We start from the raw sequence: 143,219 nt of genomic DNA on the forward strand, positions 1-143,219 counted from the left end.
CCCTTCTCCCTCTCTCTCCCCTCCCCTCCCCTCCCGTGTACATGGCAACTCCCGACCCAGCCTCTGCTCCCGCCGCCCCCTCGCTCCGCGCCCCGCGCAGCCCGCGATGCCGCGGCGCGGCCCGCCGCCGCCAGCCCCCCGCCGCTTCTCCGCGTCGGCTCCGCGACCCTTCCGCGGGCTCTTGCCTGCCGCTCAGCAGCCGCCCTGGATGCGGGGTCGGTAACCTTGTAAAGTTTCGCTGCTGCTGCTGCCGTCGCCGCCGCCCCGTTCGCTGCCGGCGCTGGGAACCGCGTGTGCGCTGCGCGGGGGAAGGGGAACGCGCGTGTGTGTGTGCGTGGGGGGGTGTTGCGCGCTTTGCGCGGGGCTGCGCGTGCATTGCGCGGGGACGGCGTGTGGAGGGGGGTCGGGAGGTGGGGTGTGCGCGCGTGTGTGTGGTGTGTGTGTGTGTGTGCGCGCACGCGGGCGTGTGCGCTCGCTCCTGCTGCTGGGGGAGCCGGAGGGGCTGGGTTGGGAGGAGGAGGAGGAGAAGGAGGAGGAGGAGGGGGAGTCGGTGTGTGTGGTGCACGCCGCGCTCCCAGCACAAAAGCCCAGGGAAAGAAACTCTTGGAAAGCTCGGAGCAAACGCCGGGGCCGGGCAGGAGCAGGTCGAACCGTCCGGGGTTGTTCCTCTCCACTGGATACATTTTACAACTGCGAAGGAATTAAATCCGATTATTATTATTATTTTTATTTTTCTTTCTTTTTCTTTTTTTCCTCCCTCCAGGATTTTTTTCTTCTTTTTTCTTTTTAAGAGAGACAGAGAGGGCAGAGCCTCGCTTCTCCCCCCTTCTTTCGCTCTCTCGATATTTTTATTTTTATTTTTGTTTCCCTTGGGGATAGAGGGACACTCGAAGAGGAAAAAAAAAAAAACAAAAACAAAAAAAAGGAAAGGAATATGATCGCTTCGTGGCTGACTTTCGCCTTGCTTTGTGGAACTTTCTGTGCAGGTAAGTGCCTTTCGGCGTGTTTACCTCCCGCTCGGGCTTTACAGTCGCTTCTCCAAACGCAGAATTGAATGGGCCGTGCAGTTACTTGCGGCCACCCTCCAAAACAGAGCAGCCAGCGAGCCTGCAAACTGGGGAATAACCTCACCGGGGCCATAGGCTTCGGTTTATTTTCTTTTTTTTTTCCATCCCCAACCCCCCCCTTTTTTTTTTATCCCCTTCCCCCTTTTGCTTTTCACACCACCAACCCCCCCACCCCCTTCCCTCCGTTTTCTCCCGGCTCGCAGAACGAGCCTTCCCGTGCTGCTTTTTGTTCCCTTCAGGCAGCCTGTGGGAATAGATGGCAATGTAAACACGGCGCGATATCGAGGAAACTTTACAAAAATGGGCATTTACTTCTGGGGCGGGTGCTGCTGGAGCGGGTGTGTGTTTGGGGGTGTGTGTGGGGGGGGGGGGGAGCCGTGGAGGTTGCAGTGTGTGTGTGTGTTTGTGGGGAGGGGGAAGTTGGGATCAGCGGGAGGAGATCCGGAGGTCGCTCCGAAATGGTGCGGAGCCGCTCAGGTAGTGGCCATGTGTGAGCCCCGCTCCTGCCCGGCTGCGGTTGTGTAACCTGGGGGGGCTGTGAAGGGACACCCCCTCCTCCTCTTCCACCCTCACCCCGGGGTTATTTCCCCGTTCCCAGCCCCCCCGGGACGCCGCGGTCCCGTGGGGGGCTTGCCTGTTAGAGCGAAACGAGCCGTTTGGGGCTGGCTGGCGCTGCGGGGAGCTGGGAGAAAGTTGGGAAAAAAGGGGTGTGTGGGGTGAGGGGGGTATTGCCAGGGAGAGCATCCCTCGGGATGAGGCTTTTGTGACCGGGGGGAGGATGTTTATTTTGTATGTTCTCCATCCTATCTATTTAATGGAACCGGGCTAGCCCCAAACTTCAGCGCCAGCCTGCGGGGTGCGCGTTTTGCCGAGGGACGCGGGCTGGAAGTTCCCCGAAAGCCCGGGCACGGCCGGGGAGCGGCAGGGGGCACCGGGGCAGCGCTCCGCGGGGCGGGGGGTTGTGTGTGGGGTGTGTGTCCACAGGGTGCCCCATCCCACAGCCTTCGGGGCGCGGGAAAGGTCGGAGCCCCTGTCCCCCAGCACTGGTAAGCGGGCACGCTTGTAATCCCCACTTTTTTATTTTTATTTTTTTATTACTGTTTTTTTTTTCCCCCAGTTCCTTTATATTAGTGCAGCGTGTTCCCCAGGCGAACCCCCACGGGCAGTAATTTTTGCCCCCCACCCCCACCTTGTCTTGGTGACCACTGCCCCTCGACCCTCAGTTTCCCCCTCCGGCCCCAGGTGCTCAGCCAGCCGCCCCCCGCCCGGCACTGGGCAGTAACTAGTTACGTTACTTCCACTCCCTAGCCCGGTGGGGAGGGGGTTGGAGGGGGCGAGGGGAAGGGGGGGGGGGTGGGGGAGGTGTTGTTTGTGGCCGAGGGCTTCCCGGGGGCAGGGTGTGGGAGGCAGCGATGCTGCAGCCCTGCCCTTCCCCGCTCCGCGATGGGCAGCCGGGGAGTTCCCGTCGGCTTTGCCATCGCGGCTTCATTGTATTGCCGAGCGGGTGGGACTCTGTGTGTGTTGGGGGGGCGGGGGTTCCCTGCGGGTGTGCGTGTCCCCTCCTCTCCCGCCCCGGGGCAGGGGCTGCCCGGCGGGGCCGGGGCAGGGCGCGGGAGGTAGCGGGCGGTGGAGCCGGCCCCGGGGCGCTCCTGCAGCCGGGCTTCCTTTGTTCCGAGTGCCCATTAAATATGCACTGCCACCGCCTGCCTTGGGCATTACAAACAGTGGCACCGCTTCATTCTTCCTTTTTATTTTTCCCCCCTTAAGTCACACCGAAAGTGTGGGGAGGCGATGAAAAAGGGAGCGGGCAATAATAAATTAATTTGATGATGAGCAAAGCCAGCTGGGGGGGGGGTGGCGGTGGTGGGGAGGGAGGGTTGGGGCTTTTTTTTTTTTGCCGTTTTTCTTTTTTAATCTGGTGGCTGGGACACTTCTTGTACGCAGCTTTGTTTCCATGTGTTAGGAAGGGGGTTGTGCGGGCTTGTATTTACATAGCAGTGCTGAGGGAGAGCAGGTATTTGGGAAGGAGCAGGCAGTGTGTATGTGTGTGTATGTGTGTGTGCCATCAGTATTCCTGGTGCTCCGCGTTGCTATCATCACAACAGCTCTCTTGGCTGGAAAATTCTATTATGTGCATAAAGGAGATTTATGGTCAATGTATTTTCTTTCCATATATCTTGGAATCCTTTTATCTCGGGTGATTCAATAAAAGAGATGGCTTCCGTCTTGGGGTTTTGGGGTGGGTTTTTTTTGGTGTTTGTTTGTTTTTGTTTTGGCTATGGGCTTGGGGTTTTTGTTTGGTTTGGGGTTTGTTATTGTTTTGTTTGAAACTGATCCTATGGCTGTGTGCTTATAGCGGCAGGAATCTAACTTGGGGGGTGGGGGGGGGGGAAGCAATTGCTTTAAAAAAAAAAAAATTAACCCTGAAAGCTTCTTAAATGTATCATGTTATGAAAAAGATAATCTGATAGGGCATACCTATGCTGACTTTTTCTTCCCTCTGAAAATACAATAAAGAAACCCCAGGAAAATGAATAGGATTCTATTTATTTGCAAAGGTCCCCTTGAATCATTAAATCAGTGCATTAGCAATTCTGTAAACCCCTCCCTCTCTTTTAAAGCCTTTTCTGCCTTTCTTGCGATTATTTCGGAGTGTTTATCAGTATGATCTTCATTGTCCAGTTTTTCCAAAGGCTGTTCAGTCCAAAAAAAAATACCCACCTCAAATGAAAACAACCCCGAATACCCAAAGTTGCGATACGTTGTTGGGATTCATAGCGCCGGGCTTTGCTTGAAGTGTGTCTTTTGTGTGTATGTGCACGTTAGGACTGTGTGAAAGTGGTGGGCTTTTCGAAAATTGCTTGACCTCCATTGTTGATGCTTCTCATCGCTACCTTGGCTGGCTGTAACAAAGCGAGCCAGGGGCTGCTATTCTTTAAAGGAAAAAAAAATATGTATTCACAAAATAATTTTTTTTTTAAAAATCTGTTATGCTTAATTTTTGGAATACTGAGGATTCATTGAGGAAAACATTATGTTCATTTTTAGCCCTTTGTTTGCAAATTTTCTGCAGCCCAAATGTTCAGAAATCATGTTTTAATCCACGAGCTTCAGAAAATACAGAAGGTGTAAAAGGATTTGTCTTGCAGAACGCATTGCTAACACGTTTCCCCGAGCCATCGCATTACTTTTATTTTGGTGCAAGTTTAAGTAATGCCATGCAGCAATGAACTGTGCTGCAAATGGATCTGGTCTTCTATTTCACTGTCTTGTATTTATCCTCTTGTGCTTGAGAAAGGGAATAAAACTGGCTTCATTAGCCTGCTAATTAAACACAATGAAGTGCGTGGCCCAAGGTTAATGGCAACGGCCTCTAAAAACACCAAACTCTTGAACAGGTGTTTGGGATATATTTTTTTTTTAATCTGTCATCAAATCTAGATAATTATACCACTGAGATAACCATTGTCACAGTTCTGTGGAGAAGAAAATGCTATGTTAGAGATGCGAGTGCGCAGTGTATTATTTTTAGTGGCATTATTTATAAACACCTCTCCAGGTCCTGCACAGACTGTGGTTTAACTTCCCCCCCATTCTCCCCCCCCTCCAAATCCCCCCCACTCCATTGCAAAGCGGCTTCTGCACCTCCCCTTCGGTGTAGGTTTTATGTGGATTGGGCAGGGTTAAAAAATTCAGCATCCCTGGACCGGACTGAGAGGCTGAGCTGAGCCTGGGTAGTTGGAGAAGTATTTCCGTGCTGAAATTTCTGCCATTTCTTGTGTCTTTGAGCAGCCCGTCCAGGCTGTAACGCTCCTGCTCGCTTGATGAGATGGTAAGAAACAGCCAATTAAAGCAGAGGTCTCTTACTGCCCGTGTTTGAGCTGTCACCAGCCTCCTGTCCACTCTGGTCTCCGTCAGCTAAAACACGCTTGTCAGGATTTTTTGTGCTTTACGTGACGCAACAGTTGTAGACCTCCCCTGCTGCCACTGAATAGAGATGGTAGGGAAGAAAGGAACAGGCCAGCCTCACTTTCCCCCTCCTTTTTTTTTTTTTCTTTCTTTCTTTCTCTTTTTTTTTTTTTGGTTGTTTTTGTTCTCTCTCTCTCCCTCCCACCATCCTCCCCCCTTTCTCCTTCACGTGCTCCTTGCCTTCCAGGTCAACCTGAAGGGTTGTTCTGGTTTCGCCAGTCCTGGGAAAGCAGGACACCAGTTCAGATGGAAGAGGAGGAGAAGCTTTTGGAGCATTGGTGATAGGATCAACGTTAGGACCATCCTAGGAGTGTGCTGCTGTGATTTGTACTGTGCCTGCCTGCAGGGAGGGTTCCTCTGCAGGTGTAAAAGGAACCAAGAGATCTTTAATTTATTAAGGGCAAGAGGGGATAAATGGCAGAGGTGGCTTGAGGCTGGACACCTGGTGGAGGTGTACTTGCATGCTCTGTCCACGTGGTGCCTGTTCCTAGAAAGCCAGGGCACCTTGAACGTAAAATAAGTAGGCGTCAAAGTTACTCCACTTTTGGGCCCTGTAGTAGAAGGTGTTTTGACTGTCACATTTCAGGGCCTGGTTTTAGACACTTTTCTGAAATATCACAGTAATAGTAGTTGACCACATGGAGCTGCGCTCCAATAGTCAGCATTAAACAGTTTCAGTAGCACTGCGTTGTTCAAGCCCCGTAAAATCTTAACATCTTTCTACCAAACACGCCCTGGACAGTTATTTCTAGCTTAACATGATAGCTGTAGTCTAAAAGTTATGGAAGTGGCTTGGTAACCCCCCTGCTTCTGGCTGTGCATGGCCAAGGCAGTTTGTGGGATGTCTCTTCTCCAGGGAGTACCGTACCTAGGGCAGCTTGTCCTTATGGTGCTTCCCATCCCTCTCCTGGAAGTCTGCACATCCAGCCCTATCAGCCGGTGCTGAAGAGGCACTGCTATTATTTGGGAAGGATGGAAGCAAGGGAAAGAGCCTGGTTGAGTTCAGTGGTAGTCAGGACCCAATCAATGGGGTCTTACCCTAAGCTTGCGCCACCCAAGAACTACTTAGGTGCTGAAAAAGTCTTTGAGAAGGCAACTCTTGAGAAGTCAGGGTTGACCGGTACCTGCTTCAGAGTTGGCTTTCTCTTGATGTTGGACTGAAGGAGTGGTGTTGGAAAGGTGGCAGTGTTCTCCAGGTTCCTTGGGCAGTGATGTGGGCAGCGTGGTGCTGTGCCCTGGCACTACGGCTATACTCCTGCTCTGCTGCTCTCACTGTAACAAAACATTGTGGGAAGTTGGGAAATGGGAACCGCAGAGAGTAATCTCTGCTTTAAAGAGGTGTTGTCTTTCCCTTTTATCCCTCCTTGGCCTTTGATTTTAAAACTAGCAGGGGGGTGTGATTTTCTTGCCTGGCCAATAGCGCTGCCTGGATCTGAATTATGCAGTGTAGCACTTGGCATTCTGCACCCTGCTCCCACTTAAGCTCTTTTTCGCCTGTTCCTTCATGTGGAGATTTTCACATCAGTGAAATTGGATGTGTTTAAGAGAGGTGTTTGTGGCCGCAGCGTTCACCAGTGTAAGCTCTCCCCTCTCTCCAGCCTTTCCCCTCCATTAACCATTGAGGATCAACTAATGTCTGATCTCTTCATTATTACTTCATTCTGAAATAATCTTGCATCTCTTTAGTCATTTGTTCCTTTTTAAGGTATATTAAAAATATATACATCACTCTACCCCAATACCCTTAAATCTTCTTTGTAAGTTTTCTTGGAGCCACTGAAGTCAAAGGGGCAGAGAAGTAAATTAAAGATGAAACACTCCGCCTGTATTCTGCAGACCCAGCACATTTTATGCTTAGATTTGAATATAACCACTGGTCTTTTTCCACCAATTTTGTGTTCTTTTCTCTCTTGTCATCTCGCTCCTTTACTATGGTATAGCTTCAATTCAAACTAAAAGTTAAGAGCAGCAATTGTCGGTGTACGCTGTAAAATAATAATATGCTTCCCTCCAGCACACAAGTGCCTCTTATTTTGCCTGTATTTGAGTTTTGTTGCTCTGATTATGTTACTGCATGTGCCATCAGTCCATTGTGCTACTTAAGGAAAAAAAAAATGTGTTATTGATGTCTAGGAGCCCTGGAAAAAAATATGACCCTTTTTTTGTGAAGTGGTTGTGTGAAGAGAAGGTCCCTTCCCCAGAAATATTGAGCGGAGGGACCAAGCTAAGGGAAGTGTTGCTGTCTGCATGGGTTCCTTGCTGTGTCCTGAACGGCTTAGCTGAAGTCAGGCCAAATATTTTGTGACTATATTTTAAAAAAAAAAAAAGATCTGTGTGAAGAAGTGTTTCCATGTTGGGTAAAATCAGGCTTTAACCTGGTAGTGTGTTTACCTTAAGGTGTTTTTTGTCGTCTTTCGGTGACTTTGCTGGAGGTGGTTGGTGTGGTTTTACTCTTCCATAAGATGCTTCCCTTCTGGGTTGAGTTGGCTCAGCTCCTGCGTATGGATTGGTAAATTTAAATATAAAAGAAAGCAGGTGGAAGGAGCAAATTACCTGTTTCTCATGAATAATTCTGTGCGTTCCAGCTTGGTGTGCCATTTCATCGCAGGTTTGGTTTCGGACCTTAGGGGAGCTGTGCGGGCAGGAGGAGGTTGCTGGGAGGTGGGTGCAGGCAGGGCTGCCTCGTAGGCATTGAACAGGGGGTAGCCTGAATCCAAAACATTGGTTTTTTGGTTCACTGATGGCTTTGGGAAGCAAAGGAGTATTAAGGAAATGAAATGACCCTCTTAAAATGTTGGCTTAGGAGCTGTTAGTAGTGCCCCTCTCCTCCACTCTCATGAGACCCCACCTGGAGTACTGTGCCCAGTTCTGGATTCCCCAACATAAGGATATGGAACTGTTGAAATGGGTTCAGAGGAGACCATGAAGATGACTGGAGGGCTGGACCTCCTCTCCTATGAAGACAGGCAGAGAGATTTGGGCTTGTTCAGCCTGGACAAGACAAGGCTCAGAGGAGACCTTACAGTGGCCTTACAGTACTTGAAAGGGGCCTACAAAGGAAGCTGGGGAGGGACCTTTTAGAGGGACATGTAATGATAGGATGAGGGAGAATGGTTTAAATGGGAAGGGGTAGATTTAGATTGGATATTAGGAAGAAATTCTTCACTACAAGAGTGGTGAGGCCCTGGCACAGGTTGCCCAGGATGGTGGTGGCTGCCCCCTCCCTAGAGGTGTTCAAGGCCGGGTTGGATGGGGCCTTGAGTAGCCTGGTCTAGTGAGAGGTGTCCCTACCCATGGCAGGGGGTTGGAACTTTGTGATCTTTAAGGTCTCTACAATCCTGACCATTCTGTGATTAAAACTCATCCATGGATGTTTGCATCCTATTTCTATAGAGTGTGATTTATGGGATGTAGCAAAAGATATTCCCACCTCTTCTATGGTAGGAGTGACTTCTTTTTCATCTTGGGAGTCAGTGGGAGGGCAGGAGTGTTGCTCCCTATCCTCTTGGGTCTGTAGTTGATGCTCTCACCACACTGTTACTCTTTTTTTGTCCACCTGGAATTAAACTTTCTGGGAAAAATTGAATGTTACTTTTATGCAACTAGAGTTTTAGCCTCATGCTGAAAGACCCATATATGAGTTCCTTCTCTTTATTCTCTTAAAGTGCATTTACAAAAGAGATGCAGTGCTTTCTGGTCTGAGCTATGTTAATTTTTCCATCCAAGTAGATACTCGTGCAAATTAAGACAGGGATTTTGAAGTCGACTTTTCATGTCTGATACCTACCTTGTGTCATGATGGAGGAAGAAAAAGTGGCTCATGGGAGCAGAGCAAGTGTGTTGATCCTCCTCCACTAAAACTAGAATCCGAGTGTGTTGTCATTTGCTTCACAGAGAAAGAAACAAAGACTGAGATGACTGTCCTTGGCACGTTATGAATCCATCCAACATCCCAGACCTGTGCTGGACGATCCCCAAACCAAAGGTTGTCATTTTAAGAGGTCCACTGCCCTGTAGCATCTTAGGTGCTGTGACTACCTCTACGTTTTCTTATTTAAAGCTTTTCCCATTATAGAACTTATTTTCTAACTAGTAGCAGGAGTTTAAATTTCTGTGAGGTGCCTGCAGTGCTAATGTAATGCTTCTTCCTAATTTATTGCTCCAAGGTGTGAGATTATAAGCCTTTGAGTAGATAAGAGGGATAAAGTTAGCTCCATTTGTGCCTGATCTATCAAATGGTCAATCTAGGTGTCTAACCCTTCTCTTCTTCCAATGTTTCTATTTAAAATGCTACATGTAACTTGCAAAATTTGAAAATTTGGCTTTTAGGAATATTTTGCTTATACATAATTTACTTCTGTGGACAGTTTTGAGTTCCTGGGGGGTGAGGGAGGCAACCATGGATCTGAAGCGAAGAAATATTCAATCAAGATCTTTCTCCTTTTTCTGACCTTTTTAAAAGCATTTCATAAAATGAGGGTATTTTAGGTCTTTTAAGTGTTTTTCTTGCTCTTCTCATGTTTGCAGTCTCTGGCTCGCTTCTGCAGACTGCTGTGGTTTGACTGAGCTATCTACAGGCTTTGCTCTCCTGTCCATACATTTATTTTTTTTAAATATGGGAAAGGAGGATATTCAGGCTTTTCACAGTTGATGTCTGGGCCTTTCTTTACAGCAGCAAGCTGAGCTTAGCACTATTAAAGCTGTAAGGAGAACATGGTACCGCTCCTGGAGTGGCCCATGAGCTTTGTAGGTGTTCAAATGCAAGGAGACATCTGTTTTGTTGGAGACCTGTATGCTACCCCCTGGGTTTGCAGAAGTCCCTGTCCTCAGTGGAGGGGAAACCATGGTTGACTTGAGATGTGGTGGCTCAGCAGAGGTTTGTGGTTATCTTGGTGGTAGCCTTGTCCTGTCCGGTTCAATCTTGGGACAACTGAGACACAGCAGTGTGACCTGGGGGTGTGCAGCTCTTGTTTCTCTGAGTCTTTATTTTTCTTTCCCCAGTATGACAACAGAAACACAGCGGGCTTTTGTATTCCCTCTGTAGCTGCTGGGAGTAATTAATGGGTTAAGAATGCTAATTCCCTTATATATGTGCAGGCTGAGAAACTCAGTTGTCCTTGGGTTTTCGTGGGGGGAGTATCCAGTTACAGCCTGGCGGCTCTGGGGTGCATGAAGGTTTGAACTCAGGATGAATCCCTTGCTCTCAATGCACCCACAATATATCAGGCACTTTTATTTTTATAGGAAAGTCTCTGCTAAAGCACATTCCTGTGCCTGGGGCAAGGCATTTTTCCAACTACTTGTGTTTGTTGCACTGGATAATGCTCATCTGCTTGGCTCCTGCAAAGGTAGTTTGGGGTGATGGCAACAGGCATCGTTGATGACCTTCCCAAAGCAGTCCCCCCTGTGAAATTCCTGTTTAAGTAAGGTGCCTGGGATGCATGTGAATAAAGCTTAGCTGCAACCTGAAGGAGGAAAGGAGGAGGATGGTGCAGTTGGTGCTGTCTTACCGGGATGTTGGCTCAGGCGTGGTGTGTGCTGTTGTGAGCATCCAGCTCTGGTGATGGTACCAGAGCTGTAGCATCTCCAGCTGAAACACTGCGTGTGGACCCTCCAGTGGGGATGTTCTTAAGCAGTGTGCCCTGCCACAGAGCTTCCTCATCCGTGCTCCTATGGCTTCCTTTGAAGTAGTTCAAAGACACATTTAAACAAACAAACAAACAAAAAAACAAACTCAAGAAAACCTAATGGAAATAAACATGGTTGTCACTGTTGTTTTACAGCCCAGAAGTCCCTTCCTCAGGCTCCCAGAGCATCTTTTTAAAGTGAGAGTGTGAAGCAGGGGCTTGCAGAAAGGGTGCGCTTAGTTATAGCAAGAATTTACTGTGTCAATTTTACTCACTTTTTAGTGTCTTGGAAGCAACATGGTGGCACTTGATTCTTGATATCCAGGCTTCTTTGCACAGGCAACAAAGAAAAGCAAAGCCTGATGGAGCATTTCTGAGGAGCACGCTCGCTAGTGCTGGTTAGGTCTCCCCTGGGGGTGAAGCTTGGTGGCACACAGCCCACCCAGCCTGAGTTTTGAAGGTGCTGGATGCAAAAAAATAAAGGAAACAAGAAAAAAAAACCCAACACAACCATCACCCATTGAACGTACTGTCCCTGCCAGCGCATGTCCCCGCGGCTGTCGCCTGGCTGAAGCCCTGGCACTGTGCCTGTTAGCATCGGCAGGGAGTTTGGCCCAATGCATCCGTTCCTCGGGGGGGTATTTGGACATTTATATTGTACCTGAGATAACTGGGGAAGTCTTTCACAGATAATTTTTATGGCTATAGATAATTTTCCATAGATAGCTTCTGCTGTTGTCTAATGGGATGGAGTTAGTGCTGATAAAAGCAACCATGAGAAACCTGTTTTTAATTTTTTTTTATTTTATAGGAAATAGAATTTTCTTTCCCATGCAATTCTGTGTGGATTGGCTATTTATTATGTAAATAACAGCTAAAAGAAGCTCTTCCAAGGTAACTGTAAGCCTCAGAGGTAAATGAGATTGCTCCTGCCCTGTGCTAAGTGAGATGCAAGTGTATCTGGCTCTGTAACTGTGTCTGTAGGCTCCTTCTCAATGAACTGCTAATGAAAGAAGAAACCTGGAGTGAGGAACATGCGGTTCCTGCAGCCAGTGCCTGAGAATAGCCCAGTTGATGTCCCCTCGATGCTTTTTGTGCATGGAAATGATTACAAACTGGTTAACGTGTGGGGAGGAAAAAAGTCCCAACTTTGAAGTGTGGTACGGGAAGACAAAGTTGGCTAAAAATAGGTCTGGATATGAAAGTCAGGCGAAAACTTAGGGGGGGGTTGGAGGATGTGGAGCCGAGGGTCGTTTTACAGGCATTGTTGATAGAGTTTCAGGGTCCTGAGAAGGGAAGATGAATGTCTTTCTGTTATAGTAACAGCTGCTCTCTGTCCATCGGGATCTAGTGTTTGCCCATCCAACTCATAATAATTAAACAAAAGAGTTATTTCATAGCAGCCTTGGTGAGGGATTTATGTTGGAATTTTATCTTTCTCCGTTTCCACTTTTCTTTTGTCTGTTAAAGCAAAATGCAAAGTTAACCTCTCACCTGGACTAGTCTTGCCTCTTGTCAGATCCAGCTAATTACTGCTAGGAGGAAGTTAGCTGTTAGCCAGGCACATTCAGAGTTAGATTTAAACCCAAAAATCTCCGTGTTTCACTGATGCACTTGTCCTTAAAGAGATCTTCAGGGCTGTTGTGTCCTGGACTTCTGAGCATTTGGTGACTCTGGAGGGTTGCTCCCTTGTAACATGACATGTAGATTTCTTCTTTCCCCTTATTTTTTAGGGATTTCTCCCCCGCCTTGTTTTTGGCAGCTGATAGCTACTGTGAACAAACAAATGGCTTCACAGGAGTCCCAGATGCAAAGTGTAGCCATGGTTCAGAGTTAATTCTGCCAAACCCCCTGGTGTGGGTCTACCTTGGAGTAGTTGCAGAGGTCCAGAGCAAGGCAAAGCTTAGACACTCAGTACTTCCTCACATACTCAGCCACGACTTTGCATACAATTTGGTGTTACTGAACTCCTGGATAAAATAGCCCTCAGCTAAGTGGCTCAGCGTGGCATGGTGCCATGTGTTCTCATTCTCCCACCCGGGCAGGATGGACATGTTCAAGTCTTGTCCCTGTCCTGTCCATTCCCTGGGCGTGGGTTGGGAGAGGCACCATCCAGAGCCATGTCAACTCTTCCTCCTCTTTGCAAACCTCTCCTACCAGTTTTTTGCTGGGCTCTGTCCCCATAGAGGGTTTCCAGAAGGTTGCACCTAGAAATAGCTGTTTCCCAACTGTTCTTTTCATCAGGGTGGTAGAGCCTTGTGGGGTTTTTTTAATTTAAATACACTGAAGATGTCATTCCTTGAAGATCAGGGTTTGAATTTATCCAGCACTGAAGCACGAGAAGAAGCTACCTGAAGCCCAGGGCTCCCATCACGAGATCCATTGCCAGGTCTTGATGGGACACATGCCTCTGTAGCTGCCTTTTGAACCCTGTCTGCTAATTTAATACCATTTACCCATCCCCGAAGGAGAATAGGCCCAGTTGGATGGTAAAGGTTAAAACCTGAGCTGCGCTATGTTTATATTAATAATTTCCACTGGTGAAATATGGATCTGAGACTTTCCTCATTCATTTAAACCTCATAGTTAATAGGCAATAGTGGAAATGTACCATGTACATGATTATTGCAGTGACCTGATTTTGCATGCATTTCTGATCTAACATCTGTTTAAAAAAAAAAAGAAAAGAGAAAAAAGAAAGAATTATATATAAAATTGATTTTGGGAGCCCTGGGAAGGAGAAGGAAACCAGGTATTTCAACCCCCAAATTCCTTTGAGCTGTAGAAACATTGTCAAAGTAATTGTAGCCTTTTCATTATTTTTTTTCTGTGTAGATTTCTCTCTGTGTAGTCTAAGGAAAAGAAAAAAAAAACCCCTCTGCTCTGTTGATGGATGTCACTGGTTTTTTTAAACTTGTGACAAATATCTCCCAAGGTATTGTTTGAGTGATGTAAAATTGGTTCATGTGTAAAATTCTAGCTTTTCATGAATACTTTATCATGGATATGTGTATGCCAGCTTTGTCTGGATTAAGGTGTTATACCTTTAGTGGTTTGCTGCGGGATATCATCTTAATCATTTTTGCTGTAATTTAATCATCTTAATTAAAACTGCATTGAATTGTGGAAAGTAATTTGGGTCTGGAGAGCAGTGGGTTTTATTTCTCTTTTTTTGCCTTCTTTTTTTTTTGGTCCTGTTAGAAGATGGTAATGGTCTTGGCGAGATTCTGCTAAAAATTAGCACAGTGTACAAAAACTCATGTTGCCAAGTTAGTACAGTATTTCTCCAGCTAATTGTGGCCTTGAAGGGTATAATATAAAAGGTCATCTTTGTTAGTGAACTGCAGGCTTCTCCTGCGAGACAGAAATCCATGTCCTTATCAAGGATGAAATCTTGGCTCCTTGGTTACACAATTGAGCTTTGCTATAATTTGGACATCATTAGGCTCTTTATTAAAGCAGCGGAACACTCTAATCAATCTTGGTGCTTTGCTTTCTTAAATGTACTTCTGTATATGAATTTGTGTTTCGCTTCCCTTTCTTTTCCTCCTCTGCAAACCCTGTGAAGGGGAATGGTCTGAAGATGAGGTGGGATGAAAAGTTGCTGTTTTCCCCTTTTTGCAGCGTTCTTTGCCCAGAAGTTTCCCATTTGAGACAGTGGTTTTCGAAGTTGGGATGTTTGACTATCTTTTCTCATCTTCTGATGGGCAGAATCAGGAGGAGACTGTTCTGGAAAGAGCAGCCGCTCATATGGGTTGGTGGTAAACCCAAAACAACTCCATCAAACCCCCAAAGCCTTCCCAAAAAACCCCAAACCACAGAACTCAACGAAACAAAAATTTAATTTAAAAGTGATTGAAATCACTTTTCTCCTTCTCTAGATAAAAACAAATGGCTTTAATTTTGGGGGAGGTGACAGCCCTGACCTAAACCAGAACTTTTTCTGTGGCACATGGTCATAGAGGAGAATTGTGGAGGAAATTGAGGGTTTCCCACTTACTAATGATTCTATGAAATATAATCATACTGTAAATGGACAGTTAGGTGTGATTTTGCACAGATATGGAAGTTAGGCCTGTGTTTTGGCAGTGTCATTTGCAAGGTTTTGGAGACTGCAAATTATGGTGCTTTCCATCCCCTGTGTTTGGGTGTGTGATGTGCTGGAAGGGCCTGTGTCCTTGAAGCACTCCCCAGTGTTAGGAAGGCTCGCAGAGGCAGGAGCAGCAGTATTGGATTGTCGCTGTAAAGGACTGTCTTCTGCAATATCCCTGCCAGCTTCACTTTTGTACTTCTTGAAGATCATTGTCAGAGAGCACCACCCCGGTGGGATGTGGAAGAGTTGTTATGCATGGAGAAGGACTGGAGCAGAGAGACACGCTTTACAGGAGCAATACTCAGACCCTCAGTAGTGTTTGAGCAAGTTAAAGGCTGTGGTCCCTGATCTTCAAAGCTAGGGTGTGGTTTGTTTGACCCCTAAGTTTCCTCAATGTCCCCTTGCTGGGAGGTGAACACCTACATTTGTGGCCTGGTGTCAGAGTTAATTTTCTTCCTAGTATCTAGTGTGGGGCTGTGTTTTGGGTTTGTGTTGATAATACAGAGATGGTTTTGTTATATATATAGAGGTGTTTTCTGTTTCTGCTGAGCAGTGCTCACAGAGAGCCAAGGCCTTTTTTCTCTTTGCTCCACTAGTGAGGGGGTAGGGGTACAAAAGGAGTGAGGAGGGGATGCAGCTTGGATAGCTGACCCCAATGACCAGAGGGGCAGCCTGTAACATATGATGTCATGCGTAGTATATAAAGCTGAGGAAGGAAGTGATGTTCAGGGTGATGCCGTTTGTCTTCCCAAGTCACTGTTACGTGTGATGGAGCCCTGCTTTCCTGGGGATGGCTGAGCACCTGCCTGCCATGGGAAGTGGGGAATGAATTCCTCTGCTTGTGTGCATAGCTTTGGCTTTACCTGTGAAACTGCTTTTGTCTCAACCCATGAGGTTTTCTCAGTTTCACTCTCCCATCTCTCTTCCCCCATCCCGTCAGGGGAGGAGTGAGCCAACGGCTGTGTGGGGCCTAGCAGCCAGCTGGGGTAAAACCATGACAAGTTGTTATTATTTTAATAATGTACCATATAGGTGGCTTCACCTCAAGCACAGATGCTGTGACAAACGCCTAGTTTTGCAGCTGATTGGTGTATGTGCCGTGGCTCCACTCGGAGTAACATGTTACGCCTTTCAAAATAATTAAAAACTGGAAAAGAGATTGCGTTGTGCTGGCGGGTGAAGAAAGTGCTTCTGGCATCCAGCAACTTCTTTTCAGGAATCCTGCTTTTCCTTGAATCCGATTACTGGAAGCTCCTGACCTCACGCTGGTACCACCGTTAGCGGATCCTTGCTGCGCGGATGCGTGCCGAAGCGCTCAAATGGCATTCGAAATGGGTTGTGCGCCACCTCATTTACAACCCCCTGGTTGGTACTTCCCCAGTTTCTGCCTGACAGATACATGTGCTCTTCAGGAGCTCTCCCCAGGTTTTGCTGGTTTGTGCAAAAATTCGCTCTTTGAGCAATTAGGAGAACCCACCGTTTGTACTCGGAAGGGGTGAGCTTCCTTGGGCTGCGAGGTTTTAATGAAAGCTTTAGGTTATGAATGTGTCATCATCTCATTACTGTTCCTTACCGCTTGGTGTCCTGTTGGCCTGAGCCGATTTAACTGTCTCCAGCCTAAATTGAGTGCCGCTTTCAGTGTTTATAAACTCTACAACTGTTAAAACAAACCGAGCCTCTGGTTGCAGCGATGGCAGCGGGGTTGAAGACAAGGAGTTGTCTCCAAGGAATAGAGTCTATTATATGTTGGGTATAAATCAACCCCTGACTTGTGGGTGTTGGGAGGAAAATTTCCTTGGGGACTTGTAATCCAGAATCAGCCTCCTATAAATCTGCTTGGATCTTCTCCTGAAGCGTGTGGCGGTACTGGAGAGCTGATTATGGATGTAGACCGTGGACCTGGGAGCGTGAAATACTGCTGCTCCTTCCCTTCCATCACCACGCTGGACGGACAGGTCCGAGGAGCAGATTACTTTCAGTAGGTTAGAAGTGATGAGTTTATTGTCCTGTTCTTTCCCTCCCAGTAAAACCCACAGACTTGGGTTTATATATTGGGAATTGAAAGGAAACAACAACAAATATAACTGGGCTGGTTTTATTTGCTTCCTGGGCTTTCAGGTGCGAGAACACGCGTTGGCTGCATTTTTGAGCTTTTTCTATTTCTTTCCCTGTTCCTTGAGGGCTGGAAAATATTTTTCTTTAAATGGAAAGTGATGTTTTACATCTTCGAAATGTCTCTGAGAGATGAGCTTGTAGCAGATAAAAATCCAGCTCTTTACTGGGTAGTAGGAAATCCTGGGAAGGAAGAACAGGGCAGGAACTGATGCCACCATATCTGCCAGGACACACTAGCTCATGCCAGCTGGACATCATGGTGTGTGAAGTTTGTTATTTCATGCTTTCTTCGAAGTTGTGGTGGGGTTGTTGGGGTTTTTTTGTCATTTTGTGGTGCAACCCAGTTGCTAGCAACAGTCTTAGTGCTGCAGGTTAAGGGACCACTCAAAAGATGGGTTATATGAGCCGGTCCTTTGGAAGTTTCTGCAAAGAATATACTATGGTTGATGTCCTCTTCGTAGTCAATGACATTTTCCCCAGAAAGTTAAACTGTTGCTACAGCAGCATTAAAATGTAGTTCCCATTCTGTGCTTGGGAAGTGCCAGCAATTAGGGCGGCGTTATCCCCTTTGCTTACCTGGTGGATTGATTGGCCTCCGGGTCCAGGAGCTGTAGAATCAGGCACCTCCTGCAAGAGGTGGGACTTGACCATTCCTCACGTTGGTCACCTCTTCATCCCTGTGTCCATCCTGGCTTGTGCACTGTTCAGATGTGTCCACAGAAGGTTTCTCCTAATGGGAGATGTGGCCAGTAGCAAGTGATATGTGGATTTGGGTTGTGTGTTGGAGGGGCGGGGTTTAGCCGTTATCACTCCTCATGCAACTTGCCCATTTCTCTTCTTGGGGGTGCTTTTTGTTTTGTTTTTTTTTCTTTGAATATGCTCTCTCCACCTTTCTCACTCTTTAGAAGAGATTGTCTGTTCCAACTTTAGTAAATGTTTTCTCATTTGTCAGAATAAAACCCACCTGAGCCCAGTGAGTTTTTTGTTCATGTGTGTGTGCGAGGAACATGTCAAGGTGTCTTTATGGGTGCTGCTGCCGAGCTTCTCAGCAGCAGCTGGGCCAGGCTGGCCAGGCTCCTTTACAGGTTGCATATCTCTACAGATTTTTATCTCCAGTTTGCAGGTAAGGAGTACCCTGAAGTCAGTTCTTGACAGTTGAGTAGAGGAGAAGACTGGAACCACACCTCATGCAATGTCTTTGCCAATGGACCTGTTGTTGGGGGTGTGCACAGGGACCAGACCCTCTTAGAGCATCTCCATCATCTGAGAGAAGTGGTCCTAGAGTGATGGTCGTAGTGATCCTTCTGCTTTTACAGTAAACTCTGCTTTCCCTCTTCCTCTCCTTGTGCTGTCAGGAATGTGGTTGAGTCACCTTCCCTGGATGTGCCTTAAAAAAAGGGTAGATGAGGTACTTAGGGATATGGTTTAGCTTAGGATGGGATTGGTTGGACTTGATGATCTTCAAAGGTCTTTTCCAACCTTGTGATTCTGTGATTCATGGCTGCAGAGCTGCAACTGGATATGGAGATACCTGTCTGTCCTTTCACCACCCAGGCAAGGGTCCTCTCTGACTTGCTCCTTGGAAATCCAAGTGACGAATGATTTGCTGTTAGTCAGGAGGCCCTAAAACCCTGCCGGATAAAAGCATTTATTTGTCTTTCTCCCAAGTGGCTGTTTGGGGGTGGATGCTTGCAATTCTTTCTGCATATTTCTTCTGATGTTCAAAGGGCCCTGGGGAGGAGCCAAATCCAACCCTCTGGGCTGGAGCATCCCCAGCCCCCGGGTGAACTCCTGTTCCCGGCATGGTTGCACTTCTCCTGGTTTTTGCAAAGTCTGGGTAGTGCCTGTAGCGATTCGATGCATTTTGGACTATGATTTAAAGATGTTACAGGGTCCTCTCACTTGTCCGGGCATTGACACTCATCCCTCCTCCACTTCCCTTACGGTATCTGGGACACCCTTATCTGCAGCACTTCTGTTTGGGGAAGATGAATTAAATTGCAAGCAAGCAGCAGGTAACCGGGCTGAATTAGACTGGTAATTCCCTACTAAACCCCTTCTCCATCCCCTCACATCTTTGGAAATGCCTTTTATGTGAATTTTTAAATTAAATTATTGTTGCTGCTGTTGTTTCAAAGAAGCTCCAAGAATGAGTTAATAGGAGCTCCTGAGAAAGGTTTCCCAAGAAAGTCTCCTTGTTCAGGCACCATTTTTTCTTCTCTTCCCTAATTTTTCTGAAGCCACAATAGAAATAATCACTCTGTGTTTTCCATTTCAACTTTCATTATGCATTTACAAAGAAAAAAACCCACCCTGTAAACGTCTTAAGCATTATCTTTTCTTGCAGGCTTCATCATAAAAATATTTATTGGGACTTCACTGGCTTAAAGTGTCGTGGTCAGCATCAGGAAAGTAATGGTTTTGTTTGGTTGGTTGGATTTTTGTAATGGTACTGAATAAAACCCACAACAAAACACCTAAGAAAGCCCTCATGCCTATTTGCCCTGTTTTTGGAAACTTGAAGAGGAAAAGGAACAGTTCCTTTCCTCTGTCACAGCTGAGCTGGCAGCAGAATAGGAATGGTTAAAATAATGATGCAGCTTAGGTGTATACAAAGGCTTTTCTGAAAAAGATAAGGCAAGAAGGGTATTATTCCTTTTAAACTGTTTTTTGGAGGGGGGTTCTTTTTTTTGGGGAGGGGCACAGTGGTGAGGGGTTTATTTTGTTTGTGTATTGGCTTTGTTTAATTATCCTGGGTTTGGAACTGGAGGGAAGAGAAGGAATAGGAATATCCCCATCTTTAGCAGAGGAAGGAGCTGGGTAAGAGGAGGATGTGCCAGAAGAGAGATAGGGTGGCTCTTGGAGATGCCTTTCGCCACTTCCCTTACTTTATTTGTTTCTGCACTTCTGCCTCTGGATCTTGGTACCATGAGACTTCAGGCTTTTGATAGAAGCATTTCCTATGTGCCTCTTTGTCCCTTTGCTAAATCCCTTCTGTCACAAACACTCTGCCTGTTGTCTGTCGGGCTGGACAAGTGACACTTGGGTGTATGGTGGTGGCACATGTTGTGGTGCGAGCATACCTGGGGCTGGATGTGCAGGTTCCCCAGGATGTGAATTAGTGATTATAAAGTAATGGGGAGATGTTCCTGAGCATTCTCAGCACTGTTTCTTGCTCTGAATTTCTAGCGGAGACATTAATGTTTGTTGTTGGATGTGTAGTTGAAAACACAAAGCAGTGGGGAGGCACTTGTGGGTTCCAGAGCACTGCTTGGAAATCCCCGGTGTTGGGAAAGTACAGGGATAAAAATAGCTTGGAAGGTATTTAAGAGTTTCAGGCTGGTATCTTTCTATGATGTGTAGCTATCTAAATTTTTCCTACTTCCATCTTTTAGATGTGGGGTTCACTGCTGTCATGAGCTGTGCTGGCTGGAAGCTGGGGCTGACTGTAACTGAGGTCAGGTTTTGGTGCAAGAGATGGATTTTCTGGAAATGACAAATGAATTCCTCTTGCTTGTCAGTGAAAGTCCTGCCCCCTTAAGATAAAAACCACTTGGGGAGAGTTTCAGTAACAGAGACATGGCTCCAAAATCCAGCAGCGGTTTCTTGTTTCTTGCCTGCCAGAGTACGCTGCAACCTCTCCTCCTCGAGCCACTGTGGTGGCTGACACAAACCATATTTTTCAAGTAAGAAATCATCTTTTCCACAAAACACAAAGGTCGCCGTGTGTATGTGCAAACCTTCTGTCTGTGAGGGGAATAACGTAACCTCTGTCCTTTCGGGCTTCACCTCAGTTGATCCATACCACATGTCCTTCAAGGTAAGCTGGGTAAGTGGCTAGCAGTCAAGGCAGGGAAAGAGAAATCCTGTTTGAGGCTGACCTGATGCCATCTGACATTGTGCTGATTTGAAAAGAGGAGGTTTGGTATGGGGATGGCAGGGTGAGTTCTGAGTTGCGACATCCCCTTACGATGTGTTCATCTTAAGGGGGAATTAATGCCTGATAAAACAAGGGGGGTTTATTCTGGTGAAGACTTTTTCTTCCTTGGGCCACCTAAATCTGCTTGGATCCTTGGTGTGTGTTGAACCCTTGTGTACCTAGTTAAACATGTCCATTGATTCTGTAAAATTAAAGCCTCCTGAATGACCCCTCTATTTTGGTTGTATGGATGATGGGGTACACATTCCCTACCTGTAAATAGGGCAAATGTATTCTTTTCTTTCTTCAGCTCTCCTTCTTGGAGAAGCAGAAAGTTTGCAGAGTGCTCTGAAGAAGGGGGAGTTACCACTGCAGCCTGTCTGCTCTCGGGCAGATGTAATCCCCTCCCTTAGGAAGCATTCAGCTAGAGGTTATAGGAAATAAAGCATCTCTCTGTACTGTAATGGTTTAGTTTTAAATGGAGGTTAGGATTTATCAGCATGGGTAGGAAATTCCGACTTCGGTTCCGGTTGCATGTCTGGCCTTTGTGAAGCGGTGTTGGCTTTGAGGTGTTTTGATGCTTTCTGTTGACTTGATGCTGGGTTGAGGGTTCCCAGAGCTTGCCACCCAGCTGGCTGTGGCTGTGTAGTTTGCAGCGTGCCATCAGCACACAGCAGGTACGAGTGGTCCTGCCTTGTCATGGGAGCCCTTACGTGCCCTGTCCTTCCTCTAGTTACTGGGACTTGGGGCTGGTGGAATCAATGTAGGAGAAATTTTAAGGCAGTGGAATGCCTGTCCTTGGAAATAGAAGCTACTGGCAAGTTTGTGTTTTGCTAACTTTGGATTGGTGTGTGTGATGTCACCAGAAGGAGAGGCAGAATCTTCTCCATTTGTCCCCTCTCTTCCATCATCCAGCAGCTGGCTGGTGAGGTGGCTGCTCCGCTGTCCCATCTGCATCCTGCTTGGTTGCACCCAGCAGGGAGCACAATATGAAATGCAACCCCATTCCAGCACACTGGTGCACCAAAGAGCAAGAAGAGCCAGAAACAAGATCTGAGGGTCCCTGTCCAACCAGGATGTAGGGAGTGGAGCACTGTGGCTCTGCTGTTACACTTTCTGCCCATGTCCACTTCTACAGTTGCATCTCATCTGACATTGGCCAAACACTCATCTCCATGATATCACACTGGATGCTTTTTAGAACCTCCTGTAACCTGGGCATTGGCTTCATGCAATCTGTGGGCCATTGGCCAGGCTGTGGGATGGGAGCTGCTATCCGAAGGGAGGTCCAGCTCAGTTGCACGTGGGAGCAGGTGGACCACTGCCGCAGCCAAGGAGACATCCACACGGGCATCCCACCCCAGATGGACTTTGGGATGGACTAAGGGGTGGTGAGGATGTGCAATTGGTGGGATGTGGGGTGCAGCAAGAAGGTGAAAGACTTTTAAGGATTCTCAGCGAAACCATCCCAGGAGGGCAAGGGGCTCTGCACATTTGGAGGGTGCATGTGGAAGCTTTCCCATCCCCCTTGTTTCCAGGCAGCAGTTTGTATTTCAGAGAGAAATTCAGGGATTTCCGTCTCAGAAGGAATTGCATTGGGTGAAAATCCCTGCATGGAAAAGCTGCTGTTATCCTGGTCAGATCATGTTTGTGAGTGCCCTCTAATTTGAAATCCCAGCTGAACAAAGGCTTGCATCTATTTTGTTTTGCTTTGTTTGCATTCCTAAAAATCATCCAGACTTTTTCTCCTCTTTAAAAGCAGCAGTGCTGCAAACCTCTCCAGCTGCCGTTACGAAACGAGTGAGTTATTCTAGCTAAATTGAGGAGATTGGACTGGAAACACTTCTGGAAATGCTGTGCAGGTTGTGGACCAGCTGTTGGCAAGACTAGCCAGGGTTTCATACAGTGGGCCCCAAAAAAGAAACAGTATTTTGCTGTAGTTATTTTTTTCACACAGACACAGAATTGTAAGGGTTGGAAGGGACCTCCAGAGATCGAGTCCAACTCCCCTGTCAAAACAGGTTCCCTGCACAGGGAGGCGTCCAGATGGGTCTTGACTATCTCCAGAGAACTCCACAACCCCCTGGACAGCCTGTCCCAGTGCTCTGTCACCCTCACTGTGGAAAAAGTTCTTCTGCAACTTGAGGTCATTGCCCCTTGTCCTGTCCCCACAGACCACTGAGAAGAGGTTGACCATTTCCCCCTGTCTCCCACACTTCAGATATTTATAACCATTGATCAGATCCCCTCTCAGTTGTCTTTTCTTATGGCTGAACAGCCCCAGTTCATTCAGCCTTTCCTCTTAGGGGAGATGCTCAAGGCTCTTAATCGTTAACCCTTCCCCCCACCTTTATTCTGCCACAAGCACAGTCCTGCAGTTTTAATTAAAATAGAACCTGTCTCAACACTGGGAGAGGGCTGTAGGTCTGCGGCATGGGAGGGCAGTTGTTTCCCTTCATGCTGGCTGGTTTCTCTGCCTTCATCGGGCATCTGGTGACCTGAGACAAGAGCATGTATGAGGGGACAGAGCAGAGGGAGGTTTCCCCCTCCGACAGTAGAGTTTTCCTTGTCTTTCCAACCCCTTCTTGAGCTGACTCATCCTCTGCTGCACTCACCGGGTGGCTTGTTGGTGGAGGGAGCAAAGGAAGAGTTTGCAGTAATTGAGATGACTTGACAGAGCATCCGGTGGGGAGCAGGAAGGGAGTCTGGTGGGGACAGGTAGATCCGCGCTGCTCCTAATCCAGGCTGGCAGTTGTCAGCGTCTCTGTTTCCTGTAGCGGGTCTCTCCATGTCTGCTTCAGTCTGTTCCTCTTGGGTCCAAATGGGTTCCTTGGAAGTGCTCTGCCATCCCAAGAGTATATCCTAACTCTTTAATTTAGGGCTCTGGTCGTGGACAAAGTTTGCAAGCTTCCTTCCCTTCCTGAGCAGCTGGGACAGGCGCAGCAGGACGGATGGGGAATGAGCACAGACTTTTCCATTGGATGTATAGTCAAAAATTCCCTCCAGCAACATCTCCCTTCTGTTTCAAGGAGGAATATTATCATCAAGCAAAATGGAACAGCCAAATTCTTCAGCTGCTTCTTGTTAGTGAAGGATATGTCCTTTTGGAGGCTCTTCGCAAATGTTTCCCCTTCCCTGTCTGGGTCATTTCTTAATCCATCATGTTTTCAGTCAGGTGCATGCAGATAGGAATTTTGTTCTTGTTTTCTTGCTGTCTGCTGTCAGGTATCTGGCCAGGTCAGCCAGAGCCAGCTGCTCTGTCTTGTCTGCACAGGAGCCGTGATGTCCAGGCACAGCCTTGCCAGGGCTGGCTGGTAAAGCTATCCTCATCTAGCTTTAACCGTAGAATCACCTAGGTTGTAAGAGACCCTTTAGCATTTAAAAACAAAAGAGGAGGTACATGGTAGTCCCTCTGTCACCCTTTCTACAGGAAACCTTGGAAGTGCTACAGGAGGAACCACATCCTCCGGTTCCTTGCAGTCTACCCCAGCCAAAGACTTGCTTCCATTTTGATGGATTTTAGGAAAAGCTGAATACTTGGGAGCACTGGAAATTCATTTCTTGTTTGCAGAGCAGCAGCTGTATAGCGCAGACTCTCCCTCCTAACTTTGCAGCACCAAACCAAGGGTTTGAAATGTTGCTTGCAGTCCAGCAAGGTACCTCTAAACAATGGCTTGGAACTAGGCTGTGCTCTGATTTTGGGAAGGATGTATGATGGGGAGTTGTGACTGGCTAAGTAAGTGTGTTGTAGCAGAGAGATAAGCTACTGCATCCTCCTTCCTGTGCTGTAAACAGGGGAGATGAGATGTGAGTAGCGTTCATGGTGATGTGGTTAGGCTGTCTCCCAGGACCTTGCTTAAACTATGGGTGAGAACTTCCCTGCCTTGCTTTTAGAGTGGTTTTGGAGTGGTACAGCTATTGTGCAACTGTTAATTATGGTATAAACAGAGTTGCAGGGGGAGAATTAACTCTTCAGGTGTTTTATCTCAACTCGAGTTGTTGCTTTGGTGAAAACACCCATTTCATCCTACTGTGTGCGGGGTCAGAGACCCTACATACCTCCTCTGAAAGCTAGAAGCACTCGGCAAACCCCGTGGCTAGCTTTGCTAGGTGTACTTGACATTGTGGTATGCTGATACGCTGCTTTAAAACGCTGCGTGTGCTGTTTGGCCGGGACTTCTCATCGTGGACTCCACGTGCTCTGAAAAGCACTGCTCTCCTCTGGGCAGGAAAAAGGAGGATCTGAAAAGGCTCAAATTGCCGCAGTCACCCTCGGAAATCCTCCACAGGACCGTGCTGAGCGAGAGCCCTGCTCCTGGCATCGGCAGGGGAGGGATATCGCCCTTTGGAAACATTTCAGAAGCGTGAAATGCCGTCCCTCCCAGCGCGCCGGCCCTACGAAGCTGAATCTTTGCCCCTGCCCCCTCTCGCCAGTGTAGCTTCTCTATCCCTAAAGATTCTACCACAGCTATTTCAAATTTGAATTACCAGCACAAATTACTTTCTCCTCCTTCTAGGTGTAAAAAAAAACCCAAACCAACTACAAAAGCACCCCCTTTTGAATGGCCAGTCTGCTTTCCGAGGAGCTATTTCAGCTCAGTAGGTCATCAATGTATTGCACATATTACAGCCATGCCTTGGCATTTGTTTTGCGTTTGTAATCCAACACCCAGCTGCTTCAGCCTCAAACTCCAGGCAGCTATTGAGTGGTTCAGCTAGTGTTGAGGAATGCATTGTGGTGCTGTTTGCTTCCTTACTGTTTGCTGCCTTATGTGCAAGGCTGGTGTGGAGTACCAGGAAGTTCAATTTTACAAAAAAACCCCAAGAAACAAACCACATCCCCCCCGCAATGAACCCACAAAACAACCAAGTAATGAACCCAAAAGCTGAGAAGTCAGGCTAGGAAATGGAAGCTTTGATCTCCATGTTAATCCAAGTCTGTGGAGAAGGGATCGAACGGAGAAAATTTGGGTTCTATCCCGCAGTCATTGTGAGCATTCCTGGTGGTGAGTGTGGAGATTACTTACAGTGTGATAGGGAACTGGACCAAGAAATAAACCACCACACCAGTGACCAAACTATCTGTCTACTCCTGTGCTGCAGCTGTTCTGTTGCTTGTCCATCTCTGGCTGAGCAAAAAGGGCTGAACCCCCCCTTCCCGCACCCCCAGGGTGGTGAACAGGACTTTCCTCCCGGCACAGACAGGTTTCTGCCTGTTCTGATCTAGGTTAGTATTTCAATTGGAGGCTCAGTGGGTGGTTTCACCCAGCAATTCCACATCCCCCAACCCTCTGTTTTTACTGAAGTGCTATAGGGTGAGTTGCCCCATGCCTTGATTTCTCTCTCGTGTGGTAGCGAAAGTGTGTCAAGCCAAGGCGAATTGCATTCATTACGTTTAGCTGGATAATTAGGATGCTGTTGGCTCGTTACGTAAAGGGAGGTAGTAAGCAAAGCTTCTGATCAGCTGATGAGGATTTTGTGCGTGTTCCTGCTGAGTCTCTCTAAGTCTTTGGGGTGGGGGGGGTGAGGAGTGGTGGTGGCTCCTAAGAGGATATAAAGCGCTGAGATCTTGCCGCTCAGGGAGAGGACAGAGCTCTTCCTGCTCCTCGGCAGGTGGAGATTGTCATGATGGTGTCTTCTCTGCCTCAGAATAGCTTCTTGTGACAGATGAATATGTTATCTCCAAAACGAGGAGTGATTAATGGGGGGAGGGCGGGGTGGGGGGGGGGGTGGGGGCTATTCCTGTCCCTGTGCTGCAACAGTTGGCGTTGGAGGAGGGATCTGAGGATGCAAAAATATTCAGGGAGCTCAGTCCTTGGCTCTGACTGTCACTTTTGTGGATGAATTTGATGAGGTCAGGTTGAGGGGTGGCTAGCTGGACCCCCAGTTTGGGCTGACCACACAGAGCAGGGGACACAAACTGGGTGTTGTCAAAAAAAAAAAGAAAAGGGAAAAATGTGCTTTTCTGAACTGGAAATGCAGTGTGTATGTGTGTCATCCCTTGGAAGAGCTGCTGCACTGCAGCCGTACCTGCAGGTGCTCCAGCATACGGGGGGTGATGCTCAGGCTTTGCTGGTCTGAGTGGATACCTGGCCCCCAGCACGGGGTGGCTTTGCTGGAAGAAGAACACGAAAACCTTTTCCAGCTTTACAAAGCGTGGGCCTGTTCACCATGGGTTTTTCTGTTGGTTTTGTGGTGGGTTTGTTGTTTTTTTTTTTTAAAGAATGTATGGCTTGAAAAGAATAAAGGTGGGATTAGGATATAAATCTCAAGGCAGCTTGACTGTGTGACCTGGGCACCTTGCACAGTAGGATTTTTTTTAAGTATAGGGCTAGAGACCAGTTGTTCCAGTTCTAGGTTGGGGATTTTTTTGGTATACCTGTTTGTCATCAGGCTTTCTAAGGATTATATCATCTTTTTTTAGCTTCTCACTGTTCTTGTGCAGAAGAAGCAAGTGACGTTCCCCATTACAGTACAGGGATACATCCAGTGAGAAGGTCAGGGTGCTGGGCAGACGCAGCTATCCAACAGAACGGACTTAAAATGCATTTGGTTTTATTTGAGCAAAAAATCTCTTGGCATATGTAGCTGCATCTGACTTGGCATTTATTTTCTGGGTTCAGAGATCTGCTTTAAAGCTTGTGTAGCATTGGCACGGGGTTTGGGTTGTGGGATGCTGTTATATCCAGCAAGCAAACTGTGCTGGGCTCTGGAAAGGGTTTAATGAGTAAAGGTTGGAGCACTGACCTTTTCCACGTGCACTGTTTTGGATGGGATCCTGCTGTAGAGCCTGGTATCTGACTGCCCTGTGCTTGCGGCTGGAGTTGGGGCTTTATCAGCCTAACTCAGCATTGCTTATCAAATCCCTGGACAGGAGTTCAGTTTCAGTGCCAAAAGGAGAAACTTTTTGTGTGTGTGTGTGTGCAATGGAATGAAATTTGAGGGGAAAGAGAGGGCATGTGGTCCCCCCCTGCTCTACTTCTCAGGGTGTTAAGCTGATGGAGGCTGGGGAGCCAGGTGGGACTCCTGAAAACGAGCACAGGGGCAGCAGCATCCTTTCAAAAAAGCTCTCTGTGCCCTGCTTCTGCATTGAAAAGAGCTGGGGGAGGGGGAAGAAAAGAAATCTAAGCCTATTTGTAACAAAGCAAATAAGAACTAGTATTTTATTGAGGAGGGACTGAGACAACCCTTAATTCCGATAAGCTCTTTGTCCTTTACAGCGGCAGTAAAGAAGGATCTTCCTGCCTCAAAGCTGATGCTTCCAGAAGGGTTTCCGCTGTGTACGGCAGCAGTCTTTAGATTCAGAGAGGTGTTGGGTCCTGCAAACGTCTTCAGCTGCGAAATGGTTATTATCCAGCTATTTTTGTAGCGGAGGGCATGTAAAAGTGGCTGTGTGGATTTCATTTGCCTGTTTTCCCTGTCAGCGTAGGTTAGGTATCTTGTCATACTCTGCGGTGGCTTTCATTAAAGTGGTTTCCAAGCAATAGCACTTCAGTGGTTTTGTTTTCTTTTCTTTCTCTCTCTCTCTCCCTCCCTCCTTTTCAGTTGGCACATTTCAGATTTGAGAAGAGTTGCAGAAAGCCGGCATCATTTCAGTGCTTTCCCACCTTGCAAATCTTTCCCTGCAACCTGGGACCACCAACTCCAAACTGTACCCTGTTTTTCCAGATACCTTTTGTGGTACCAGGTTTAAAAAAACCACCCCAAAACCCCCACCTATCTGATGCTTTCATATATGTTACAGGGTAGCCTAAAAATAGCACGCTGCCCTTTTTAACAGAAGCATGTATTATTAACGAAAGAACGAATAGGCGACAGAAGAGGAATGAAATCCCCCCTTCTTGCTGAAGGCAAGCTTTAAAAATCCTCTATGCTGAAATATTTGACCCTCCTGAAAAATGGGAGCTCCTCACTGGGACCTGCAGTCTAAACTTGGCATTTCTCGGTGAGTGGTGAGGTGGTACCAGGTTTGCATGTTTAGTTCCCAGGTGATGGATGCGGTGCTGATGGTATGTTGGGGTTTTATTTTACCTCCAAGAGGAGCAGCAGCTGAGGATGAAGCTGGATCCAGCATTTTCCTAACAACTCCGTGCCCTTGCATTTCTGCCAGGCGCTCGTAGATGGTTTATATATAGTGATAACTGGGCTGATTGTATTTATCTTGCCTGGGATGTGGCGGTATAAAATACTCCCTAAATTGGGCTGGTAGCATCTGACACTGCACAGTCATTCAGGAGGGTGCTGCGGTCTGTAAAACGATACTGTGCTGCTGCGGTAGCATCTTCCAGTCGCTGCCAGCGCAAATGAAGCGAACGAGGTGCCCTGTGTCTTTCCTTGTCTGAATGACCGGTTGGGACAAATTATTGAAGGGTGTTTATAAGCAGCAGGCTCTTCTCTTTGGCTCGGTTTCCTGTGTGTTGCTGGGTGAATAACAGTGTGTATAATAAGCAATTAATGCCTATACATTTAATTTTAAAGGACACTGTAAATAACAGGTTTTACTTCTGTCCCTCCCCCAACTGTTGCATTGAATTTCATTCCCTTTAATTATACTAACAAATGTGGGGAGAAATGATAAATATTTATACTGGACTGGGTGGCTTTATTCCATGTGCCAGTGAATGCCCCAAGGTTGATTATAGTCTTCCATTCAATCACAAATCAAAAAAGTATCTGTTATACAACTTCAAGAATGAAACTCCAAACTTCTGCCAAAGGCAGAGCGAAATGACATCGGATGTCAGGAACGTCGTTAGCGTGAACAGCAGTGCGGCTGGCCAATATATTTTAGTTATTCTTGTGCCTGAGCAGCTAAAATGTGAGTTCTGTGGCTGCAATCCCGGTGTGACAGTGCATTTTAGATGCTGCCAGTAGCTAAGCTTCAGAAAACAAATGTCAGGTGTTGTGCTTTGACATTGACTTTAATTCAGTGAGACTTTTATAGTTTTAATTTGTTAAAGTATGTTTAGGCAGGCAAATGAAATGTGTGTGTGTGTCCTGCTACATCTGTTAGTGTAAAAACGTCTAGTTTCAATACTGCATTTATATCCCAGGTTTCTCTCTTGATACTTTGAGCATCCTTTCCATGCCTGCCGGTCATGGGAGAAGTCATCCTTCTGGCAGACCAGGGTGTTACTGGGAATGCTGTATATCCATTCCTCTTGGAGTACCAGCAGCATAACCCTTTGTATGTCCTCAAAAAAATCGCAGAATCACAGAATGTTAGGAGTTGGAAGGGACCTCAAAAGATCATCTAGTCTGAACCCCCTGCCAGAACAGGATCACCCAGACTAAATCTCACAGAAACACATCCAGGTGGGGTTTGAATGTCTCCAGAGAAGGAGACTCCACAACCCCTCTGGGAAGCCTGTCCCAGTGCTTTGTCACCCTCACAGTGGAAAAGTTACTCCTTGTATTCACATGGAACTTCCTATGCTCCAGCTTGCACCTGTTGCCCCTTGTTCTATTGCTGGCCATCACTGAGAGAGAATATTTTTTTACTTACTCTGGTGCCTTTTCCCCTTTCTTGAGAAATGCTCAGACATAAGAGACACAGGCCACTGTCTCTTGCTGCAATAAGAAGGTAACGTTTTCAAGTGGAACTGTGGAAGGGTTGAGCATTGATTACTTGGCAGAAAATAAGAGCTAAAAGTTTGAGATTGCTTAAAACTGGTTAGTTTGCACCAACATTTTTTGCTTTATGACTGTATGGCTCAGAGGAAAGGAAAAAAATCATCTCAGCTTTCACCACTGAACATTTGATCATCACTTTAGTGTTAGATCAGCTCTTGGCCGATGAATTCCTTGGTCCACATAGTTGCTCTCTGCTAAACTGCTGGGACTGCTTGTATAGGCTCTGGCTGTGTATCTACACCAAGCTGCTCCAAATAGGAAATACCTGAGGTTTTTACAAATGAGGGGGGGAGAAAATAAAATTTTTTATATATATAATATAAAAGCCTTACAGCTATAACTGATGAGTAATGGTCTGTTTGATTAAAATTTTCTTTAAAAGAAAATAAAAGGAAGACTTTGAAAAACCTCCTTTCAGTTCTTTATTAGCTATTCTTCCCTGTATCATCCAGCAGCTGTAAGCCAGCCAGGTAGACTTTTAATGGTACGGATTGTATTTTATAAGGAGTCCGGCATAATAGAGTCCTAACTGGAGCCCGTAATAGAGACAGTGATCATTATTGGCAATAAAACCCAGCAAATCTGCTGGAAGTGTCTTGTGATTTTATAACTTCAGAGAGCTATCTTAAATTATGCTTAAACAAATGTGTCTCAAATTAGGAATTTAAGGCTTAAATTAGACTGATATTCTCACAAGTTGCCTGATTATTTTTTTGTTTGGACTTTGAAGGGCTGAAATAAAACCATTTCAGTTCGTCGCTCCTGCCCCCTCCCTTTTTATTACTGAAGAGGACCAAGGTGAACAGGTTTCAGTGTGGTCAGAGGAAACATTGGTTATGTAACTTTTTAATAGGCACGTCCGATTGTAAATAGCATCTTTGAGTTGAGGCCTGAGTAGAAGATGTGTTAGAACTATATTTCCCATCTTTTTAGTGTTTTTGTTGTTGTTTCTGTTTTTAATTTTTAGTTTTTGAAGTAAGTTGTGGTGATGGACAAATGCTAGATACTCTCCCATGTCTATGTTCTTGGCATTGTCTCCTTTGGCGTCTCCTCTCCAGCCATCCCTATTACATCATCTCTGTGGACATCCCCCAGTCTTTCCTTCCCCCTTTCAATGCTTCCTCAATCCCCAGTCCCAAGCCATCCTTTTTTTAAGCTCTTTTTCCTCATCTTTAAAGATTCTTCACGGTTCTCTTCCCGGTCGCTTAGGTGATGTGGTGCTTTGCCGCGTCACTCGGACGATGCCAGCCTTAATCATCCATTTGTCTGGCTCTCCTGCGGGTGTCCTCGGCTGCTCTTTCATGTGCTCCTTAAGCAGGTCCATGAAGACGCTTCATTTTTCTGCCAAATTTTTCTTTAAGACCCTGGGGATCCTACAGAGAGTTGCTATTCACACATGCTAGGAGAAAGGCCCTTTTGATTTGCTCAGACAGCTCAGGGAATCCTGGAGATACAGTTCCATAGGATGAGGGGTTTAACTTTCCATACCCATGAATTCTAGATGATGCCAGTGCAAAAGTGCATTGTCCGTGTGTGGTGTTGTGGATTTCTCTTCTGATTTCTGTTGCTCTCCCTTTCCATTGTTCCTTCTCAAATTAAATTGCAAACAATGGCATGGCAGTGCAGAGAGGGAAGAAGGGCAGGAACCATTCCTTAGGTGCTTCAATGGTTCCTACCACAGTGAGAGCTCAGTCTTGTTTCATACATTTTGATACTACTTTAATACAGACCTTTTCATTGAGTGACACATATAATTCCCCAAGAGCACTATCCACTGGCACCCTTCTGAGCATAGCTTGTGCTCCTTGCATGGAGCACAAGCATGTCTTTTATATCACAGTGACCTTGATGTACTCAACAGCAACCCATTTTATATTCTTCTGACCTCTTCCCAGAGTTGGAGTAAATTACTTACGTCGCGTGGTTGCTGGTAATGGTCCTGGTAGTCCAGCTCCATAAGTGAAATGACATTGGTTATGAAGTGCTTCCCCTGTATTTTAACCTCAAGGCCTGCTGTGCTGGGTCTCAACAGCTGTGCAGCAGGGAAGAGGACTTGTGCTCACCACGCTGGGAAGACTCGACGTGCTCTGTTGTGGGCATTTGTCCTGTGTAATAAGAGTCATATTTATGGATCAGTAGCACATGCTGTCCCATTTTGGAGTAGCACTGATTTGTACTTCACAGCCCAGGAGGCACCCAAGTGCGCGCTGAGGGTGAGAGTGGTTGAAGCTAACCGGGAGCCAAGAGCAAGAAAGAGGGGGAGAAAGCAAGGTCCTAATTTTTCTAAAGGAAAGCATGGCTGAACACCTGCTGTTCCCCAACAGAATAATAAGAATTTGCATCAAAAAGGGGTCCCAATCAGTTGTGCTGGCTGCTTTTGAGGAGAGCAGTTGTGTCTGGAGGCATTCTGTTGGGGGAGATGTCTTCCAGTGAAAGCATTTTCCACACAACGGGGCCGTGGGGCCCACCCCGCGGCTGGCATTTAGAGAGGGGTGGAAATGCTATTTAAATTTCAAATGGACTCAAGTTTTCACAGTTGCCATGTCAATAGATCAAGTTCCTTGAAATACATTTTAAGCGGAGTTTACACAGAGCCGCAGGAGCCGGCATTGACTCCGAGGCCTGCCTTTATTGTGCCTCCAGCAGCGGTAAGTCAATATGGCATATTGAAAGCAGCTCTGCTCCGACGCCGAGTGAAAGTTAGCAAATTCCCTCGTCTCCTTCCAGCTCTTTTCTTGGGTAGCAACATGTTTAGCGAACTGAAATGGGCTTTTTTTTTTTTGGCTTTTCTTTCCACCCCTCCCCCGTTTCTGGTTTGTTTAGGGAAGGCGGTAATTAGATTGGACTGTATCAACTTCAACACACCTTCCAAACAGCCAGTCCAGGCAAAGGGTGAAAAACCAATGTGATCCAAGGGAAGGTAACAGGAAAACAAGCAGGACCGGGGCCGTTGCTTCAGAACAATAGGAAATAAAACTCAGGAAAACAAGATGGGCCAGAAGAGTGGTCGCCTTAGGCTGCCAGGGCTGATAGAGGTTGCAAGCTGAAACTCTGGCAATTGCAGGAGCCACATTCTCTGGCAGTGACCTGATCTGACCATCTAACGGTTACCTTTGCCTAATTGTGATTCTTCCTTGTTTATCTTTGCTCCCTACCCAAAATACCTTCAAACCCTGTGTGTCCAGAGCTTGGCAACAGGTCTGGTTTGGGGACAGGGACTGTGGTGATATGGCAGTCTACAGATGGAGGTGGGATGGGAACTCCTAGTGTGGCTGGAGGTGGCTGCTCCTGGGAAAGGCTTGGACATTGTCATTAATGTCCCCAACTACTTCATCAGGGTAAAAACGTATCAGACGTAAATGTCATGTTTTTTTTTTCCTGGGAGAATGCTGCATGGAGCAATGTGTTGCACTTCAGCACCTTGTTTGTGGCTGATGCAGGAGTCAAATGTTGACTCTGTTCTTCTGGTGTGCATCTGAATTTCATGTGTATGCAATGAATACAAGTGCTGGAAACTGTTGTCTTTGATTTCTACAAGGCATGTTTGAAATGCTTTTGGAGTTGTGTGCACTTCCTTTTCTATCATCTGCTCATACGTGAAAGATAGTAATTTCTCATTGGGACTACTATATAGATTGTGCTTATTAAAGATCATAGAACTATAGAATGCTTTGAGTTGGAAGGGACCTCAAAGCCCATCTAGTCCCACCACCCCTGCCATGGGCAGGGACACACTCCACTAGACCAGGGTGCCGAAAGCACCATCCAACCTGGCCTTGAACCCTGCCAGGGATCCAGGGGCAGCCACAGCTTCTCTGGACAACCTGTGCCAGGACCTCACCATCATCACAGAGAAGAACTTATTCCTAAAATCTAACAAAAATCTGCCCTTTTTCAGTGTAAAGCCATTTCCCCTTGTCACTCCCTACCCCTGTAACCAGTCCCTCCCAAGTTTTCCTGTAGTTCCTTCAGGTACTGGCAGGCTGTTCCAAGGTCTTCACAGAGCCTTCTCTTCTCCAAGCTGGAGAAGCCCAACTCTGTCATCCTGTTTTTACAGCAGAGGTGCTCCAGCCCTAGGATCATCTCTGTGGCTTCCTCTGGACTCACTCCAGCAACTCCATGTCTTTCTTTTAGTGGGTGCCCTGGAGATGAACCAGAGTGGAGCAGAGGGGCAGGATCCCCTCCCATGACCTGATGCTTGTTAACAATTCCCTGATGGGCATTCCCAGTGGACTTGTGAATCTGAACGTCCCCATCCATGGGGAGTGGATGCCAGCAGGGATTCTGATTTTGAACTTGGCCTGCTTTGATATTTTAGGATGTGGCATGTTGCTAGTGATCTGTGGTCCTGCAATGTGCTGGTGTAGCATCTGAGGAAGCTGAAGCAGTGTGCAAGCTGGAGTCTAGACTTTGAATTTTAAATTCTCTGACATGAGTTGTTTTGTTTCTGTTTGGATTGCGCCTACCACTTCTATACCCTGGTGTTACCCTGCCAGGATAAATCACTCCTGAGGTGACCACGCATTTCCCTGAGAAATACTGTTAACTTAAGCAAGCAAATGAATGACCTGACAAATTACTGTGTCATGTTGGGCACTGATGATGGAGCCTTTGATTCTGCAACCCAGGGTACGTCCCTCGCCCTTTTCCAGGGCTCTGGTAGAGCTCTGTGATTTGTGGCACCCAAAAAAGGATGGCTAGATTTACATTCTGCCAGAAATAGAGGGTGGGATGGGAGAAACATATGCCTTGATTCCTAAATGGGGAAAAAGAAAATATTTAGGAAGGAAAAACAGTTCTGTGACTAATTATTTTTAATTGTTTTCTTTATTAAAAAAAAATTAAAGATCAAGATTGTTAGAGTGCTTCTTCCCCTCCAAAACATCTACAAGTGATCAGGCTACCAAACAGACTAATTAGATGTCAAATAGACTTCAGTTCTTAAATTGGTTTAGTTACACAATGCAAAACATCACATTGGGAAGCAGATGGCGTGTCATTTTTAATATGTCTTGTAACTTGCCTGAAACCACTTCAAAGTTTCCTGAAAGAAAACGTTGCTACTATTGACCAAAAGAGATGCAACCAAGTATCAGCATAGCAGCAAGATGTTGGGCCAGTGTCTTGTAGCCTTTGGAATCTTGGGAGTACCATTAATTTTTTTTTAAAGGAGTTTGTGTTCAGTGGACAAAGGGGCACACAAAAAAAAAAAAAAAGCCCTGAAAAAACCCAAATTAAAAAGTCAAGTCTGTAATAGAACTGGTTTTGAAAAACCTTGCACTGTGCACAAACATTGACAAGCTGGTGAGCCTCTGGGGCCATGGTGTCCTTAGAAATGCTGGTGTAACACCAGAATCTAAAGGGTATGTTGAATAGGAACATGGAGGACCAGAAACCCCACAGCAATGGGGGGGCTGTCAGCCTTGTTTGCAAAAAAAACATGAAAATGGTTCAATATCTTGTCTCTCGAGTCATTAACTGCATTAATAAAAACAGCCTTAAGTACTGCCAGGCTGTTCCATTGCAACCTTAATTACTGAAGGACTAGGAGATAAGTCTTTGGGTGAAAAACAGGGTTAGGATTATATTTGCACTTGAGTTAATACCTAAGTAGAGGGAGAGCTCCGCTCAAGCAGTCAAAACTAGGAGTCAACCTCAGTTCCAATTTGCATCCCTACCCAAATTGGCTTCGGTGGCTTTGGAGGGTGTGTTTGTTGCATGGGTGGAAAAATCGATGAGATGTTGACAATAGCAATGAGAACAGGATTGGCTGTAGGTGAAGAGATGATTATTTTTTTTATATATAGGCTCTATTATAGATAAGAAGTCAGTTTGAGTATTCTCATGATTTAATGATTGAAGTAACACATCTTCCTGTTATAGGTTTCATTAAATATTATTGGAACGATGTAAATACCATTTTTTCATTGCAAAATAACCCAAAATAGTGGTATCTTCTCTTTCCCTCCCTTCATCCCTCCTTTCCCAAGCTCACAAGCATGAAGAGGAGCAGGGTGAGCTTTGCCATAGGGCATCCTCTTGTCAAAGATGCTTAATGACCTCCCAGTCTACTAAATCTAATATATAAACAAATACCGAAGCAATTAATTGTGTTGATTTAAACCCCCTTTCCTCTCTTTTCCAGCTTTCTTTGCATATTCATCCTATTGCAAACAACAGAACATCAGTAGTGAACAGACCATCACCAATATATTGGGTGATATATTGACCTTGGTGTTGGAAAGTTGTGGCTTTTTAGAGTGAAATCACAGAACATTAGGAGTTGGAAGGGACCTTGAAAGATCCTCTAGTCCAGCTCCCCTGCCAGAGCAGGATCACCCAGACTAAATCACACAGGAATGCATCAGGGTGGGTTTTGAATGTCTCCAGAGAAAGAGACTCCACAACCCCTCTGGGCAGCCTGTCCCAGTGCTCTGTCACCCTCACAGTGAAAAAGTTCCTCCTTAAATTCACATGGAACTTCCTCTGCTCCAGCTTGCACCCGTTGCCCCTTGTCCTATTGCTGGCATCACTGAGAAGAGCCTGGCTCTGTCCTCTTGACTCTTGCCCTTTACGTATTTATAAACTTTTATATGGTCACCCCTCAGCCTCCTCCAAGCTAAAGAGGTCCAGCTCCCTCAGCCTTTCCTCATAAGAAGATGCTCGACCCCCTTTATCATCTTTGTGGCCCATAGAACTGAGGGGCCCAGAACCGGACACAGTATTCTAGGCACAGTCTAACCAGGGCTGAGTAGAGGGGGAGAAGGACCTCTTGACCTTCTAACCACCCTCATTCTAATACATCCCAGGTTGCCATTGGCTTCCTTTAACCATGAGGGCACATTGCTGGGTCAATTGCTGAGAAGGACTTGGTTCAGTTGTGTTGGTGGCAGAAGAGGCTTTCTATTGGGATGAGGTACGGTCCAAAACCGCTGTTGGATGTGAGACCTCTGTTCATCCCCATGGGGAGAGCGGAATGCCAGGTTGGATCACACCTTCCCTGGGAGGTGCAGAAAAGAGGAAACATGGGAGCTGGCCCTTTTGAGCTGTTTTCGCACCCTTTAGTCCCCCCTGATGGTAACAGAGTTTATAATTAACCTCATTAATACAGTATGCAAGGCCTCAATCAGTCTCTGGGCAATTGCTCCCAAGGATATCTTGCTAAAGGACTACACGATAAGCACGTTTGGCACCAGAACGTGCTGAAGATCTTTGTCCATGGCGCTAATTGCTTGTGTCATCCTTCTCCCTGCTGCCAGCTACATGCAGTTCTGGAGATTTTCCTGAACAGCAAAGAGTTTCGTTGGAACAGAAATGGCCCCGGCTATTTTTCATTATTTTAGATGGTAGCAGTTGTTTTTTTGGTGCTGCTCAGGTGGATTTGAGGGGGGGTGGCATTTTAGGGGGACCCCCTGCAAATTCATTGGAGAGCTGGGTGGTTTGGAAAGGTGTTTCTCACCTTTAGGTGCTTTAGAAAAATTAGTTTCAGGAATAAAAAAATATGGACTGAAAGCATAAAGAAAAAGAAAGAAGGAACAGGATTGCTTTGCCTTTTTGTTGTTTGGTTTTCCTTGCTTCCCCAAAATAGAAGCTAAAGGAGGGAAGGTTTAGATTAATATTAGGGGAAGTTCTTTACAGAGAGAGTGGTGGGGTGCTGGAACAGGCTGACCAGAGAGGAGGTGGATGCCCCATCCCTGGACATGTTCAAGGCCAGGTTGGATGGGGCCCTGGGGCAACCGTGTGTAGATCCAGGCCTGGATGTTGGTGGCCCTGCCTGTGGCAGGGGGGTTGGAACTCTGTGATTCTTGGGGTCCCTTCCAACCCAGACTATTCTATGATAGGGTGGATCGGCATCAAGTTCATGAAGTTTGTAGAACAGAAACCAGATGGAGGAGAAGGCAAAAGGGAATGCAGAAAGACTGGGTTTTGTTTGGAGTTTTGGGGGAAATTGGTTGTATGGGATGCTTCTGTGGTAGGTTGCTTTCTGTCGACTGTAGATTGAGTCATCTCATTCTGTTTGGCTTTTGGTATGCCTTTGGGGTTTTTTGCTACCTGGTGAGATGCATCCTACGTGGCTTTGCAGACCCTTCCATGTTATTACTAAGGATGCTGGGGGAGCACCTTTCAAAAACATTGGCAATAGAATTGCTTTTATTTGCTGCTTTACTAAACCACTTGCAAGTGGTCCTGGGATCCTTAACGGTCTGTGCTTCAGTACCTTAAAACTCCTTATCCCTTGAATTACAGAATCGTAGGGGTTGGAAGGGACCTCCAGTGATCATCAGGTCCAACTCCCTGCCAAAGCAGGATCCCTAGGACAGGTTACACAGGTCGGCATCCAGATGGGTCTTGAATATCTCCAGAGAAGGAGACTCCACAACCCCCTGGGCAGCCTGTCCCAGGGCTCTGTCACCCTCACTGGGAAAAAGTTCTTCTGCATATTGGTACATAAAATTGCGGTGGTGCTTCAGCTGACGAACTGGGACCTGTTCATCTCTCTCTTTTTTTTTTTTTCCCTCTTTTTTCCTTTTCTTTCCACTTTTTTTCCTTTTTTTTTTTTTTTTTTCCCTGAAAGGCAGAGCAAGACTGGCAATTTTATTTTATGGCAAAGGAGTTCTGGGAACTTTCAGCACAACCACGCCTTTTTATCTGGCAGTGGGACTAAGGATGCTGGAGCATTTAAGAGGAACCTGAGCACAGGAAGTGGGTTCCTGGGCACCTTTGCTGGTGGGTGATGGTTGGGTGTTAGCTCATCTTCTTGGCAGCGTTGGATTATTGGCTTTGTGAGATCCTGGCATGGGAAAAGGTGTTAGAAGAGAAGGAAGCAAGGAGCCTCTCTGTTGCCCATCTCACATGTTGAATCCCATCTTGCTCACTGTTTTAATTACAAATCATTTACTTATGTGTTTGTTTACACATGGGTTGGACTCTGACAATAGCCTCCTGACTACACACTGAAAGGAACAAGAGCAACCCAAAAAATCTGATCTACTGTTGTCTTTCATTCCCACAGCTATTTTCAGTGACTGTTTTTTATTTGTGCTACACCTAAACAAAATGCCTTTTAGCAGCCTTGGTTGGTGGGCCACAGGAGGGTGGGGAGGCCCTGTAACCATTTCCCCCATTTTATTTTTCCATAAAGTGTGAGCATTTTAAACAGAAACCCTGACAAGTCATTTCCTATCATGCATTGTAATTATCTATTATAATAGGGAATAAAGGATTAATTAGTTTTCAAGCTGCAGATATGATTTAATTAGTTTTCAAGCTGTATCTGAAACACCTGTCTCCGCAAAATCAAAGCGCTTTCATTGCGGAGGGGGAAAATTAGGGAGAGAAGGAGAAGGCGAGTTCAGGGTCACCAATGTTTGCTGATGGATGGGGTTGCACCCCTGTTTTGCACCCTTGGCGACGTGTTTTCTGTTTAACTGAAGTTGATGACAAGTTTCTACTTGAATGACACCTCATTGCCAGTTCATGCCACCACTCCCCAAAATTTAGAAATTTGGGGTGTCCTCTGTAGGATGCACATGCTGACCCTGGGGAGGTCACTGTAGAGAGGAAAAGACTAAAACCCCACTGTTTTTTGTTAAAATTTCAGCTCTGGTCATTTTGGTGAGGGAGAGGAAAGCGGTGGAGAAGAAACTCTCCTATGGTCATTGATTTGGGGACAGTTCAGTGCTGAGCGGTCAATTGAGGTGAAATGTTTTCTGCAGCAGCTGAAGTTTCCGTTGTGGTCAGCAGTGTCTTTCCATTGGGATTAAATGTGATTTGGGAGGAAAAAGGATGTAACCCTGGAGGGTGCAGGGATAGATTTTACTGTGGCATCACCAGTGGCTGTGGCTTTCTGCCTAGAAGTGAAACTGCATTCTCTCTGCTGTTTTTCCCTTCCATCATGATGATGATGATGAAGAAGAAACTAAGCTGCTGCTTCATCATTCTCCCCCAAAACTGTATTTTAGGGTAGCTCCCTGGGAAGACGTTTCCAAAGGAATAAGAGTTTTGCATCTTAAAGGCAGGACAAATGAACCATTCCTGAAAAAAGAGCTTGGGGGTTGGGTTTTTTTGGTTGGATTTTCAAGGGGTTTTTTTTGATTCAATTTTTTCTTTTCAGTATCTAAAGATTTTTCTTGGTGCAGATTTTCCCTTCCCTCCCTCTCCCCCCCCCATCTCCCTTTCTTCCCACCGCTTTTATTTTGAATTTCTGCCTTACAAAGCAGCTCTACCCACCCAGCCAGACGCGGGGTTGCAGCGTGCTTTCTTCCCGTAGTAGTAGTAAAGGTCACGCTTCCCCGCGGTGGCTTTTTTGGATGGGTTATTTTTAACTCGGCGCAGCCCATCCGCGCCTCTCCTCTCCCTCGCCATCGCTTTCGCACGCGACGGACGGGGTCTGCGGGAGCAGAACAGCAAACCGCTTGGCTCTTCAGTTTATTTTCTTGTTGGTATTTGGGTTTGCGGTGGGGGTTTTTGGGGAGGAGGAGGGTGTGTGTGTGTGTGTGTGTGTGTGTGTGTTTGTTGGGTTTTGGGGGTTTTATTTTTTGGAACCGCTGGAGCTCTGCGGTTGGGTTGTGCCTGGTCGCCCGCCAGCAGCTATAAATAGCGTTGTGTACAAGCAAGAAGTGCCTGAATGAGGTTGAGCGGCAGGAAAGGAAAAGCCCCTTTTGGCTTCCAGCTGGCTGCCGGCCAAGCAGCGCATTGCTTCAGCAGATGAGTGTTTTGAGGTAGCGTGGGAAGGAGAGAGCAGTGAGTAAGATGGTCTTTCTCCGGTTAGAGGTGTGTGTGGATGTCTGCTCGTGTGTCTTTTGTCAGGGTTTCGTTTTTTTATGAATGGCTGCCCGCAGGCAGGGCGGGGATGCTCAGGGCTTCCTACTGAGGTTTGATCCCTTGAGGTGTTAAGGATAGAGCGGTGAGGATGCTATGAAGGGTCCTGGTGAGGTGCTGCAGGTTGGCAGTTGGGTTGGTTTTGGTTGCAGTTTGGCTCTGCTGCTGATGCATTTGGTGTTTGCCAAGTCTGTTCTCCCCCCCCCCCCCCCCTTTTTTTCCCCTTGTCTGGAAATGTGCCATCACCTTTGAACTGGGACATTGCACGTGTTTATGGGTGTCCCATCTCCAGTGCTTCTCGTGACAGATCATGATCCTGATGGGTTTTGGACTATGGAGCTCAGAAAATGGGAATGATGCCTCCTCAGCAGGAAGGATGGGACCATCATGCATTCTCCCTTTGCCCCCATCACCTCTGGGGCTAAGCCACCTGAAGGGCACCCAAAGCTCCAAACCTGCTTCTTTGTACTCAGGTTCTTTTTTCCGAGGGAGATGTGATGATTTCTTGCCTTATCTAGTGCTGAGCAGACCCTGTTGCAATTGAGGCTGGGCACATAGACTAGAAGGAAACACTCAAAATTGACTCTCAAGATATATATATTATTTTTTTTCCTTCAATAAGTTAATTTTAATCAAGGACTTTACTTGAAAAGTCTTTTGTCTATACATATATTTAAAAAAAAGCTTTTAAGTGTTGTATATAAAAGCATGGATTAAATGGCATGGTTAGTATTGAATTAAATAGGTTTTTATCAGAACACTTAGAGACACTTTTTCAATAAAACCTGAATTGGACTGGGGAAAACCTGACTTTTCTTGTTGGGTTATTTGAGCTCCGCTGAAAGGCTTTCTAGGAAGAGCTGCAGCTCAGCCTGGAGAGCCTGCCAGGTTTGTGGGAAGGAAGGGAGGATGAGGGGAGAGTTTGCTGTCTTTGGCTTTCAGTTTTGAAAAGAAAAGCAATTAAAAAAAAAAAAATCAACCCTCCACCAAACTTCCTTTTAGAGTACAGCCTGAATTTTCTAGGTTCTAGCCTGAGACTTGAGTGTTTCAGTGAATTACGAGACACTAAAAACGGGCCAGAAGTGGAAATATTTCAGGAATTTATTCACTCTTCCCTCTCCCTACTATAATTTATTTGCAGCCTGGGTGAGAAACATTTATGCCAACACCCTCCACCCCCTATTACATTCTATAAAAGGCACAATTAATGATTTCCTTAACCAGGTAAGATGTTTTTTTAAAAACAACTTCAAAACCGATGAATTAGTTCTATGGGAAAGCCAGCAGGACATAGAGGGTTCTGGTGCTGGTGAAGACAGCAGTTAGATTTTAATCGTGGTAGTAATGAGTTAATGATTGCTTATAGGGCAGAACAATATATTCACATCTTTACGGTCGTCTGTGCTGTGTCATGCAGTGAGTTAGGAGTTACTGGAACCATCGCTGCCCAGAATAATCACAGATCCTGCACTGTCTGCTTCAGAAAGACCAGAAATTCTGGGGTTTGCTCCTTTAAGTGTTTAGGGGACTTTTCCTTTTTGGGTTCTTTGGGGTTTTTTAGAAAAGCTTTGTGTTAATTCCGTTGATCTTCCTGAAATACAGATAATGCATCAATTTTTTAAATATTAATTTATTTTTTCTTTTTTTGGTTTCATAGCTATTCAAATGCTATAGCTGCATGATATTGCTGGGTAATTGTTTTTTCCTTCTGTAATTGAATAGTCTCAAAATGCAGAAGCATCACTCTATTTATTTGAACTGTTTAGAGGAAAATTAATTGGGCTATTTTTATGATTGGTCTTTTGTGTCACAGTCTTATTTTTCACTATCTGATTTATGTATCTGGAGTAAAAGAACTGGGGAAAAAAAATCTGCCTCATTTGAGTTGCTGATATTCGTTTTATAGAGGTTTAAGTTGGGATTTTGTGATTTCTGGGTTTTGGAGCAGGAGACGGAGGGCTTGTGCTGAAGAACCCGAAACATGACTTTTCTTTTGTGCTGTTGTGATGTTTGGGCTCCTTTGCTCGTCCTCCATGATGAAATGCAAGATGCTGCAAAACACTTGAGGGACTGAAGGGGCTTCTTTCCCCTCCCCTTAAGTACTTCAGGCAGCTGGATGAGAGACAGACCCTCCAAAGAGAGTGGGATGGGATAGGGCATGGAGACTGGACATGCCAGTAAAAGAATTTGAGTGACAAAGGTCAGCAGAGCCCTTCCTGAAACTTGAGTGAAGGTTGTGACCCCCAGCTCCTTGCAGGGCACCATGGCCAGGGTGAAATGGAGATGTAGGAGGCTGGCTTTTCCCTTTTCTGAAACAGACGACTTGTTAAGCACAGTGGTGTTTGCTAACCCTGAGATCAGCAGGGAGTCTGCAAGCACTGATTTGGGAAGTCAGTAAAAAGTGAACGGTGGGACCACCACCTCCAGCATCACCAGGCTTGAAGCCTTCTCCTGAGCTGTGTTCTCCCACCGGTACAGGATGGATGCTGATGGGGGAGGTTTCTAGAGGTGCTGATGGGGGAGGTTTCTAGAGGTGCTGCTCTGGTTACTCGAGCAAACCCAAATTTAAGTAAGGAAGGGGTTTGGAAGCTGGCAACTCACGACTGCCCAGACGTGTGTGCCTGTCCCAAATTACTCACAGTGCCAAGAAAACAAGGTGTCTTGAACCCCTGGAATGAGACACAGGGGGTGTCTGTGCCCATGCTAAGGAGCAAGCAACCCCTCAACCCAGCCTGCACCCGGGTTATCCACTCATATCCCTTTGTTTCTGCCTTGGCAGAGGAGTTAAGCTGTGAGGGTTCATACTTCAATTTGCTCATAGGGACCAGCTCTGGTTTGGTACAATCCATTTAAAACCTTCAAAGTTTGTTTTTTTTTTTTCTTCTGTTTTTTTGAATTTTTTTCCTCCTTTGTGGTTGTCTTAGGGACTGTCTGGAGTGGATAATTGCTTGTGGTTCTCTCCCTTTCCTCCTGGTGTGAGGGGCTGTAAGGACTTGAGATAGGGTGCAAAGGGACTGGCCATCCCTCCAGCCACCTCCCCCCTCCCCGGCACCATTTCGATGCTCAGCCACGTTGGGAGGTCACTGGAGGACCTCGCTATCCTGGGAACCGGTGTTATCTCTGTGATAAAACTCTGTTTGGGGGGAGGGGAGGGTTGGCAAAATATCCTTCTCCTCTTAGAGTCACAACTCATGGAGGAATCATCGAGCTTTAAGAATTAAACCCTTGAGCTCTGAGGAGGCTGAGCCCCATGAGGTGCTCTGGGTGCTGCTGCCCGGTGCCTGTGAAGTCCCTGTCCTTAGTGGCCTTTGCTGGGCTCTGGCAGTGTGGGTTGCTGATAGGGAAGTGTCCTCTAATAAACGAGAGATAGCGGATAAGGACACGTTAGCGGTGGAAGGCGCTGCCTGAGAAACAAACACCAAAAGCACTTTGGTGTTTCCCTTCCCGTGCAGACTGTGATGCACTCCTGGGCTGTACAGTTTGTGGGCAGTGTAAGGGTTGTTAGGGAGTTATTTATTGATTTCCTGGGTGAGGGAATGGAGCGTACAGTCAGCAAGTTTGCTGACGACATAGAAGTGGGAGGGGTGGCTGGCACGCCAGAGGGCTGTGCTGCCATTCAGCAAGGCTTAGACAGGCTGGAGAGCTGGGCAGGGAGAAGTTTAGTGAGATTTAATAAGAGCAAGTCTTTTAGCTGGGGAGAAACAACCCCAGGTACCACTGTAGTTTGGGGACTGGCCTGAGAGCAGCATAGGTGAGAGAGACCTGGGCCAGCAATGTGCCCTCATGGCTAGAGAAGGCCAATTGCATCCTGGGGTGTATTAGAAGGGGGGTGGTTAGTAGGGAGAGAGAGGTCCTTCTCCCCCTCTACTCTGCCCTGGTGAGACCACACCTGGACTATGTAAAGGGCGAGAGTCAGGAGGATGGAGCCAGGCTCTTCTCAGTGATGCCAGTGATAGGACAAAGGGCAACAGGTGCAAGCTGGAGCAGAGGAAGTTCCGTGTGAATGTAAGGAGGACCTTTTTCACTGTGAGGGTGATAGAGCACTGGAACAGACTGTCCAGAGAGTTTGTGGAGTCTCCTTCTCTGGAGACATTCAAACGCCTCTGGATGCATTCCTGTGTGACAGTCTGTGTGATCCTGCTCTGGCGGGGGGGTGTTGGACTAGAAGATCTTTCAAGGTCCCGTCCAACTCCTAATGTTCTGTGAAGTTACAGTTAACTCTGAGGATACAATCAGCTTTGGCTAATTATGGTACAATACATTGGTGGGGTTTAACTGCACTAAGTGTATTTTCTAGTTAAAACGTCTTGTGCATGATACAGTTTTTGTTCTCTAAGCACCTAACGCTAGTGGTTAGTGAAGGGAGACAGACTACCACGTGCTTGGTGCGATGCTAAGTACTGAGGTTTCACTGCTCTAGAAGGGATGCACAGTTCTGATGCAACTGAGAAATTTATTCATCAAACCCACGCTGCTTGTTTGAACTCTGGGCAAAACAAAGTTCATGATTTAAGTTCTCTGCTAAGTCAGGGGAAAAAAAAAGGGGGGATGAGAAAATAATAATAAAAAACCCCACCTCACACAAAAAAACCCTACAGCCATATTGGTATTACAGCTGTAGTTGAGGGGCACCTCTCTTTCATCCTGTTGGTGAGAGGAAGCATGAAGTGGCTCTGGACATGTGGGAAATCCTGGGTCAGTGCCCAGCTCTCTTGCAGAATGTCCCTGGCAAGTCCCTGTGTCTGTGGGTGTCTCAGCCCCAAGTCTCCAAGCACAGAAACCCCTTTCTGGCCGCACTGGAAGGCGGAAAATAACCTATCAGCATTTGTAGGCTACTCAGGCTATCGTGTGGAGGTTGTGTGTGCACCCGGTGTGTGCGCGCTGAAATTGGCTCCTGGTTCTGTGGACAAGAGATTGCTGCTGTGATAAAACCATGGGGGTGTGAAGTACTCATTTTCCTATGAGATCACCTTGCATCAATATGGGTTGGGTTGAAGGACTACCAGGTCATGGTGAGTGCGTTCCTTATGCAAAGAACAAGATGCGTCATCCCCGACCAGAAAAATCTCCTCTTTGTTGCTGCTGTTATGTGCTGTTTGTGTTTACTTACACACGTGTGCATTGAAATCCTGGAGAGGGTCTCGCAGGGTTGTTTGAGGAGCAGAACAGCATAACTGATCCTGATGCCTGCAGTCACTGGAGGGAGAGAGCAGGTTTAGCGGTGCTGGGTCGTGTTTTCTTACTCTATTTGAAACTTTGGAGTATGAGGCTGTATGGAGTTGGAGTTTGGAGACATGCAAAGCAGTGTATTTGAGCGTGCAGTGTAATTAGCGGTGTAATTAGCCTTCTAATTAGTGAGAGCCTTGATTTTGACATCCAAAATAATGTCGTGATGGTTGGAAAGGATACACATTGCCGTGATGGGGTTGCACAGTGTCCCTAATGACTGCCCTGAGAACTGCTGGTCCGGGGCGCTCCAGCAGAGCTGCCATAGGGATCCATCCCAGTGAAATATGTAGGGCAGGGACGTGTGCTATTAGGAGAACGATATAGGCACACTGCCATGGAGGTAGAGGTTAAATCACTGTGGCCTAACGCAGATTGGCACTAAACCATGCCAAATTAAATGTTCAACCTTTCCTCTGTCAGAGGTTGCATTAACTGGTGGTGTAATTAAGGAAAAAAAACAGTAATTTTACTCCAAGAGAGAGCTGAGAGGGGTCCTGTACCTTGAGTTGCAAGAGTGGCTAATGTGAATGTCTGTCGAATTCAAGTGTTCGGACTAAGGGGTTGTTACCAAAAATGAGCCAGGAGGGAGGATTAATTCTAGTGCCAAGCAGAAGTCCCTGCTGCAAAACACCTTGGTCTAAATAAGTGGTAAAGATGGAGTGTGATTAAAAAGAAAGGTAAAAACACTCTTTCGTTAGGGAGGTGTTGATGATTGGCTCTTTGGTGGTTGCTTTAGCTGTATCTAAGGGACGTAGGTTCCTTCTTGTTACTTGTTTTTATAAACTACAACAAAACCCCATGGATTTCAAGCAGCTGAGCCATTGAAACTAGATTTTGGGTTTGCTTGTTTCTTTGGCTCTGCATCATTCATTCACAGAATCGTAGGGGTTGGAAGGGACCTTCAGAGACCATTGAGCCCAACCCCCCTGCCAAAGCAGGGTCCCTAGGACAGGTCGCACAGGGAGGCATCCAGATGGGTCTTGAATATCTCCGGGGAAGAAAACTCCACAAACCCCCAGGGCAGCCTGTCCCAGGGCTCTGTCACCCTCACTGTGAAAAAGTTCTTCCACGTGTTGTTGTGGAACTTCCTGTGCTCCAACTTGAGGCCATTGCCCCTTGTCCTGTCCCCACAGCCCACTGAGAAGAGGCTGGCCATTTTTCCCTGTGTCTCACCCTTCAGATATTTATAACCATTGATCAGATCCCCTCTCAGTCTTCTCAAGCCTGAAGAACCCCAGTTCACTCATCTTTCCTCATAACGGAGATGCTCCAGGCATCTTTGTAGCCCTCCACTGGACTCTCTCCAGGGGATCCCTGACTTTCTTGTACCTGGCAGCTCAGAACTGGCCACAATACTGCAGGTACTTGCAGTACTCCCAGGCAGCTGTGCTGGTCCTTTCATCTTACCATGACTACCCAATCACTATCATGGTTGTTCAGGTATCACGACAAACTCTGGATTGAACGTCATGGCCCTGATGGCTGTAGCACCCACCCCAGCTCTGCCAGGAAGAGCCCCTGTGGGTGTTGTTTGACTTGACAGATTGAAGGTGCTCCTTCAATTAATGCTGCATCATGCTTTGCTTTCAGTAACTCAGGAGGTGTCAGCAGTTTTGTTTGCGAGCCTCTGCGCTCTCCTGGTTTAAGTCATTCCTGACAAAAGGAAGTTTCAATGCTTGCATTGATTCCTGGCTCTGCAGCACAACGTATCTGCACGTGGCAGGGACGCAGAGATTTTTTCAAAGCAGCCTAAAGGATTTAAAGTGCTTTTAACATCTCAGGCACTGAGCTCCCAGGCCTTGGACCACTGCTTTTAAGCATCCGTAAGTCACAAATAGATTTAGAAGATAAAATGCTGGAGGCTATTAGTTCTCTCAGCGCGTACTTTAGTTGTTATTTCTTTGAGGAGAGCACGCTTACTAAATTTACCCTTTGTGATGCTTGGAGATTGATATTCACAGATTTGGCCTTTCTAAAAAAGCAACGTGGGGTTTTGTAAGGAACGCTGTGGCTTTAGAAGCAAGATTTCTGGAGGCTTTTTCGTAAGTCTCCACCCTGCCACTGAATAAACTACCCAAAAATATAGTCCTTAACAGTATAATCACACAATCACTAGGTTGGAAAAGACCTTTAGGATCATCGAGTCCAACCGTTCCTATCCTATGCTAAACCATATCCATAAGTACCTCATCTACCCGTCTTAAACACACCCAGGGATGGTGACTCAACCCCCTCCCTGGGCAGCCTGTTCCAGGCCCTGACAACATAATATATAGTATGTGTAGCAAACTAAGATGTTTTTTAGTTTGCAAGTAAATATGGGGGGGTGGGGGGGGGGTGAGGTGGGGGTGTCTTGTTTGTTTGGGGCACGGGCTTTTTTTAGGAAAACCAGGTTTTTAACAGAAGTGGTTAATTTTTCCTACTTTTTAATGGAATTCCATACTTGAATGTTTCCTTTGGAATTTATTTGAAAATATTAATTCCACATTTGCTGAAAAAAAATTAATCAGAATATCATGTATTAAAAAGTACTGGTACCTGGGGAAAAACATGATGGGGGAAAGAAAAAGAATTTTATTTCAAAACTCTTTCACACATCAAAAATATTAGAGCTAATCGGCTTTTGTATCTTGTTCATCTACAGTGGATCCACCAAAATAGCCTAGGTGACCACTCTGCTCCACCTGGTTATTATCCCGCTGCTTGTTATCCTTGTGCCACACTGTCATGGCTGGCCGTGGCTGAGAAGCTCCTTGCTGGAGATTCCTGAAGATCTGCTCTGTTAGACATTACCAACTTGTCAGGAACTCACTTGACAAATTGAAAATTAGCCAAATGCTTTTCTAAGCCAAAAGTAGCTTGAGATGATGCCTGTGCATCATACCAAAGAGATATTTTTAGTTCCTTAAGGTGACTGGCTCCAGATATTCCTCAGGTTGTTAGCGGTGCCCTAATAGACCTGGAGAGCAGTCCTATAAATTTCTACATGTGTGGGGGTCAGACAGTGAAGTCGATATTAATTAATAGTCAAATGCAGTGTTTTAGTTCGTGTAATCAGCCTCTTGACAGGCTGAGCAGTCTCACAGGTTAGTTACGCTCAAAGGGCGGGAGCGATGCCAGAGCATCCCGTGCTCTGTGGTTATGAGACAGCGAATAATCTCGAGCTGTTACATGTAATAGCAGCAGGTTTAGTACATCGCTTGAAATGTTCTGTGGCCTTTCATAAGGGGTGGTAGGAGCTTTGCTCTGGTGGACATCATGGTGGTTTCTCCCTGCCCTCGCTGTCAGGTCTCAGCGCAGGAGTGCTGGAAAGCAGTGGGAGAAGTTGGCTTTGGGATGAGGGCAGGAGAGGGGTGCAGAGACCCAGGTGTTGGAGTGACCTAGGGTGCTCACTAGCTTGGTTCTGGCAACTCCAAGGCAGATTCACCAAAGAGCAGGGGTTGGAAGAGACCTCTGGAGATCATCTAGTCCAACCCCCTGCTAAAACAGAGCAGGTTGCACAGGATTGTGTCCAGGCAGGTTTTGAATCTCTGTGGAGAAGGAGACTCCCTGAGCTCTCTGGGCAGCCTGGTGCTTGGTCACCCACAGAATGAAGGAGTTTTTCCACAGAAGGTTGCAAGAGGAAAGGACACGTGGAAAAACTCTGTTTGTAGCACAGATGGAAAAGGAAAGGGGCTCCAGAGAGGTGGAAGAGGATGTCCCTGAGGGTGCCCCTGATGGCAACTCTAGTATAAACTAAATGATTTCTAAATTGTTTAATGTGAACTACTGGGAATATTTAAAGGATTAAAGTTCTTTTTCATGGGGAAGATGTGTTTATGCACCTGGACTATCAGATCATTGGGCTCAAAAGCGAATCCATTTATTTGGGGGAGTGATTTACAGACTGTTCTGCTTTGCAGTGGCTCATCTGCAGCTCCTGAAAGTTCGTTATGAACTCTTCCCATTTGCCTGGCTGGCAGTTGGCATCTGTGGTTTAGAGACACCCTTGCTGGACAAGGATGGGTGACACCTAAAACTGGTCGCAGGATGTTTGATAACGTAAAGGCCATCTTGTCCAGAAGTTCTGCCTTCACCCATTTTCATGCTAGCTTGAAACTAACGTGTCCCAAATACAAGCCTTCACCCCCCAAAAAAGGGGCTGAGGGGGAAGAAGTAGAGAAAAGGGGGAAAAAAGAAAAAAGGATGGTGTTTTCCAGGCAGGTGCACAGGCACCTCTTAGCCAAGGATATTTGGCAGCGTGAAGATGGATGCTTCACCCAGGTGTTTGTATTTTCTCTCCAAGCCATTATTAGAGTGAAGTAGGATACTGTTTGGCTACCACCTCTTCTCCAAGCAGCAGTTATTTGCATGGGATGTGCCCACCTTATTAATTATATTCCTATATAACCTTATGGGGCTGATGCAAAGTGTTCCCCAGCATGAGGAGGTTTCACTTGTGATGGAGCCAGGCTGGATGAGTGGTGCTCATCTCCAAACCCCTGTCATACTTCATTCTTGGGGAAGAAAAATAGAAATTTTTGCAGAGATTTGTAGCCAGTCAACTGAGGCAGTACTTCATTTTTTGGAAGAAAAAAAAGATTTGTGGCCTGTTAAATATTTACTATCCATTTTTTTTTTAAATATCACATATATATATACACATGTGTAAATACAATATGTGAATATAAAATAAGCATATATCCACTGCCAGTGCTACTGACAGTACATTAGTGGTTTTAATTCAGTGTAAATACACTTTGCCCACCGTCTCATTGGCGTTCAGTAGAGCACATCTTGTGATTCTAGTTATAGACCCATCATGTATTGATATATTTTGTCCTCGTGTCATGGTTAAGGCCTTCACTGAAAAATCTGGACTAAAGCACGTTGGGTGAATGAGCTCTGAATTGGGCTTTTTAGTAGTGTTAACCAGATGTTAGGCAGCCTATTTTGGGGGGGACGGATGTGGATGGAGTGGCAGCTCTTTTATCATGCTCTGCATTTGTGGTACTGAAGAACACAGTTGTTCATCATCCATGTTTCTATATCTAGATGCAGATGAAAATAAATGTACCCAGTTTTAACCACTTTTTAACAACATTGTATAAATCCTTTCTCAAAGCTTAAGATTTCCTTTCAGGAGCCCTTTTCATCCCAAGACATACCCTAATCAAGACATTAGGTGAAAATGTTGTTGGTGCCATCTTGATGAATCAAGTTTTCAAAGGTGACTTGTTTCTACAGCTATCCCAGAAAAAGGGTTGAAAGAGTTGTGCTTCTGCCAACTTCATGGCCAGGTGTCTTCTCCCATCTGGACTGCGTCCAGCTCTGCGGCCCTCAGCACAAGGACATACATTCTTGGACTGGGTCCAGAGGAGGGCCATGAATGTTGGAGCCCCTCTCCTACTAAGACAGGATGAGGGAGTTGGGCTTGTTCAGCCAGGAGAATGCTCTGGGGGAACCTTATAGTGGCCTTCCAGTGCCTGAAGGGACCTACAGGAAAGCTGGGGAGGGATGGTTTGTCAGGGCATGTAGCGATAAGATGAGGGGCAATGGTTTTAAACCCAAGCAGAGTGGGTTTAGATTAGACATTAGGAAGAAGTTCTTCACTCTGAGGGTGGTGAGACACTGGCACAGGTTGCCCAGAGAGGCAGTGGAGGCCCCATCCCTGGAGATACTCAAGGTCAGGCTAGATGGGGCTCTGAGCAACCTGATCTAGTGAAGATGTCCCTGTTTACTGCTGGGGGGTTGGACTAGTGACTGCCAACTGAATGCATTCTATGATTCTATGACTGTTTGGGATTTTGTAGTGTAAACTCCAGCTGCAGAAGGGATTGCCCCAGAGACCAGTACAGCAAACCTCTAGCCAATGGGGCATCCCAGCACTGGTACAACCCTGCACACTTGCACCATCACTGCCATTTTCTGCATTTATTTATTTTTTTCAAATAGTGTTTTTGATTTCATCTCTGGCTGTAAATGGGATTTTGTGTAGTCGAGGAGAGACACTGAGAAGCTCCACTTGAAGGTACCTTGTTGACAGCCTCTCCTCTGCTGCAGGAGTGCTTTCTCTTTCTGGCCGTGTGGTTTTTAGCCACAGCAGCCGAGTTTGGAGTGCCTATTGTTGAGCACATCGCAAGGCTTTTCGGTCAGCCAAGTTCATGTGCATGCAGCACTGAATTCCCCAGCATCACTGTGGCTTTTCTTCTGATGCCAGCAACCTCAGAGCAGTTCTGCTGGATCTCTTTCTTCTAGATTGGTGCAAAAGTAGGATTGATGGAGAGCAATTAATTGGGGAGATGGGCTTTTTGAGGGAGTTGTTTTCTTTTAATCCATGGGCCTGAAAATCCGTATTGGCTTTGGTGGGGCTGAAGGTGTGTTCCTGCAGCGTGGATTGAGATGTGGCTGCGATCAAGTGTGTCCTCTCCAGTGAGACAGCTGGCTGCCTACTTTTCCCCCATAGCATTTCTTGCTCCGTTTCTTGTCTTTTTGTTTAAGTGTCTGTGTGTCTTCCATAAAACTGAGTGGTTTAAGCATCTTTCAGTCTCAGTTTAAGCACATGCTTATGCATTGTCTTGGGCAGGGGGGAGGATTTCAGTCCTGGACTGACACTTTTATCTGAGAATCTGTCTAAAAAATTAACACAAACCTCCAGCTGTGTTCAGCTCTGCTTGTGACATGAGTAAATAAACAGCCCAGTGTTTTCCTAAAGGACCACTTTTACACAGTGAGGGTGACAGAGCACTGGAATAGGCTTCCCAGGGAGCTTGTGGAGTCTTCATCTCTGGAGATATTCAAGACCCATCTGGACGCCTGTCTGTACAATATGAGCTAGGGAACCTGCTTTGGCAGAGGGGTTGGACCCGATGATTTCTGGAGGTCCCTTCCAACCCCTATGATTTTGTGACTAAACATATTCCGTAACTACTCCCAGTAACTCTCATTGTACCAGATAGAGGTATTTCAAATGAGCACATCCACCCAGCTGGCATTTTTTTGCAGTAATGACTCTACCTAAACTTGAGCTTTCATTACTGCAGCTACATCAGCCTGGGATGGGAGGGCCACTGTGCCAGGAGAAGTGCTTTGTCAGATACTTAAATAACTGTATTTTTAAATAATTCCTCTGTTGTGGGGTAGATCTGAGTAGATAGAGGCAGATTAGTGCCTACTGTTCAGTTTGGTCATTAGCACCTGAACCCCCAAGTGTCATTTTTATGATGGGGGAAGGCAAAAAAAAAAAAAAAAGCAGCTGTATGAGCTGGTTTAGCTAGTAAAGAGTTGGTGATGTGTGGGAGTGAGGGGCAAGGTGGGCAGGAGACCAGGGTGCCTGCCTTGGCTGTGCTGAGTTTTCCAGAATGGGAAAGATGCTGTAGACCACAGCTGTAAAACAACAAAAAATATAGCTAGTGAAGCACCTCAGTGTCTTGGCAGGGCTGAGCCTTAGATCTGGTTTTCCAAAGGGTGTCAGACTCCTCATGGGATTGTTAGGTTTTGCCCTGCCCAGGCACCTCCAAGTTTGCAGACAAGTGTTGGTGTTTGCTCCTCCATCTTCATGCTCTTCCTTTTTTATCACTGAGTGCTAGGGGGCTTTGCATGGGATGCTGAGACACCATTTCTCCAAATGGGTCCCTCCTGTATTTATGGGGTGCCTGTACAGAGATGGGAGCTAATGCAAATCCACTCTCTGTCAAAATCTGGGCTCACAGGACTCCCCTTGTCTCTGGTATGAGTGGCTAAGCAGTGGAGAGAGTCCTGGCCTACTTTGGAGCGAGAGGAAGGGAATGTGTGAGGGGAAGCAGGAGCTGGAGTTGCCAGGGAAACACGAGCAGGGATGCTTGCATGGCTCTCACCTGATCCCTGCCGCAGCAGCTCCCGGCACAGGTTCCCTTTCATACAAGTGGCATGTAGCCTCTGGCATGAATTCATGGTCACAAAAATCTGTCAGCTCTGGAGGCATTTCTCCCCGAAGGCTTGAAGGACACCAGTGATGCTCAGCAGGACCCCAAGGAGATGGATAACACACAGTCAGCCCCTGGGCTGCTCCTGGGACGCGCTGCCCATTGGCATCACGGCTGGTCCCTGAGGTCTTTTTCCCTTGAGATCACTCCTGGGGAATTGCCAGCTCTCCCCTCACCAGGCAGAAATGCAGCAGGTTGGGTGGCTCTCTGCTCATGCCCACAGCATGGGACACAGGGATGCTGCTGGACCCATCCGAGTTGTCCTCATTTTCACTGCTCTGAAGGCTGCTGTTCCCGATTGTCCCTCCGGACTACAAGTCCCAGAGTACTCTGCTATCTGAATATCCCACATCGTGCTGAGCGCACCCTGTGCCAGGGAAGATGACTTTCAGTATATTTATGATTATGCAGGTATTTGCTTTCCTGCAGATGTTTTATTTATTGCTGTGGTTATTGATAGCTGCACTTACCAATTCTGTTGAGGCAAAACAACCCTCTGCAACAACTTTTTGTGTATGTGTGTGCGTGCATGTGGAATGAAAATCAGTCCTGGCAACAAGTGGAATGTCTGGATTCCTCTTGGCTTCCTCCCCCACCCTCTGAAAGATTTAATAATATCTTGTAAATGTTTTCATCAGCTGCTCCTGTGTTATTTAATTGAGCACAGATGAATCTTGAATGAATGGAGTTTGTATGACTTTCTTTTTTTCTTCCCCCCTCCCCCCCCCCCCGCCCTGCCCATGTTTAAGCAGCGATCCATTCAGTTTAAGCAGCAAGCACATTTTTGGGGATGGATGCAGGACTGTTTGCAGTGTGATTATTTTCTTAAGTTTAGAATTACACAGTTGAGGAAAAAAGCAATTGAAACTTTCCTGCACTGGCCAATTCCTTGGGAAGCAGCCTGTACCACGCAGGAATGGGAAGCAGCTGGCTTTGCTTTATAATTAATCAAGGGAGCAATTATCTTCTGATAATCTTGCCCCCTTCATCTTCTGTTGCATAAGTAAACAGAACTTCAGCTTGTATAAATTGAATTTTGCCCTTCCACCTTTTGCTACCAGGGGTGAAAATTTGGGTGCGCGGGGATGAGCTGCCCCTCCGTCGGCTCTGCCTGGCTCATCCTCCCCATCACTGTGGGACAGTGCTGAAGGGGCTGAATGGGACTGGCAGTGACAGAGCTTGTGCTGCCCGTGGGTGAGCTGTCCGCAGCTCACTTGCGTGAGGACCGCGTTTCACAGCTGAATAAGTGCATGAGGAGAAAGTGTATGAGGATGCTGTGGGGTTCTGGATGAGATCTGGGAGATTTTTTAATTTTATTTTAATTATTTTTATTTTTTAACAAAGCATTTCTGGCCAGGAGACCGCTGCTTTGAGCTTCAAAGAATGGGATGAATTAAAAACGGAAAGGTTCCTGCTAAGGGGTCAACATGGGGCTTGTGCTGTGGTGCCACACAGTCAGCATCTTGGGTTCAGTAGGTTGGTGCTGGGTGAGATGAGCTCAGATTAGCTGAACTCCTGTCCTTAAGAGCCTTGGTTACATCCGAACTAGCAGCGGACTTGAGAGGCAGTTGGCACGCACACAGCCAGCTTTGGGGCAAAGCCTCAAATCCCTCTTGGCCACTTGGCCCGAGCACTGCTGGGGGGTCAACATTGCCACTTCTGCAGATCCCAACAGCCCCAGCTGGGCTTTGCCTTCCCAGGCTGCTTCCAGGTCCTGTTTAAAAGTGAGGAGAAAGCACACATGAATAGCAGACTCTGCAAACCTCTCTGATTTTATTCCTTACCATTCCCTTGTGATATATTCCTGCTGGGAAGGTGAAACCATGAGCTGGAAGGAACCGGCTCCTCACTTGTCAGCGGCGCCGGTGTGGCCCGTTTGCTCGCCCGGAGGCAGGGGACGCTCAGTGCCAGCTCCTGGTCAAAATACATTTAGTTTCTAAATTAAGACAGGGATTCTACAGAAACACTTGGCATAGGTGAGCTGGAAAAAGGTTTTAAGGGTAAGCAGGTTATTTATACCCTGCCTTGCGTGTCCAGCCCGTGGCTGTGCTGCTAAGTCGTTTGTGTTTATTTTATGGAGAAAGACCTTGGCCATAAATACTCCTCTAACCGTCAGGCAGCAGCAAGCTCAGGGTGGCTGTAGGGTATGGTGTCCAGCTCTGCTGGAAGAGGGGGGGTTCAGTGGGCTGTGACCCCTTCCCAAGGACCATATCCCACACCCTTCAGTGACTAAGAGGTGTGGAGATGTGCAGTTCTGCCCTGGGTCAGGGCATCCTTGTGTGCACACATCCACAGCCTCCCTCTTCCATCCTTGGGCAATTTAAACACTGGAAAGATTTACAAGCTTCTTGAGCTGGGAGTGATCAGAAGTTCATGCATATGATAATTTTGTAGCAGGGATTGGTGTGTTTATATGAGCCCTGCTAGGTTATGGCAGTTGTCCCACTGACGAAGTCCCTGGGAAGTGCTGTTTAATAAGCTTTCCTCTGTAGGAAATCACAGAAGGATAGGGGTTGGCAGGGACCTCTGGAGATCATCTAGTCCAACCCCTTGCCAGAGCAGGTTGAACAGGACAACATCCAGACAGGTTTTGAATATCTCCAGAGCGGGAGACTCCACAGCCTCTCTGGGCAGCCTGTCCCAGGGCTCTGACACCGTCACAGCAAAGAAGTTCCTGTCCCTGGGCACCACTGAAAAAATACTGACCCCACCCTTCCTGACACCCACCCCTCAAGTATTTATGAGCATTGATAAGATCCCCCCTCAGTCTTCTTTCCTCTAGACTAAGAAGTCCCAAGTTCCTCAGCCTCTCTTCATAAGTGAGATGTTCTAGTCCCCTCATCATCTTCGTAGGTATGAACTGGCCAATGGGCACTCAGGGGGTTGGGTAAAAGGGGCTTGAAGGTGCTTATTGGTTCAGAGGTTGAGGAAAAAGGTTTGGCAGGATCTGAAACCTCTGGGGTATTTTAAAAAAATTCTCATCTTCCCATGAAATATCTGCAGGGAAAGTTATCCTCTCATTTGTCTCACAGAGTGTTCAGTCAGAAAGAGTTAACTGTCTTCTCACAAGTGTTCATCAGCACAGCCTTGAGGGGTTTCTCTTCTTCAAGAAATAAACGTAGCACGTGTTCAGCTAAAAATATTGCAGAAGGAATCCTTCCTTGGCCACAGCCCCGATACGGGACAGCAGCTGTGAGTTGCGGGGATGTTGTTTTGTTTTTGAACTTTATCTGTCTTCAAAGTGATGCTGTGGCGGTCATGGGATGTTAAAAGAGCCAAAGTCCCCATTGACCTTCATTTACATCCAAGGATGGATGTGGACTAGGACTTCTTGGCAGCTATTTGCAACGTGGATCGGAGGAGGCTGGTGGGTTTTATTTGCAGTTACCTGCAGAAGTTGCAAACTTGGACATTACTGTGATGAGTTGCACTTGGGTGGCCGCAGGATGGATCATTTTGAAGTTCCTCATCAGCATGATGATCTGCTCCTGCACAGAGGTGGAGGAGAGGCATTTTATCCATGACACCCAACCTTCCTCATTGAGCACAGCACCCGGTTCACTGTGCTAACAGGTAAAATGGATATTGACCCCACAAATTGACTGTTTTCCTCTAACTGTGCGTGCCTTTCATCAGTTCACTGCTTTTGAAAAGTCAAACCACTCGTGTGTGCCTCTCAGTATGGCGAGATACCTTATGTTTGGCTTAACCTTCTACTTTAGGGCCCTTTACCCCTGCAGGTAATTCCATTTTGGTGTTTCCGTTCTTAAACCCATAGTGTGAAGCTACAGCTGCACCAATACATTAGTGGTGTGGATGGCGTTTCCCTCCTGGCTGTGTTACAGATTCACAGAATCATAGGGGTTGGAAGGGAGCTCCAGAGATCATCAGGTCCAACCCCCCTGCCAAAGCAGGTTCCCTAGGACAGGTTGCACAGGGAGGCATCCAGATGGGTCTTGAATATCTCCAGGGAAGAAAACTCCACAAACCCCCAGGGCAGCCTGTCCCAGGGCTCGGTCACCCTCACTGTGAAAAAGTTCTTCCGCATATTGGTGCGGAACTTCCTGTGCTCCAACTTGAGGCCATTGCCCCTTGTCCTGTCCCCACAGACCATTGAGAAAAGGCTGGTCATTTCCCCCTTGTGTTCCACACTTCAGATATTTATAAACATTGATCAGATTTCCTCTCAGTCTTCTTTTCTCAAGGCTGAACAGCCCCAGTTCATTCAACTTTTCCATTTAGGGGAGATGGTCCAACACTGCAGGTGGATGCACATCAGCATCATGAAGGTGCTGTACTGGAGGACGAGTATGCCCTGTGCTAGCTGCTCCCATTCCCAGACAGATCACTTTAAATTGTGCCTTCCTTTGCATTGTGAAAGTAACCCTCCCCTCCTTTTTTTCCTTCTTTTTTCCCTTTTATTTTTCTCTCTCTTTGCATTGCTGGCCAGTCATTCACCCCCCACCCCAAATCCCAATTGAGACGTGATGCTGAGGGGCAGATGAGGCAGCGAATGTATTCAGCCCGATGATTTCCACATGAGCAGGGCTCTGTGCTGGTGAAAGACGTGAACTCATTGCAGAAACCTCCCAAGAACAAAGCTTTGGAGAAAGGATCAACCTTATTAGCACATTTAAGGAGAAAAGGGGGTTTGTCACTGTATCCGTTTATGCCTCGGCACATTAGTGTTGTAAATCTCTTTGTGAATGATTGAGTAAAAAACTATATTTACATTTCCCCCCCCTTAAAAACCTGTAAAGAATAAAAAAATAAACCTCCAACACACTGGTTTGCTGTAAATCTTTTTTTAAAAGTTTATGGAGTTTGATGGTTTGAAGCCTCCTGCAGTTATAATGATTTTTTTTCCTTTTTTTTTCTTTTCCCAAGCAATCTTTTGGTTTCCCAAGTATTCTTCTGGCCTTTTCACTTGAAAAGGAAAGGCAAACTTTCATGAATTGAGCAGGGGCGCTCTTTGAATGAAGCGAGGGTCAGTGCTTCTCCAGGCTTTTCTTCCCATTGTTTGAAGAATACACTGAGGATGCTAGGAGCAGATGTGCTGCTTCTATCCAGGCTTATTCTGCCCTTAGTATGGATATATATGAGCTGCCTGTGCATTAATTCCTCCCGTGGCTGCTGCGGCTTCATCTGGGTTACTTAATGTATTGAGGCTCTTCTGATGAAGAGTTGATGCTTTATGTTGACACCACCCTGCTTAAAAATCAGCAGCAGCAACAAAAAGCTTGAAAAAATATCCATAGAAGGGGGGGGGGGGGAAATCAGTAGAAATCCTTTCATTCCATGATTTATGTTATGGGATGTATATGCTGCACTTGTGACCCCTCGTAGAGGTGTATCTGCTGTGCAGTCCTGCCGCAGCTGGGAGCGGTGAACTTCGCCAGCTGCATTGGTGATGGAGGGGCAGCGAATGCAGCATCCAGCCATCGATTACTGGATGGGAAATGTTTGGAATTGTACCTGCTGCTGGGATTTAATTCCAGAAACAAAAAAAACCAAACCAAACCAACCCAACAAAAGAGGAAGGTGAAGGCAATTGCGTTTAAAATAAGTGTATGTGAATGATTTAGCTGTATTTCATGACAAACAGAAGGATTGGCTGTGCTTGGAGAGGCAGGCAACTGATGGCTTCTGTTTGGCCAGTGGACTCTCAGTTTAATTGTGCTGTGAGTGAAAGGGGGAATGGGTGCTCATGGTCACGAATAGTTTAATGTTAATAAAATTTGAAAAGTATGTGGGCTGGTTTTGTTTTTAATTAGGGCAGAAATTAAGCAGAGTCTGGCTTTGGCATTGAGATGCTGCATCCGTTAAAGGCAGCCACAAACCTGGCAGGTTTGTTGATTTTTTGGGGGGAGAAATCCTGCAAACAGGGTTTGGCTTCTGACCATCAGAACTGACAAGAAAATCTCTTGCTTCTTATTAGTTACAGACTAATACTAGTCCTTGGTTAGGTTGTCCCAACGTGGAAATACTGTTAGGTCGCTGTATGCTGCATGAACGATGACTCTAGAAAGGGTCATGGTTTGCTTGTCCACTTGTCCCCTTGTAGCGGGCAAGGAACGATCTTTTCTCCATGAAATGCACGTGTGGAAGGTCTATGACAGGTCCCTCTGCCCCAGTTGGTGATACACTAGGAAGAAATTCCGGTCCACTCTGCTGGAGCTGCCACAGCCTCCTCCTAATTCCACCTTGTCTGGAGGAAATGAGTGGTTTGCAACTGTTTCATTATTGAAAAATACCTGCTTGCAACAAGGCTGGATGATCTGTGACATTTTACAAGACCAGCTGGGTGGGGTGCTTCATGATGAAGGGAAATGAGTTTCTACCCACACCACGTGCTTTGCTCTCCAAAACGTTTCACTTTTGGAAGGTGGGATGTGTCTTTCTCACTTTCCTTTGGAAAAGTACATTTTAAACTGCAGCCAGGCAAACTTACTCAATCCACTGGTCAAACAGAGTTGGAGAAATGCTATCACCTTCAGCAGGATTTATGATGCGTTTGTGTGCTTGGAAGATGCAATGTGATACCCAGCCACAGGCTGACTATTCGGGAAAGCAATCAGATAACAAAAGGAGCCACCCAGCAGAAGCTTAGCATGATGGGCTTGAGATGTTATAGATGTTAAGGTTATTGAAGAGGACAATTTAAAACTCTACATAGACAGACAGAGGAACTTTGTCTTCTGATACCCACAGCCTGTCTTTTTTTCTACTGGGCACTTTTCAGGCTTAAAATCCGTTTGAAGATAAGAGTCTACTTAAGCCTCTAAGAGTGGTTAGCAGTCAGTAGAGCTGGAAACAGCATAGTTGGCTGAGGAGCAAAATGATTCTGGGCATATCAGTTCCAAATCCTATGGGGATACCCACGATGTGGCAGAGGCTGTTGCTACCATCTGAAAGCTGCGCCGAAGGAATGGGACTGAGAAATCCAACAGTGATGAATCCTAATATTCATGCTGATGTTTGAGTTGAAAACAATCTACTTCAGCTCTCTTCTAGTCCAGCATGAGAAGGTAGTGTACTTCCAAGAGGAACTGTGAAGCTGTGTCCTTCATCTGCAAGTGGAAGATGGAAATAAGAATTGGGAGATAGAAATCTTCTGTCCTTGGATAATGAGATGAAACTATAAATAACATCAGGAGAAAATACCTGGAAGGCACAACTGGCTGATGCGGGTGACTCCTCTGTAGAAGAATTTATCAATCCTTAATCGTCTTACAAAGGATGCTCTGAGTATGGGATTCCCATTTCATCCCAGAAAACATCTTGCGGATTCATTGAGCTACCCTGCACGTTGAAATGCACAGGAGCCACTTGCTTCCTCACACTGCTGCGGCATGCTTGGTCCTTGCCATGCCTTGAGTGGATGGTTTGCAGGGCAAGATTTCCCAAAAGTGCTTAGTATTGACTCAGCCCTACTTCCAGAACCCCAGGGAAATACCCACTGAGGCCCTCAGAAGTCCCTCCTGGAGTTCTGTGGGAACTTTCATACGTGCGTTGATCTTGCTGTCTGCTGCTCTTTGAAACAAATGTTTTATGGGCAGCTGATAGTGGGGATTCCTGAAGACTTTTAATTTCTGGTGTGTTGCAGCTGTCAGTACATCTTGCCTTTATGGTGATCATCATGAGGAGTGAAAGGCCCCCATCCAAGATGCGGAGGGCATCTCTGGAGCTGCAGGTGAGGTTTTTGGTGCAGATAAACTCAAGGCAGGAGTTTAGCTTTCTGGTTTGCAAACTCTCTTACTTGGTGAGCAAGAAGACTCACTGCAGAATACCTGTCTGGATGCAGTCCTCTGCAACGTGGTCCAGATGATCCGGCACTAGCAGGAGGAGCTGGACTAGATGATCTTCAGAGGTCCCTTCCAACCCCTGTGAATCTGTGACTACGAGGAAATTTGGATGCAGCCAGCAAGTCTTGGCACAGAAGCATCATGTGTCCCTCCTCTGAGCGCCGAGTCCTCGAGTGACTTTGAGTCTCTGGGTGATTTGCTCTGTCCTTCACCGGTGAGATCGTGTCCACGTGAGGCTTTTCTCCAGTGGCACAATCCTGTCTCTTGCTGCTGCCAGCAGCTCCTCCGATGCTGTGTTGGGAAGAGCTCTTTGGACTGCTGTTGTAATGCTCTCGCTCAACATACCCCCTGTTTGTCTACCCGGTTTAAAGTGTTACTAGCTGTTGAATACAGAAACTATTGGCAGGAACTCATCTGCTTCCCTGTTCTGGAGTGCTACAGCTTTTAAGAAATAACTGCTGAAAGATTTGGTCAGCTGTGCTATGGAAATTAAAGCACAATATGAATTTGATGGGGAATAACGGCTCTTACGTGGCTACGTGTAGATATTCCTAATCTGGAGGGGAGATTAATTTTTAATCTGTTTTATTTCACTGCAAATATATATCCAGGAGGCTAAATTGAAACAAAACAATATTATCCCAGGATAAACTCACTCGCCTTTGGGTATGCAGGAGGAAGTGGAGCCTGAACAGCTCTGCTGGAAAGACTCTGTGCGTGCGCGGGCTCCAAAGCGATTGCAGGCAGCAGTCATCTGCTGTGATTTTAAGAGGGAACCCATGATGTGGAAAATCCTTTGCAGCTGATATGTCAGTCATACCTGAGGATCAGCCAGGAGGGAGGGATAACAGCACGTTTGCTACCCAGTTGAGGGCGAGCAGCTTGCGAAAAAAAACTCGAGTAAAGCTGGAAATAAACTGCTGGGACTTAATAGGGAACCACGGAGTGATGTGCGGGCAGTTACAGCCTGGGAGAATAAAAAGTAGAAACACTCAAGGAAAAGAAACCGAGCTGATGCTCCTGAGCTGGTCACTGACTGAAAAGCAGTGGGCTTGGTCAAAATTTGTTGCAGACCAGCATTTTCTGGGGCAGGCATGCGAGGCCAGCTCCGTGTTGGCTGGCTCTGCAGAAGGCATCTCTGTGGGAGCTGTTTGTGCTGAGGGTCGCACGAGGGGATGGGGAAATTTTCAGGGTGGTTCTGGGAACTCGTTATGCTAAAAATAAATATGAATCTATGGCAGGTATAAGTGGGTGCTGCATTTCCCTCTTTAAACATGCCTGAGCTGGTCTCCCCTACCTATCCATTACCCCCTCCTCTCTTGGTGCTCACCTGTGTGCTTGGCTCTGGGTGTGCCAAACCAGAAACGCTCCTCCTTGAGCCCCTTGGCCAGATTTTGGGGTAGGGAGAGAAGTTCCATGCTCACAGGGGTCTAAATGTGTTGATATTGCCTTCGCTCTGACAGAGGTTTACAGGCCACTCTGCCTCCTCATCCTTTCCCTGCCTGTGCCACTGGTGGTGCCAGGAAGGTTGGTTGGCCCCCTTGCCGGTGTCCGGCAGGTGTGGGACCATGGGGGCTTCTTCAGCCACTGTGTGTGCTGGTTGGAAGCAGTTTAGGATGCTAGAGTTAAATAATGGGTTTGGAGGGGGGGGATGTTAATTTTTATTTTCTCATTTCATGGAGGGTTGTGATGCTTTTCCCCTTCAGCTCTTTGTCCATCCGGGCAGCCCCGCCTGCTAGTGCCAGTCCCTATTTCAGCACAGCCCAGCTCCTTCCTTTGAGATTGGCATCACCTGGTTTATTTTACGATAAAATGAGCCCATCTTCACCCCAGTTTTTATCTTCGGGGCTATGAGTTATCCAAGATAAGCACTATTCTTCGCTTAGTCATGGAGAGATGCTCAAAGCCCTGGTGCTAAACAGCATCGGTCCGAGCACCGTTTGCCTGGGGTCACAGCTGCCTGTGGGAATTGGGTGAAACATCCCTTTGCTTTTTGGGTTTTTTTCTAAATTGGTTTTGCAAATTGAAAGAAGCTCTAAAAGCTTATTTCCCTGTTTCCTTGCAGAATATCCCACATACCCGTTGCTTCACAAGGGTGAAGGGGGGCACAGGGACGGGGCTGCAGCCGAGATCACAGGTAGTGACAGCAAAGCAGTGCAATGCTGTGGGATCCCAGATTGTGGGGAGATGTCAACACCCCCATCACACCCCCCATGGCATCTTTTTGTCACAGGGAAACACTTGATTTCATCTTGGCAAAAAACTCACCGGGTGGTTTGTGCTGGGCTGGCGGCGGTGACGCACCAGGTATATTCCTTGTATCTGACACTGCACTGTTACACCTCTGATAGAATTCGGGTGCTTTTCATCATCTCGGCAACATCTGTGCTAAAATGGTTGATGATTAATGCAATTTTCCCCCTAAATTCAGAGAAATCTCAGCAGAAGGTTGGAGCAGAGCAGGAAGCAGCAGCAGCAAACGCTGTCTCTCCCTCATGGGGAAGGATCCTCCTCCTTCCCTACCGCAGAAACAAGCAATGAAATAATTCCTTTATACTCATAGCTGGTCAGAAATAACTTGCCCATGTTGGGAGTTTCCTTAACGTGTTTGTTGAAAATCTTTTTCAGGATGCAGGGCTTACTTTTTTCTAGTTCAAGAAAATTGCATCCTTGCTGGAAGCAGCGCTGTAACAATGTGTTGATGAGAAAGTGATCTGGACACTGTTTTTTTCCCTCTTGGATTAAATGTTGGGGGGGTTACTTGCTGGAATTGAGAGGATTTAAAATGAAAGCAGAGGTGTTTAAATGAAGGTAGTGTGTTGAATCTGATAGCAATGGCAAGCTGCTGTAAAGCATTAGGGAGGGTGGTCGGAAATCTTGGGCAGTTAGAAGGCAAATGAAGAGTAAAAAGCTCCTCAGAGGTGTTTGCTTAAAAAAAACCCACAAAAAACCCACACTGAAATAAAATATATCATGGAATCAGTTTGCTGCTAATGCACACCCATAAGATTTAGCAATTCAAAACATGAAAACACTAAAGAAAAGAAATTAAAACTCCTGATATTGTTTGAAAGGCAAGGAAGGCACTGCTGCCTCAGAAGAAGTGCCGTCGGCACGTGTGGCATGTTCTGAAATTGCTTGGGAGAGAACATTGACTTGGGGAGGGGGAATGGAGGGAGAGACTAATTATATATAATCTTAAAATGAATTAGGTGATATAAATGTAATGAAAGCAAATCCTGTTCCTGGAGAGACTTTTCAGTTTGCATTTTGATATCCTAGGGCAATGGCATGTTGCTCTCTGACAGACAACCATTTGATTTGGAAATATGTGAATAATTGGAAAGTGGAACCTCTTTGAATTTGTTACTTTCCCCTCTAGCGTTTGAAGGACTAATTATAGGAAGAGCTGCAGAATGCCCCATGCGGACACGCATGCAGCCAATTTTATACTGTGCCGGTTGCATGAGTCACTGCACTGCATCCTGTGCTCTTTGATACGTGTCCTTGCTTAAAATATATATATATTTAATTTATAGATTGAGAGATAGGTGTGTTCTACCCTGTGTCACTTAGTCCTTGCTAAGATACCTATGGGAGGGGGGAAATACTGCGCAGCAGCTCTGTGGTTAGGGCTGGGACGTGGAGGTGGTTGGATGGGAATAAACATGGATGATGGAAGGAGTGGCTGGGAGCATGAGCATCTTGGCAAGATGTAGAGGCATCTCCCTGTTTTAAGAGGATTTTAAAGTGGGTCTGAGGATGCCACTGTGTCTCTGCATACTAGCAGCCTGGTGCTGGGCTGGAGGGACCATCTCCCCATGCCCAACACAGCCACGGCTCAGGCAAAATTGGTGTGGCCAGGTTGAGGGATCTGAGGAGGAGAGAGGGTTAGCCAGCTGAGTGGCTGGTGGGGGACATTTGGTCTCATTTGTCATTGCTCTCTGTGTCCAGGCCAAGGATGGTGGGTTGGGGGGAGAAGGTGATGGGGTCAGCACCTGTGGCAAGGGGCTGGAAATACAGCCACCAGCCTGCGTGCGAGGTGGGCAGCTCCTGAGCTGTGCTTTACAGACCTGTCACAGCGTAAAGCCTTTGTTGTTTAAGTAACAGTTTGGGATCTTCTGACACTGATGAGTCAAATATTCCTAGGGGCTTAATCCTGATCTAATATATAACCTTGGGCTTGGAGCCATGCCTCCTCCTCTGGCTCTCCCCACCTGTGGCAACTGGGATAAAGACATTTGGTGCTGTTTGTAAAGCAGCACGGGCATGGAGAGCTGCAAGGTACACTGGGATGATTTGCTGGGCTGAGATGCAGGAGTTCCGCTCTCGTGATTTCAGCCCGGATCCGATGTGTGAGGTTGAGCAAGACTCGGCACATCCTTTGTCTTGCCTTCTTTAGGCAGTACCCTCTTCTGGAAGAGACTAATGCAGTGAGGACCAGATGTATGTGAAGCCCTTAGGGCCATATTGAAATGCAAATGGAAATGAAATAGTGTTATCACTTTCCAAGAGCAGTAATGGTGGTGAAAAGACAAAACCCCTGCGTTGGTAGAGTGTGCATCAAAGGAGCTAGCTGGGTATCAGCCCAACAATGCTTTGTGCTGTCAGGAAACCTGCATATCGATGCAATGTTGTGTTTGGGGTTTTGAGGTCATTGTTACACAGATTATTTAAGCCTGGATGCATTTTTAGCTGGACTTTGTCTAAAGAATAAACATAACCAGGGCTGTTTTCCAGTCATCAGCCGAACAGCCAGATCGAGGGCTTGAGTCAGCGATCCTTGCAAAACGGTGCCGACTGTCTGCAGGGAAATTCCCTAACAGGTTTTGGTTTAGGAAGTGGAATCCCACATAATGCAGTGCCTGTTATTTTCACTTTGCAAACGGTTCCAGTGCCTGGACTGTGTGTGTGTCTTGGTTCTGCTTCCCACACATGCGTGTGATGCTGTTACTCGCCACATGCATCCATGCATACCTCAGGTGGCACCCTGAAGATGGGACTAGTCTTCTTCCAAGAATGAAAGAGCTTAATTATCTCCTCCTGGAAAACCAGGGACACAGGGACAGGCACTGCGTTTTTTCTGCCCTAGGGACATGTGACTTGTAGCAGCACAACTAACGTGTGGTCCCTATCCTGCTAGAAAAGCTGCCTGTGAGGGATGCCAGCTCTTGCTGCAGGGTTCCTCATTGCTTTTGATTCAATCAGTTGGAATTCTTTTCCTAGAGAAACAAAGGCATCCTTCAGACTTTGGGGTGTGAGTCCCTGTTAGTTATCCCATGTTAGAAACATGTCTGTTATGGTGAGGAAGGCAACACATTAATTCACTGCTATAGAATCACAGACTGCATTAGGTTGGAAGGGAACTTTAAAGGCCATCTAGTCCAACCCCCTGCAGTGAGCAGGAACACTTTTAACTAGATCAGGTTGCTCAGAGCCCCATCAAGCCTGACCTTGAAAGTCTCAATGAACAGAGCCTCCACTGCCTCTCTGGGCAGCCTGTGCTTCTGTCTCACCACCCTCAGAGTGAAGAACTTCTTCCTGATGTCTAATCTAAACCTACTCTGCTGGAGTTTGAAACCATTGCCCCTTGTCCTACTGCTACATGACCTGACAACCAGGTCTTCCCCAGCTTTTCTGTAGTCCCTCCAGGTACTGGCAGGCTGCTGTAAGATCTCCCTGGAGCCTTCTCTTCTCCAGGTTGAACAAGCCCAACTCCCTCATCCTGTCTTCATAGGAGGGGTGCTCCAGCCCTCTGATTATCCTTGTGGCTCTCCTCTGGACCCAATCCAAGAGGTCCATGTCCTTCTTGTGTTGAAAGCTCCAGAGTTGGATGCAGCACTGCAGGGGGGTCTCACAAGAATGGAGTGGGAGAGGGAGAATCCCTTCCTTTGACCTGTTGGTCACGCTGCTTTGGATGCAACCCAGGATGCGACCAGCCTTCTGGGCTGCAAGTGCACATTGGCGGCTCATGTCCAGCTTTTTGTCCATCATGCTGAGGTCAAAGGTGATTGTGAGATGCCAGCTTGGGCCAAGCACTGTGGTGACTTCTCCTCTATGCTTAGCTTTTTCAAAACTGTCTAGTGGCTTGCGGATGCTTAATTTGCAGCATCTTAAATGGTTTTTTGTTCCCTCAAGAATCAGACACCTTTTCAAGATCGATTAAGCTGGTTACCCTGTGTGAAAAATCTTTACTCCCTTTAAAACTCTTGGCCCACATCTTCTTCTAGAATACAGCCGGACAGGCACGGCGGCTTCCTCTGCTTCAGCGAAAAGGTCACTTATGATGTGTTGTTAATGAATAATTACTACCGTGTGCTTCCCTCTTTAAATGGCAGGGGCATCCTTGCTACATAAAACATTAAAAAGTTGTTAAGATGGAAAATGCCAACGAACAGATGAAAACCCCGTGCAAAATCTGCCCATTGGGAAACAGTTGTGAGGGTTGATCCAAGGAGGAGCAGGGATGGGCTCTGGCAGGGAAGAGCTTGCGGAGGCGTTGTGTCCTTCTCCCAACAGCTGTTGGCTCCAAATGGCACTTCTGGGCTCGGGGCAGTTGTTCGAAGGGATTGGGTTCCTCAAATCCCAACATGAAAGGAAATGCAGACGGTCTGGATGGGTCAGATGGAAATCAAGAGCAAAGTCACAGTCAGCAACATACTGCATTTCTTTACCAGTAGCTGCTTGCATCTGGAAAAGTTTGAAGTATTTTTAAGTTATGTTTTTCAGACTGAAGACATTTAGTTTAGGGTATGGACAGTGGCCAGACTGGGCCAGAATAAAAGCCCACCTGGCCTGGTGGCCTGCCCCCACCTACAGCCAAAACATGCCTGGAAAGGAATGGCAGAACAGGCAAGCACAAGCGGTTCTTCTCAAAACATCATGGGGTATCTTCTGAGAAGGAGCTCCCCACATTGCCTGTCCTTTGTGTGAGGAATGACCTCTGGATTTGTTTGGAACCCGAATCCCACCAGCTGACTATAGTTTCATCCGTTGTCTGATGCTTCTTCTGTGGTCTCACCTTTGTGAAGGTGAGGTGGAGGAGATTGCTGAGCTCCTCCACCTCCAGTGGAGGAGAATCTTCCACCCTTAATTGAGCATTGAGCACACCTCTTAGTGCTCACCAGAGGTCCCAGGATAGGTGGAATGATAGGTGATGTTTTGCTGGGGTTATTGCATTAAAAGAAGTCAACCTATGCAAGAGTATGAACAGGGAAACTTGAACTGTGACGTGATACCCAAGGATAATGTGTACATGTAGTGGTGGACTAAACCCCTTCCCATAGTCTTATCTTTGCTCTGACCTTAAAAAGAAAGATCTAAAAAGTAGAGAGGTTCCCTCACTGCTGCCTTGCCTGGTGCAGGTGTATTCACCTGTGTGAAAGCAGATGGACAGTCCTGTGCTCTCCTAAAAGTTATCAAAAGCTTTATTTGCTCTTCTTGTGTAGCTGCAACGCCTTACCAAAGTTCAGGGAAATTGGCTGAAGAGCTCCGAGCCCCGTGTGTTCAAACCTAGTGAGGAGTTTAGTGGTTTTATTGCTCAACTGGCTGCTGGCACAGCGAAACTTTCCACGTTGCCTTGGAATTTTTTATTATTTTACTTAGAGAAAAATGGAATTTATTGGTAGCATGTCTTCCATTTCTGTTCCTGCTGATTAGCAGCAGTGTACGGTAATGTCTCACTTGGTACCTTTTTATTGGAGAGGTGGGACTAGTTTGCACGCCTGTGTCCCCAGGTATATCAGAGCGGGGAGGAGGCAGAGAGAAGATGTGTTCAGGGTTGCAGTTTGCTCATCTCTGTGTAGCTGCCAGACTTCTGTGTGTGTATGTTGCTGCAGGAACCTCTCTCATCTTGCAACTCATGCACACAGAGGTAAAGAAATGGTTATCACATCTTGCTGGAGCTCTTGAAGAGGAAGAAAAGGGTTTGACTGCAGCCTAAAATCATCGTGCTGCAGGTTATGGAGGGAGTATCAGAAAGACTTTTTTGCAACGTGGTTTAAACAATGATGGATTGATCCTTGGTTGCCCTCTTTCTGAAATCTGGAGGAGAAGGAAGAGAAAGAAAAGTAAAGTTTCAAGTTTTGAAGTGGTTTGCTCGGTCAAGGTCAAGGTCTGACCTGCTCTCTGGTATCAGAAAAGGTCTCTCCACTGAGTGTTCAGGTTTGTAGAGGGAGGATTTATATAAAATGACTGCTTAGAAATTCAGCTAGACCTTACATAGAGGTTCATATGTCGATGCCTGTTGATGGTCCTTTTTATCTCCAGGGAAACCAAGGCATGGCAACTTTGGGGTGGCTTGGGGTAGTCATTGGCCCTGAGGAGGAATCAGGGTGGTGACTTGTCAGCAGAGCAGTGCTGTGCACTCTGCCTGATAACTCAACACAATGTTAATCACCAAGGATGAAACATCCTCTTGTCATCACAGCAGTTGTGTAATCAAGGCTGACAACCCTGTATTGTTGTTTTTCCTTCAGACACCCGACTGTCTCCATTACAAATTTACAGACTGGTTTGGGTTGGAAGGGACTTCAAAGTCCATCTAGTCCCACACCCCTGCCATGGGCAGGGACACTCTCCACTAGCCCAGGTTGCCCAAAGCCCCATCCAGCCTGGCCTTGAACACTGCCAGGGATCCAGAGGCAGCCACAGCTTCTCTGGGCAACCTGTGCCAGGGCCTAACCACCCTCACAAGGAAGAATTTCTTCATAATATCTAATCTAAACCTGCCCTCTTTCAGTGTAAAACCATTGTTCTTTGTCCTGTCACTGCAGACCTTGGTAAAAAGCCTCTTTCCATCTTTCTTGTGATCTCCTTTGTACATGGAAAGGCTGCAATAAGGTATCCCTGGAGCTTTCTCTTCTCTTGGGTTCTCATTGCATTTCCAGTGATAAATCCCTTGCAATACTTGTGGTGTCCCTGAAAGTGCCCAGACAAGGGCACCTTCATCTCCTTCTTCTCATACATCTGAGTATGTGGGAGCAGCATCAGAGATGGGAGATTCCCACCTATCTGAGGTTAGGAAATGGTCTAGGATTGCAGAACTGTTCGTAGGATATTACTTTATGTTGTTTTACGTAATGTTGGAGCCTGGTCACCATGGGAACGGGCATCTAAATAGGAAGTTGAACTAGATGGCGGGGGTGTGTACCAATTTCTGGGATGGACCTGTTAAGCTCATATCACCCTCCAGCCATGCCTGAGCTTTCTGGACAAGTGCTTCTCCTTCCATGCCATATGCACGCTACAGTCCAAAGTGTTCCAGTCTTCCTTATGTCTTGGGAAGACTCTAAAACACCAGGAGGGTGAACTGTCCAAAACTACACCCTTATTTTATTGCTTTCAACCTGCGTAACCAGCAGAGTTTCAACTCTCTGGGACAATCCGCTCAGAAACATTTCTATTTCAAAGTGGAATCCAGACGCTGGTGAGTGCATGTAATCAAGATGAAAGCTAATAAGGTGACTTTATTCCCCCTCCCCCCCCAATCCTCCCCCCTTTGCATAATATCTCTTCAGCATCTCTTTTATAACTTGTCTTTAGAGAATCACCGCGGTTACCCAGCCGTTTCTTCCGTGCCTTTCATTATTGTAACAGAAACAATCACTGGAAATTGCATGATGGTATTGGATTGTGCTACATTCCTTCCTCAGGTCATTTGACGGTAGCTTTTTTCAATAGACCCGAAGGAGAAAGGTACATTTCTGTAAACACGAGACAAGTCCTAGATGGGCTGGAGCCACCTGGGATAAAACTCCATTGTAAAAGAAGCTTTTAAAATTACTCATGTGGGATTTGCTATTAAGAGCGTAAATACAGGAGAAATGGACTTCTGATTCGGCTGACAACTTGCTTCTCATCCTCCAAAGAATTTTAGGAATGTCTTTACTTCCTTTTGGAGGGCTTAGGGCTAGTGTTCGATTGGGAAGGCTAGAGAGTTGCTTTTCTTCCTGCCTCCCTTCTCTTTTAGGCCAGGTTCAGTGCCTTCTCATGCTTGTTAACTCTTGAAATACCAGGATGGGCTGGGAAAGAGGCTTTGAAAAGTCAGTGGTTTCTTCTTTCACAAACCTTGAATGATCTGAAGATCTAGGATGTAACGTAAAAGGTATCCTTACTTCATAGAATCACCTGTGTTGGAAGAGACTCTTTAGATCATCAGGTCCAACCACTGCCTAACCCTGCCTAGCCCACCTCTAGATCATGTCCTTAAGGACTTCATCTACATGCCTTTTAAATCCCTCCAGGGATGATGACTCCACCACCCCCCTGTGCAGCCTGTTCCAATGCCTGACAACCCTTCCAGTGAAGAAATTCTTCCTGATATCTAACCTAGACATCCCCTGGTGCAATTTTAAGCCATTCAAGGGGTTACCAGGTATTTTTATGCATACTGCTGTGGACTGAGCTGAGAAAACTGGCTGGGATGTGGTAGCACGTGCTTGTCCTTTATTGGTGTAACTATAAATAGTGACAGTGCTGCTTGTGTGTTGTATTTCAACTGTTGTCTTATTCTTTGACCTAAAATATACTGGAGCATCAGAGTATTGGTGATTGCCCGATTACCAGGGAATGCAGGTTGGGCTGGCAACTCAGGTTTGCATGTTTAATTCTCTAGAACATGGGGAAATATGGGAAATTGTCATACTGTATTTTGATGACAGTGGTCTTTGTCCAAAAGTACTTAATTACCCATCAAAGCATTGAACCTTCATGCATGCTGTCCAGAGTGATGGGCTTTGCTGCAACTCAGGGCTCTATGTAAAGACCTGGCCAAGCATCCCCAAAAGATCCTGTGGTGTTTCTTCTTGCTGAAGCCCTTGGTTCCTCTGAAGAAGTTTGGTTTTCTTAGGTGAACAAAGCAGAGACCCTGGTTGGGATCATCCCAACAAATAAATGTGCATCATCACACTGGAAATGAGGTTTGACCTTATGCCTCTGGTTAAGATTTTCTCCTTGTCACTGTCTCCCCTTCAGCTGACTGACAAGGAGAAACTCAGTGCCCATAAAGCTAGAGCAGCAGAGAGGTAATCTTAGAAACCTGTTTTCTAGATAGAGTGAATCTTCTTCTACTGACAGAGTTATCAAATTAATTCTTCCCTGAGTTTCCCACTTGCTCATGTCATCTGCTGATTAAGTGAGTCATCTCAATGGTGTATTTGAATTTTGGTCAATGATGGAGTTTAAAACAGTGATTTTGACCCCTGTCCTACAGTTAAGAGTGAATTTGCTTTTTGTATTTCCTTTCTTCCTCCATCGTGTTGAGAGAACTGTCCCAAACTCTGAGCTTTGATTATTCAAATGGAAAAGGGTGACAAGAAGACAAACAAACATTATTCAGTTCTTGGGGGCACGCTTTCCTGATGCTTGACCTTTTGGACTTCCAACATCTCCTTGTCCATTTACATGCATTACAGTTTTTCCAATTACCAGTGAATTAAATTTGGAATTGTGGTATTTGGAAATGTCAAGCAGAATCAATAGAAAAGCACTTGGGGCCCAATCTTAGTAGACTCAGCACATTTTAAAGCATATTTGAAATGTCCCTGCTGATAAATCTCAAGAGGACCACGCGTAGATTATGAATTGAGGTGCTGCTGTTTGGGTACTGAAGGTCCCTGTGGCTTGCCAGGTGGGCTGTTCCAGCATTATTTTAGGTGCATGGGATGTGTTAAGGACATGTTGCTCTCTCCTGGGAGAAGACCTTAGAGATCAGGAGCTCTGAAGAGCATTTCTGCTGGTGGCAGTGGCATGGGAGGATGAGGATGGTGTTGGAGCAAGCACACGTGAAAGAGCTGGGAAAGGTATTGCTACGTGGTTACTTACTGCTGTTCCTTAAATCTCTGCACTCCACAAGGAGATGCTCCTGTATCCTTTGCCTGGAAGGAAATGCCTTTTGTAGACTCACTTTCAAAGCTCTTCAAAATTTGGTGGTGGGGGGGATATTTACGAACATACGTGATTTTATTTCCTCCTCCCATACTCTTTGGAGACCTCATGCTGGCTCCTGAGGAGAATGGGAGAGAACAAATGATTGTGTTTTAAATGTCATTTCAGAATTTGCTGCATATTTTACTTAGTGATTTGTGGCATCTGGTCAAAATTTGCCCTCTGATTTTTTAGGAGTGTAGTTGGGAATGTCTTAATCTTGTGATTAAATATTTTCTGTCACTGAAGATCCAAAGTTTTGGGGGGTGAGACAACCTTCTCAGTAGCTTATTTACACAGTGTTTAGTCCACAAGGGGCCGTTTTTCATGCCAGAGAGTAGTCATTGCTGTTACAAGCCAAATACACGGTCTGCTTAATGCTTTTATGAATGCACACCTCAAATTGAAGGGAAAAAATAATCTGAATAACAATATGATTGTTTGAAAACTCATGGTCTGGAGGAGGAAAACACAACCTCTCCTCTATGGAAATCCTATATGGATTTTCTATATATATTTAATTGCTGTAGCAATGCAAAGGAAGCCAGGAGGTGTCTCCTAATGACTGAGGGTGGATGGAGGAGTGGTCAGCAGAGGTCCTGCACGAGGTGGCTTTCCTTGAGGATGGTCACACATGGATAGACATCAATCAGCTTGGTGTCACAAGAAGATTGGTTGGGTGGTTTGTGGCTTCACACTTTCTTCTCCACCCTGCGCTTTGTGCGGGCATTGGCAGTGGATTCTTTGGATGCCAAACGTTGTGTTCGTTAAGGCTGACTTGATTTCTCTCCTTATGGGTGTAGCAGGGGAGTGAGTATCTGTATTAAAGGGGGAAAAAATAAAGGAAAATAATGTAGGCCTTTTTTTGTGTGCTATTACTAATCCGGTTTGAGCTCTGCTGTTCAAATTGCCTCGTTTGTGACCCAAAGTGCATTTAAACATGAACTGCAGAAGCACCACGGCATTAAATGCTTTTGATTGATCTCCCTGATGGTTTTATTAAAGAACTAAAACCTTTTTTGGGGAGACAGATACAGTTAGTGATGCGAAAGGAGAAATCTAATTACATTTTGGCTTTGTCCTTCACTGAAATGCTACAAAATAGGATTTTTCTAATGGATAACTAAAATGATCTCTTCTTTAAATAAAATATAGAAATGACCAGCTGAGTTCAAGTCAAAAATGCACTGCTTCCAAAAATTGATTAACTGCTGGCAACGTTTCTGTCCTGCCGCACAGCAGTCCAGCTGGTGACCTGGCCAAACCTCCTTGGATCTCTCTGCCTGGCCAGAGGAATGATTTACTAAACCTTTCCCTGAGCGATCCTCCCCTTCGGGCCAAAGGATTAATCTCATCAGCTCTGCGTATGTATGTACACTCAGTATTTCACTAAATCGAGTAGAGCTGTCATCTCGCTCAGCCCTGGCTTCCCTGAGTAGGAATCTGCTTGGTTTTATGGGTGTTAAGGAGCTGGGATGCTGCATGTCCTTCTCCAGTTCCTTCTTCTATCAACCCTATTCCATTTAATATAGCAGGGAAATTATTCAGAAGAATTAAACCTTTATTGCATCCTTTCCCTGAGCTGGTGGTAATGACTCTTAAAACATGCTCCCTGTATTTTACAAAACATGTTTTACTAGTGGTTTGGGGAAAAAATTGTAATAAAGCTTTAATTCCTTTGAATAATTTCCTTGTTATCTTTTACTGAGTTAAGCCCAAGTTAAAAAAGAGATATATGGGGGGGGGGGGGGACGGGGACGACTGCTACACAGATGTCCGTGGAAGCTGTGAAGCATGAGTCATGGTGTGAATATAGAAGCCCTGAGTTGTCATCCCTGGTGAGCAGGGAGGATGTATTTCTTAATATTAAAGTTCCTTTTTTAATTTTAAAAGAAAATGACTTAAAGCCTCCTGTCCTTTTGAGACTGGTTGTCAATGGCATCATTGCAGGTTACCATGGCAATATATGCTGAGATAATAGATTAACAGCCATTGATTGACTAGGAAACTTAGAGCTCTTTTATCGTGGGATATGCCAAATGTATTGACAGAAAACAAAATTCGAAGTAATATCCTCCCTTGACGTGGTTCTTGGTGCTGCAAGGGCCTGGTTTTACCTGATCTGGCTGAAGAACCTAAATGTTTGGAAATAGGTGATGCTTTACTAAGGTTTTTTTAGGGCTCTGCCCATCCCTGCGCCCTGCCTGCAGCAAGGGACAAGCCCTGGATATTTGATGGCTCCATGCCTGGGTGTACATTGGCCAAGGGTGTCCCAAAGGTAGGGGTGAAGTTCTGGCATGAGAAAGGGGCTCTGAAGAGTCGAGGGGCTTGTTTCTGTTACGTGGGGCTCCACTGTTTCCAGGCTTTTATGGAAGAATGGAAGATATGAGCGACGACTCTTTAGATCCTCATGTATCGTTACGTACTTAACCACACATGTCATCGCTGGTTTGATGCTTTGCCTAAAAACGTCTTTAGACCCTATTATTTAAGTACAGCAGGAATGAAATCACTCTGCTTGGGGAATAAGCGCTGGAGCAACATTACTAATTGCAGCTTCATTATGTGCTCTGTAGAGATGTAACTGGGTGGTCTCTTTAGAGCAACATTTTCCAAACTTCCCCAGTTGCAAGCCTTCCTCTGGCTTGGTTTTGGCATCCAAAACACTATCACTAACTGTTTGAATTTCTTTAATTTGCAGTCCTGCCACATAACTTCTGGACAGGTGTCTTGGAGAGGGAGAGTTGGGGGAGGGCACAGTCCTCTGTCCCTGCCTCTCTCTCTGCCACCACGCCTCCTAGTCGCCCAAAATGTGCTTAGATCATGGTGTGTGTCCCCACTACTGAAGGATGTGCCACAGTTCAGGCCTGGGTTGGGAGGCAGCTGGTTTAGCATCCTGCTGTCACTGAGCAGTGGGAAGGCGTCAGCCAGCACTGAAGTGGTTCATCCCAGCGGGTGCTGGGCTGCAAGGTGAGCGCCCAGCAGCCTCTTATTTCCCAGCTCTGCTGAACTGTGCTGTGGTTTGAGGGATAGCTCTTGAAAACAAACCCAAACCTCAAACAAAGGGCCCGACTTTCATAATCACACATGCAAGAATGCATCCGCAGTTGCTTAATTGCTACATGCAATTACCCTCCAAATTAGAGGGCAATTACCCCAATTCAGTGTACAATCTCTGTCATTTTATATTATAAAATTACATGCACAAATAGCTATATAGGGACATAACTAAGTGTTTGCAAATAACTTCAGTTGCATACACATTTCCGTGTATGAAGCCCGGTGGTTTTGACAGTTAGGCAAACAGACTGTCTGGTAAATCACTCAGTGTTTATGCAGACTATTTTGACACATCCCATCTTTTCGTATATACTTTCATTTTAGGTTTTAAAAAGGGGGATAGGCAGAGATAAAGAGCTGAGATTTATAGCCGCCTGCAGCCGTGGGGGAGATATTCCCTATGTATCTAATTATGAGTTAGGAGCCCAGCAACTGCTAACACCTAGACCTGGAGTTGCCACACTGGATCTTGGCTATAATTTAGCAGCTGTTGGATAATGACACAGCCTCAGTGATCTGTCGGCAGCTCCAAATTAGGAGAGCAGAGTTTAGTCTTAGATCAGCGGCGAGGTCCCATGCCTCGGCAGGCTGAAGTCCTTCAGTTCAAGAGGACCCTTTTTTAATGAGCTCCCTCTGCGCCTTGCAACTCCCAAGTAGAGGAGAGAGGTCTTTCCGTGCCACACGGTATTTTGCCTGCTCTTCCCATAATTATGGGCCTCACATAGGTGCTGGGGGTCTTGCTCATCAAAAACCGTGGGATGCTCTTGTCATTTGGAGCAGAAAAATGACCCAAGAGAATCAGTGTAATAATAGTTTTTCAGGACTGAGGTCGAAAAGTTGATTTCTACCCCAAAACTGGGTGGTTGTGAGTAGCCTCCCTCAGCCTTCATGACATGGTAGGGGGTATTTGCGTTTGGTGGTATTTTGTGTAAAGGTATTTGTGCACAGTTTTTGTTTGAGGAAGCTGTTGGGAGAAGCCACGCTGCATCATCTCTGAAGCACTGGGTGGATGCAGTGGGATGCCAGAAACCCATCTGCTACTGCAAAGCCTAATTCTTCCTCAGACTTCGATTCCTGAAGGGACTTCAGGCTTTATTCCTTAAGTGACTATTTGTAGTATTAAGATCTTTGTCTTTTTTTGCCTGACTATTGATCCAAGGCTCTTTTCCATGGAGTGGGCTGGTGCTGATGGCAAGGGGGTTCTGTTGGAGATCACAGAATCGTAGGGGTTGGAAGGGACCTCCAGAGAACATTGACTCCAACCCCACTGCCAAAGCAGGATCCCTAGGACAGATGGGTCTTGAATATATCCAGAGAAGGAGACTCCACAACCCCCCTGGGCAGCCTGTCCCAGGGCTCTATCACCCTCACCGTGAAAAAGTTCTTTTGCATATTGGTGCAGAACTTCCTGTGCTCCAGCTTGAGGCTGTTGCCCCTTGTCCTGTCACCACTGAGAAGAGGCTGGTTATTTCCCCCTGTGTCCCACCCTTCAGATATTTATAAACATTGATCAGATCCCTTCTCAGTCTTCTCTTCTCAAGGCTGAACAGCCCTTCATAGGGGAGATGCTCCAGGCACTTAATCATCTGTGTAGTCCTCTGATGGACCCTCTCCAGGAGATCCCTGTCTTTTTTTGTTACTGGGATGAGGATCCAAAAGCTCTTTTAAAAGATCTGAAAGCAGGTAGCAAACAGGCTTTTGAAGTGTCATTTTAATGTGAGTATCCTTACGAGCTGTTTTAAGGAAAGCATACATTTACTTAGTCATCTAGAACTTTATTCAACTCACCTAAACTTTGACAGTGGAGGGGCGGGGAAAGGCCTTTTTCCTGGTGCGGTTGCTGTTTGCAGAGCTGGGTTGCAAACAGATCTTAGTCTTCAGCTAAAACTTGTTCCAGGAAAGACAATCGTCTTGGGGGAAGGGAGCTTGGGCTCAGCACAGGATTTAGCAACCTTGATTTGCTGGTCCTAGAGCCGATAAAGCTCCTGCTTCACATCTTTTTAACATTCCCTCTTCAAAGCACAATGGAAACATCGAATCTCATGGCAGCTTTGTGCATCGCGTCGGCCCTCGTTGCAGGTGGAAAAAACAGAAGCTATACAAATACCACTTGAAGTTATAGACAGAATTGGCTGAGCCAGGATTAGATTTTTTTGGGGCTGCTTCCCAGGCAAATGGTTCATTAAACTTTCCTGCTTTCTGAGATGTGGGGTCAGGGAGGGAGAGGAGATTTCCATTTAGAGCAAAAGCAGGATTCAGTTTGGGGTGATGGGAATAATATTGCAGAATTTATTTCAAAGGCTGGACCAGAAGGGGACAATATTAGCCACTGGGTATCAGCTGGAAGCCATGTGAAGTATTACAATGAAGCTAAGGCATTTACTCATTCCTGAGAAATAAAACCATACTGTCTTCCCCACACACGAGACGATGCTCCTCCACTTTCCTGCTGATTTACCCAGTACCTAGCAAAAAATGCTTAATCTGCCCTAACAAAGCGTGGTGGAAGTATCAAGAGAACAAATATCAAGGCTTTAACAAGAAGTGTCAATATTGACACTGCTTGGTGTTGAGGGATATTGGTAGGTTGTTTTTATTATAGTAAGCAACTTGTCAGAGGAAAACTCAGACGGAGCTTTGCAAGCGCCGATAAAACCTGCAGGTGCTATGGAAATTGAGCTCTGGTCCGGGTGTGCTTGGAATATAATTTCCAGTTCCAGAAGTCAGCTTTATGACTTTCTCATTCCCCTCCTCCCTTTCGGTCTCTCCCATGACACAGATTAAACATCCTTCCCAAAAAAGTTACTGAAGCATTGAACATCTCTTAACTTGCAGCGAGATCTTCCTACTCTGATGATTTTGCTGCGTACTGTGAAAATTGCCCATTGCTGAGTCCGGGTGTCAGTATGAGGAGCAGGCTGGATACATCACCCCTAGCTTGTGCAGAAACTATGGTTTCTCCTGCAGCCTTCTTACACAGTTCTGCTCTGTGCCAGCTCATCTGTACTCCTTACTTGATGCCTGTTGGTAGCAGAAGGTTGATTCCCTACAGCAGATCAAGCTACGTTCAATAGTTTGAATTCAATCTCTAGCTCAAGCACCATCTCCAAAGTGCTCTCCATGTACTGCAAAATTGGAGGCAGATCCTGCAACCAGGTAACAGCTTGGAGACTTGGCAACTCGAACTGTTGCAGGCTGTAGGTCAGGGTCCCCCTGGCACCCTGCTCACTTGGGACAGGTTGTTTAATTTTGGCATGTCAGATCTTCAGTTGGAAGTAATACTCCCTTCTCCATCTGCATGTCGTGAGAGTACTTAAACTGGTAGTGGATGGGTGTTAAGGTATGGAAACGATGAAGCTACAGAAGGTATCTGGGGCCTGGAGCTGGTGCGTGTGCCCAGGCTGGGTGTTTTCTTTGCTGGCTGTAAGCCACTCACTGCTCAGTGCCCTGCAAAGACCTTGGACACCTTTTAGAAGGGGCTGGTTTACCCTGCTGAGTGGGAATCACAGGCCAGGTTGCATCTAGATAATCTGTATATGGTCCTGACTGCCATAATCCCAACATTCAAGGTTGCACAGCCTTTGGAGAAGATAGTTCTGATACCACTGCTAAATTTTCCAGCCAGAAACCTAGTTCTTTGTAAAGGTCTGGCTATTCTGGGAGTACAGCACTTTCATTTCATGATCCTGTGGGACCTATTCACGTTTTCTTCCTAGTTGTCAACACATTTTATTGGGATACCTACGTTTTCCATGATTACAATCCATCAAAATAATGGCCAGGTCTGACCTTGCTTGAGGTTGGGTAATCCCAAAAGGAGATGGCTGCAGGGCACCTCAGAATGTACAATAGCTTCATGGTACCTTTTCTGAGTGGCGTCTTACATGTCATGTGTTTGTTTCATGTCTCATTTTAAACTAATCCTCAGGATGCTGCAAAGCATCTCCAAATTAAGATCTCCAAATGAAGATTTCTACAGGTTAGGACAAAACAGGTCACCTGTAGATATTGGCGTTCCCTTAAATGACTGTTTCTAATGGACATGTCTGTAATTGTGTTTCAGTTCTGTGTCCTGGTGGTCATGCCATGGTTCCCATTGCTTAGGGCAATGGGAACTCCTTGGTCCTTTGGTACAAGGATCTAGAGGGGGAAGGACCCACAGGCTATGGAGACTCCTTGGTTTGTGGTGACCACAATTGTGTGGGGAGTAGTTATTTTTTGCTGAGGGTCTTGCTTGGGTGGAGAGGCAGCGTGAGCTATGTCAACCACAGCTTGGGTAAGTCTCCACATTTGTTGTGCAGAGACTTACCCCAATAAGCCTGAATCAGGACCTAAGTGAGGATTAGGTGCTGAACTAGCCCTCCTGTGCAGGGTGAATATTATCTGTTCTCAGTTACATCCTGGTGTAGGAAACCATTTATTTTTAGGTGGTGTTTCCTAAAACAATGGTGGAGAGGGATGGTAACTGGTGTGTGACATCCCAGCAAGCGACAAGTAGTGCCCTGGGAGGCTGTCTTTCTTAAACAGGGTTTCTGTGGTGAGAAAGTACTGCATATGGGTGGTTGTCTTGTATGTCTCCCTGCTTGGGTTCCGTGGTTAAAGCAAGTAGACATGGGGGTGGTCTCAGCTGGGCTCATGACTTCACCACGAGCTCCTGCTGTGGGTATAGGCAAACCCAACTTCTTTGTTCCCCACCTCACACCAGCAAAGGAGAAGCTGAAGCTCACAACAATGACCTGCTTAGCTCTCAGAGGGGCAACTGTATGTCACCTAAAGCATGACCATGTGGAGATATGTCTGCCAGGATCTGTTTCTGATTTTGCTTGAAACATACTTGGGGTTTGAATTTTGCTCCAGGACCAGGCCATGGGGAGACTGAGACAAGGGAATGCATTTACTACAATGCCAACTGGGAGTTGGAGAAGACCAACCAGAGTGGTGTGGAGCGCTGCGAGGGGGAGAAGGACAAGCGGCTCCACTGCTACGCTTCCTGGAGAAACAACTCGGGCTCCATCGAGCTGGTGAAGAAAGGCTGCTGGTTAGATGACTTCAACTGTTATGACAGGTAATAGCCCAACTGTTTTTTTCTGAATACAGGTTTAATTGTTCTCTGTGCAAAGGCTCATGATTTTTGCATGGATGAGAAGAAAGTGAGTCCAAGTCAATTGGCCCATTCATTCCCTGTAATTACTTCTGTTGCTAATGCAGCTCTCAGAATTGTCACTTGTCTGCCTTGACTTTCTAAATAGAAACTGCAAAAGGCACTTTTAGGGGGGTTTTTTTGTTGTTGTTGTTGTGGGTTTTTTTTTTTTCCCTTAGCAAAGCTTTGATAATTCTGGCATGTGTTGAAAAACGTGTCCTGTACCATCAACTGAAGAGCAATATGTTCTTCCAAGAGCATTTGGCGATACAAAGGAAAACTTGGAATCGCTTGGAGCTCTCTAGAAAAGCACAGATATCTAGGGGTGGTTAGAGGTTGAGATATTCTGCCACTGGTGATGTCGCAAAAAAGTTTCACTGTTTTTCATCTGAGTTAAGAGATGGGCCAGGAGAAAGAGTGGGACAGCAAGAGCAATGTACATGTTCGTGTGTTGCTGCCTGTAACAAGCTGAAAGGAGAGAGGTTTTGTAGTACGAAGGCTGCAGCTTCATTAAATAGCTGGCAAAATAAGCTGGTCTTTTCTCATTCCCCTTGCTGCAGTTCTGCAGAGTGCAAAGAAGAATTACAGCTAAAGAAAACAGCCCTCTGAAGTTTCATGGTTTAAAAGGAGCTCGGTTTAAAGCACAGTAGTGTCATAGAAACATCAAGTCCTTCAAGATCATCAAGTCCAACCATCAGCTCTACAACACCGTAACCTCTAAACCATCTCCCAGAGCACCACATCTACCCGTTTTTCGAACAGCTTCAGGGACGGTGATTCCACCACCTCCCTGGGCAGCCTGTTCCAATGCTTCACCACCCTTTTGGTGAAGCATATTTTTCCTAATATCCAATCTGAACCTCCCCTGGCACAAGTTTAACCCATTCCCACTTGTCCTGACACTAGTTATTAAGGAGAAGATGCCAACACCCACCTCACTACAACCTCCTTTCAGGTAGCTGTAGAGAGCAGTAGTAGCTCTGGACTCAGTGTTTCTGTTACAAAAACTCCAATGACCAGCCAATGACCCAAGCCAAATCCATTCAGGAAGGAGTGATAGGACATAACATTCAGGGATTTGCCTCAGTATACCACCAGTGTAGGTTGGTCTTACCCTTGTGGTGTTCCCAGCAGCACATCTTGGTAGCTTCTCACTCCAAAAGTTTTAGGACATCAGGACCTAAGCCATGGGGTTTACACTGGGATTAGATCTGTCCCATGGCTGGAGAGTTTCCTTCATTCGGCGCTGGATGCTCCCCTGCTTTTGCGCCTGTTGTCTTAGCTTAACCCGACTGTGAGTCGCTCCTCATCTTCCTTCTATTATTAGCACTGGGGTTACTTTCCCACCACACCTATTCCCTTGCCAGTTGTGTAGCCCAGCTCTATATATAGTTAAATTTTTATTCTTTCCCGATAAATCAATCCTTCTTGGCCCATTAGTCATCTTAATGCCGATCCTTCTGAGAACAGAAGGTCACTCTAGTTTCCTACTTCCAAGCAGAAGTGTTTACTGTAAACAGCTTTCTCCTTTCAGTGCCTGCTCTCATATACAGTGACACTTGTATTGTCACTGAGTGTCTCTGTGCAGGGATGTAGTGGTTCTTAAACTTTGTCATAATGTGTTGCTCTGTTACAACAGTAAAAAGTTTCCAGGGCTCCTCAGAAGCCTTTTTTCAGCCCTGGGGTTGAGCATCCATTATCCTGCAGCCTGATTCTTCAAAGTCACAGTTCCAGGGCAGAGCTAAAAGATCTTCTGAGAATTAACAAACAGTACAAGTGTTGAAAGCAACATTTGAAATAAAGGTTAGCTTTAATTAAATAAAGTGTGTTTAAATGGAACCTTTTCTTATTTCTTCCCCTGAGTGCCCTCAGCAGTCTTTTCACACAGGTAGAGTCACAGCCCAAGATGGCAAAAGTGGCTAAAAAGATGATTTTTCTGCCTACTGCGCTGTGCCAGTGTCCTTTCTGCCTCTGTCTTCAGCACCATTGGGTGCTCAGCCCCTGGGTGCAGCCTCAGGAGATGGAGCTGTACCCATATCTGCGAGCATCCCCTGCACGCTCCTACATGGCCAGGCAGCAGCTCCTCTGTAGTAGAGGAGACACACACTGCACTGTGACAGACGGAAGGTGAAAAATTCCGGAGTGCAAAGCTTGGGACGTTGAGGGTGATGGCTCCTCGCTCTGTTCTTTATCTTAAGGAAACAGGAACGTGGGGGATGTACATTTAAGGCTAGAGGAAAAAGGTAGTGTTTAACAACCGGCTTGCGTGCTCCTCGTTTATTTACACAGCCCCACTGGAGAGGTCGTGTTCGTGTTCCCTTGAAGAGCACGTGAACCTCTATGAAACGTGCCCTCGCTGCCGTAGAAAAATGTGTCATTCTCTCCCGCTGCCTCATTTGTAATATTTGCTAAGTATAACGTGTCATACGTACCTGGATGGCTGCCCTGAGCGCCTACCAGCTCAAAGACAGGGATAATGAATTGCAGATGTGGTGCAGGCTGTTTTCACTCATTAGCTTGATTTCTTAACCAACAGATTTAGCAAAGGATGTGTTTTCTGTTGAAGACTCCAATACTGATGCTGTTAAATCCGAACGGCTTGTTATCTGATTTCATGAAAAAGCATCTGGAAACATTGCTTAACTTGTTGAAACATGTTTGTTCATTTGAATAAGTCAAATAGCTGCTTTTTTTTTTCCTTTCTTTGAATTTTTGGTGGGTTTTAAAAAAAAAAAAAGCCTGAAAAGCAAACCCAAGTGCTTCCCAGCTGAGATCTTGTGTAGATATGCCACCAAAAGGATCAAAGCACCAAAAAGTCCCTTGTGTTAGGATTGAAGAGAGCCCTTTCCATTCCTCTCATGGCAGCGTGCCGGTGATCCCGCGGAACGGGAAGCTTGGCATGGGTTCATAAATGAGTAATAATGTCAAACACATATGATTGTTTTGCTGCTTCCTCTGAGTGGCCGAAGGAAGGAAGTTATGCATATAATTTAGCTGGGCTTCAGGAAATAGTTTGATACAGTTCTCTGCGGAGAGCAGCTCTGAAGACTCATAACTAAAAGCAGAGGGTGACGTAGCGAAAGGTGGCAGGGAAGGGAAGCGGGCATTTAAGCAGGAGAAAGAAAATGACTGTGAGACCACTGCGAAAAAAAATCACTGCACATCTCTTCTGGCATTGATCTGCAGGAGAGGGAGGATGTGTGGAAGTGGAGTTGGTCTGATCCGTGGAAGTCCCCTAACGGTTTGCGCAGCGTGGCAGGAAAACTCAGTGCTGGGAAGGCTGTAGTGCTACCTGGATAACAGGGAATGTGAAAAATGAGAGCTGATTTTCTTAAAGGTTTTTCTGCTAGGACCAGTTTTTTTTAAAGGGGAAGGAGGCAGCTCTTGATAATTAAATTTTTAAAAATGCCCCTGCCTGCAGCAGGACTATTGATGCTGCTGGTGTCTGGTGCCCTTCCAGGGCACATAGCAATGCTGAAGGCTGCATGAGCAATTCTAGCTCAACCCTCTTCGTAACGTGCTTTATGGCACAATCTTTAATTGCGCGATCAAATGCTTCTCTCCCCTGACAGCACACAGACGGGCTGCAGGAAAGACACCGCTCAGGGATCGAGGCATCTCTCCATCGCTCCTCTGCTTCTCATTCAGTTAGCAGCGGTGGCTGTTATTTATTACTCGCCATCTAATGCCTTCGGTACATACGGAAGCATTTGTTTCCTTGATGGTCTTTTCAAGGGTCTTTGCTGTCCGCTGGGGTGTTTCAGTGCCAAGTTGTTTTCTGTAAGCAGAGACAGCAGTTCTGCGCAGGCACGCAGAGAAGGTGATGCAGAGGAGCGGGTTGGCTCCCAAAGACAGCAGTCAGGAGTCGGCTGATGTTGGGCTTTTCTTCTCTTCCCTTCATTGACCGTGTCTGTCCCTCCCTGACACAGGCAGGAGTGCGTAGCAACAGAAGAAAACCCCCAAGTGTTTTTCTGCTGCTGCGAGGGCAACTATTGCAATGAGAAGTTTACCCATCTGCCTGAAGTGACTGGCCCAGAAGGTGAGTGAGTGGTGTGGATCGGGGGCAGGGAGGGAGTCCTCTTCCTCTAGACCTACTTAGTGATGACTTTGAGCTTTGGGCTACAACCAACAGGACACAGTATGCTGTTTTGGTTACAAAGTCCAGAAATCTGTCTACTGGGATTTCTACTTCTACTAAAAAAAGTTTTTTTAATGTTGTTTCACTCAATGAGTAGAGTATGTTGTACCAAACACCTCGGATAACACCAGTAGGGATTGAGTTTTCTTTATGGTGGATGTTCACACTGGGATCTTGGGAAACAAAATCCCACACAAGGGAAAGAGGGCAGTGATTAATACGGCACAGCCCATGATTCAGACTCTTAAAAGGTATTTAACACCTTCTTCATTAGTTTTCATAGGTCACAAGGCTCCACATACCTGGAGCATCTAGGGGTTTTGTATTTGATTGTGATTTTGTTGGTCTGTGGATTATAAGGGAATAGGGGTGTGTGTGCACATCAGCTTTCAGAGTTTGTGGGTATATTTTAAGGAAGAAAAGTAATAACATGTCCTTCTTCGAAGACTAATAGAAAAATGATGCTTGTTTTAAGTGAACGCTTCCTAAAGTATCATTCAATAAAAGTTATTAAAGCAGGTGGATCTTTTCCTTAGGATGGTTCCTTTTGCTATCGACTACCCACACTTACTGAGATGTTCCAGTAGTCCATTATCAGATTTTCCTGGGCTTTCCTGTTAGGTTTTTAATTGTTTACATGGAGTTTATTATCTCCTGTTATTAATGTACCCGTAGCAACCTAGTAGCAAATATTCTTTCTCTCACAGTTTTGTGTTTAATTTGGCAAGTCTTGCTATTTTTTCCTTCCCTGGCTCCAACATAGCAACATGGCTCCATTTAGTATTCCCATTGTTTGTGTCTCAACTGCACTGATGTAATTTGGAACGAGAACTACTGTGGGAATAGTGCATTTGATTGTGGCTCCGGCAGCATTTTACTAAAAACTTGACATCTTGTCAATCACTGTAAAAGGCAAAGCGACGCTGCGAGGGATTTCGTACTCGCTTAATATATTGGGAAGGGTTAAAAAGGAGGAAATTTTCTGCTTTTACATAGCCCAGCAAGAAATACCCATCTTAAATAAAGGTCAGATGGAGGCTCGGCTTGCAGAGTGTGGTTTGTACCATTGTAACTCCATTAGTAATAGCTGTATGGGAGAGGGGAAACCACAGAGTGTTATGAATGCTGTTGGATGTGATGGGACATGCTGCTAGGCACTGTCAGCTTTGGACCAGAAGGGGTTTGGTTGCATCTGGACGTGTAACTGGCAGTGTTGTTGCATGCCCGCAGGGCCCTTTCCCTCATCTACCCTGCTCTTTTCTTATAGTCATATATGAGCCACCACCACCAACGCCCTCCCTGCTCAACATCCTGGTGTACTCGCTGCTCCCCATCGCTGTCCTCTCCGTGGCCATCCTCTTGGCCTTCTGGATGTACCGTCACCGCAAGCCTCCCTACGGGCATGTGGACATTAATGAGGTGAGGGAGTCGCTACCCTTTATCTGGACCTTACAGAAGACATGGAGGCTGCTCAGTGTATGTTGTCACCCACTTTTGCGTCACTTCTTTCGGGTGGCTTAACTTTTCTTCTCTGTGTTTCTGAAGTTGGTGGTACAGTTGGCTTCTGTGGTGGTGTTAACATCTCCTGTGCAGCTGATAGGCATAGACGGGGTTACCACCATGTCTGAGATTCCTCAGGGCTGGAGTTACACATCCCTGCTTGGTGGCTACCCTTCCCCCAAACTCTCAAGCCCTTTGCCTGATTTCAGCCAACTTTGCAGAGAAGCAGGGATCAGAGAAGTGATAAAGTTCTTACCAGCTTTATGGGGTGATGTTTTCCCTCAGGTTTTATGAGCTATCAGCGAATGTGTGCAGGAGGTCATCCTCGTGGCCCAAAACCTTTGGGAACTGGTCCTTGCTGGTTCTGCTGTGCCCTGAGCCTTCTGGTTTCTTCTGGAAGACCAAGCAGCTCCTTTCCCTCCCTTCTCAGCCCAGCACAGTCCATAGTGTGAACTTCTCCCATCTGAAAGCAGATAGGACAGAGCTCCTACCCTGCATGTCCTGCAGGATTCCGTTGTTCTCCTGGACAGATGCAGAGTTTAAACAGATACGATCTTTATGATGCTGATGGACCTGTTTACTGCCCATGGCTAGGGTTCTGTGCAACACACCTAATGAAGTGTAAAGTGGTGAGAGGCTTTAGGTGTAGTAGGCTGTTGGGTCACAAAGATCACAAAGTTCTGACTTGTGGCAGGAGGTGGCCTTGAGGTCACCAGTGTTTTACAGCCCAGAATAGCTCTTGCTTTGAAAACATTGGAGGATTCAGGTTTTGCCAGTTGTTGGACACACAAAGTGACACTTGGAGGCAAAGATTGTTATGTATGTGCTTTACTAATACCCTACAAACAAGATAGGAAGTTTCAGTCTGTGCATCTAAAGTGCATCTAAAGAATTTGTGTCACTTCTTTATGCCTCTTTCCCCATATGCAGTCTCCATTCCTCCTCTCCCTTTGTCTTACAGTCCACCTTCAGCTGGTGACAGTGTTTTTCTCTCATGCAGGACCCCGGCCCGCCACCCCCTTCTCCCCTGGTTGGCCTAAAGCCTCTGCAGCTCCTGGAGATCAAGGCGAGGGGACGCTTTGGCTGCGTGTGGAAAGCTCAGCTGATGAATGACTATGTAGCAGTGAAAATCTTCCCTATTCAGGTGAGAAGGGCATTGCATTAGGTTCTCACTTGTCAGGCTTCCTCCCCGGTGCTGAGATGCTCTAAGTGCCCGTAGAGGTGTTTTTAAGACCATAACAAAGATGCATTTGGCCTCTTCTGCTAGGGGGGAAGAGTTCAAGGACCCTCCCTTCCTACGCTTTCCTCTTGGTTACCTCATTACAAGATGCTTCCTGTAGTAGTAGCTGTTGTAAGAAGGGCAGCACCAAACACGTTTTGAAATGTACAGGGTATTTTAATTTCTCTGCAAGGACCTAAGTCCCAGCTTTGCGTGTCCTGCCTGGGGAGGTTGTAAATCCAGACCCAAACCTAGCCAACAATTTACACCTTAGAGAGGCTGTGAGAGTTAATTGCACTGCAGCCTCTCCATCAGCTCATGTCTTCTGCACTAGGAAACCTCTGAACATTCCTGGCTTGACTCTCTAGGAACTGCAGTTGGGAAGAAAAAAGCAATCAAAAGCCAAATGAAAGAATGACTGAAACATCTTTGGTGCTCCTCTGCTGTCTCCTTTGTCAATTTTTTGCCCTGCATTTGTTGTCATAGCACTCCCAAAGGAGATTTGCACATCTTCTGTCCACACCAGCAGTGACCCACTAGTAAATACTCAGTAGAGCCTAGGTCAGAGTTTGTAGTCACAACAATTACAGCCACAGGGCAGGTCTGGGTGCTGTACACACAGGTTTTATCCTTGGAAGCATCCTTAGGAAATCTTGCTAAGTCTTATTTCTCCACGAGGTTGAGTTTTGATTCATCCCTGCTCCCCACACATGTGCTTTAGGAATAGCTGAGGGTAATTTTGTAGAAGGGAGACTTAGAACAGCAACTTCCAGTCTTCCTCCAGCAATCTACCCTTTAGGAAAAGTGCCTCGTTTTGAAGGGATATATCATATCTGAATGCCGGAGGATGATATTAATAGGACCGTGAGCAGCTCTGAATGAGCTGAAGGAGCTGTTTGCTTTAAAGGGAAGCATGATCTTTGATGGTGCATTTCTCCCTGCTTTAGGATAAGCAATCTTGGCAGAGCGAGAGGGAGATTTTCAATACTCCTGGCATGAAGCATGAAAACCTTTTGCAGTTTATCGCAGCAGAGAAAAGAGGGACAAACCTAGAGACAGAGCTCTGGCTGATCACAGCTTTCCACGACAAGGTAATGTAACATTGCATATACATTTTTGGGAAGGCAAAGAGGCAGCTGGTCGTGAAGCAGCAGGATTTGGTGTCTAGTACTCTCCCAGAAGCTTCCCTGTGGTCTATCCAGTCTGTCCTCAGTGAACGATTGCTCTCCAGTCACAGAGAACCTCTCCTGCTCTGCTCCACCGATGGCCCTTCCTTTAGCTTTCAAGGTTTCCCTACACAAACACGGGGTGAAGAAAGGTGGGCTTGGGCAAAGAGGGACACAACAGGCCCCAGCTTACATACATGGTGTTTGCCATCTCTTAAAGAGCATAGAGCAGGCTGGAGACCCCAGACCATAGCAGTCCTAACTCACACCTTGCAGATGGGCTCTGTGTTTGATTTGAAGCCCAGGGCGTACCTCCTGGTTCATGGATTGCTTTAGTTATCGAACATGACTAACACTTCAAATAAAACAAACACACACAAATCCAGGGTTGAGCCAGCAGCATTATCCCTCTGTTTAATCCAAGGTCTACTGAGTCAATCATTGCCACAGCCACTTGATACGATACATCGTCTTCTTGCATGGCAGGCTCTCCCCTTTCTGAGGTTAGATGGGTTGCTCTGTTCTGAGATTACTCTGTCCCTTCCTTACCTCCCTTCCCTTGCAGATTAGTAGGCTCCTTTTCGACATCCAGATACTTTTTGTGCTGTCAGGGGCTGAGGACTCCTGAACTGTTTTTTATTTCTTCTTTTTTACTTTAGCTAGCAATTCCCCCTCCCCGTTAAATCAAGGTGCAGATTTCTCTGGCACTCATCAAAACCATTTTCTAAACTGATGAGTTGGCACATCTGTCACGTAGCAGAATCTGCGATTAAGAACATGCGATGTCCTGTTTTGCAGGGCTCTCTGACAGACTACCTGAAGGGCAATATTATCAGCTGGAATGAGCTCTGCCACGTTGCAGAAACAATGGCCCGTGGCTTGTCCTACCTTCACGAAGACGTCCCTTGGTGCAAAGGTGAAGGACACAAACCTGCTATAGCACACAGGTAAGGCGTCTTCTGTTGATGCCATTCAAGTGCTGCATTCCTGTGCTCACAACCTCTTTGAAATGATGCTGTTGGGTGGAGGAGGAGATTGTGCTTTTGGGAAAAAATGCTAAGACAAGAATTTTTTTCAACTACCTGTGAAATGGTGAAGGACAAGTAAGTCTCTTGTCCATGAAACAGTCGGTATGGGTGGTAGTAGCTTATGACAAGTGTCTGAAGGGTCCTCTTCCATCAACTCTCCTCTCATAGTGGGAAGGGCGATCGGGTTGCTGCAGACTCACAGAATCACGGAATGTTAGGAGTTAGAAGGGACCTTGAAAGATCATCTAGTCCAACCTCCCTGACAGAGCAGGATCACCCAGACTAAATCACACAGGAACACATCCAGGCAGGTTTGAATGTCTCCAGAGGAGACTCCACAGCCTCTCTGGGCAGCCTGTCCCAGGGCTCAGTCACCCTCAGTGAAAAAGCTTCTCCTTGCATAGTCGCTCTTTGAAAGAGCTGTGCTTGACAAAGCACATTATAATCATCTATTTCTATGGCCATACTAAGATTTGGACCCTATTTTTAATAGGTGTTTTAGGCAGATAACTCCTCAGTATGTCTTCCTACAGAGCTTTTGATCATTAGCTGAGAAATGGAGGAGCTGAAGAAATGCAGAAATGGCTGCTATTTATTATTCACTGTAGTTTTTCTGGTGCCGACCAGTGCCAGGGTGCTTACAAGAGAACCCAGAGCAGGCACCAAAGTCCCTCTTTGCACCTAGATGACAGCATCACAGGGACAGCAGGAATCCAGAACACCGTGGGTTAACCCATCTTTATGGCAATACTAGCTGTTGTAGCCCCTTGGAAGGCCCACATTGCTCGCCCTGGACTAAAGCACTGTTACCAAGTGGTTTGCTAGTGGCATGGCAGGAGGGTGGGGGGGAGTTTTCCAGAGGGGATTTACACAGGATACACACCATAATCCGCAGCCGTACTCCCCCTCCACCCACCGCATTGCGTCCAGGAGGGACTTAAACCCCACGTCCAGCTGCAGCAATTTGTACCCGATCTAGTGGGGCCGTCTTCACATACAGCAAGATAATCCCTAGTTTTGCAAGGGTGTCCCTTCCCCCAGAACAGCCCCCTCCCCTCCCCAAACCTGAGGGTTTCTGGTGGGGGGGTGGGGGGGAGGCTGTTGAAAGAGCCTGCAGCTGCCTTTGTGCTGCTCCTGGAGCTGACCCCTGTGTCCCTGACATTTGTCCCTGGGGAATAAAGGCAATGGTTTATACATGGAAATTCCTGAGGGTGGGGAACAGAGAAGGGCTATAGAAAGGCTTTAAAGCAACAGATCGTGCTCATTAGCGTCCCCGTCCATTTAGTAAATGATAAAAGGCAGAGAATGCACCGTGTGTGTGTGTGAATTTAGCACATACCTACAGAAGAGGCAATTTCGGGAAAAGGGATTCCCCTCAGAATACCCCACTCCTTTTTAGTTTTATTTATGTTTTAAAAGAAACCAGCCAATAGATTTCAAATCTGGGGGTGGGGGATGTTGTTTCCGCGTGGCTGCACAACGGTGGATGGGAAGATGCTGGCGCTGCCAGGTGGGACCCCCTTCCCACACCCATCAGTCACTGCTGGGCAGGGGTTCAGCTCGCCCCAGTACTACAAGGAGGATTAAGGTTATGGGATCTCTTGTTGGTGCGAAAGTGCCCCCACGTGGAAGCTGAGAACAAAATCTCCCGTGTCTGAATTCAGTTAACACACCCGTTGTTCACAGCCTGCTTGCTTTCCCCCCTCCCCAGTTTGAAGCATGACATGGCAAAGGGTATTTTCTTCTTCTTGGGCCGATTTGCTTTATCAGTGACCATTTTAGGCTGGCCTGATGCACGTGGTGCTAGTGGGAATTCTGCTTGGCATGGCTTGGATCAGCGCTTTCTCTCTCTCTCCCAGCTATGTTTGTGTCGCAGCTCACTCTTGCCAGTTTGAAGTGGTTTGTGGAAGGAAGGAAAGCACAGAAAAATGGGGAAATGTGTGGAAATAAGGAGGAGGCGGGGGGTGGGGGGGAATGGAAGCTCAAAGGGAAATCCCTGCATCACATTTCAAGATGCAGTGGTTAACTGTTGCATGCCTGACGGGCAGCAAGGTTGAAAACCTGCAGCAAATGCCTGTACAGCAATCCTGGTTTGCTTCACTTGAGGAACATCTTATTCAGGCAGCCCATCCAATAATTTCTATGTGGTCCTTTTTGGGCCACAGTTTAGTGAATAACCTTGGGCACAGTCTGTACCATCCTGGGGGGCTTAATCCCCTCACAGAGAGGTTTATCTGCATCATTATGTGATGGCTGCTTTCGAAGCCTGTGGGGAGGCTGCTGTAGAATGGAAGCTGTCAGTCTCTAAGACAACAGGTATTAGGCAAATGGTGGGGTTTTGGGTAGTGGAAGGGTACAAATGTTTTGCAGCCTCTGCAAAACTGTTCTGTGTCCCTGGAAACCCCGTGTGTCCTCATGATGTGATGGAAGCTGGTTTCTGCTGGGACTCCCTGGCTGCATGATGCTCCCCAACTTCACAGACGCTTCCCCTGGCTTGATCCTCAAGCCAGAAATGCCCATCACACTGTGTTCAGCTTACAAAGGAAAAATCCTTTCTTGTGATTATTCTTAAGCTCAACATCAGGAGCTGGGTGGTACAGGATGGTTTTTGTTCACGCTGCTCTGAGCTGGTACCCTGGCATCTGAGGCCACGGCAAGCAGCCCATCTCTATGGTCCATCAGTTTCTCTCTTCCCAAAGAATTTTGACAGGTCTCTCTAGTGCGGAACAATTGTATCTGCCCTCATTAATTATTTTGTGCAGGCCTGCAATATCCTGCAATCAGTAGGGTCACCGAGTGAATTGATGATAGGGAAATTATAATGCTGAGCATACAGGACAATTGCCATCTGCTGTCTAAGGTCTGTAATTTAATTAGATTGCCAAACATTCCTTTTCAGATGAAAATGCGGGAAGCCCAGGGAACAGGGCTCAACTGGTTAGGCATCTCAGCATGACCCCCCCTCTACCCCTCCTTCCCAGCCCCTGCAGATTTACCTGAGCTGCCCTGAGACGATCCCGCTGCAGCATAGGACTGACACAAACAGCTCCTTAAAGCCACCTTCAAGCACAGACCCACCATCTCTACCACAAAATGCTTCTTCTACCTGCCCGGTCCGATCCTGACAGCTTGGCTGAGCGTGGGCTCAGCCCCTCTCCTGCTTGTTTTCCAACACTCCAATTTCTCCAGGGCATATGGGTCCAGCAATTAAAACATAAGTGTAATAGATGACTATGGCAAAAGTCTGTTCAAGTGTGTCGTCAGGGTGAACAGAGTCCTGCCAGCATCTGCTGATCTTCTGGAAGATGTAATTTTGTACATAAAAGCAAGCACCCTTACCAGGATAAAGAGTAAATTCCCTCCTTACCCTGCCTGGCATTTGTCTTTGGGAGGGAGAAACATAAGAAGTGCCCAGAGTGGGGGTCTGCAGCTGGTACTCGGAGCAAAAACTGGTGCCTGCTCTAATTAACACCCCCCCCTTCATATCAGTCCTTGATTTTATTGTGGGGTTAATGCACTGTATAGCTCACTGGCTCTGTGCTGGGCAGCACAGAGCTGTGTGGCTGTGTTTGAGGGACACAGGCAGTGGGGAGCAGCCAAATTTGCCAGAGCTGGCTATGCTGGGCAGCTGGGGAAGGAAAGAAGGAAGATTTACTGGGGGCTGCTGAGCCTGTTGACTTACAACATGGTGTGTTGCAATGTGATTTAGAAGCGTGCTGTAATAAACCCTTCCCAAACTTGCTTCTTGGCTTGTCCTTAGGGACTTCAAGAGTAAAAATGTCTTGCTGAAGAACGACTTGACGGCAGTGCTAGCCGATTTTGGACTAGCTGTACGGTTTGAACCTGGAAAACCTCCCGGGGACACTCATGGACAGGTAATCATTATCTTTAACAATAACATTATAAAAAGTTAAGCTTGCCATAGCTCCTCAGGAATGGGGAGTAGTTGGTATAGATGCATTTAATTCTCTTTGAGATCTGTATTTTCCGTATGAGCTTGTGCTCAGGCATAAATCCCAGGAGCTGCTTTGATCTCTGTAAGCAGGGAGAGTGCTCGGACCCCTCCCCGACTGTTGTGCAGGTGGGTCCCCCAAGCCCTGAGCGCAGGCGGGTGGCTTCTTCCTTCAAGCACGGGACTTACTTGCTGATTCTTTATTGTTAAAAGTCATAACATTATTAATGTATGATTAAGAATCCAGCCAGGCTGGCTGCTTGGGTGGCCTTTAGCATTGGCACATCTTGCAAGCTGGGTGTACACTGCGTAAACAATTTACCGAGTTTTTATGGGTTCTTAATTTTCTGCCTTCGCATTGCAGCAGGTGACCCCTTGTTCTGCTCCTGGGTCAGGGCACAGCAAGGCCAGCATCCCCTCCATGTGCCTCCGGGGTTTTCTGAACTGCCAGCTCCTCTTTCTACCTTTGTTCCAGAAGGAATGAACACTTTCCTGGGTTAGATCTCAACACACACGCACACCCACACAAAATTCCTTATTTTTGCCTTCTGTATTTGGACATTTCCAGTATTTTCCAAGCCTTTTCATGTCTTTCCATGCCTTTTTCAGGGCTTCCCCCTGTCCCCACTGCTTCAGTTAACAGCAAGAATAGATAAAGATTTTCTGAAGGAAAATATTAGAGCCATTTAAATGTGTTAAGGTGCTTTTTTTCCTTCATTCTCCTACAGCATAGGCCTTAATTCTGCCACGTACATAACCACAATGATATGAGGAGCTCAGCGTGGCTCAACCTGGACTGAACACAACATGATTAGGCACTGTAGTGAGGATTCATTCCCCTCAATGCGAGGGGATCTTTTCCAAACAAGATCACTGCAAGCCGGCTGCAGGGCAGCCTTAGCAGGTTTCAGGCTTTACTTCTCCCGTGGGTGCAGGAGACTTGTTTTATCCAAGGCTGTCAAACCATCACCTTTTCCTACCATTTCAGGATATATCAAATTTACTCTTTTTTTTATATATTTCTTTTTTGGTTTGGGTTTTTTTTTAAGGGCTGTGATAACCAAGTCGGACTTGACCTCTCTGTGTTTTGTGTGACACAAAGGCAACAGCTTATCATGTGGCATGTGCTGCTGGAGCGAGATGCGGTGGGATGCAGGGAAGGCAGGATTTCATCCATACTCACTATAACACTCCACATTTAAATTAGACCTGTAGCATACGCTGAATGAAGATTGTGCACGTGGCCATACATTTTGGCCTTTTCCTTCAGGGAGCTTCTCTAGACTCAAGTGATCTTCATGGGAATCGGTGTCAGAAAAGAAAAACAGCCCCCTTTGCTTGTTTTCCAAGTGATGTGCAACTTTAGCAGAAGTAGCCTTAAGGCTGATGGAACCAGCTGTCACTCATCCCCAACCAGCTGAGGCTGACAGGTCCCAACAGGAATGTAACTTGAGGTGTTTCTTTCTCCGTAGGTGGGAACGAGGAGGTACATGGCTCCTGAAGTGTTAGAGGGAGCGATCAACTTCCAACGAGACGCCTTCCTGAGAATAGACATGTATGCAATGGGACTGGTGTTGTGGGAGCTAGTCTCCAGATGTAGAGCAGTTGATGGTAAGAATAAAGATCATCCCTTCCCAGGGGTGGGCTCTGTTTCAGTGTGGTTTGGTGGTCCCAGGAATGAGCCTGGCTTTTTTTAAAAAACAGGGGTGTGTTTTTGTAAGCAGGTAACCTGTTTCTCACTTGCAAGCTGTCATTCCCTGTAGATAATAACCTTTGTAGTGTTCAAGTCTCAAAGTGCTTGTAACTACGGCGAGGATGTTGCAAATCATCTGAGAATATAGAGGGAGGAGGAGTGAGCTATCCCTCCATCAGTGGTAGGGTGCCCTTTAGTCCTGAGCCTGCTCTGTGCCGCTCTCTGTGGCACTCTGCGTCCCCACCTGCGAGCAATGCAGGCTTTGAGCTCCAGAGAAAAGCAGTGCTCAGCTCTGGCTGGGCTGTCACACCTCGTTTCTGCAGGGCAGTGTGGTGGCTGAATGGAAAGCCCAGAAATGAAGCACCTCAGTGAAATCGCAGGAACATGAGGCTGGAAGGATCATCCCACGTCCCTGCTGCTATCAGTCGTTAGGTATTAATCTTTGACTTCTGCTGATCCAGGCCTCTCTCAGCAGTGGGCTGAGTTTGTTGTTCCATCTACAACTTTAGAGGATCTCACTTCTGAATGATCCACAAGAACGAACTTACGGGATGTTTAGGAGTTTTTATTCTAAAATGATGCTGCAAAATGGGTCCAGTGGGGATCTTTTCTGTTCAAAGTCATATCTCCATTTTGGTGTCATCCTTGCCATTGTCAGGTCCTTGTCCCCAGTGAGAGAAGCAGTCATTTCATTGTAGTAACTCCAAGCCTGCTTGCTCCAACTTCTTTCCTCTTGCATAGATACAGGTGCTCTGGACTGACTGTCCTGTTTGTTAGTAGTGCCTCACCTGGATTTCAGACATTTTTGTTAGCATTGCAGTAGCACTGAGGAGCTTGATTATAATTAGGATGTCTGCAGAGGTGTGTGGTAAGGGAAGGTGTTTTCTTCAGAAGGTTACTGGCCAGCCAGATAAAATGAAGGAGGAGCAGGGAGGTGGGAGCACAGTGGGGTGAAAAAGTGCTGTCCAGATCACTCTGCAAGTCTCTGCTGGAGGCAGAATAACCCTTCTCTGTTGAGGCTGCCCCCAGATATCCACTTGGATATGTGCCCATCATGTTTGTGATCTCCATCCAACTTTTCTCAGGCAGCAACTGGCCAAGATGTGCCGTTAAATGGGAGGAAAGGCTTCCTTTGGGATGAGGGGCCTTATGCTGAACCTCGCGTGCACATTTAGCTCAGAAATGATGCTGTCTATATGGCATCACCTGATGTAACAGATTTGCTGTCTTTGTGGGCAAAATCATGTTTGCTGGTGTCCCTGACAGATAGCCTTAGTCCTGATGTGCAGAGCTCAAAGGTGATGAATGTAACTTCAGAAACAGAGCTCTGATTCAGTTCCACTTGTGGGATAGTTGGTGAGCATAATGTGGCCTGAAGATTGTGAGTTCAGCTCTTCATAGTCTTGATTCCTCTTGGAGGAGGAGGGAGGGAAGCATTACTATGCCATCCTCTGCAATGAGTGACTCACTTGGGTTTAGTGACTGGTGTTGTGTCAACAAGAGTAATGATAAGCTTTTCTTAGTCATTTTTATTTTTGTTTTAGAGCACCTAAACGTCGTGTTTGTGGTGTCACAGTTCATGACCAGCTAAAGTGGCCAGTTCTTTTATTTTAGTCTGGACAGTCCCTCTTGAAATATCTCCACCCTTGAAAGAGGTCACTCCTTTGCTACCGAGAAACCATAAGCGATGCTGCAGAGCACCCTGAGAAAGCCCATCAGTTAGGCTGGGCTGCTGTTTGTGAGAGAGCATCTATGCATTGCCAAAGGCCAAATGACGTTTCAATAAGCAGAAGTTATTGCTGCCGTCCGGTGTCTGCACTGATACTCATAACAGTTGTCTCATTCCCGTGGCCCAGGGCAGTTCACAGCCATAACTGGTATAACTAAAGCATTCAGGAATCGTTTTGCACTTAGGAGCTGGTACTTGGGACAAGTGCATCTGGCTCCAGCGTGTCGGGGCTGACTCAAACCTGTGAACAAGCCAGATCACACAGCAAGAAATCCTGAGTGTCGTATACGCCTGACCTTACTAGTCAGTGCCTAAAATGAAATTGGGCTCATGTGGAAACCTTCCTCTAGGTTACTGCGTGTTGAATTGTGGTGCTAAAATGTGAGACTGGCGTGATTTCCTCTTTCTGTTAAAATAAAACTTGAACTACGGTGCAAGCCTCCTCAAGGAGAGCGGTGGGATCGGTAGGCCTGGCTGAGGGTTCAGATTCATAACCCAGCAAAGTGGGAAATGCATGGCCAGACAAGCAGTGGGGACAGCAAAGTCCGTTGTGCAGGAGGGGTGTAAATCACATTGGTCTGTAATGACACAGGAACTTCAGGCTTTGCTGTGGTGGGTCGAGCTTACTCTGGAGCCACGGTTCACTCAGGCATGAGGAGGACGTGGCTCTACAGAGGACATTTCTGTAGTAACCCAGCTCTCCATGTACACCTCAGGTCCAGTGGATGAATACATGCTGCCTTTCGAAGAAGAAATAGGTCAGCACCCATCCCTTGAGGACCTGCAAGAAGTGGTGGTTCACAAGAAGATGCGCCCCGTGTTCAAAGATCACTGGCTGAAACACCCTGTACGTCCTTCCTGGTTAACGGTGGAAAACGTTTTCTTGTGTGATGGGAATGAAGGATGTGTTTAGGCATCACTTGTTAGCCTGACAGGGAAGCTAACCAATCCACACTGGTGCTGCGACCTGCTCCCTGGTGCTAGACAGAGCCAGCACTGGGGAATGAGGGTTTGCTCAACACCTTCATGCTCCCTTTTCCACTTGTCCCTTGTATTTCGAGACTAAACCAGCTGATTAAAGTTAGTCAGTGCTGAATGTGGAGCCTGTGGTGGGTTAGTTGGACTCATTTAATATGATGGAAGAAGAGAAAATAAAGTCCCTTTCATTAAGAAAAAGCAAACAACCCATACAATTGGAGCCATGTTCTTTAGAAGCTAGATAGCACACAAGACTTGAACAGGTTTTTTGAGGAAAAATTAATTAGATGAGAAGGCAAGCAGACAATGAAATAAAATGCAGTGTGGGTTTCCCAGAGGTAGACCATTTGGGGCTCATGGTTTTAATCAAAGAGGTGGGTTTTTTTCAGACTGGGAAACTGAGTAGATGATGAAATCTCTCAGGGCTTCAGGAAGAAGCTAAATATCTCTGTTTTGACCAAACTGCCACAGTTTTGGCTAAAACTGTCTGTAAGTCGCTGCCTGGAAGGCAAGGAGAGCTGTGGGTTGTTGATAAAGATGACTGTTCCAGTTGCTGGGTGAATGGGGCTCAAGAAAAGAGCTCCACTCTTCTGGCAGCATGGAATTCAGTTATTTCAGGGATGTCTATGGAGGGGATTGCAAACAAAGCTGGTTTTGTAGTAACTGATAACCCTGCTGCCAGTTCTTATGGTTTTATCATGAGAATTGTGTGCTTGATGTCTTGACAAACTGCTGTGTATGGTGGTGCACTTCAATGTTAAAAATGTACTTTTGAAGCTATGAGAAAAGCTCGATGAGACCAAATCCTACTGCCATAGAAAGCAGAAGCTTAAAAAACCCGAAAACACATATTTAAAGTAATTTTTAAAGCTAATCTCATGATAATTCTATGAACCATTCTATGCTAACTCGCATACTGTGCAGCGAATACCCTCAAGTTTTCCTTTGCAACATTAAGCTGTGCTAAGTGGACCTCCTGATCTGCTGCAATGCCGGTCCCCGGAGCAGATGTTGTTGCTGAAGGTGTTTTCTCTCCCTTGTTGCCCACAGGGCTTGGCGCAGCTCTGTGTGACCATCGAAGAGTGCTGGGACCACGATGCGGAGGCTCGGCTCTCGGCGGGATGTGTCGAGGAGCGCATTGCGCAGATCCGCAAATCCGTAAACGGCACTACCTCGGACTGCCTCGTCTCCATCGTGACGTCCGTCACCAACGTGGACTTGCCGCCCAAAGAGTCTAGTATCTAAGTCCTGGTTCACTTTTGTCTTTCCAGACTCAGTGGATTTAACACACACACACACACACAAAAAAAAAAAAGGAGAAAAATTTAAAAACAACAACACACACACAAAAAAAACAACAAAACCACAAAAATCCAACAAACACATGAATGCAGCTGCTATTTTATCTTGACTTTTTATTATTATTGTTATTATTATTATTATTATTTTTTTGGATTGGATCAATTTTACCAGCACATTGCTCTACTGTATTAAAAAAAAAAAAAAAGGACATTTCAGCAAGCATTCAGGTGCCGACTAATGAATGCAGAAAAGGTGCAGGTACCTCAGAACCTCAACAAACTCACTTCAGTTGTTTTTATTTTATTCAGTTTTCCGGGTTTCTCTTTATCGATCTGTCTTCTGAGCGGAGCATCTGTGACGTAAAGGAAAACCACCTACCATCTTAAGAAAACGCAATGCTGCAAACTGCGGAGGAAACTTAAAGACTGTTATATAAAGAATACACCTTCCTCAAAAGGAGATTTTTTTTCCCCATTTGGTTTTGGGTTCAGTTTTTTGGGGGGTTTTTTGGTTGGGTGTTTGTTTTTTTTTTTTTGGTTGGTTTAATTTTTTTTATTTTTTTAATTTTTGGAAGTGAGCTTCAAAAAAAAACAGCAGATGTGTCTTTTACGGATCTAACGGGTGTCATTGTAACATGGGAAAAAAAAAAGAAAAGTAACCGGGCAGAGAATGTTAATTCTTGATGGTAGAGTCGGAGGGGGGAGTGTAGAATAGGGGTGGGGAGAGTGACGTTGGACTTGGCAGCATTTGGGGAAACATCATTTGCTATGGAGCTACTTCTCAGGTAACCATTAGAGGAGGGGAAGGACATTTCTGGGCAGAGTATTTAACGGCTGCAGTGTATGGAGAAAGCTGAGTTAAAGAGCCAGTGGTTGTAAGCAAGGCGCTAGTTCTTTCTTCCTCCAGCGTCTTGGGCTTGGGTGGTAAAAGAACATAGCAGGACTATAATTACCTTTTGTTTTTTGACTCCAGATAGTGATGGGAAGGACGCTTTTAACTGGCGTAACTGGAAGAGGTGGGAGCGTTGAGTTCCCAGAAATGCTTTGGTAAAATACTGGAAGATGGGAAGGTTTTTGCATCTCGCTTTGAGGGCGAGTCAGTTCAGGAAGTTTGGCCTTGGGGTTGATTATCTGTCAGCCCAAGCTACCATTGCAGATGGTGAGAAGAGGAAAAGTTTGAAAACTGACTCTATATTTATTTTTTCCCCTTCTTTATTTGGGGTTGGGGCGGGGGGTGAATATACCTGAACCGTTGGCAGATGGCTCCTGTAGCATCCAAGAAGCCTACGAACTGCCCAGTGTCAGGATGCAGAGGCAGCTGAGCAGCAGCAGTGTGATTTATTGCAGCATCTCTCCGACTGGTTTCTTTGACGCTGCTTTCTCCTTACTCTGTGACGAAAACTCTTTTGTCTTAAAGTGGTGCATTTTCTAAAATACCGTTACTCTTATTATGCCATAAACTCGCTCTAGTCAGTGAATGTTCCTAATGCTGCTGATTCAACATTGAAATATTTTTTTAATTTGCAAAACATGCAATGTTTAAAAAAAAACCTTTAAAAAAAACAAAAACAAACAAAAAACAAACACAAAACACACACACACACACGTTACGTGGCTTCCGAGGTTTAAACTGAAAAAAAAAAACAAAAAAAAAAATCTAAAACTTCATGACCACAGACCACCTCAAACCAGAAATACCTCAGAATTTTCTACTTGTATGAGTTTTATTATATATTTTGTTAGTTGTGTTGTCTTGTAGTAAGTATATTTTAATGTAAGTTGGCTTTTATGACAAGGGAGTTTTAAAAAAAGAAAAAAAAGAAAAAAAGTTCCAAAATCTTTTAGGAAGTGCTACCATTTTTTTTTGTTGTTGTTGTTGTTTGTTTTATAAAGCACCATTGTAAATAACTGTATACAGTTGTAGAATAACTGCCTATATAAGGTACCTGGGCATTATTCACTCTTATTTGTGAAGGCTGTTTCCATTCTGTGTTATTTTTTTTGGTCTGTTTTAGTGAAAGGACAGTACATCTTTTTTTTTTTCTTCTTTTATTTTTTTTCTTTTTTTAATTATTTTCTTCTTTTTTTCCTTTTTTTTTTCATTTTGTATATAACATGAATTCTGCGTCTTGCTAGACTGACAAAGTTATGTCCATTGGATGGCCAGAACTTCTAAATTGTTCTTTGCGTTAAGCCAAAATACAGTCCTGAACTAATCACCCTGTAAGGAAAACGTAAAAAGTCTGTGTTACAGAAATGAATTGGACTCCCTGACGCTGCCAAATTGCCAGTGTGCACCCTCGCACAGATACAATTTCTCTAAGCAAACAAAAGAGCCAATTGGAGAAAACACAATGAAAATTTAAATATAGTTCTTGAAAAATATAGCTTTAAAACCTAGAGGTCACAAATGAGGACACGGTCCTTTATCTTGAAGAGACGTTAAAATAATTGCCTTAATTTGTCTATCTGAATAAAGTCTTAACCTATTCTTTCAAGTTACTGAATGTATATTGCATATTAGTATGTACACACATGTAACAGTGTTTCCGTGTGTAGGTTTGGAAGTTTCTGTTTCTTAATGTGCTTCTGTTGCGGACACCTTGACAAAAAAAGCCCCAGACAGAACGATACCATTTTGACCCAGCTGATGTCCCTGGTGATGGTTGGCATCTTTGGGCCTGATGCTGCGACATACCTGTGCTTAATGTTAAAGGTGCAGGTCGCTCTTCTGCGGTCGCGCCATTTGGCACTCGCTTAACGTTAAGCATGGTCGTAAAGGCTTGCAGGATCGGTGTTTTTCATGTTTAATACATTTCTGCACTGAGATTTATATAAAAATGTGACTATGTTTTAGAAGTGAAGTGATGTAAGGGTTGGGGTGGAGCGTAGAGCAGTTAAGATTGAGTGAATACTTGTTTCGAGGTGGGCTTGCTCCCCTTTCCACGGGAATGGGAGCCAGTTCACGTTGCTGCAGAAAGAAAAAAAAGCTGTACTGTCTTTTGAGTGTTGATATCTGTTTGCTGTTCTGGATTTTTCCTTCAGCATTATGTATTATGGCTAAAACAGGCTTATTACAGCAGTTGCTTTTTTATCCTGATTTCTTTAAGAAGCTTTAAAGTATTTATTGAAAGTGCCATATGATTTTAATAGCCTATTAGACAGTCTCTTAAATCTTCTCTTTCGAGAAAGCATAAACAGAAATTTCTCACGTGTAGCTTATCTTACTGCGGGGAACTGCGCGATCGTACGAACCTTGACCAAATGTTGATTGTAAAGTATGACATCTTCCCTGGTGTGATGGTTCCTTATAGATCATCTTGTCAACAGGATTCAGAAACTGATTTTCAAGAGGATTTCCAAATTGTGTGTATGCTCAGCTGCAGGTTTTTAAATGTATGTAGGTTTGTCTGTCTTGCTGTCGCAGCAGTGATAGAAATCCTGAACTTATGCTTGTTTCCCAGTTTGTACCAGTTTAGCTAAGGCAGTTATTTTAAGCTGGTATTTATTTATTTTTATTAAGGAAGACGAGCTCTGATAAACTTACTGGTCTTTCAACACTTGAGCTGGCAAGCAAGCGGTTTCCTCACGGCTAATCTAGCATTTGAACTCTTGTTGTCATGATTTGGGTTCTGTTCAGCGCTGCAGAGGCTTTTTCCAAGTCAGCAGTTGGGCACATCCAAAGGTGTAGCTGTAATAAGCAGTTGTGGCTCTTTTCCCCATAACACTCCCTGGACAGCAATGGGTACAACATCTCTCGCGTTACTTCCCAAGCACTAAATTTTGTTTCCCATTCAGCCTTAGAGGAAGGAACTCTTCAAAAAACTTTGCTGCAGAATTTTCTTGTTGATCTTCCTCTCTTGTGTGGCAGTTCATAGGTAAATATTAACCTTGAGTATTCTGGGTAAAAATTCTCCAGAGCCCCCATCTCTCTGGTGTAACTCCCTTTATGAATTCATTGCACTGACTGGGCTCATTTCCTAGGTGGAGGAAGTTTGAGTTCATGTTTTGAAACTGGAAATTCCCCCAAGAACTAACACTGGGGAGGTTTTTCTGAGACAATAGAGCAGTGACTTGCTAATGAAATTGCATGAATACAGCAAGGCTGGAAATTGCATGTGGCTCATGCTGAAATACATGTGCACAAAGAGATGGCTATAAACCAGTCTAACCAACCATTCAGTAGTACCAGGTTTGTTCATTATGATTAAAGATTTTAGCTAGTCCTGGTCATAAAGTTTTCTCTATTTAAGACAAAAGAAAACCACTTTTTATTCTATCTCGTTCTTCAGATGAAATTCTGTTACCGAATAAACTCTGCTAGATAAAGTGACACCTATGGAAATGCCAAGATCTTTGTGTATGTTTTTTTGAAGAGAAGGTCCATGAGTGACCCTGGTAACTCCACTGCATTTTACTTGGGTTTCCTGACTCCCTGCTGTTTCCACTGGAAGTTGTTGGTCACAGCAGAAGCAGCAGAAGCCCAGGGTCCACTCAGTGCAATGTTGAGGGGAGAGGGGACAGGGTGAGCAATTTCCAGGCCTCGCCATTAGGAATCCTGATCCCCCCCTCCCTTAACATCACAACACAGAAACTGGAGAAGACACATTTCATTCCTCTTGTGCTACTTTCTAGGAAGACTTGTCAGAACTTCCCCTGCTTTTGCAGGGGAAGGATCTGGTTTCACTTAGTAGGGAAGAAACTCATAGTGCAGAGGAAGGTGCTGGTTGCTACCATTGTGACAGTGATGCTGGCGCAGGAGTCTTCAAGCCACGCTCCTCTTGAGAAGTTGCTGAGCAGGATGTGTCCCACAAACTTATCACTTCTACATACAGAATATTGTTTGGTAACGTTGTAAATAAAATAGGCTATATAATAGAGGAAAATAAGGACATTTTGACTTTTTTACTTTTGAAAAAAAATATATTTTAGTTACATATACAAACAAAAATTCTACATTGTGTGAGAATTCTTTTATACCACAAATTATTTTTGTAATGTCTAATATGTTTCTGCAGGGAAAAGGGAGAAAGGTCTGTGTATGCACAGCAAATAAATAAATAAATATATATCTATATAATGTTTAAATTAAGTGTGCACTACATCGAAGTCTAGAGGATAGAACAAGTTTAGCTTGAAACCAGTTCGAAGAGCAAATAAGGATCACAAGAAGTGTGAGACAGGAGGGGATTCTGCTCTGATGAGACCCCCACCTGCAGTGCCATGTTCTGCTCTGGAGCCTCCAACATAAAAAAGATATGGAGCTGCTGGAGCAATTCTAGAGGAGGCTACAGAGATGATCTGAGGGCTGGAGCACCTCTGCTGTGAAGACAGGCTGAGAGAGTTGGGGTTGTTCAGCCTGGAGAAGGCTCCTGGAATACCTTAGAGCAGCCTGCCAGTACCTGAAGGGGCTACAGGAAAGCTGCAGAGGGGCTGGTTGCAGGGGCATGTAGCAACAGGACAAAGGGCAATGGCTTTACGTTGAAAGAGGGCAGATTTAGATTAGATATTAGGAAGAAATTCTTCCCTATGAGGTGGTGAGGTGCTGGCACAGGGTGCCCAGAGAAGCTGTAGCTGCCTGGGGATCCCTGACAGGGTTCAAGGCCAGGTTGTATGGAGCTTTGGGCAGCCTGGGCTAGTGGAGGGTGTCCCTGCCCATGGCAGGGGGTGGAACTAGATGGGCTTTGATGTTGCTTTCAACTCAAACCCTTCTGTGATTCTATGTACTTGGACATGCTTTGAGGACGGCACTGGGTATATATTTAGGTTGTCTTGCATGTCACATCTCTTCTGCTTAAGATGCTTATTGCTTTTCTATGACCACCTTCAGTTTAACCAGGAAGAGTTTTTTCATACATTCACGCGAGTATCTGTGTGTGAGCAGTGTGTCTTTCAGCTCATGCCATGAAGCTGCAGTGAGTTGTGAAGTCAGGGTGTTAAGAATTTACTTGAGACCAAATAGCCAGGCTGATCTCACTCGCTGCAGTATCCGTTTATAGCAGCTGCGCCTGCTGCACTGACAATATGATCTGTAAGGAGCTGTTGCCAGTAGAGTCCTGATAAACCCAATTCCTAGAAGTTCTTTCTCTCTGAAGCAACACAACTAATCAGGCTTCACCAGAGCATGCAGATACGTGCTCTGTGTTTCCAACGTCAGATTTTATGGTCTGGGTTGGAAGCACTAAAGAAAAGGAGCTCTGTCATGTCAGAAGTCCTACTCACAGAAAGAACATTCCAAATTTGTGTTACTAATCCACAGAATTCTAAAAGTATTAAAGAAAAAAACCCTAAAATGTATTCTTTTCGCTTGAGCTAACTTTTCCCATTGGACTGAAAATTCACTCTGGTCTTTTTGGTTCCCTTAACCTTGACAGCACGGTAAGACTTACTGAGAAAAGCTTTAAACCAAACACCACCTTGTGCTATCTGGGAGCCTTCTGGAATTAGTGCTTAAAAAACTTCCAGCAGGCTCCTGCAATCGGTGAATCTCACCGCTGTGTTCTTGGTGAAGTCCTGGCCCTGTGGAGGCCAGGGAGCACTTGCCATCCGATTCAGTGGGACCATGGGTGTGCATGTGTTCCTGCAGCACTTCTAAGCACACCTGATCCCTTCCTTACGTGGGACTTCTTTGTTAAAACTCTAGTTTTAGGTCGACGCTCGGTTCCCCCACTGATGTAGTAACAGTCAAGTAAAGAGTAATCCTTTTTGTCGGGACACTTACACAGAAAGAGATCATACTTGCATTATGTCCATCCAGCTGTTCTGAAATGTAATGCTATTCTGTTGTGCCTTTATTTTTCCATGTAAAAGCAACTGCTGTAAGCTTTTTTTTTCTTCTTCTTCTCTTTTCCTAGTTTTTTCTGTCTGAAAAAACACTTTTCATTGCCCAGCTGTTATTTCTGGATGCAGTCTGTGATCCAGGTATTTCAAGAACCAATTACCTCAAACCTCATGTTAAACAGTGTTGCTATCTGGATTCTCCTTGATACTACAATATTGTAACATACACAAACAGGAACCTTGCTATATATGGGTGTTTATATATATGTATCATATATGTATATGGTATATATATGTAAATGGAAAGTGATCCCCAAGGACTGAAGGAAAAAAAGCAAAACTTTTTTTGTTTTCCAACATTGAAACCAAAAGGGCTTCCCTGAAGCTCTGTAATGGCATTGTGCTGGATAGATACATCAAGAAAGTGTTTCCTGAAAAGTGCTTCCTTTGTTCGCCTTTCATTTCAGTATTTCAGTGGGGCAGATGATGTGATTAAAACACTATTACAGCATTTTTGGCCCGTTTTGAAGCAGAGGCCTCTTAATCTTTCTAGTTATTCAAAGAAACCAAAAAAATATTCAACCAAAACACCCCACAGCTTAGTATATAACATTCCAGTAAGGTTAGTATTGCAAAACTGTAATGTTCTGGGAAGACTTGGCAGCTTCTGTTTTTCTGAAAAGGAAGGCATTGGCCATATACTTTATTCAACTAAAGTTTAACCAGTAACCATCCTAGTAAATTAAAATCCTAATTCAGTAATGACCGGCATGTCTGCACTGCCACCCCTGTTAAAATGCCAAAAAAACCCTCCAAAACAACCCAAACCAAAAATTCAACCATGACAGAGGAGGAGAAGGAGGAGGTTGGAGCATTTCCTAGCTCCTGACAGTGGACTTGGCACCAGAGCTACTTCCTGGATAGCAAATAATATGTTGGTGAGACCTAGAACCTATCTGGGTTTAGTTTTTTCCAGCTACCTTCTCCCAAGAAACCTTCTCATAAAAGCAGAACTTCATCAGCAGTGACTTCTTAATGGTACTTTGCTGAAAAGAATTCTGTTCAGGATATATTTTCTGGGGAAAACCATAGACCATATATTTCACTAACATTTTTACTGCACGTGTTCCCTTCCCAAATGTCTGTTTCTCAAAAAAAAAATGTATATGTGTGGCTGATGGAACATTACTGTCTGTATTTTACTTGGACAAAATAGTGTTTTTCCAATTTGAACAGTAATGAAATTACTATTCATTTAATTAGTCACCAGTAATTAATTTGCTATCACTAAAGGAAGAAAAGGAGATGTTTCTCTTTCCCCCATTTTGCCTCGACTGCTTGATGTTTCTATGTCTATCGATGGTTTATGATTCTCTTTGGTAAATTGTTTACAAGAGCACTAAAATCTCCCAGAAGGAGGCATTTTGCAATGCTGCTGGCCTTCCAGTGGAATAACTATGATGCAAAAGTCGATCTGTTGGTGGACGAGAATTGAAGGAGGTGGTTACTGCAAACTAAGTAACATTCTTGACCTCAATTCTATGCCATAAGCCCGCACAATGCCATTGTCAATCTGCTCAAACTATCTGCTTACGAATTCTGCATGATCCTCATGATAGAGTTGAAAGCCTGATCTTTCACCTGTTAATATTTTCACATTCGTCCTTAAGTTTGACAAATTTTATACTGTAAAGTTGACTTAAGTACAGTTTGATGTCAATTCTTGTGGAAAGAGCTTTCTGCATGTAATGTTAGACACATACAGTTAAACAACACAGCATAGTACAAAACTCACACGAGAAAATGTTTTGGCACCAGCAGAAAGAAATCTCACCCTAACCATTTGTCATTTTAAACCATCTTACTGTAAGTTTTACCAGCTACTTCTAAATTTGTGCTTTATTTAAAGAAATAAAATAAAAATCCTAAGACTTGTCTAGCGTAGTGAAATATGTGTATATCAGTTTTAGGATAAATAGCTAAGTCTTATTACGCTGTGTTACTTAACTTGTATATATAGAGTATACATAAGAGTTTGCAGTAACCTGTTTCTCCAGGATTTCCAGTTTGAATGGATTTAAACTGAAACTATGAGATTAAGTAAATGATTTAGAAGATTGCAGAATAAACTGAGTGTAAATTACAGGAAGCTCTATCAGATGGTGAAATAATTTTTGAAGTCTTTTGGTCCTTGGCTCAAATTCAATAAGTACTGTTTGTATACCAAGATATGTGAAATGTAAATGTTGTAGGTTATATTTCACTCTTGTAGCTATAAAAATGTAGAACAGAGATAGCTTGTACTACTGAGTTAACAAAAGTTATACTAAAGTATCCTGTTAAAGAAAAAAAGTATACAGAGAGTTAAGCTCGTTGCTGTAACCCCTTTTGGATTGAAGTGTGCTGATGTTTTATATATGTATATTATATATATATTCTGCAAAAGTATATATATATAAAATGTATATATAAAATGGCCTAATGCAGACATCCATTGTATTGCAGTTATGAAATGAAGACATTTTGGAAAGAACATTGTATCATAGTTCATGAATTTGCAGTGGATCTTTGTTCCTTTTTACTGTGGTATTTTAGAAATGAGTCTCAAGTTTGAAATTAGATCTGCCAAGTTGGAGTTTTGCTGCTTCAGCTTTGCACTGGGTGTCTGAATAAACCAGTATGAATGTAGTATTTGCCCTGTGTGAAGCAGCTACACCCCAACATATAGGAGGAAAAAAACTAGAAAGAACTATTTCAAGTTTATCTTTTTGTATATGAAAATAAACAGTAAATTACAAATAACTGCTTCTCTTGTTGGTGCGACGTTAAAAATTATTGGCACTTTATTGTCTGACACCTAACTGGAGTATTTCTTTTGGGTTTGGTTTTGTTTGGGGTTTTTCGTTTTTGTTTTTTTTTTTTGAGAATAATGCTTTGGTGTTTGAATGGCATCTCTGCTGTTCAAAAGCCCCAACAAAATCCCTGCAGAGGCAGAGCTGAGGCTTCTGCTGCCCATCATTTGCTTGCTCCCCCAAAGGGAAGAATGAATTATCTGGAATTGCTGCATCTTTTTAAGGGTGTTGCCTCTTGCAGCACTGTGGTAACATTGCTTATCACTCCTAGAGAAGAACTGTTCCCACAGAACCTTATCTGCATGTTAAGCAATACAAAGTCCGTCAGTGTAACTGCCAGAGATGAGGGGTTTAAGCTAAATTGCAGGACCTTATGGTTCCACCAGTTCTAGCAGAGGAGCAGAGCAGATGGCAAGGGACAGTGTTTTGCCTAAATAGTTCCAACCTGATTTTCAAAATTTCACCCATGTTAAGGTATAATGGAAGTCAAACATTATGCTGAAAGTACAGCTGCTATTAGACCCATGAACAGTATGGAAGCAGCACATCCCTGTTCATGGTGTGTCCACTCCAACTGCAACACTGGGTCCTTGGCAAGGCTGGATGGGCATTTCTTTGGGCAGGGGAGGCTGTTTGCAATCAGCATAAGTGAGTGCAGTGGGGTCTGTTCCTCATCAGGGCAACAGCTTCAGCGTGAGGTACCTGCTGTCAGGGCAAGCATTGGAACTGGGATTGAGATGCAGCTTTCACACGCTGCAAGATTTGTTTGGTGTTTTTTTTCCCCGCTTCACCTGAGTACTGAACAAGATTCAGTGAATCAGTAGGACTGGACCTGGAGAATAACTTTTAAAAAATAAATGGAAAGCCTGAGCTCCCTGTATTTGTAGCAACACAGTGAGCTCTGTAATCCCCGTGTGAGGCAGGAAGATGCCTTCAGCTGCAAGCTGAAAGCAGGCTGGACCTCTCTAGGCAATCTGCCTGCAGTGAAGCAGTGGCATGGCAATGCAGCCCCCATGGGTTGGTGTAATCCATTGCTAAACTGATCCTTCTTTTCAGCAAAAACCTCTCTCACCTGGTACGGGGTTGGAAATGTTTACAGTGGGTCCAGCTAAGGCCAATATGAAGATGAACAGGTACCTGCAGCTGAGGGAGCTGGGGATGTTTAACCTGGAGAAAAGGAGGCTGAGGGGAGACCTTATCACCACCTAGTTACCTGAAAGGAGGTTGTAGAGAGGTGGGCAATAGTCTTTTCAGCCAAGTAACAGGCGTTGGGACAAGGGGAAATGGCCTCAAGCTGTGCCAGGGCAGGGTCAGATTAGATATTAGAAAAAAAATTTTACTGAAAGAGTTGTGGGGATGTGGAACAGGCTGCCCAGGGAGGGGGTTGAGTCACCTTCCCTGGATGTGTTTAACAGTCAGGTATATGAGGTACTTAGGGATATGGTTTAGCACAGGACAGGAACGGTTGGACTCGATGATCTTAAAGTTCTTTTCCAACCTTGTGATTCTGTGAGGAAAACCAGTAATGATCGGGCCGGTGTTTTTCCTGACAAAAAGCCTGATGGCAAACTGCCAGTGGCTAAACCCAGCCTCGCAGCTGCTTCTGGGGCTGGGGCGCAGGGCTATCACCTCCGACCTCACTGGCAGCGTGGTTTAGCCCACCCCTCTCCGGGCGCCTTAGCCGCCTCCCGTCACCGCCGTCGGAAGAATCCCGCATCCCTCGTTCCTCGAGCCCCGTGCCCCAGCCATGGCGCCATCGCCTCAGCGCGGTGCCTGCGCCGCTTCAGGGCGGGCCGGCAGGGGGCGCTGCGGGACAGAGCGGCGCCAGCACACACACTCCCACCGCCCCTTTCCCGCCCTTTCCCCGCCCCGCCGCCGCTATGGCGGCTTTGGCCCGCCACCGGCGATTTCTGCGCGGCTTCGTCTGTGGGGCTGCGGCGGGTGCCGCTGCGTCGTGCTGGGCTGCTTGGCGGCTCCTCCGCAGTCAGAGCCAGTCGGAGATTGTGCCCGAGCGAGCCCTGCCGGAGGGTAAGAGCCGCGGGGAGAGGGGAGGCCGGGCGCGGTGACCCCGGAGCGGCGGCGCTGATCCCCGCAGACCCTTTCAGCCCCTGAAGCCGCTCCCTCCCTTCCGAGCAGCCTTCTCCCCGCTGCCTCCTTGCTGAGGCCCGCTCAAAGAGGGGCCGGGAGCTCCCCGGGTACCCCCGCGGGGAGGAAGTCGCTGGGGGATGCGGGGCTGTAGCTCGCACCATAACGGCAACTTCCCCTTGCTGCAGCTGCTCATCCTGAAACGCTATGGCACGCCAGGAAAGCGGTCCTGGTGGGCTCCCCTGTGTTAGTTAGTGGGGAGCGGAGAGCAATTACCCTGCATGATGCCCTCGTGAGGCCCCATCTGGAGTCCCGTGTCCAGATCTGGGGCCCCTCAATACAAGAAAGATGTGGAACTTTTGGAGAGGGTTCATAGGAGGCCACGAAGATGATTAGAGGGCTGGAGCACCTCCCCTACTAAAAGAAGCTAAAAGAGCTTGGCTTGCTCAACATAGAGAAGAGAAGGCTGTGGGGGGACCTCTTTGCATCCTTCCAGTCCCTGAGGGGAGCAGAGAAACAGGAGGGGAATCAACTTTTTAAAAGGGTAGATAATGTCAGGACAAAGGGGAATGGATTGAGGCTGAAGGAGGGGAGGTTTAAGTTAGACATTAGGGGGAAGTTGTTTACAGAGAGAGTTGTGAGGTGCTGGAATGGGCTGCCCAGAGAGGTGGTGGATACCCCATTGCTGGAGCTATTCAAGGCCAGGTTGGATGGGGCCCTGGGTAACCTTATGTAGATCCAGGCCTGGAGGTTGGTAGCCCTGCCTGTGGCAGGAGGGTTGGAACTCTATGATCCTTGGAGTTCCTTCCAACCCAGACCGTTTTATGATTATATGATCTGGTAATGTCTGTGTAATATATACATAGATACATTTAAACACAGAGTTCAGGTCAGGCCACAACTAAATTTCAGCAGTTGCTTTCCCAGGGATGCAAGGCCAGCACAAGAGGGGACTGCTCTCTTGGGAAGGCCAAGGCCTATGGGAATGAATGGTTTTCCCTGCAATTTCAAGGCTTTAGAAGTGTCTGAGCATTGGAAAGCACAGGAAGAGGGGCTCTAAAAACCTGAGCTGCTGTCAAACCAATGGCTGAAGGACGAGGAAGGCAGTAAGATGGATGTAAATATTCCTCTGTGAAAGAAAAATGTTACTTGCAAAAAAGAAGAATCTCAAAGTGAAACTTCATTCATTCAGTAAGTTCCCAGTGAGGGCAGTGGCTGTGCCTGTGCTAAGCTCTTACTTCTCTGGTTGTGACGAGGAATGTGATTTCCAGCTCTGAAGGGTGAAATGTGTGTGTTGATCTCCTGCGTCCATAACTCCTTGTTGCCTGATTAGTCCCTACATATCCAAGAACTTTTCTTCTGAAGGGCAGCCTGGGCCGATTGCTAGCTAGATGTGTGTAGGTATTGGAGTGAGAGAGTTAGCTCTAGAGCTGAGATCTTGGTGTGAGGACACAATGAAAAGCACAATTATTTTTGTTAGAAGGGAGCTTCACTGGATAGCTCAGTATTTTTTTAGGGCATAATTGTGGGAGTAACCTCAAGTAGTTCCCTATGCAGTCTGTTTATGTCCATTGAGATTATTTTCTTGCTGTCTTTGTTTCTGATCACGTTTCACCTTTGGATGGCTTTCTGTTTATTTTTCTCCCTAGAACCAGTAGAAGAGTCTCTGTTGGAAAAATATGGATTCCCTGAAGCTGGAACAGAGACCAGATGTTACACAAATCATGCACTGTCTTATGACCAGGCAAAACGGGTGCCTAGATGGGTGATCGAACATATTTCAAAACAGAAGACGCTGGGTATGTAGGTATTTATTTTCTCACATTTAGGGCACCCAAAATGGATGGGCTTTGCAATTCATGGAAGGTGAGTCCAGGAGCAGGCAGAGAGAAAAATCCTGTAGTGATCTCTAGGTATGGATTTTTCCACCCATTCACAGTCTCACTGGAGGCAGCAAGCCTCTGGGCGGATGTCATCTTCATGGCAGTGTTAAGGCTGACGTTACCAGTGATTTAGAAGTGATCTGTCGCTGCAGCAACCAACACAGGTCTTTTCAGTGTTCTTTCTATTGTTGGAACTAGTCTGGTAGTGAACGTACAACAGCCTGAAGCCTGCAAGGCACACTTGGCCCATGGGCTGAGTATGAAAGGGAGACATGAAGAGGAACTAGAGCTACTTTCTGTGAGAGCTTTCTGTTATGAGTTTATGAAACCGTCCATGAGCATGAGATTGATATCATAGAATCACAAATCAGGTTGGTAAAGACGTCCAAGATCATCTAGTCCAACCCACCACCTATATTAATAAGTAAACCATGTCCCTAAGTACCCCATCCAACTTTTCCTTGAACACCCTGAGAGAATGGTGACTCCACCAGCTCCCTGGGCAAACTGTTCCAATGCCCAACCACTTTTTCTGAGAAAAAAATTCTCTTAATTTCTAACCTGAACCTCCCCTGGAACAACCTGCAGCCATTCCCTCTTCTCCTATTGCTAGTTATCTTTGAGAAGAGGCTGACCTGCAGCTCACTACAACCTCCTTTCAGGTAGTTGTAGAGAGCTATAAGGTTTCCCCTGAGTCTCCTCCAGACTAAACAGTCACAGTTCCCTCAACTGCTCCTCATAAGACTTGTGTTCCAGACCCCTCACCAGCTTCATTGCCCTTCTCTGGACACACTCCAGGGCCTTGATATAGCTGTGTCAGCGTAAACACTGTAAGTCACGTTGCAGGAGGGAAGCTTAACTTTACCTCTTCTAAACATGAATGGAGAAAAGATGAAAAACTGGAAACTGAACTTTCCTTGACCTGACTCAGACCTGCAAAATTCAGTGTTACTGCTCAAGCACCTAAAAATTGCTCTTGCTTCCTTTAGCTTGTGTAGTTCTGTGGGCTGAGTTATGTCAGGTTAGGTACTGCCCCATATGTGTGAATGCTTGTGGCGTTACTGCTTTTAATGGCCAGGCTGATTTGTCTACAGATCTTAAAGAGATTTGCTCAGAATGGGGAGAAAAGATGAATGTCCATTTCTGAGATGAAAATGGAGCAGAGAGCATCAATGGTTGTAATTGTTCAGAGCTAGAGAGGACTTAACTACTTGCTGCAGCCATTATTTACTTTGATGTGGTTCTGTTGTATTTTCTGATGTGCATAATCTAATACTCTCTCCCCTGTTCTTTATGACACTGACAGAGGCTCAGTGATTTTTTCCTGTCAGTGGTGAATGAAATATAAGTGGTATACAGTCATTCTAAATTAAGTTTATAGCATTAGTTCATTTTTTATAAGGCAAATTATTAGTAATGGAAGTAACTGTGTAATTGTGAAGTGTTTTATGAACACAGTAGCTCTCTAAATATATCTTAATCACTGTCTTCAAATTACCATTCAAAATTAAAAGCGTGATCCTGAAAATATTTATAACCAACCCCTAAGTAGCATCGTTGATTCCATTTTCTGAGAAGAAAGCAGTAATTTCAGCCTTACTTTCAAGTGGGCCTGAACATCCAGAGTATTAATATGTTATCCAAGTGATCAGCTACAGCTAACCTGCAAGTTGAAATTAAGGGTCTTGAGGCATTCAGCTCTGATTTATGTCTGATGGCTTCTCTAATTGAGATTTGAGGCAGAACTGTGTTGTTCAGGGAAGGTTATGAAAACCTTTCAGATACCAGAGTTTTGAAACTATGTGATATAGAAAAATAAATTTTGGATAAGTAAGAACTCAAGTGTTTTAAAAATGTGGTGTAAATAAATTAGCTTTACATGTAAATGAGATGTACAAAACTGATTACAGAAGGAATATACCCATTTTTATCAAAGCAGTTAAGAGAGAGTAAATGAGGATATGTCTTCCATTTTTCAAGTTTAAGTGATAAATTGCACTTTATCTTAAATACTGAGACTAAATATTATTTTTAAAATAAGAATTCTGTTGTTTTGCACACTGATAATCCTGTCAGTGTTGCTTCTTAAGCAGCTTGTTAAAGTATCATGTCACATGCTCTACTAAAACAAAAAGCTAAGCTACTTCCTTCAGCCTGCACTGAACAAAGATACTGTGACCACCTCTCTGTTTTGACATCACCTTTGACATACTTCCTGATGGTCCTCAAAAGAGGAAATTGCTTACAGGCAATGGTTTCTAAGAAATGTTTTATCCATATTGCCGTGGTTTTGCTCATTTCCCACCCCTTCCCTTCTGGTTTTTGGGTCTTGCATATTCTTGAGCTCTTCAGAGAGCTGCCAAGCAGAGGGCATGTTCCACTTTTTGCTCTCAGTGTGGAGCACAAGGAAGCGTAGGGTGTTTATGTGCTCAGCAGTATTATTGACATGACAGAAAAGCCAGTGTGCATGCAGTTTGTCTGTGAATGCACAGCCAGCTATAGAGGAAAGAATAATTTTAATAACTAGCAATGATCACTATTGAAAATTGCCTTTCATGCTGTATTGCAACAGGAAATGTTTCACAAAGTGCCATGTTTGAAGAAAATTCTCTCTGGTGTGTAGCCCCTGATTCATGCTTTAAGTGATTAGAGAGTTTATAGTGGTTCTGTGTATTGCATCTGTGAAATTATGCCTAAGATGACACCCTGAACAAGGAAAAGATCAATATGCTGTAGATACTTTGAATCATATTGGCATTTGGGAAAAAGAATCATGGGCAGCAGCGAAGGTGCTCTAAGCCACTTTATTTTCCAGATGCACACAGTGCCACTGCCTGCATGCAGCCATTGCACAGGCATGGCTGAGTCAACCCTTGCATGTGCCTCCACTCCTTCCCTGGGCACTTTCCTTACTATGGATATTTTTGATCACAGGCCATTCCCTAAGAAAAGTGGTGTCTTCCTGGAGATTCTCAGTGCCAGAGTAATTCATGCAAGTCTTTTCTGACCACCGTTTTTCCAAGGAAGCGGATGATGTTTGGCATGAAGTGGTCTCAAAGTTGTATCCCACTCAGAGTCATTTCTTTTCCAAGTAGCTGACTGGACTTTACACAGTGCAAGGACATAAATATGTATGTATGGCCGGTAAACCTGGGAAGAAGCCTCAGACTCCCCAGCAGAGATACCAGCTTAGAATGGGCTTCACCTCTGCAACAGTTAAGTTAGCTAACCCTTCCCCCCAGAAGTTTTTTGTCTTCTGAAAGTCTTAAGCCTAGACATTTTTTGTGCAGTTTCCAAATATCTGGACAGCAGAAGGACAATCATAGAATCATTAGAATCTCCTGAATTGGAAGGAACCCATAAGAACCATCAAGTCCAGCTCCTGGCTCCACACAGGGCCAGCCAAGTCAGAGCATGGGACTGAGCGCATCATCCAGATACTTCCTGAACTCAGTCCAGCTCAGTGCTGTGACCCCTTCCCTGGGGAGCCTGTCCCAGTGCCCAACCACCCTCTAAGTACAGAACCTCTTCCTAATATCCAGCCTAAATCTCCCCTGTCACAGCTTCATACCATTTCCTTGGGTTCTATCCCTGGTCACCAAAGAAAGGAGATTGGCACCTGTCCCTTTGCTCCCCGCCATCAGGAAGCCACAGACCATGATGAGGTCTCCCTTTAGCCTTCTGTGTCCTTGAAGAACAAGTGACCTAAGACTTACTCTTTAATTAATTTGTTTAGCAAGTGCAGCTTTATCAATATACACACGTTGTACTTCCAGGCTAGACTTGGAAAAAGAAGAAATACTTTTAGTGGCTCAAACATAAAAATGGATTTGCAGCTGGTGAAGATCCATATATCTTCATTGTCCTAAAAAGTGAATCTATACTGGTTTATGTGTTTAGCATTCTTGCTTTTAATATTAATCTGCAGTTATGATACAATAAAATATTTTTGGTTTGTTTTTTTTTCTCTGTAAAGCAGCAAGCATGTTAGAATTTCTATGTATACTCGGAAGAATTTAGAACTGGAGTGCAAATATTTAGGCAGAATTACTCTTTTTTATGGCTGAGGAGAAAAATATCTGATTTAGATTAATGTGTTGAATCCTTAAGTGCAGGTCCTTTGGCAAGATGTGAAAAAAACCAATATTTTTTTTTTTTTGCCTTATGATAGTTTAATGATAACCTAACAATTCAGTGTGTTATTCCTCAGGCAACGCAGACCGAAGGCACTGTAAATTCAGACCAGATCCTAACATCCCTCTAATGTTCAGTGCTGTCAATGAAGACTACCTGGGGAGCGGGTGGTCACGAGGACACATGGCACCGGCGGGAGATAACAAATTTTCAACAGTAGGATCTTTTTTCTTCTTTTTCATTTCTGTTTATGAGTCAGAAAGGGTCAAAAGACCCTTATAAGTGATATGTAATGTTCCTTTTGCAGTTTGTTTTGAGATGAAACATGGTCTCATTATTGATGTATGGTCCTGGACTCGGAGTTACATGGTCTATTCCTGACTGTAGGATGCTCCCATGGTCTGCTTCAGGTGTCTAAATCAGGTGCATCCTCTGGAGACATACCTCTTCATTAAATCTCACTTGTATTAACTTGGTTGGCAGAGATGATGTGAGTGTATCTGGTAGTATGTAGTGTTAAGCTAGTCTTTGTGACCTTTTGTGTGTACCATTGTTTGCCTGTAAAATGAAGATGACAACTGCCACCAAACAAACCTCGAAAGCATCTTCTGAAGCTCAGTTAAAGGAAGATGGGGAACAATGACTTCATTCTGGCCAACAGGTGCTGAGATGTTTAAGGCTAGACTGGGCAACACAAAGATGCTGTTAAGTGCTCTTCTGTATTGGCAAGGGGATTGCCTGGATGATTTAGAAGGCTTTTTCCTTTCTGGCAGTGTGTATGAGGTAAATTAGAAACTTCTTTTGCTGTACTTCTTTCAGTCTATAAAATGTCTTCACCTGCCATTTATTTGAGCTGTAAGAAAAGCATGCCCTAATGCCTTGGCAGGCTAACAAAGCAGCCTTGGATTTATTGGATCCTCTTGTGCAATGTGCCTAATGCAGCAATTTGTCAATTAAGAAGCAGTTTGAATTTGTATTTCTGCCAGGCAGAATAGTATGGAGTGGGGCAGAGTGACAGCACAGTGACATGTGGTGAATGAAAGAACCAGTCATTTCTACTGAAAGTGACTCTGTGGTTATTTATTTGTGATACCTGGGGAGTTGTGCTGGTGAGCTACCTGTCCAAAGAGATCCTGGATCTGGCTTGAAATGCAGTGAGATGATCCAGTCTTTTAAATAAGGGACTGTAATAATTTAGTTTCATAGTTTAATTAGCACAGGTAATGTTTGCTCATTATCCTAAAGAGTTCTGCCAGTTCCTTCACTTTGAAGTAGTAACACTGACAGGTACAAGACCTATGAAGATTCTGGGTTATGATCTTAGAACTTTTTCTCTCTTATATTTCCCTGCATATGCATATTTTTTTACCATCAGGTCCTTCTCATCTGGATATACAAGGACTTCAGAGATGTTCATGACATTTTTTTAGATAAAATTAAGCAGCCATGTCGATGTTTGACCATTATGGTCTCATAAATCATTTAATCACCTGCATATTACACATTTCTAAAATATTGATGAATATTTTTAATAAAACCTCTTCTTGTCAGGGGAAAAAAGATGTCATTAGCCTGCCAAATAAATGAAAAGCGTGGGTGACAGCACCCTTTCCATTCAAAAAGAGGAGTAGCTAGTTGCTTCCAAAGTCATTGCCAAACTGACATTGGGTAACAGTAATTTCTGTGCCTCTGGAACTGGACTTTCTTATGCTAAGTTCCCATCAAAAAAAGGTCGATATATTTTGCAAGGTTTGCACCTCTTAATCCAAAATAATTTTGTGGATGTTCTGATTTAGGTTTTATATGACCCTTTTACGTTGATAACGTTAAGAGTAAATTGAAGAGTAAACTATACAGGGATTCTGATCCAAAAACTTTTAAAATGTGTTTTCAGCTCATAAATGTTTCAATGAAATTGTATTATTTTCTTTCTGTATGCAGAGAGCCATGGCTGAAACGTTTTACCTGTCTAACATTGTGCCTCAGAATTATGAAAATAATGCTGGATTTTGGAACAGGTGAGAAATTACTTAAAATAAACTAAATGAAAAATATCAGGCAGTGACATAAATCAAAAATGTTATATTTGTAAACCTTCTCCACATCAAAGTATTCTGGAGCACTTTATAGGCTTCTAGAGATCATAGAGAAATGAAACGAAAGGCAGTTCGATCCTCACAGTGCAAGGACAGTTTAACAGCTATTTGAGTTTTTATTCAATTAAACTGTAGAGAACATTTATTTAGGATAGATAAAATTAATTTTTCTGGCTGATGGGGTAAAAGTAACAGGCCTAACATCTATGTTCTTAAGGAAAATTCAGTAGAAACAACAAAAAGGTTTAGATCTTACTCTAACATTTTCCTCTCTAAAAACTGCTTCCAGTGAGAGAGTGTTCACATCTCTGTATGTGGACATGGGTTCACTTTGAATTGGAGAACTGAGTGCTCCCTGCTGAGTCGTGACTACTTCAGGTCTGAGGTATTTTGTCTAGTGCTGGCTTCCAAGTAGCAGTCAGGCAGGTTCTCTGTCACTTGTGAAAGCTGGCTGGATGGGCTTTGAGGTGAAGTCAGTGGTTGATAAATTTATACTTTCTTCAGATAGGATTTTTTTTTTCCTTCTTTTAAATGGAAAAAAAACATTAAATGTTTTTTTCATTCATCCAGTGCTTCTTGCATGGGACTTACAGAGTGTTCAGACTCAAAAACAAGAGGGGAAAATTATGAGCTTCACATGGGGAGGTTAGCAAAATTATGTACAGCATTGTACTAAAAGTCTATCAAAAATGCATCATCATTCATCTACACACAGCTTTCCAGTTTTACAAGAGAGCATATAAAATGGTACAAGGCATTCAATAAGGTTATACTGTTTTATAGACAAATAAAATGTGGTAACATTTTAAGAGAAATTTTTTTATCATCATTTTAATACCTCAAGTATTTGAGTGTAAAATTTCCTTGTACCAAAGCTAGGCATCAGTACCAATTCAGAGCTGGAAATCTGGAAATCCTCTTTATTTCCCCTGGCACTATCAGCCCCACAATTTAAGCCACTGTTCCTACTTTCCCCCAACCCCTGCACCCTGTCACTACAGTTTAAATATACGAGTACGTTGTTTGTGCCATTTATTTTCAGTCACTTGTTCAGTTATAAATATTTTTAAGGCTACTGTTTCATGTGTGTTGTGTTCCTTCCTGGCTTCAGTACTCTATCTTGCTTTCTCTTTTTTAATTGCTTACTTCTTGAATTGTCTTCTGAGGTGCAAGTAGTCACTACAGCTTAGTCAGTTTAACAATCTGTTGGTTTTCAAAGTGGTGTTTGCCCTCCAGCCATGTGTTTTTGCTGCTTTCCTGTTTCCATCTCTGCCACTAGCCTGACTGCAGTGAGTCAATTCCATTTGCTTAACTCAGTTAAACTGATTCGCATTTTGTTTTTCTTGGTTATATTTCTGCCAGATTAGAAAATTGGATCAACTGGTGAGATGAGTGCCAGAGCCAACATAGAAGATGGAGTAGGACTGTTCACCTGGGGCAGACAAGGGGAGCAGTAGGAAAGGGGAGAGCAGGACTGCATCATTCAGAAGGCTATTAGATAGTAAGCTATTAGGTTTGTTCAGTAGTGTGCTTTAACTGCACCTTTGTATTTATTCCCTTAATATGTATTCCTCATTCTCTTCTCACCAGCATGCATGCTTCTTTCTTTCCTGCTGTTTAACTGTCACTTTTCTGTCTTGTTTTGAGTGTGATTTTGTTGGTCGCTGTAATCTGATCTTTTTCCCTGCTACCACCAAAAGCAGCTTGCTTCCTAGCTGCATTTATGCCCATCTTTTCCTTGTGCCAGGTGGTGTTTGTATTGCCATGCCATGAGACAGCTGAGCTGCTTGGAAGCAGAGCTGACAATAGCAGGAAAAAAAATAAGTTTGCGGTCAATGCTTTGGCGTGTCACGTGGCAACTCACTTTTACCAAAGAAGGAAGGGCTCATTCTTGCTAATTCTGTTTTGTGTGAGCTGATTTAACTCAATAACCCAGCACACATACACACAAAAGACTGGTGGTGTGCAGAAGGTGACCCAAGGGAAAGGTATGAGGAACAAGGATGAGGCAGAGAAGGGGGAGAAACCTCCCCCTTTTCAGCTGCAGTGATTAGCTGGGCTCAGCCTAGAGAAGAGAAGGCTGCAAGGGGACCTCATTGCAGCCTTCCAGTCCCTGAAGGGAGCAGAGAAACAGGAGAGGAATCAACTTTTTAAAAGAGTAGATAATGGCAGGACAAAAGGGAATGGATTGAAGCTGAAGGAGGGGAGGTTTAAGTTATATATTAGGGGGAAGTTTTTTACAGATGGAGTGGTGAGGTGCTGGAACAGGCTGCCTAGAGAGTTGGCCCTGGGCAACCTTGTGTAGATCCAGTCCTGGAGGTTGGTGGCCCTGCCTGTGTCAGGGGGGTTGGAATTCTGTGATCCTTGGGGTCCCTTCTAACCCAGACCATTCTATGATTCTATTCTATGATTCATGTGTCTCATGTCATGGTCTCTTGGATCGTTTTAAGTGCAGCTCTGCCCCAGTGGTTGCTCACCATGTGGGATTGCTGTAACACTTGGGGTGTTAGATCAAAGACGGGCCATAATCTTATGTTTTATGTAAAATAGGCATCATCAAGAAACCTTATTTTGAGAAATGTTTTATGCTTTAAACTGAATCAGTGAGTTTAAAAAGGGTGAAATTTTGTATTTCTGGAGTTACTACATTATTTCTAAACAGTTTTTTATAATTAGGTACACTTAGTGGAAATGACAGATGGAAACTTTTTAGAGTACTTTGAGCTACAGTCTGTTGCAGGACATTGATTCCTCAGGGAAGAACATGCAAATCCAGTAATGTAAAACCTTTCCAAGCAAGAACTGTCATAGACTGCTGCTTAACACAAGTATTTTACTAATCCCAAGTGACCATCGACAGTATCTTTCTAGTGTCAAGTGTGGGAGTAAGTAGAGAACTCAGATTTTCAGGAGAGGTGGTAAGGTTCCAGAAACCAGTTTCAAATGGGAGCAGTAACTCAGGCTTCTCTGTAAATAAGTGAACCTGGGCCAGGTGGGAAGTAGGACTTGGGCCTGTGTTTTACCTTCTTTGGCTTGCGGATCAGTCACATGCATTTGGAAAAATTATCACCAACTGTCTGTAATTCACCTTGCCTTTTGCAGCATGTTTCTGTGTTAAGTTTTCCCAGCTGACTTTACCTTGTCTGACAAATATGTTCCAGAATGGAAATGTATTGTCGGGAATTGACCGAGAGATTTGAGGATGTTTGGGTAGTTTCTGGACCTCTGACCTTGCCTCAAACAAATGGTGATGGAAAGAAGAGTGTTACTTACCAGGTGTGTATATATGTTGCTGGGTTAACAGTGCAGCAGCAATACTTCATGTATTTATTTAGAATTGATACTGTAGCATGATAAAACACAGTTAAACATCCTAGCCCAGGAAGAAAGTACAAAATGTCCAATAGTAGAGGTGTTGTATCTTGCCTACACATGAAAAAGTGTAATTTTTAAAAGATTTGGTTTATTTACAAAGTGTGATCTGTAAAGTGTCTGTTCACAGTCTGCAGTAAAACTGTTTTCTGACTTCTGTGGTAGAAGGCAGTATCTAAGCAGAGAGTTAGTGGGATTTGTTGATGTGTAGGCAGCTATTCAATCATTATTGATATGTTTTAGAAATAATGCAATACAAAGGTAGTTTGGGTTTCTCAAAACTATATAGGGTAATGGAATGGCAATGCTCCTTTAATTTCAAAAGGAGTTGCTGGTATCCCATAGGCATCACTTAGATGAGGCCTTGCAACTGAGATTCTGAGCATGCCAAAGTAAATTCAAAGACTTCATTTGAGTTCAGAACATTTTAGGTGAATGCACTGTAATTGCTGGGCCATGGCACTGACACACCCCTTCTTCTTTTTGGTCCCCTGTTTTTATTACCTGGGATTAATAATACCCAGTCTCTAGAAACTGTCACTGATAGGTAGGAAAGGCTACCAAGTTGAGAGGTGAATTTATTATTGCTTATCATGAGTTATTCTTTGTAAGCATGTGTTTAGACATCTGCAGGATCTGAGTGTAGTAAGGTATTCAGGGGAGGGATTGTTAACCCTCTGCCCCTCCTGTAATGAGATATTATTGCTGTTTTCAGTAACTAGATGAAAGCTAGCATGATGCAAATAATAAATGTTATGTTTTGTGCCTCTTGAAAAACACACATTTCCTTGAAAATAAGTACTCTGATCAACTGCAGCTTCAGCTCATGAGTGATTCAGCTGTCCAACTAGTTTTCTGAGGAGCAATGAATGAGCTTGCTGTAACAAGCCCCTGTTCCAGAGGGATATGAGAGACACAAAAGAGATGCTCAGCTTTCAACACTGGCTTGTGTAGTGCAAAGATTTAGGTGCTATTTTTCTATTCTAAATGCACAACTGATTTCCATTTGATTTAACCTGGAACTCAGTCATAATAGAATGTAATTTTTCCTGTTCACTTTTACCTTTTTACTTTAAAAACTGTCCCTATGCTCCCACCCACACATCTGTATAACCTTGACTGTGATGAAATTCCCAGTCCTATATCATGCATATGAACATGCAGTAATAATTCATCTTTTTCATGTTCAGTGGCAGTTCCAGACTTTATCTCTCAGCATGTTTTTGTGAGGAAGGTGACAACTCTGCTTGTTCTCAAGTGGATAAATAAACTTTGGTTAAGGGATATGGCCAAAGCCATGTAATATGTTAGTGGCAGAGACAGCTTTAAACTGCACCATTTCCTTTCCACCCAAAGGGCGAGTGCTGACCTTGCTGTTGCCTGTTAGACTTTCCCATCCTTTCCCTTGTCTGCCAGTGCTGATGACTGTCAGATACTTCCACAAGATATTTAATTACCCAGTGCAATAGAAAACCACCCATACTGGATCTTTGTTTGCTTACTGGGCTTCTTTTGTACTGCTGTAGAAAGAGCAGCACACAGAGGAGCCCAGTGCTTACTGATGACAGCACAAGATACATCCAAAAGCACACAGTTGGGAGCAGGAGGGAGATGTTCCCTCTCAACAGCCTCAAGCTGAGTGCTTGGCTTACTGTCATGCAGAATGGTGCCATTAATGTTGTCTAGGCTTGCACATAGCTTGCTGGAATTTACCTCCTTGTAGCTGTCAGGATAATGAATTTTTTACTTTTTTATCACAAAAAATATTTGTCTTATGTAGCAAAGAATTAAAAATCCTGAGCTGACTTGAACGTTTTTATAAATGGAAATTATTTTCCAGGAAGCAGGTGAATCATCTATCAACTGTTTCACTTAAACATGGTCATCTTTTCCTAGTGTTTTTTTCTAGAGAAAGTGTTTACTTAGAAGAGGAAGACTGCAGAAAGATAATTGCAGCTCTCCATTTTGGTTTTGAAATGTAAATTTTAGTGTTCCACAGGTAAAATGGTAAGAGCAGACACTGCATCTTACAGCTTTTAGTCAGAGTAACTTGATACCAGGATATGGTGATGGAATAAGTGGCACAGAATGTCCATGCTGCTTTGATTATCATATCGTTCTGTTCTTATCTGTTGCCAAGATGCCTTCAGCATCTTTGGGTTTGATGATAGCTCTGGTCTTTTATGAACATTTTATCAGTTCTGGTCTCGATACAAACTCTGAAGTGAAGTTCAGTATGAGATGGAGAACAGTGGAATGATGGCATTCGTGTTTTGATTTCACCATTTGGCCACATTCATAAATCCTTTACTCAGCTTCCTAGGGTGACATTTATTACTTAAATTCATTTGTATTTGAGCTGTATTGAAGAACAGATAATGCTGTCTGCAGGTGGGAAAAGTAAATTGTTGATTTGGGTTGAATTTTTTTTTCTATTTAATATTAAATTACTTGATTTGAGTCCTATTTGTCTGCAGCCCTCAGTGTAAATAAATACAGGCTGAGAATTGTTTTGTTAGTGTGAAATTTCTTGATGGCATAAGTTCTTGTGCTTGCCATTAAAGTCATCCTGTGGGAATAGAGACTTCAGAGTGAAGTGGTATGTTGTTCTGTTGGTTTTTTTCCTTCCTACATCGACACGTACACTTAGAAGAGGGAGCACAACCTGTCAAATCACTGGAGAGAAGCTCTTTTCAAACTGATACCTCAGATGTAATTGCAGTCATTGTCGTTGATTTTGGCAGTCTGGGATTCTGCCCCTAAACCAAGAACACTGAGAGTTGGCAGCTGAAGGAGAGGGGAAGGTACCTCTTAGCTGTCTGTCGGAGTGAACTCTGCGAGGTTCAAACAATTGGCTTAGAAATGAAAGGCTTTTAAGTCCTCGTTGTTTGGGCTTATGAAGCTGATGTGGGAAGGTGTCCTTTTTCTTGTGATGTGCTGTTTAAGGAGAAGTGCTGTAGTGTACACAATAGTGCTGAAACTCACAACCTGTAATCTGGCAATGGGACCGTTAAGGCTGAGCTCCTTTCTAATGTTTCTCTTCTCTGAGAACTGTGGGAAAAAGAAAACACAGGAGTACCACAGTCACTGTGCCTGCATTGATTTGTTTCAGATCTTCTCCTTGGTCTTAGTTCCCTTTGTTTTGGCTAAAGGAACAGTGAAATACGTATCCATAGCTTTACAGGCTGGTGTTTTTCTCATCAGACATCCAAAAAGGTTATTTTTAGATCACTATAGAGGAAAAACAGAGCGTCGGTCATGGCATTGTTCCCAGTTCCTGCTTGGACTCTGGTACCATTTGCTGTTTAATTCCAGAAAGGGAATTAACCTTGAACTCCTTAGATGCCAGCGTTGTTCTATCTATTGGCTGAACTTGCTGTATCCTCAGATATGTTCTGTCATTTCATCTGTCTCCAGCAGAGGCTTTTATTGCAAAGAGTAGATTGATGGCCGTGCTTGGTATCTGAAAAACATATTTTGAGAATATATGTAAAGCAGAATGCCAACAGCGAAAATCTGTTGTGTGTCATTGGAGAGGCAGATGCAGGTTTTTCATCTTTGTCCAGATCAAATCAAAATGGCATTGTCTTGTTGTATACATTACTGTTCTGCAGTGACTGTCACTTTAGTGATTTTCCTCTGTCAGCAGATTTGGAGTTGGAAATAGAAATTTTGCAGTAATTCCACTGCATCATGCTCAGTGCTCCACCCTTCTCACTCCCAATGTCATTGTAATAAATACTAATCTAAGAACTGGCTATGGTTTACAAACACAAGCACATTTTATCTAACATTTTGCTTGTTTAAGAGGATAGTTTTCTGTACTTTTTAGTGAAAATGTAGTGGTCGTACTGGTAGTGTGTCTGCTGTTTGATTTTCAGAATTGAATGGTTAGGCTGAGCCAGAGATGCATGGCAGTTGTACCAGGAGATCTGCTTACTGGTCATCTACTTTTGCAGGAAATAAGGCCCTGGGAAACAATTTACACCTCTCAAATATAAGTTGGGACTTTTTGGTTTATCCCAGTCAACTTTTGAAAGAGGTTTTCTACTGGCCAAGGTACAATAGAGGAAAGAGTCCTTGTTAAAGAAGGAAATAAACCTGGGGACTCTGTTGGCTGCTCCAAATGGGCTCAACTAATGGATCTAGGCCCATTATACCTCATAAAACTTCTGTTCATAGGGCTGGATCTTAGATCAGCTGGTGTAAACGACTCGAGTTTTGTCAGCCCTAAATTTAGTCATGATACACAAGTGAAAATAATAGACATGGGGTTAAGATTGGTGAGGAAGAGACGCCAAAGGTGCAGGATGGACTTAGGCAGATGCTGTTTATTTAGCACTCTACCCATCCTAAAGACTCTATTATGGGAAGAGTGGCTATAGGAACTGTAGTGGATTCAATGTGGAGTACCCTAAATGGATTCTGTGCAAGTAGTAGTTTCTCATCATGTAAACACATTATCATAATGCTTATAGGCACCCTCTTTATTAAAAAAAAAAAAAAGGGGGGGGATGTCTTTCTTTTAATGCTATAACTATGTATTTAGGCACAGCTCTTTCTTTTCTTTTTTATTTTTTTTTCAAGGATTGCCAAATGATTTGGCAATAACAATCAGACAAGCCATAACAAATCAAATTTTCCTGAAGTGCATAAATTTGCATTTTGGAGGGCTTGACTATGCAGTGTTGTTGCAGATTGTTACTGTGATTTTAATCTGTAGTATTTTCTGTTTCCTGCATTGCTAGGTCTGCCTTCACACCCCTCAGTTCTTCTCAATGCCATCTGACAGAGTTCTCTCAAAATATTGGGGGAAAATCACTATCAACAGAATCAGTGCTGCCTAACACAAATCCAAAAGGAGTGAAGACAATTAATACTGTCACAATGATCAACTAAATAAAATTATACTGATAGCAAAGGGATTTTTTTGTACTGCCAAAAGTCTGTTTCTATACAGAATTTAGTACCAAATTATAACAAAGCTCTGCATTGTCAAACCTGGGGTTATATCAGCAGGAATTATATTATCTACAGTGAAACATCTGATGGGCCTGGTCAGTACCATGCCTTGAGTTGCAGCTAGAGCAAACCAAATGCCTGTTCAGAGAAAGCTAGTGTCTTGTTTTTGGGTGGCAGGTATGGTTTCCTTGATTTCTGTCTGTCAAGAAATGTGACAGAAGTCTTAATTTTGTTATTGCCAGCTGTAGATGGAAGACCTGTTATTCAGAGAGTTGTGTGTATGCTTTTCAGTCAGTTTTGTTTTGCAGGTGGCTTCGTTCTAAACTCTGGTTGTTTATTATACAGTGAGCGAAGAAATGGTTACTGGAGTATAGAGGGAATTCCTAGTGCTATCGTTTTAATGTATTTGATGGTACCCTCTGATACAAGGACTCTTCAGTGTATGCTGGCAGTTAAGACATGATTGAATGTGATTTCTGTTTACCAGGTTCTCAGAGAATCTCAGATAATTGCCAATCCAGCGCTGGCTCCTACTGATGAAAGGCTAGTCCCTTCTGCCAATTCTCTTCACAGTTGATTTTCATTTTCTAGTCACTAGGTGGCAAAATACTACTTTTAGATTCATGAGTCCATCCTTTTAAAATTTGTTTCTACCCGTTTAGAAGAAGAAAATTTTCTTACCACTCTGTGAAGCTGTAACAAGTCCAGTATAAAATGAAAATGTGTTAACGTTGAATGTTTCAAAATTCCTAGTAGCAGTCTGTTTCCTTCTCATACACTCTCAAGTGTTCTGCTGTTACACTTTTCTCCTTTTTACACAAGAATAGAGTTTTCTTTCTCACAAACTCCAGCCTGCATTTTTAGGGTCTGCCTTGCCTTGCATTTTTAGGGTCTGCTTTGCCTTGTATTTATCTGACTGCCACCACAAAGGGAACATTAGTTAATGCCATGTGCTTAAAGGTAACCATTAGCAAATGTCTTCATTATTTATTGTGATACTCAAGCACTCCACAGATATTCTCAAATTTCTCCTACCTTCAGTTTTAAAACCTACAACCAAGAACAGTTTAATGATGTGGCCAGAATCAGGAGGCAAGCCAAGCTTTAGCCAAATCCCCATCCAGTGACTTAGCTACGAGACTGAATTTATCAAAGCTCACTGAGTTCTCTCTGTTTTAAGAAATCATGTTACTTCTACCCTTATCTCTCTCTGTCCATGTGAGCTCTTTAAAGTTTGTATAACTGCTTACCAACACGTTTGTTGATTTAGCAATATGTAAACATCTTAAATGTCAGGAGTTGCATACATTTTAATGGGCTGCCCTCACGACAGCTCTCCAGGTTTAATGGGGCATAGAGGAGTGTAACAAATTTGTACACACTTGTGGAATGTCAATAATAATGAAAAAGACTAAACACTATGCTGAAAATGACATTGTCATAATGTTGCATTATTAGATTACATCATTTCAGTCCTAGGGCTTCAGCCAGCACCAGATCACCCAAGAAACCAAGAGCAAACCAAAGGTGAAAGGAATAAGCAGCTGCAAAAAGTTAGGGAAATGTACGTGTTTGTGTTGAACTGATATAGACAGCAAAGAGAAATAGTATCTGAAATTTCACACGTGTCTGAAATATATTTCATACTATGAAAAGAAGGCTTTTAGCTTGAGTGCTTTGCTTTTTTTTGTTAGGACGCTTTGGAAAATCTGGAAAAAATAAGGAAAATTTTATAGGAATAGCAAGATAGAAATTTTTGAGGGATTGCACAAAACTTAACCTTGTGCCCTGTTACCAGCAGGCAGCACAGCAGTGATTTTTAACAGGCCACTGCTGTATTTTCTTGTTTGCATTAGCACATGAGTTATTTTGATTTGGGTTTTTTTTTTGTTTGGGTTTTGTTGGGATTTTTTTTTTTTTAAATCACAGATACTGTTAAAAACTGTTGCTCTTCTCCAGCTGGGACAGATAGCTGGTTTAGACATTGATTGCTGAAAGATCATCTGCTGCCTGTGGATAGACTAGCACAAATCAAAGTCAACATCTGTGCATGGATAATCTTAACCCATTTTCTCTCCTGTTGGAATAGGAGCATATGTTATCTGCCTCCGTTAGGCATTCACTGAGACAAATGGGGTGGTGCAGATCAGAACCCTGATTCAACTGCTGTAGTCAGGCAGGAACATCCTCTAGGTGGCAATAGGAAATGAATTGTTGAGAGTTTGGGTTTCCTACCTGTGGCTTCTGTTGCAAGCTTCACATCTTACAGAGTAACACTTCACTTCTTTCCCTGGCTGTTGACCTGTGTGTGTTTGTGTGAGGGCAGCTCTGTGGAAACATTCATCTGCAGCTACTGGATCTACTCCTGTGAAAAAGCAAATTGTGGTGTATTACTGAGCATAATGATGGAAATACTGCAGCATGCTCCAGAGCTGCAGTTCCTTTTCTAACAGAACTTGTTGGGTCACACTGCCTGCAGAAATTATTGGTGCTGCATCCTGTGCATGGTTCACAGAAGTATTAAACCTCAGGAAAAAAGCATACCTATTTGTGTCATGCATATTTACTGTCAGAGAAATTGGGCACCTTTGATGGTACTCTGTTCCAGCAGAGTGAGCTGGGGTAGAACTTCTATGCCTTGTTTTGTGTAAGGAAAGCACTCTTGTGGACTCTGACCATTTGGCAGGCTGAAGTTTGTTTTAATTACTTTAACAGTATTAGAACTCAGTGAATTAATTACAGAAGTAGTTTCCTGCTATTCAGAGAACTAGTATAAAGCCTGTGCACTACTTAAATACTATTGAAATTGTCAAAAGAGAGCTTATGTGGAACTGAAGGGATACATAAATTACATGTGTGGCCATTGCCTGTATAGAGTTGAGTTGTATGTAGATCTCCTTTTCTCAAAAGGCCAACCCTTCCTTCATTTTGAATTGGACTCCCTCCCTTTCTTCCCTTCCCTCCTTCCTTCCTCCCTTCCCTTCCCTCCCTCCCTCTCTCCCTTCCCCACTTCCTTCCTGCCTTCCCTCCCTCTCTCCCTTCCTGCCTTCCCTCCCTCCCTTCCTGCCTTCCCTCCCTCTCTTCCCTCCCTCCCTTCCTTCCTCCCTTCCCCTTATTTTGCATAGAATATATATATATATATTTGCATAATATTACATAAGCACAGGGTCTGTTTTCCCCTAACACCCACTTCAGGCATTCAGCATTTCCATTTCATACCTAACTAACTGTTCTATGTACAGCTCTATTCATTCCCCAGCCTTTCTATCCACCCACTCACTCCTCAGACTCAATCCCCTGTTCCCTCTGCTACCTCACTCAACATGCATTCACCTGTTTGTTTTACATATGCCATATACCCCCTAATTGGAGATACTTGTAGCAGCTCCATCTGCATGTTCACCCTTCCTCTACTCTTTTATACAACAGAGAGAGGGTGCTGGTATGTGTGGGAGGTGTGGAGAAGGGGAGGGAGCTGAGCTAAGGAGGACCTCGTACGTATAAATGTATTTATAGTGGGGAAGAAGTATGTGAAGAGGCCTGGAAAAGGCAGTGCAGGCCATTCTGCACAGGAGTGCTGCAGGTCAGGAGATGGTTGGCTCAGGGAGAATCTGGGGAACAGGGTTTAATCTCACTTTCTGCCTTCCCTCCAGAGGCTACAGCAGCTTCAGGGTGCAGTGCAGCTGTGCAAAGCCTCTGGCTTCTGTTCCCCCCTGCCTGAGGACTGTGCAGGAGGTGGGATTGCAGTGCAGGCTCTGCAAGCTCCCTGCTCCCGGAGAAGAAAAGGAGCTCTATCCTTCTGCCTTAACAGTGTCAGCCCCTGATTGCACTTGGGTGAATGTGGAAACAGGAGTTCCTTCCTCTCCCCCTCAGGGTTTTTCAGGCATCTTGGCTCTTTCCCTCTCAATGTATTTCATGTGCTCCCCAGTTCAGGTGTCACCTATCTCAAATAGGTTAAACTCCCAACATGATTCATTTTGTAATTCAGTTGTAAACCATCAGATAAAGCAGTGTTTGATGTGTAGTTTTTAGTATATTTTAAAATTACCTGTGCATCAGTCAGTTTTGATTATTTATGCAGTTGATCCTGAGGAGCTGTAGCTCTGGTTTCACCCACACTGAATGCTAAATGCAAAGTGCTTTGACGCTCAGGAGCTCTAATTTCCCTATCAAGACATCTGTCGTTGTTGAAAGGGAAACTAGGTTTGGCATAAGGTATTTATTTATTGCTTACAAGTTTCAGTGACTGTTAGATGTCTAGGCAGAGCTTTATTTAGGAGAAGGTTGGTGGCATAATCAAGATCGTTTTTGTAAAAAAAAAACCCAAACAAAACACAACAAAAAAAGTTTAAACTACAACAAAGCCATTAAACAGCCTAGTTTGGGGAAGGGGAGGAAAATACTCTGTAACAGAATAAAGATATCTAAGAGCACATAGTAGCCAGAGATAATAGTAGTGTTACTACTACGTTATTGTACAAAACATGAAAAAGCTTTCTTTATCAGAGGTTTCCCTTTCTCCTGAAGGTACTTTCTCTGTTTTGGTCTTAACCAGTAAGACTTAAAGACTGGTCACTTAAAAAACCAGGCAGCAGAGGTAGTAGACACGCTTCAAACACTGGAAGAATTCATAGCTGAAATTAGTTAACTGTTGGAATAGACCGCCATGAATCTTGGTTCAGTAGCCCCAGGCAAAGTTTGGTGTTAAAATCTTATTTTCTTTTGCAGAAGTGGTGAATACTCTCAGAATAAAGTGTACATAGGAAATGTTTCTTTTGTGATTGAGTTATACTGCATATATGAATGGACAAAGCATGCTTGAACTGATATACTGGATTAGTTTGCAAAATACTTTCAGTTAATGTGATCAGTTGAGGCAGTAAAATAAACACCTGCTCTCTCTGGAATCGTATTTTAACTGTATCTAACAAAAGCTGTCAGAAAATCAAAGCAAGCAGTCTTCACTTTTGCACAAATTGCAAATAGTGGAAATAATACCAAACTATTGGATTTTATGTATAAAACAAGGTGCCTTTGTAGTTTTTGTAAGGCATCTGCATCTTTTCCTTCCGTTGCCATTAGAATGAAAGTACAGATTTCTGTAGGTTAGTTACTCTGAAGGGGGTTACGCAGTGTGTGAGCCTGTTGTGCTTTGTTGGCACCACAGGTTCAATCCCATGATATTAAAGGGGAGAAAAAAGCCTGATACAGTGCAAGCATAAGTTACCTTTTGAATACTCAAGAGATGGCATTTATCATCCACAGGTGTATCCCCTTGGACTTAATCCTGACGCAGAGTGAGGTGTCTACTGTATGTACACTCTGTGAGCTTTTAACAGGTTTCACACGAATTCATAGTCCTGATCCTCTACTCCTGGTGGTTCAGTTAAATTTCAGGATCCTGATCTGAGTGGCACAGCAGGAAGTCCAAGATGTGGCAGGCTTTTTAAGTTGAATCAGTGAATTTATGGAAGAAATACATGCATTTTCTTTGGATAGGTTTTTCTTCCAAGATACTGAGTCAGTGAATCTACTTTATTTCCACATCTCCTCAAAAAAGTGCTTGCTCAAGTAATGTAGCTTTTAAATACAGCCTGTGTATGGATAATAGAGATACAAAAAATAGCTGACAAGGTAAGATAGAGTTGATTTGAAATGCATATTAAAACCCAGATAATTTGGAACTGTCTGGTCAGGAACTCAGCATAGAGCCACTGTTCCTGAAGACAACCTTCCAGTCATTGACAGTACATAGGAAGTTCCACACCAGTATGTGGAAGAACTTTTTCACAGTGAGGGTGACAGAGCCGTGGGACAGGCTGCCCAGGAGGGTGTGGAGTCTCCTTCTCTGGAGATATTCAAGACCAGTCTCGATGCCTCCCTGTGCGACCTGTCCTAGGGAACCTGCTTTGGCAGGGGGGTTGGTCTCGATGATCTCTGGAGGTCCCTTCCAACCCCTACTATTTTGTGATTCTGAGATTCTGTGTGAGAGTTGAGCTCCACCATCCCTTCCAAGTCAGTTGCACCTACAGATCTGCACCAGGATCAGGGAGCTGGGGTCCTAGTTGAATCCCAGTTTCCAAATGTGTTTTCCAGATTTGGTTCCAGTTCAGCTTCAGCCATAACTGAAGTCACATCTGCTTGGGAGATTTGAGTTTCTTCTACCAGAGCTCCTCATCGCAGATCTTTACAAATATTTAGGCAATTACTGACTAATTTTCTGACCTCTTGTCTCATCATTCTTCTTAACAGTGTAATACAAAGTCAGTGGTGTTAGGGGAGAAAGGCAGAGAAACTTCTGGGAAAGTCTCCTGCCAACCCTGCAGGAGACAACCCTTCCTTGCCCTGCTTCTCCTGTTTGAGAGAGATTCAGGCATCAAATAACTAGCACATTCAGAACCAAATATAGAAGGAACTGCAATGAATTGGTGCTTTCCACCTCAGTGTCTAGTCTGATAGATAACATTGCATGTGCTTTTCATGTGTGGTTACGTGCTGTGACTCCTTTTCAGAGGTAGTAAGATTAGTCTCATATCTCCCCCACTTCCCTTTGCCCTTCAACTGGTAAGATCTGTGTCTGTAACATGGCTTTTCCTTTTGGCAGGTAATTGGAAAGGACGATGTAGCTGTGCCATCCCACCTGTACAAAGTGATCCTTGCCAGACGGAGCAGGACGTCTACAGAGCCCTTGGTACTGGGGGCTTTTGTGGTGCCAAACAATCCCATAGGCTTCAGTCACCAGCTGACTGAGTTCCAAGTAAATATTGAAGATCTGGAAAAAATGTCAGGTTTAGTTTTCTTCCCCCAGGTGGACAAAACTAAAGATGTTAAAAATATCTGTGAGGTGGATACCTGTAAACTGATGGGCTTCAAGGAATTCACATTGTACATCACTGCTCGAAAAGTGCAGAGTGCCCGGACGTTGCACCGGTTGGAGAAAGCCATGTCAGAGTTAAAGGAGGCAGGAATTGAGCCTGATGAGTATCTTGTAAAGCTTCACAAGAAGAAGGAAGAAGAACTACTGCAGGAAAAACAAGTAGCAGCTAGAGATGGGAAAGCTGGCTGAGTACTTGTTGAGGAAGATGTTTGGGGTTTTGTACTGTGAAGGGGGAAGGGAAACACAAAGGCCAGGGCTTTGAATTATCCTTTTTTTTGAGTTGTGAAAACAATTAAGAAACATTTGGAAGCTGATGGGTTTGGAATAACATTCATTCTTGTGTAACATGATGCGTGTGGGAAATGAAAATGACCCCTTTCTGGCATGAATGGATTACTGGACCTCCAGAAAAGGCTTTGTGCTGTTTTCCAAGCGAGATGTCAGACTTGGGGTTTGTATGGAATCCCTTCTAGGAATATTATAAAAATAGACAGTAGACACCTTGGAGTGTAACAGGAACGTGTTTAAAGTCATTCTGCCTGCAAATATCTTTCAGTATGACGATGTAGAAGCAATGGTACTTTCTGGGACTTGTATTTTTTAAATTAAATTACTTTTGAGAGTTTTCATGTAACACTCTTATGAGAGACCTGTAAGGCACGATCTGAATCCCTTACAGTCCTTGTTGTGTTAACTAAACCAGATCGCCTCTTACCTGTCCTGACCTTGTGTGCTTTGGATACTATAGTGTGTCAGTAACTGATCAACTGTTGTCATTTGCAGCACTCTTCTTCCATTCCTGTATAATTCTGAATTTTAAAAAACAACAAAACCACAATAGATGCAGAGTTTACATAAGGTGCTACCAGTGTAAATTGGTTTTCATAAGTAAATGTAAACTTAATACTTCACTTTCACCACTAAGTTCGATAAATGTGGTTTCTTTGCATGTTGTTTGATTTGAGAGGTGAGAGCTGCTTGCTTTTTGCTTGTGGTAGCTCACTGGCTCTTTTCCCAGCATCAGTCTTTGGTCTGTAAAATTTTGCTATGAAACTTCTATGTGAAAGCAGATGATTGACTGAAAATGCATTTCCAGTTCTGCTTCAGCAGCAACTGAAGTTGCTCAGTTTTGCAGCTACTCAGGAGATTTAATCATAGAATCATAGGATGCTTTGAGTTAGAAGGGACCTTAAACATCATCAAGGTCCAATCCCCCTCCCCTGTGGCGCAGTGTGTGTTGGTCTCTCACAAGACCTGGCTGCTCAATGCCCCATCCAGCCCAGCCTTGAACACTTCCTGGGAGGGGGCATCCACCACCTCCCTGGGCAGCCTGTGCCAGTACCTCACCACCCTCAAAGTGAAGGATTTCTTCCTAATATCCCATCTAAATCTATCCTCTTCCAATTTAAAACCATTCCCCCTCATCACTCCATGCCCCTCTAAAAAGTCCCTCCCCAGGTTTCCTGTGTAGCCCCTTCAGGTACTGGAAGTTGCTATAAGATCTCCCTGGAGCCTTCTCCAGGCTGAACAACCTTAACTCTCAGCCTGTCTTTATAAGGGAGGTGCTCCATCCCTCTAATCATCTCTGTGACCTCCTCTGAACCTATTCCAACAGTTCCATGTCCTTATGTTGGGGACTCCAGACCTGGACACAGCACTGCAGGTGGGCTCTCATGAGAGCAGAGTCAAGGGGCAGAATAAATGAAATTGTTTAAATTTTGTACTTTTATTTACATATATGTCTTGAAGTTCAGACATAAATTAGTTTCATTTGTACCCTCAGAGATTTTTAATCTGGAAAGAAAGAATTAAAACTGGAAGTAATTTTTTTCAATGATAAGAATCTATATAAATTTGGAATTGTGCCTTAAAACCACTTTCAGTAGTTTTGATGTGAGAGTTAATAGTTTGAAAAGTTTCTGAATAGTTTCTGTGGTGCCAGGCTGACTTGGGCTGTTTTCATAAAGGGTGAATCAGAAGCATTATGTGGATGTTGGGAATCATCTTCTGGATGATCAAAAAACTGTCGCCCGATCTAAAATCCCTCACCTTGGTTCAGTTGCAGTATCCAAGAGTGGATCGCTTTCTAGAGCGGTGATGGTTCCCATGAGGCTTTGGTGTTTGCCAAGGGCACATTTACAAAATCCAGACATTTAAAACTGGAGAGCTCTGACTAGCCGAGGACATCATAAAAGCTCACTGCCCACATGAATTAGAGAGAAATTAGGTGAAATCCTGACGAAATGTTTGCTCATGTCAATTTTAGCCCAGAATTCTGGTTGTTAATCCCATCAAATGTAACAAAAAACAGTAAATCACAAAACATCAGGCCACCTCTCCCTTTGCCAAACGTGGGAGATGTCAGTGTGTGTTGCCTGGATTAACAAAGTGCCAGATAACTTCATGTGCCTCAGGATGGTCTTGTGTGTGCTTTGCTCATCCAAGCAGCCTTCTGGCACTGCGATGGTGCCACTCCATGGAAAAGGTTCCTTGTCATTGCTCTTTGCACTGTCTCTTTCCCCCAGGATTTGCCTGATTTAAATTCAGTTCAAATTCAGGCTTCCACTTTCCTTTCCCTCTTCATCCTTGCAGCTGGGAGATTCCAGATCTCTCCTGCAGTGCTCCCACACACCTACGGACGGCTGAAATGGATCTCAGTGCTACAGATACGTATCCATCTAGCAAAAGCCCTGTCGGGGCAGCACCAGGTGTGTGTGAGGAACTCCAGGTAGCTTCCCTTTATGCTGACAGCGTGCCACCATGACAGAAGTGTGACTCTGCCCTGGAGGCCTGCTATGGAGACCAGCTGCTCCCTTACTCAGTACCTCCTCAAGCTTTATGTGCCTCCTTGAATTCCTGCAGTCCCCAGTTACCATGATTTTCATGCCTTGTGGCAGCAGGTGGTGAACGTCAAAACCAGCGCTGGTCTGTGCTGAAGAGGGTGTTCACCTGCTTGTCTTCTGCTGGTTTCCTCACCTGAAGTAACTGTGGGGTCTTGCACAGAGCGAAAGACCACACTTGCTTTGCAATGGGGAATACAAGACAAGTCACAGGAAGGAGGTGAGGCTTCACATGCTTGTTCAAGCCACTTCCCAAAGTAGTTGCTGCAGGATCCTTTGTGAGAACTGTATCTGTCAGTCTGTTGCACGCTTCCCTGGATGCATCTGTATTGCCAGTATGAAGCTCTGTGAGGCAGCTGAGTGGTGGGAATCCTGGAAATGGAGAGGCTTGTCATTTATTCCTCCACTGTTTCAATATGTGAGACCTCGTCTGGAATATCGTGTGCAGTTCTGGGCTCCCCAGTTCAAGAAGGACAGGGAACTAGTGGAGAGGGTACAAAAAAGGGCTATGAAGATGATTAAGGTACTAGAATATCTCTTATGAAGAGAGGCTGAGGGACTTGGCACTTTTTAGCCTAGAGAAGACTGAAGGGGTATCTTATCAGTGCTCATAAATACTTGATGGGTGGGTGTTGGGAGGATGGGGTCAGACATTTTTCAGGGACAGGACAAGAGACAATGGACATAAAATTGATTATAGGAAGCTCCACCTAAACGTGAGGAGGAACATCTTTACTGTGAGGGTGAAGGAGCACTGGAACAGGCTGCCTGGAGAGGTTGGAGTCTCCTCTGGAGATACACAAACAAGCCTGGACACATTCCTGTGCAACCTGCTTCAGGTGATCCTGCTCTGGCAGGGGGATTGGACTAGATGATCTCCAGAGGTCCATTCCAATCTCTATCCTTCTGTAATTCTGTGTGATTATGTGTTTGGTTTTAAAGCTAAATAACTACATCACAAGGCAAGTTGATGGCTCAGCTGTCCGTAGCCTGATACAGTGATTTTCTGATACTCTTGATTGTTGCTGCTGGCCTTGAATCAGGCTGAAGGCGATGGAAAATAGGAGGCGATGAGATGGGGACGTGGGGGAGAGCTACAGCTGCACTCAGGGCTTCTGGCAGAGCCCACCGGCCCCGCTCCGTGCACTGTTGGTATCTGGCCTTTTGAGGGCAGGCTGTTGCCACCGTGTCAGCCTCCGTGGTCAAACATATGGGGGGTATGAAGCCAACGTCTCTGGCCTGCAATAACTGCCGCTGTGCTTGCGATGCTGAGACCCGTGTGAAATGAATTGCGCCCAGCGTTGCATCGACAGTGGTGCAGCATGGAGCTAATGAGTTGTCCTAGAGAAGAGTTTTGACTATGAAGTCTGCAAGTGCCTTTAGATTGACCACCCAAGTTGTGTGTCTGCTCCAAAGACAATTTTGACACCAGCTTCTTCATGAGTCTCATTCTAGGTGAGGATTTAAGCCTGCAGTGCTATTGTTTTGCATCTGTGAACACAGTGCTGGGGGGGGGGGGGGGGGGGGTTGGTATTGAATTTAAGGTTGTGTTGTATTTTTGTGTGGTTGGCTCACTTTGGAGCACCGTCTTGCAACTCCCAGTTGTCCTGTGGTAAGTATAGATGTGTCTCATCAGGTCGTGGTGCTAAGCACTGCACTAACCTGCAGAGGAACCGTCCTTGTCCGGAGAATGTAACATGTGTTCAATAAACAAGCAACAACTGGAAGAAGCCACACTTCCAGAAACTTGGGGGTTTCTTTCATGAAAGGGCTTCCGAGCTGCTGCAGCACCCAATTTGCAGTGTCCTTTCTGTCCCCAGGATCACCTCCCTGACAGAGTCTCTTGGGAGTCCCGTAAAATAAGCGGAGGCAAGTGGGTAAGACAGAATTTGCAGAAGCGGCTGATGTGGCCAGCAGTGGCTGCTGGATGTGGGCACTGGGTTTCTCTGAGGGCCTTCAGCCATGAGCCTTCATTTGGACTTGGCTAGATGAGCTAAGCCTCTGTCACAGAAGACCCTTAAATAGAGGCACTTCTGCCAGTACACCACCTGGGCTAGCGAGATTCCAAGCAAACACACTTTCACAGCCTGCTCTGATTCAGTTCCTGGACTCAAAGGCACGGATCTTAATGCTGGAAACTTCCAGTTTGTAGAAACCCTACCAAACTGGTCAGCTAGGGCCATGCCATCTCCAGGCTGCTCACCAGAGAGGCAGCCACCTCAGTTCCAGAGGATTTGGAGAAGGTCTTCTGTCTGCCAGACGCCCTCATCATCTGTGCCAGTGGGTTGAATGGGTTGCTGCAGGTGGGCAGCCTTGCTTTGGAGGTCTTTGGTGGGAAGACTCCATGGTGAAGGCGGTCTGAAGACACATCCCAGACCGGGCCAGGCAGGGCGATAAGCCAGAGCTGCTTAAAGATGGGACGGCAGAGGAATGGGGAGGCATTTTTCCGGCCACAGCTTGCAGGGAAGTGAGGACCTCAGGTACTGAGATGCTTGGGTCTCTACATGAAGACAACCCCAAACTCTCTCGTGCCCACCTTGGTCCTGTGTGTTTGTTGTCCAGCAGTGAAGCTCTGGAGGAATTATGTATAAACCCCAAAGTGCTCTTGCTAGTAACCTGGCTCAGCGGGGAAGTGAGGAGCAATTTTCCTGTTATTTTTTGAATTGTCTTCTCCTGCAGTTACATGGGAAAAGCTTTTCTCACCATGCAGCAAAGGAAATGTAGGAAATGTTCCTTTCTTTTCTTTTTTTTTTTTTTTGTTATTCAGGTCCATCTAATCAGCTCCACCCACACAGCGGCGGCATAGCCAGTTCTCACACACTTCCTAATAGCCATCTGCCAGTGCAATTAATGGCTTGTCTGCTTTTGCCATAGCTTGGAGGGAAAGACCAGCTATTTGCTTGGAGTATTTGCTTAAAATATCCGAAGTGTCTGTGTGGATGCTCCGACATGGATACTCAGTGCTGGCTGCAAACACCCCCCACACACACACACTCACTTTTCCTAGGTTGTCAAGGGTTACAGAACAACTGACCTTTCCCATTGTGCCCTTCAAACCGGTTTCCCACCTGTCATGTGAAAAATTAACAGCTGTGGCAACATAATATTCCCCAAATACTTGTTTCCAAGAGCCAAACACCAGGTTTTTTGATGTTGGTCTGAGAGGTACGACGGTCGGCATCCCGGCTTCCCTGCTGGTGTGTTCGGTGGGTGGGGAGAGAGAGGGCTCTGAAATGATGTGCTTCCAACTCTGCTGAAGAAGCAGGGTGGAGGTGTTTGGTAGGTGACAGAAGTAAGGTTGGTCGTGGTCACAAATATTTCCCAGGATGAGAAATAAAGACCCTTGCAAGCTTTTCCCAGTGCCTCTTGGCTGCTGGTGGGGGCAGGGCTCGGCATCAAGGGATGTAACCGGTGATCAACAGCCTTAAGTCCCAACTCCCCTTTACATGTACATGCCCATCCAGAGGAAGACCAGCCCATGTCCCTGCCAGCCTCCCTGTACTCCCAGGCATTAGATAAAACATGTGTTCCTCCCTGCACAGGTATTTTGTGACCCTGGTGATGCTCTTTGGTGCTGCAGTGCTGCCAAAAGTGGGGTGGCCATGCCTGAGAACCTGGGGAACAGTCACAGGACACAAAGCTGACAGAAACAGAACATAGGTGTAAAAGTGGGTTTGAGCTTGGATGTGATTACCAGGGTGTTGTAAATTGCCTGTTAAGCTAAAAGTAGAGGGCATGACAGCAAGGTGAGAAAGCTAATCTAACTGATGGTGGTGCTAGAGGAGAGGATGTCCCTCAGCCTTCAGCAGGTCCTGTGGGTTGAACCTGAGCTGAAGGACCTCCTGCAGAACATCAGTCCTGCGATACCATGCTATGAGGTGGACATGTGGGGTTAGTACCCTGTGCCTGGGCATGTCGTGGAAGGATAGGATTTGTCACACATGACTTCATTTTTCAGAGTTCTCCAGCTCTGGGTACCGAGTCTTCCACCTTTGCCTGCTTTACCTTTGCCTGCAGCTCCACAAGCTGAATTTCATCATCTGCAGGGAGACACCATTCCTCTCCCATTCCTCTGAAGAGGGAAGCAGGGACAGCATATCCAATATCCTGCTTATTAATTTGGGACATGCCCTTGAACCTAGCTGAGCTCACCTGGAGAAGTGATGTGCAGCAGCTGGACCTCCAGAAAAAGGTGCTGGGTTTCACTTCATTTGATTCAGCTTGGCCTTGAAGACAACTGTATTACTTTTCCTACTGCTACACTACTACTAACCCTGTCGTTACATCA

At 45.1% G+C, this 143,219-nt stretch overlaps 2 protein-coding genes across 2 annotated transcripts; both read left to right on the plus strand.

Annotated features, from left to right (window-relative positions):
- Window positions 1-805: 805 nt before the first annotated feature.
- On the plus strand, window positions 806-101,728 carry ACVR2B (activin A receptor type 2B). Its single transcript, XM_084280064.1, has 11 exons — window positions 806-986; window positions 82,064-82,271; window positions 86,276-86,385; window positions 87,752-87,903; window positions 88,985-89,128; window positions 90,151-90,294; window positions 91,168-91,316; window positions 95,158-95,272; window positions 96,822-96,960; window positions 99,488-99,618; window positions 100,800-101,728. The coding sequence occupies exons 1-11, from the start codon at window positions 935-937 to the stop codon at window positions 100,992-100,994; spliced, it is 1,539 nt and encodes a 512-aa protein (XP_084136190.1). The 5' UTR covers window positions 806-934; the 3' UTR covers window positions 100,995-101,728.
- Window positions 101,729-112,562: 10,834 nt separating this feature from the next.
- EXOG (exo/endonuclease G) lies at window positions 112,563-136,747 on the plus strand (the record flags this gene model as incomplete). The annotated part of the gene is made up of 6 exons (XM_084260869.1): window positions 112,563-112,710; window positions 114,417-114,566; window positions 118,861-119,000; window positions 120,726-120,802; window positions 124,042-124,156; window positions 135,819-136,747. 6 exons carry the CDS (start codon window positions 112,563-112,565, stop codon window positions 136,278-136,280), a joined length of 1,092 nt encoding a protein of 363 aa, XP_084116995.1. The 3' UTR covers window positions 136,281-136,747.
- Between the last annotated feature and the right edge of the window lie 6,472 nt (window positions 136,748-143,219).

Source organism: Gallinula chloropus (genome assembly GCF_964237585.1).
Source record: "Gallinula chloropus genome assembly, chromosome: 2".
Taxonomy (NCBI): Eukaryota; Metazoa; Chordata; class Aves; order Gruiformes; family Rallidae; genus Gallinula; species Gallinula chloropus.

Coding starts and splice junctions, on each gene's coding strand:
- ACVR2B (XM_084280064.1), top strand. CDS start 935: ATGATCGCTTCGTGGCTGACTTTCGCCTTGCTTTGTGGAACTTTCTGT. Junction 987..82,063: donor TTGTGGAACTTTCTGTGCAG/GTAAGTGCCTTT, acceptor ATTTTGCTCCAG/GACCAGGCCATGGGGAGACT. Junction 86,386..87,751: donor TGAAGTGACTGGCCCAGAAG/GTGAGTGAGTGG, acceptor CTTTTCTTATAG/TCATATATGAGCCACCACCA.